Consider the following 111,497-nt stretch of genomic DNA (forward strand, 5'->3'; position numbering starts at 1 on the left):
TTTTTTTTTTTTTTTTTTTTTTTTTTTTTTTTTTTTTTTTTTTTAGGAATATAACAAAGTTCAAAATTAATGTCTCAACTTGTAGCACACTTTTCCCCTCCCACAACACTGGTTGCAGAAGCTACCCACGGCTGACACTACTCATGAAGCTCCATATGGTTCTGCTTCCCTTCACTTTTCCTCAGTCTGACAAACTTTGGCACTGCTCAGGTTTTCCTGGTCCTTGGGAAACAGGAGGGATTCCAACAACTCCAGCTTCTCCTTCTTTAGCTTTTACAAAGCTCCCATGGTGCCATCTATGAAAAACCTACTGTAAAGGCAAAGCATAAAGGCAAACTTGTCTGACCGTCACTGTTGCTGCAGGATTTTTCATACTGCATTCAATACTGGTACCAATTACTTACACTGCATTAGAGTTGAAGGGCTTCAGTAATATTTGGGTCCCTTGTCCTCGCACAACTTACACATACAGCAACAAATGTCTGTGCCTGACTAACAAGCTAGTAAAGTTATTTTATTTATGGTAGAAAGGCTTCAAAATGGAGCATCATTTTAAAGCACCCATGAGTTGGCAACAGTTTATACAATTATCACAAACCACTCAAAAAAAGCCTCCAGTACACCTGGGAAGTAACCATGTACACAGTGAGTACTCTGTAGGCACCGTAACTCAGCAAGTGCTTTTTGCAGCTCCCTTCTACACTCAGTCACGAAGGATATAGATCATTACAGCCTCCAGCTATAGAGCTTCAGCTCACAGAGTAGCAGCTCACACTTTTAGCTCTGGAGATCCCCAGTTCAATCTGCTGCATGTCAGCCAAGAGGGCAGCTGTCATATAATTACAGCCACAACTTTGCATGTGAAAAAGTAGGGAGAGCGAAGAGAGATCTTATTATAGAATTCTGGTTGCAACCTGCTGAACAGCTCCCTATTTAAAGTAACTTCTTGTAAAGAGGAGGAAGAGGGGGTAAAGAAAAAAAAAGGAGGAAGAGGAAAGAGGATCTTCCCAACTCATCTTTCCAATTCTCTCTGTTTCGCAGAAGAAACTAGTGCTGCTTTGCAATCTTTTGTTACAAACACATGTGTATACTAGATGAAGCACACAAGTGCAGAGCCAGGAGTAAGGCTCCTGGCTTATCAGTCCAAAAAAGAGAAAAAGGAAAAAAATATTCTTATTGCTGCAACCGAGATGTCCAACAAGGCATCTTAGTTTCTTTCTGAACTATAACCATTTATCAGCAGCCAAGCCATTTAGCTATGTAATTTAAGTATTAACATTTAAGTTCAAGAAAACTCAGTTAGTTACATCCTGTTTTCTTCAAACTGTGCATACAAGTTCTCAGGAAGACTTAACAAAATAGAGAATCTGGGAAGAGAGTATGTTTGAAAGATACAAAGATACAAACCATGGTGAAAAATTCACCCTCAAATTAAAAGTGCTTTTAGTGAGTGAAACACAAAACACTTAGATCCAGTTTCTTCTTATCCGTTAATCTCTCTGCAGATCCTTCTGCACACAGGGTCATTTTTGAGACAAACTTTTTTCCAAGCCAAGACAGTCAAAAACTGAATTTGAAATAATACAATCCAATTTTTAAGAAACATTAGTTTTCCTCCAGCAACTATTCTAGAAATGTCTTTCCTCAGTAAAGCTATTTCAAGCTTAAGATACAGATTAAGTCCTTGCAGAATCTTCTCTCCTCAAAAGTCCCATCCACCCATCCATCCATCCATCCGTGACCCAGCAGCACAGAACCTGAAGGTCTCCCACTGCCTGAGGTGAATCAACCACTTTGGACCATGAGCAACAAACGGGAAGCAAACTCTCCAACTTCCTGCAAACTACTTGCTTGCTAAATACCACTTAAATAGACCAATCTGACTCAAACTGTTCAGTACCTGCCTGCAAGAACAAAAACTTGCTGAAACACGTCAACTAGTTCATGCATGCTACACCACTGGCCCTCCAAAACTCCCTGGAACACAGTGCCGTGCTTCCAACAGGATTTGAAGAAGTACCTAATCAACAGACAAGCTGGAAGGTGTTCAGATAACTGCTAACACCAAGCACAAACCTGCAGCTGTAAACTCCAGAATTCACCAACGGTTTGTATTTAAACCAGTTGAATTCTCTGGTGACACCCTCTCATCTGCCTTGTTTCTGAAGACTGGTTTTCATTTGGCTCAAAGAGTCTTCTGCTCCTCCCCTCAAGCAAGACCTACTCAGGAAACACACAGACTAGCTGACCATCTCCCTCCGTTTAGAAGAGGATGAGGGAGAGAATCAAGGACACGAAGCCCAGTTTGGAGGAAAGTTATGTGCAGCTGTGACAGCACAGATACATTTGGGGCTGATTATATATACGCAGCAAAACCTTGGCTGGGTTCATCCCACAGGAGGGACTGATAAAAAGTTCACCTCTCCCTCACCTACTGCAATCAGGCAAAGCTCACAAACATCTGAACCACACTTGTTACGGATGTCCAACAAAAGCAGTACAACCCTGTGCAGAGATGACCAAAATGAGACACTGGTGCGCTGTTTTCTGGTATTACTTCTGTAAATTTAGCACTGCTAAAAGGTTCCAGATAAACATTCTCTGGAGACCCAAATCCTCTGCCTACCTTAACGTATGCAGAGAGGAACGCAGCAAAACTTGTACTTGCTGTTCTCATCTCTTCCAGCCTGCTGAGGCTCAAATGACTGACAAAGGTCCAAAATGAGGGACACACACAAATTATTAATATTGCACTAGTAGTCTTGCTGTTGCTGTGACAGTCTAAAGACTTAACAGAGGAAGGCTCTGCAGGGAAATACTACTTTACTTCAAAATCATTCATTCAGGAAACTTACATACTGAGGAGAAAAGAATCATTCTGCAGCACGCTCTGTCAAACCCCTCAGCTTTAAAACCCTTCGTTTCTAAAGCAAAAGCAATTTTAAGAAGAACAGGAAATTTATGTGAAGCATAAAGAGCTCCACATTTCAAGTGAGCAACACTGGAACAGCATTACTTCCGGACAAATCCTAACACACATCTCAAGCCTGACCTGGAAAGTCCATCCCACTTCTGGGAGCCAGGTAAGTGTTCTGCCTCTGCAGCCTCTCTGCTGAGACAGCCAAGGGACAATACCAGTGAAAGGATAATGGGGTAGCTGCGCTCTAGCAAGTGGAGGGGAGCCAAAAAGCCACTTCAGTTTGCTTCTTGGGCTGCAACCTGTGCTTTACGCCTGTGCAAGGCTCCAGATTTACATTCTTACTGACCTTTTATTTCATTCCAGGTCTCGTGCTACAGCTGCTGCCAGAGCAGCCACATGCCCATAAGCAATACACAAAGAGTTGCAGCTTCCTACTATCTATTCACTTCCTCTCCCCTTTTGCAAGGGGAACAGTTTATGCAGGGGTATTGGTCTGTTTTACATTAATTTCAAGAACTGGGACAAACGACTTGAACTTCGACATTTCTGAAAAAAATTAAGTTATTTTCATCTTCTTTACTAATCAGAACAGATTTACTTTTCATTTAAAACAGAAAATTTCTCTCCCAAAATATCTGAAGTGGTTACTGAAATGTTTTCTTTACCAAAGCCCTGCAAAGCCTCAAGATTATTAACAACATTTTGAATATGAAGAGGTACAACCTTGCTCCATATCCACAATAGAAGATAAAGTGGTCAATTTTTCACAGAATAAAGTAATTAATTTTGAAAACCAATACTTTCTAGTAAAAGTTATTGCATTTGAAAACCAAAAAAGGTTTCAAGTAACTCTAAACACTGATGGGGGCAAAGAAAAAGCAAACCCTACCCCCAGCTGGATGGCATTCCTCTCTTTGGGTGCAATGTGGTAACATTTGATTGATGCATCTGATCCATTCCAAAACTCCAGGCGTTGTTTTAATCATCAATGGGTAGAATCCTATTAATTTTCAGGGAAAAAAAAAAAAATAGAAAAACAGAGTAGAATATGGAGGCAGGACATGCATTTGTCTAGCAGATCCAGCTGATTTAGCCAGACCCATAATAATCAACATATTAAAGACTGAGCTGATGACATAAACTCACATCTACCAGTATAAGCCCCTTCCCCCCTCCACCCTCTTTCTGCCATCTCAGCTCAATCCAATCTCCCAACACAGCCTGGAACATCAGTCCCATACCAGAGGAAATTAAATAGGAACAGGGAAAGGAGTGGGAAGAGATAAACCAGGCTAAATAGGGACAGCATGAAGAGCCCATTGGCAAGCAACCAAGAGCCTGCACAGGCCCCTGCTACGGCAGAAAACAGGAGATCAAGCATGCACAAGGAGACGGCAGGAGAGCAGATGTGAGAAGGAGAAGGTTCAAGTGGTCCCCGAGCTCAGGGTGGTAAGAAATGGCAGCAGAAAACAGCAGTGAGCCCCAGCATGCACAACGAGCTCAGCCTTCAGCAGCAGCACTGCACCAGGGGACCTGCTAGCTCCTGGTGTCTGCTGTGATAGGCATTTTCAGTATTGATGTGCGTGGTATGAGAAATATAGTGTGAACCTTCCACATCAAATAAGGCTGCGCAGTCCATCCATAAATTTATCTGGATCTGAGTTTGGCCGATAGCCATCAATACCAACCACTTTTGCTCTGAAATAAGCCTTCACTTACAGTCTTGCACTGAACAGTTGCTGTTGTTTCATTTCAGCACTGATGAGCACTGCAAGCCCTAAGAACCCACCAACGTAAGAGGCGGCACAATTCCAAGAGGAATTTACCCGTTCCAAATGCAGCCAGAAGGTGAGCATCATCAGTGTGACCCTTCAGCTGGCCAGCTGACACATCAGACCAGCCCATATCCCATTCTATCGGCCTAGAGCCAGGTACCTCCCCACTAGAAGTGGAAACCCAGCTGAATGGTCAGCAGGATATCAGGCAGCTGACCGTCTGCCTGTTTGGGAACATGAACTGCACAAAGGACATATCAGTGTTGTTCCTTGGTTGTTCCTTACATCTGTTCTGTGTTCCCAAGTCTCAGGAGGATTAGCAGCAGAGAAGGGCTGGGTGAGAAAAAGTAGAAAAGGCAAGAACAAGCTGATATACTGCAAAGGGAAGGAAGCAGCAGTCTGAAGATGGGATCTTACAGCAGGAAAACTGGTTGGTACAGTGTAGAACAGAATCTGGGGAAAACAGGAGGGGTCTGTTCACAGAAAGAAGGCAAACGAAGGCATGTTACCACAGGGAATGGGAAAGGCCTGCAGCACGGGGCTGATAAATAATATATTGTTGCCAAAGTCTGACACCAGCCCCAGGAGCCTCTAGCACTGACCAGGGGTCTCAGCAACAAGCAGGATCTGCCACAAGTGTGCCCACCCAGGAGCCTCAGGTAGTCACTTTAGGTATCTCAGGTCCAGACCGTTAAGTGCCCTGAAGATAAGGACACAGACCTTGAATTCACCATGACACAGTCACGTGGAATTCACACAATGAGAAGGATACGCTCCCAGCCGTGACAAGGACCACACAGCTGCAGCCCCGTGCCTCCCTCAGGCTCCTCAGAGCAAGCAGTTGCACTCCCAGCCAGCCTGCCTTTGTAACCAACCCCCTGTCCCGCCAGGAGGGCCTGAACCCTGGACCATCAGCAGTGAAAGCACAAACCTCCACCTCACGCTCTAAATAATTAAACTCTGTGGGAGCAGCAACAGACTCATAAAACTCTTACACAGACCAAGCCAGTCATTAATGGGGGTCAAAGATGAGCGCTCTATTTTTTTTAAGTGTGCTTTGATGCGTGGGGAGAGTGCTGAGACGAGGTCTTCATTACCTTTCTCTGGTACATGATGAATTTTTCCTTTCATGGCTATCAACACCTCCTACTTCCACCCGAACCCCATACTGCTGGCAATCATCCAGCCAGCCAGGGACAATTAGAAGGTGTGTTTGGATGACATCTGTGCTAGCCAGTCACCTGCAGGTAGGGAAGCAAGAGGCCTCGCTGAGCAAAGCCAGGCTCTACCAGAGGCTCAGCCGGTGCTCATTACGCGGTTTGGGTTTCCCCAGGGCCAGAGTGATGCCTAAAGTCATGCAAACCACAGCCTCACACACCGTCTCCCCTACAGCAAGGCACGGAGCAGAGCACAAGCCAGTAAAATCTGTCAGGATTATTAGCTTGGGCTCAGAGCCAGAGCTGGGAGCTGCCACAAGGGTAGGGAGGCTGCCTGCAGCCCTGCAGGTCAGCAGGAAGGAAGTGGAAGTCCCCTGACAGGCAAGGAGAAGGAGTAGTCAGGAAAGGCAAGACACAGTTGAGAAAAGGTCGCAGAAACACTAGTTTGACCCACCCCTTCTAGCCTTAAAATACACACACACACACACACACACACACACACACACATACACACGTAAGCTTGCTACTGTGCTTTGTTCAGACATTTTAAGGAGAGGTCTGCTCTTCCCACTCTATTTGCATTCCCCCGATCCATACCAGCTTTGGAAACGTTTCTGTAGACTTTCCATCAACTAAAGTCTTGGGCGGAGAGAAGAGAAAGCAGGCTGTTTTGGGGAGGGGATCATCACATCAACACAGAAAACTCCCCCAGCAGCAGGCAGGGGTGTTGGATGCTCTATCGGCAGTTCCCTTTGCAGCCTGCACCAGCCTAGCCTCTGCCTGCCTGCTTTCTCTGCTGCATTTGCTTTGTGTGGAGGAGAGGCCACAGGCTGGAAGTGGCTCCATAGTCAGTGGCTATTTTGCCAAAAAAGTGACTGGTGTAGCAAGGCCAGCTTTTATTTATTGTTTATAGGTAGTAGTGATGCCTCTTTTTTCAGGTCACTAGAAATGTTTTTCCAACAAACCCCAATATTTTCATGTTCAGAGGGAAGTTAGGAACTTCACGTGCAACACCACCACTCACTCATCTTTCCCAGCGTGGCAAAAGCAGCAGCTGTTACTTCCCTTATTCTTGGAAATAAGCCTTGGCACCTCTTCCCTCCCACCCTTTGGCTACCAGAGGTCCGGTTACTATTCAGGGCAGAAGTGCTTGACAGGGTACACATTCCAGGGGGCTGAGCCACCCCACGTGGCCAGGCTCAAAATGGCAGACAGCGATGAATAGGATAATTAGAAAGTACAACAGAAACCACAACATAAAAACAAGCGGCTTCTATTACAAGAAACAGTTCTATGGCATGGTTAGATCCATCACCCCATATGCTGGGTCGTGGTGGTGCCTCAGGAGCCTGCTGCTATTATCTGTTTGCAATCACATTTCAGCCCATCTTTCTACGTAATGCATGAAAAGCAAAGCTAATCAGATTCGCTCTCTCTTTCTGCTTAATGTCTCCAGTTCTGAAGCATGCTTTGTACTGCTTCAACTGATGTTCAGCTAACACTAGCCAGGAGCACGCAGTGAAAAAACAAAAACAAAAACAAACCACCAAAAAAAAACCCAACTCGGAGTTACCTGTTAATTTTAGTCCTTCTTTCCACCTATTATGTCTAAAATTCCTTCTACACTTGAGCTTTGCAAACAAAAGTCAGGAAACTCCCATTTCCCTCTCTATACCACACCCGGCTCACATACGAGTTCCCTTCTTCAAGCTGCTCCTCCACTGGTGTCTGGGCAATTAATTATAGGGCAGACCTATCAGGCTTCCCTCTCACTCTCTGGGATAGCTTTTTAAAATATTTCCTGTCTAGGAACCTCCAGATTAGGATGTCTTCTGTTGGCACTGTAATAGCCCCTCTTTGTTAATCTATCTGAAATGACCATCACATGCTCTCCTACTCCCTCTCCCTCCAGTACTATTTAATTACTGCAGTCCTACACAGGAACTCTCATGCCCTCAGCATTTCCAGTCTGAGGACAAACAGGACCCCGAAATGGCTGCTTTTTTCACTGCATTCCTTCGCACTCCAAAGGGCAGCTGGAGCATTGCTGGAGTCCACTACAATACCTGGACCTTCGCTAGAGCAACCAACACAACAGCAGATAAGCTGCCCTCAGACTGGTCAGATTGCCTGAAAATTCAGCAAAGAGATTCAGGAAAAGACTGGCTTACAGGAACACCCCTCATCATGAGCCAGGTTACGCAGCAAAGGAGGAGAGTCACCCATTATAAGCACAGTTGAAGATTTGCCAGAAGAACAACACACACCAAAAAAAATCAGCAAGTATTTACAGGAGAAGAGAAAGAGATGTAGGTGGAAGACTAAAGTGCCAGGATACATATCTCTATCTAGGAGGACTGAAAAAAAGGGAGTCTGCAGAGATGAAACCCCAGACAGCCTGTGCATCTGTACACGTTCCCCAGCTAATACCCACTGCATCAATCAGAACAATGGCAGCTCCAGAGAAGACCCCGATTATCCAGCTCCTTCACTAACATCTTCCCCAGAGGCTGCACGCATGTGCAAGGGGATGGAAGAAAAACACACTTCTGAATGAGATTACTTACAGCATTTTCTATATTGCTCCATCTCTTATAAATGTAGCTTAAAAAAAAATATACTGCAGCTGGCTTATAAATGTGTCAGATTAAAAAAAAAATATATCCTTGAAAACAAAGACACTTTGTGCTCAGCATATCCAGTGGCATCATTATTTAATATCAATGCACTGATTCTTTCCTTTATTCACTCCATCCTTGGAACACAAACCCACTGTAACAGCCACCCAGTGTATAATCTTACCCTGCAAAGCAACACAACCCTACAATAATCTTTCTCTTGCCATAATGTCTTTGAATACCAACAAGAAGAATTTAGGTTTAAACGCTTAAAAAACCCCAACCCAACCAACTGCAGTACAGCATGAAACAAATCTCTAACAACTCTCAAGTTGGAGCAAATTCCCTCATCCCTCCCTGTGACTCTCCTTAGTTGAAAATGGCTGCACAAACATTTCTAATTTACGTACCACACCGACTGCAACCTGCCCCTCCTGACAGGTACAGCTGCTGGGTCAGTCCGCACATGCACAGGCTCACTGCATCCTGCTGCCTCTGGCACTGCTCTTCACTGACATCATCTTCACCTTCTTGCTGTATAAAATTCATCAGACAGGCATGATAACTGCCTCTTTAGCCATGAGGCAATTCCTGTAGGCCAACAGAGACCTCTATCTAGTCTCCCAAATGCAACTCTGACCTGCACTGTGCCCCTGCTAAGCAGACTCTTGGGCATGTGTCTCCCCGGACACGCATCTTCTCCACAGGCAGCAAGGGCTAATGCAGATACACTGATCCATCAACAGCAAAGCCGAGGCAGGAACGCTATCCATGCCAGTCAGCAGAAACAAAGTTTGCCTTGGCCACTTCCTCTGGCGTCTGAGCTTCATCACAGTCCTGGCTTCCCTGCATCCCTGGAGCAAGATGGCGCCGTACCACAGCAGTGTCCCACAAGGCCTTCCCAATTGCCTGAAAATTAGTTAGGCCGTAGCACCCGGGGCAAATGCAAGTCACAGTTTGGAGACAGAGAGACTTCCTCCTGGTGCCGTGGTATCCAAATCCAGGCCTGGCTCAACACGGCATGCAGAAAATTCTCCAGACATTTCCCTACTCTTGCCATTTATCCCAGACCACCTGGTCCCATCAGCTCCAGGGCCTCAGTCCAAACAGCCGCCATCACCGGGCTTGGGAAAGAACTTTCACAAACTCAGCCTACAGCTATCCCTTCAGGCAGTTTCCTTTTGCCCCCTCATAAGGAAGGATTATGGCTGTTATTTTTTGAGCCCTTTAATAATAATATATGAGCCTAATAATAATAATAATTCTTAGGCTCATAGCAACGGGCTCTCAGGAACTACAGTCTGTCTTTTATTGTAGAGGCAGTGAAATTCAACCTTTTCTCTTTTTTTCCCCTTTTGAAAATACTGTTTGGGAATGAAGTCAGCATCTGGAAGCACACGAGCATATCCCAGGGAAAAAAAAAGAGGAGTAGAGGGAAAGGGAGGGATCTGAAAATGAAGGCTGAGGGCGAGGCTTCACATTACAAGTGAACCAGGCTAATAGGTCACTGCTGCCAAAAAAGGGGGGGGCCATTTTCACCTTTCTTTCATTCCTTGCCTTTCACTGACGGCAAAACAAATATCGCCCCTCCTGCATGGCAGCCCTGATACAAGCCTGAACCTGGTGAGCAGGTTCAGCTCTCTGTCCCAGGAGAGAACAATTCACTTTTTTTATGGTTTTGGGCAAGCTGGATCCATTTAGCACCAGAATAGGCACAGGGCAAGGAATATGGCCACAGAGCCAGGAGGAAGGGTGCTCACCCCTCTTAGGACAGGCAAGTGGTTACATCGGTTCAGCCACAGCAAGAAAATCCCTCTTTACCTACGTTAAACTGCAGTTTCACCCAACAAAAATACTGGTCAGCACAAAACAAGGGCCCTAGCTGAAAAAGCTGCAATAGAGGTGTTTTCTAATAATCTTAAACGAGGTAGTTTTAACTATTATTAAGCTCTCCTTATCAAGGCGTTTATGAACTGGATGATGAAGGCAGCCAAGTAGATAAAGAACAACATTAAAACTGAGCAGAACCAAACCAAACAGAAATATGAGAGGTACTGCAGGATTTCCAACAATAATTCTCCGTATTTCTAAACTGGACTCTGTTACTATCAAACAAGATGGCTGCCTTCACTATGCTAAAAAAATGTCTGTTTTCATTACAAACTTAACAATTAGTTTCAGGGTGCATTTTTCTTTCCCCATTAGCTTCTACATCATCTGATGAACAAAAATAATGCCGTTTTTTTGATTAAAAAAAACAAGCCCATATTACTCCACTGTCTTTATTTCTCTCCTCCTCCTCTGCTCAATTACTAGAAGCAATTTACAGACAATAAATGTAACTTCACAGCTGCCTGTATGAAGTATTCCCTTCATTTTATAGATGAGGTTACAGGCTATGCAGAAATTAATATCAGCGAGGTCTACTTCAAAGCTGGGTAAGCAAGAGGAACAGATGCACTCTTAAAGAATACAGATCATGCCTGTACCCTAGTAAAACCAGTAATAAAGAATTAAGAATGTTGCCAGTTGGCTATAAATTCTTTGAATGTATCTGCTTAAATACAGTAACAAACAAAAGCTTGCTTTGAGGTTTTGCTTGGTTTTATTCTGTTTTTATTAGGAGCAACATTATGAGATTTCAGATGTACCGCTCGCAGACCAAACATGCTCAGCTTTACTAGTAAACACATGCTGTAACTGCTAACTTCATGGACTCAGAGAAGGTCTTCCCAGTTGGTGCATGATCATCAGGAATCTTCAGCCAGAAACTCTGTACATAATTTTAATCGATGAAGATGAGCAAGCCAGGAGAGAATCCAATATTTTCTGACATAGCCTCATGGGCTTTGGCAGGGCTAGGAGGAGCAAGAACCTACGTCTGTTGTTAGAATTGCCAGCTGTGGCTATGAAAAAGCACTAGGAGTAGCAACACTAAAGGAAAAAAAAAATCCAAAGGTGCAGTTTTGTGCAGGCACTCTTCTGACGATAACTGCTCCTTCAGGCTTAATAAAAATGCACAGCCAACTTGTCTTCTTCCACACATTAGCAGAGCCCAGAAATAGCACTTGAGTCTAGTTATACAACTTCTCCTAGGAAGCAACCACCACCGGCACGCAGGTACTCCAAAGGCTGAGTCATCTGAACAGTCCCTTCAAGGGAAAATAATCCTATTAAGAATTGGGGGGTTGGTATGGAAGGCAAAAAGGAGTGTTAATTTTGGCACTCCTTAATTACACGGGTTCCACTCTGTCCATTTACTACCAAACCTAACATCTGTAGGTTAGTAAATTCACCACACTCCTCCATCCACCCCCAAGGTCCTCTCCTGACCCTATCCTCTCTTTAGCCAGCAACTGCCTGTCATTGTTCATACGCTTCCTTAACCCTGACCAACATAAACTAGCATTTGTACAACCACAGAGCCTGGAATACTGATTTAGGCCTTCATTTGTAGCCTGCATGCAAATGCCAGGCATGCTTAAACCAGCAGGACATTGTGGGTTCTGTGCTGTGACCAGCTTAAAACCAAAAGCCGTATCATGCATGCATCAAAAAATAGGTAGGCTTCAAGATGGACCAAAAACACACCACCAAAAGATTTGGACTTGTAAAATCTCACATGGGGAGAGCTGATAAACACAATCATATTTCCAGCAGAATCGTCATTCTCTGCATTTTCACTGCAGCGAGTGCCAATGTTTGTGCGCACTGTGCCCTTTACTCAAGCCTGCAATGGTGTCACACTCAGCAGATGTAGCGACTGCCCAGCAAGCGGAGTCCGCGCACAGAGCACACAACCCACACTCCCCTTTCCAGCCAAGGTCTGGAAGGGGTGTTCATGCCAACCCATCAAGCCCCAAAATCTCCCAACAGCTGCACAAGGAGACATACTGGGCTGAGGTTTTAACTGGCACCCCAATGTAATCAGCAATGCTACAGGAGTCCAGAACTCGGCTCTTACCAGGACCCCGCTTCAGCAGCCCCCAACCCCTCCACCTGAGGACAGGCCACAGCACTCCTCCCTCTCTTAAACTCTTCCAAAGGGGATGGACTGGGAAAGAAACCGGTGGCTGGGAATTTTATTTTTGAGGTTGGTAGATCTGTTGTGGAGACTGATCCACTGATATTTTTCTAATATAAGGAACATATAAGATGCCTGGAATTTGATATCTGCTTTTTAATTAAATTGAAATAAGTAAATCACAGCCTGTTGCCATGGAGAATGAACAGACACAGCCTCTTGACTCCAGGGCAGGATCAAGCAGGAGAGGCAGACAAGGCTGTGAAATTAAAAACACCTATTTTAAAGCAAATGGTCTTGATAATTAGCAAAAAATGTGGCATAGGGAAATAATATAACCATATGGCAGGAAGTGGTTTTCAAGGTGAACTACAAAGCTGTTTTAAATAAATGAATAAACTGCTGGAGCTGCTGGGTCATCCGCAGAACCATATATGCAGGATTAAATGTGATTTGAAAAATACACTGAAAAATAGCAATTAGCTCTTCTTTAACTTTCCTGCCTGTAGCCTGTACCTGTGTCTGTTCCTACTTTTTAAGGACTTGTTTCAAGTGATTAATGTTTGCACCTATTTGCAGTTACCAGAAAACCATCAAACTCACACGTTTTCAAAAGCCTTGTGGTTTACCCTGAAGCGAGAACCAAGTTTACGGGATATAAAACCTTTTCTCTCTTACTCAGTGTCATTACACAATCCTGGTCAGGTCATCAGACACTAATAATCTTTCCTGAATCTGCGCATCCTTGTTATGGACTTTCATGACAAAGTGACTTTGGAGCGTATTTGCCCTCCAAACACCACATGCCCGATCCTATGCTACACCTCTGAAGAAGCACAGCTCAGAGAGCCAAAAGGTAACACTGGTCTGTCAGTGGGAGGCAGCGCATCCAAGCCTGGCTGGTGGAAAAGAGCCCTGCACGCTCCCTCCCCAGTTTGCTCAGAGCACAGGGCATCAAGATATTCCTCCCCTTATAAGATACTTCTGCTCTGCTCAGATCAGAAAGGGCCACAGCAAGGAAACTCCCTCGTTACCTCTTTGAGCCCAGACAGGACAAATCTGAGCAAGACTGTCTAACAATTTCCATTGAGCATGTGGTAAAAGTGCATCAAATTCAAATAGCTTAAAATACTTGAAATAAATTGTACCTGATGACTCAGTTTCAAAAATGTGCTGCACATTTTTTTGAAGGGAAGGGACAAATGAACTTTCGCTTTAAGCCTCCCATCCACCCTACAGAAAAAGCAACCATTTCTCCTATTCCATGAAGACACAAGTTATCAGCCAAAATTACTACTCTTCTACAGCAGCTAATGACCCAAATGAAACAAACTATCAGGGTCCCAGTCCAGACCCTGGTGACACCGCTGGTTACATTAAAAAACAGTCACATTCTCAGCCCTCAGCAGCAGAACTTGAGCTGGCTATTGACAAGTTCCTTTCTGTTTTCCACCACGACCAAGAAATAGCCGCAAAGGAAGGGAAGTTGGGACAGGAATCTTGAGAAAAGAAGGAGTTGTGGAAAAGTGCACAATAAAAATCAGAATTGTCTACTTTCACAGTTTTGCCCAGTTCTGGAACGTTTGCTTGTTTAACTGAAGTCACACTATGTAAGATTTTTCGCCCTCATTAAAAATAAACTCCAGGTCCACGTCTAACATGAAGATAGGCATAAATTTGCAGATCTGGTTCACCCTGAAGGACCCCAACGAGGACCCCAATGCCACTCCTTAAAAATGCTGGGGTGGGGGGCAGCATATGTGAGCTAACTCATAGTGTTTGAAGAGTCAAGGCTCACAGCAGTATCTGCCCAATCTCTTCGCTCACGCACTCCCTTTCTTTCCAAACCCTGCAGTGAGAGGAGCTGTGAAACACCTCAGGACATATTAGCTGCACTGGAAGGTGCTACACACCCCCTTGGCTTCCACACTCCTCATCGCCTTCCATGGCACGCCATCAGTTTCCTACTGCTTGAACCACAGTCCTGCACCACCATCTGAACACAAATGGCTTCGCCAGAAACTTTCTGCCCTCACAAGCACCTGGCAACAGGTCTCTTGTTTCTCCTGACCTCCTAGCTCCACTTATATTTAATTTTTACTTAAAGAGAAGATATTTAACACAGTTATCAAGGGTGGCCAAGCATCTCCCTCTGAAAGGGAACTGCGGTTTCTTCTCTGTCCTCACAAGCCAAACTAACCACACAGAGGGAGACTCCTTCCCTAAGAACACTCCCAGTTGGAAAGAAAGAGGGTTAAGGGACACCTCCAGGGTCAAGGGCTACCTCGTTAAAACTCAAGGCCAGTGGCCGCTTGGCATACGAAGGAAGATGCTATCCATGCCCCGGAGCAGACTATTTTCATATCACAGCACAGAGAGTCGCAAGCCAGAAATAAAATAAAAATAAAACCCCACCATCCCTCACACATAACACTGTTCCCTTCAGCAGCATCACACTGAACCATACACACACAGAAGGGAGAGCACTTGCCGTGCCAAGCACCCTGCCCAGGCTGTCCACAGCCCCCCCATTCCCATCACTCTTGGTGCCCCAGCTCCCCGCAAGCCCCTCCTGCACCCCCAGCCCACCTCCCCGTGACCCCCTTCTCCCACCCACAAACTTCTCCTGACCTATACGCCCCCAGCACCCCTTCAAGCATCACACTCTCCACATCCACAGGCAGTAAAACCCGGGGAGAGGGCTTCCCAAACAAGCAGAGTCTTCAGACGTCAGCCTTGCTGGGGTGTTTCTCAGCCGTCGGTGTGGCTGCCGGGGCTCCCAGCGGGAGTTTCCAGTCGTAAACCTCGGTGGCTCGAGGAGCGTGTGGCACACGTGCGCACCCCCGCCACTGTCAACAACTTCCAGCCACGGCCCCAGTGGGCAAATCCCGGTGGGCGAGGGGCTGCCTACCACCGCCAGCAGTAATCTGGCTTGGGAAAGGCAGCTCGTAAGCAGGACCGCGCTTTTAACAAAAATAAAGATCGCCTTAATATTATCCTTCACAGCCAGAAAGGTCACTATGCGGTGGTCCATGAGGGGGGGAGGGAAGGGAGATGGGTGAGGGGAGAGGAAGGAGAGGGGTGGCAATGCACAACCCCCCACGGCTTTAACTGTTTGATCGCCGTAAAAAATGAAGTAACATAAAGGAACTGGAGATTAACGAGCCGGACAGAAACCCACCCGCGGGGACTGCCCAGAGCCCCGGCCCGCCCTTCACACGCGGGAAGGCGGCGGAGGGACGCGATGGGGGGCGGGTTCCCCTCCCCGGGGGGTTGGAAAAGAAATAGCAAAGGCCGCACACGCCGGGGTCACACACACCCCACCCGCGCTTACCTGTGCGGGCCGGCGGCCCTCAGGGTCCCATGGCAGCCCCGCCCCGCCCCGCCCCGTCCCGCCCCGTCCCGCGGCGGGCACAGGAGCTCCGGAGTCTTTGTTGCGCGGAGGGGACCGGGAACGGGAGCGAGTCCTGTCAGCTCATGTGACACGGCGGGCTCTGTCTCTGCTGCTCCTCCTCGCTGCTCTCCCCTGCCCTGTCCCCTGCCCGCCCTCCGCCGGCGCTCGGCGCAGGCCCCGCAGCCGGGCGCGGGTCTCAGGCCCGACTGGCTGCTGGCGGAGCGGCGGCGGCGGCGGCGGCGGGGGAGGAGGAGCCGGCGGCGGGGCGGGCTCCGCGGCGGGGCCGGGCGCGGAGGAGGGCGAGGAGCGCTCGGGCAGCTCCCAGCGCTGCCTGCCTGGAGCGGGGGGTGGCGGGGTAGGGCGGGCGCTGCCCCGGGCCCTGCGCCCCGTCCTGTGCCATTCCGTCACCTCGCCAAACTGCCGCTCCGGGGGTGATAACACGGATCCCTGAGCACGGGGCTTGTTCCCTCCTGAGGCTGCTGGTGGTGCACTTGGGGCCCTGATGCACAGGCCTGGGCCTACCGCAGCAGTCAGGAAAGTAAATAAAAATGTAATTATATGCTTTCTAGTTGGGGCTCACAATGAAAGAGAGAAAAAACCCTCGTTTTCTCTAGAAGAACAGTCAGATCAGCATCCTGCCTCCAGAGTGCTGAACAGACAAACCCTAGTAGTCGGCGGCCCAAGATGACTCCCCCTGTGACCTGGTGATCTTGTGGTCAGGCACTTCCCTGCTGGAGAAACAGCTGGGGTCTTCGTATTTAACATCTCTCAAGGGATTTTGCTTAATAATGCATTCAGTATTTTTGTTTCTGAACCATGTGAAATTTTTGTGTCTGCTACATCATGCAGCAAGCATCCGGCTTTCTTCTTCAGATGGCATTTAGTCATCTCCTTTTATTTGCCAAACTCTAAGTAGGGGGCAGAGAGATCACCTTCCTGCAGCTTTTTTATCCCCCAATATGCCATTTTTCTTCACAATCCAAGTCTGAAAAAGGTACCATCACCAAGCAAGGCCTTGTATAGGAAACACAGGTCACATTTCTATGAGAAATGCAAACACCTCAGGAAACCTCAGACTGCTTCATGAGATACTACCACATATTCAATGAGCTCTACTGCCCTGCTGCTCTACTCAGTCCCAAGACTGTTCCTACAGTGGCATCAGCTTCCTAGACACCATAATTGACATTAAAAAATGGCACCCCGCAAGCCAGCACACACACAAGAACCTACAGAGCATCCAACTTCCTCTGTAAAGCAGATGCAATAAGACCAGCAGCCATCCACAACACACCGAAAAGCTGTGAGATTCATCCAGCCCTGCAGATATTGTTGCACCTGCTCTGAGTGGCACATTGGTAATCTGCTTTATCCACCAAAGTAACTCTTCCATAAAATAGATATGAATTTACTGCAATAAAGATATGACAGGAACAACAGCAATTTTGGAAAATCACTTTTCAAGGAATCAAGGTTTGTTTGTTATTTGTCTAGTGCTATCAAAATTAACAGGGACTGGCACATTAGCTTCCTGACCACATTAGCTTTCTGCCAGTCTGTTTTTCTGATTGTTATTTTATCTCTATTGTAGCATTCCCTCCTTCAACCACGTGCTCCTGACAGTGATAATATTCCATGCTAAAAGCCACACATAAAATAATCTCTTAAACTACTGTCCATGAAAGGTTGTTTTTTTTCCTGTGTCCCTTCTCCTAACCTTCAGGCTCTCCCTTTTGCAACTCATTACAGGAAGCAAATCCATCCACAGACAAAAACTTAAGAAATAGAATCAGATACCACCAGAGCATCAAACATGAAATACGCCCGTACTGCTTCACAGACAGCATCAATGCCCTTCATCCCACAGCAAAATGCTGAAATTCTTTGTTCCTGCATGTACTCTTCCCAAATCTCTACAGTTCATCACTTCATCCAGCACATGAGATACCCCGACAGAAACTATGTGAACAAAACTAAATAATTCCTGCCTTAGAATGAACGCATACAGTCAGCCAATAAAGGACATTAGGGGAGTATTTGTCAGACGGCAACAACTTGAACCCATCAATCCTTACCCCAAAGGAGACCTACAGAACCTTCCTAAAAGCTAAAGCTCAGCATTAAAACTTATAATCCCTTGATACTAAAGCTCTTGGATTTAACAGAGTTGTTGCCTCCCTAGCCGGTTACAGCCTCCCTGCTGACCTCTCCCTTTGTCACCAGCACAAACAACCCTTTTTCACTCGTGCTCCATCAGAGACACAGCAGCCTGTCAGTCACTGCTCACACCCCTTTCCGCTTCATAGGTGCTCCTTTTTTTTCTCAAGTGGTCCAATTGATTAATATAATTAGATTAAACTAAGAGCAATTGCATCTAACCTGTAGTTAGCTTGAATATTGCTGCTTTCTGTCAGATCTGATAAAGAGACCCTGAGCCCAAAAGCTTGTTTGCTTTTCCTAGCTCTATCAGTTGATCTAATACAAGATATTACCTTTCACCACAAGCCTTGCTTCCCTAGGATCTTTAGACCATCATGGCTACAATACCACTTTTAATGTCTTGCCTGCCTTAACCGATTCTTCCATATTCTCTTATCTATGAAGTAGAATATGATAAAATGTATTCCCTTCTGTATCAGTTCTTATATTATTTTCATAAACGTAATATCCAAGTACCTTCTAGAACTGCATTAGCTGATCTGACTACCATCTGTCATATGAAGAGTTTGTTTTTCTTTTTCTTGTTCTCTCCCCAGGAAGAAAATGATGTATGGAGCAAAGTGTTTTGGTTTCGTGAGGGTTTTCTTCCCCTTTCCTCTATTCATGTTGCTCTGCGTTTATACCAGAGAAAATGAGGACAATGGCAGTTACTGCGATAGACCTTATTTCCCAGGGAAGCTAATTTCAGTGTTGAGCCACCCATAGAAATAGTCTCCCGCACAAAGTAACATTTTACTATGTCATTCCCCAGCACAGAAAAGCTAATCCATATTCTTGACATTTGGGACAGAAATTTCCTAAGGAAAGAACAGCGTTTTCCTTTCTCCAGAAAAAAAAAGGAGTTTCAACATGTGATCCTCAGTATGCGACGTTCAAACAGATTGTTGCAGATTATTAACATACAGGCCAGCGCTCTATACAGTTATAAATAGGAAAATCTGGAAACCAAAAGGAGTAACATGCCTTTTAATTGCACTGAGGCAGATTATCATAGGACAGCTTGGAAGGGAAATGGTGGAGACAGACTACTTCATGCTAAAAAAAATAGAGAGAATTTACTTATGTGTAAGGAATCACACTGCTGTTCCTCAAAGAGGAACCCTGAATGATCCCACGTGTCTACAAAGGCAGTAGGTACAACATACGAGCTACTGAAAGACAGAAACTGAGGTGAAGAGAGGAATCATCTGTGCTCAAGCACTGAAAGCAGAAATACCAGAAGACCTTGGGGAGACAGTAGACAGCAGATTTAATACATTCTTGCAATGTGATATGGCAGCAAAAATCATGCAGTTAATTTAATTTGGGGTTGTAAAGGCAGAGACCTCTTCTCAGAGATAGAGGCAATAGTCCCATTTTTTAATATAGTGGTGAGACCGCAGTTCGAAGACATGTTCAGTTCTGGACAACGTGGTGCTAGGTACATGTCAACAACTTGGAGGGAAATAAAAAAAGAGGAACATAAAATGATAAAAAAGCTGGAAGGGATTACAGCATGTGTAGGTTGGCCAAATAACAACTGTGAAGAGCATCATGGGAATTGCATATGAGAACTTCGGGGGTGCAGAAGCACCAGGGAGCGAGAGAGTTTAGGGTTGTCTGAGTGAGTAGAAATGGTATAAATGTAAATTAAATTAAGCAAAGGAAACATTAATCTAGAAGACTGCAAGACAGCATCCCAGAGGAGCTCTCATCACCTGATTCACATAGGACTATGAAGCAAAGCACACAAGAAACCACTAAAGTAACCCTCACTGTGAGAAGGAATTACATGACGACAATATGCCTTTGGGACTGTTTAGCTTCCCACTGACTGGGACATCTGCAGAGCAATAGGTCTCAGCCCAGTACATGGTGGAAATTTCCCTTCTCCACATTATTAGTGGAGACACCTGTAGACCAAAATAACCATGTGGGAAACCTTGGAGCGAGTCTTGCATTCAGAGGGGTTGGGAGGGGGAAAGGTGTATAGTCAGAATTTTTCTCTTTTATCACTATGATTTTCTGGTTCATCATCTGGAAGGAACAGAAGTGATGTCATTCCTTGTGTTTTAATATACATTCCCTTGGATTATACAGATCTTTGACGAGACATTCTGGCCAGCGCTTACCTCTTCTAAGAAGTCTGTGGCATCCAGATACAGCAGTTAATTGAAAAGAAAAAATTCAGAGGCTTTATTATTCCATAAAAAGAGGGATGAGACTAAGATAAGATCTAACATAGGAAAGCCAACTTGAGTTTGTACCGCTAACACCTTCACATCACACTGTGCTGTTATATATTCTGGCCTGTCTGTCATACAGAAAAGGAGACCTGACAGTATAACATGTTGCTCCCAAGTAAGGGCTGATACAGCATGTTGCTGCCCAGCCTGGATGTGCCACAGACGTGTTGCTGGGGGGAGGGGGAAGGGAAGGAAAAAAAAAAGCCCTAACAATTTTATACATGTTCTTTAGGGAGGTCGAATGTCCTTTCTGATTTGGTCTATATTTTCTTTAACACCACCCCTTAGGGGAGGCATGTGCAGTGATCATTATCAGTCCAACCATACACAAAGCAGAGGTATAGTCCCCCGTAACTGTTGAACTTAAACCGCCTTTCTCCTCTCTCATAGGAATGTCATGATCTTCATGAGGGAAATCTTTTTGCTTATTTATTTAAACAAAAAACATGTCCTAACACGTGCAAATATAAGTGTACCAACATTTGAGTTTGAGATCGTCTTGTAAGAAATTGCTGAAGCATATGCTAAAATTAATTCATCACCTCCCCTACTTTCTCACAAACCTCTAACTGTTTCGCTTGCACTTTGCTTAAATCTTTCTCGGGACAACGTGTTACAAACCTCTCTGTAATTTCATGCTCTTACCTTGCAGGCTATGTTTAAAGAAAAGAAAAAAAAAAAAAAGAAAAGAAAAAGGAAGCACTTTCTCCTTTTAAACGTAGCTCTTTTCTAAGTGCTAGGACAGGCACTGTCAGCTCTGAAAATTCAAGATTAATCAAGCAATTAAGAATTGATATCTAGTGACTTATCATGAGTGGAAATGAGAGATGCTGCATTCATTTTAGCTCCGCAAGAACCCAAAATAGCTAACCTGATTTTTATGGACAGCAAGATTATTTTAAATCTTTTGGGAAGGAGAAGGAGAAGAGTTACAATTCCTTCTAATAAACTGTTTCCTTCAGAACCCCCATCTGCGTTTTGCACATTCCTTAGCCAAGGGCGGGTCTGTACAGAGGGCCGTGCTGGAAGAGCTGCTGTACTTCAGATTCACACCCTGTCTTGACCTGAATGAGTCTGGAAGCGTTCAGAAATCCCAAGAGCAGGAGCCGAGATGAAGTTTTACCTTCTCTTCCCATGTGCCAGCACAGCGCTGCACTACACTGCTTGAATAAACAATCCAACCGAGCAGAAATTACATCACCTCCAAACTGTGGTTTCCTTTAAACATTGAAAAGAATGGTAAGCTTTTCCATTCATGTAATTATCAGCATTATCACCTCTCCTCACACCTCCTTCTCCAGCATCTAATTGTTGCAATGGTAGGGACTTCCCTGCCTCCCCTCCTTGCGAGTGGAGAGAGCCTTTGCAACTCAGCTGCAGCCATTTGCTTTCCTTTTCACAAGGCTCAGTAACTTCTTCAGGAATGAGGAAGACTTTATGAGGTGGATGAGCAACCATTCAGCACATTCCCTCTATAAACATTTATTTGGGGAATTACAGCACACATATTTGGGCTTTCTATGGTAATTTGGCTCTGATGAGCTTTACTTATTGCCAAAATAGGGGATGCCTCCGTAAAAGAGAGGAGTAACTTCTCCAGCAGCTCTGCTACCTCAGCAAACAGACTTCAGCCAGCCAGACATGAATCTGATTAATAACTGCATGAGAAATCAAAAGTGAAAAGCAAAGTGCTGCAGAAACCGGTGCTGGTGACTCAGGAAGAAACTTTTTTTTCCCCTAAACTATAAGGAGCTCAGCAGCTCCTACTTTCCCAGCTACTGGCTCCTACCTGGATGACCTGGTGCAAATAAGAATATAGGAACCTGAATTCTGTTCCCAACTTCACCTTTGACTGTCTGCAATTTTCAAAAAGTCATTAAGTTCCTGAGTCTCCATTTTTTCCATGTATGAAGCTGAAATGACATACTGAGCCTTGCAAGAACTTCTGCAACCTTTGATTTTATGGCACGTGTCAGTGCCAAAAGCACCATTACGGACATTACAGCGCTAATTCTCTCACAAGGGAGGGAAGCTCAGTGTGCTACAGGTATTTTGGGTACAATTATTACCCTTGAAAGTGCTCAGATATCATTGCACAAAATTGTAGGCAGATGAATCTTTCAGATGGGATAGAAACCAGAGGCCCTGACAGGTTATTAAAAGACATAACGTTTTGAAGAAGCCCATATGCTAGCTTTTTCATGTTCACCCTGTTCCAATTTGGATAATTACATTCTGACTCCTTAAGGCAGGGTGGCTGACCTGCCTGGCCCTACCAGCTGTATATCCAAATCTTCACGCGGCCCAGACCGATATAACACAACTCACATATTTCAGAAAGGGGAAGGAAAAGAGGAGCTCCAGGAGAGGTTCATCAGTTAGTGAAGAGAAGGCTCCCTCCTGGAACGGGAGCCCTCCCAGTCCTGCCAAAACAGTCCTTGCCTCAGAAGCTGACAGCTTGTCCTCCTGTGTCACTTTTCGTGGGAACCTGCCTGGTATTGTCAAAGCACCATCACGCTTTGTCCCCAGAGAGCCGTATCATTGATGCTGTGAACCTTGAAGATCCACAGCTCATAACACAGTCCAGCAGCTAACAGGCCTGGTTAGTGTTAGAGAAGGACCTAGTAACATACTAATTACTAACAGTAACCTGCATTTCTATTTTATCATTAACAAAGAAAAACATTTCATCACTCACAGTAGGTGGAGACTGGCTTGCCCTAAAATCAAGCAACAGAAGACGCTGAAGATTCACATTCTCCTCTTCCCTTGGAGATCACTGATGCTGCTCTTTTTTCTTTAAAAACTCTCAGTGATAGCTTCACTGTGCATAGCAAATCTTGACTACCACAGAATCCCAAAACACAGAAAGAGTAGTGTCTGAGCCTTCATCAGCTTCCTGGCATAGTGAAGAGAAGCAGCAAATGGTGCAAAGGATTTTTTCATAATGGACACACCATAAATTTTTTCAAATCCAAGATAAGATGCCATTTCCAAACGGTTAAAGAAAGTGGTGGCACCTCCAAGCAGCCACCAACATCTGGCCAATTTTGCATTTCAGACACCAGTCTGACCAAATGATGGTGTCAGCAGCCATTCTCCTGTCCCTTGCATGGGCAACCCTGTGCCAAGACATTGATATCTGATGAGGCAATTGCTCCATACTTCATGGATGCAAAGGAGGGGCACCTGTCCTGTCCTCATCTCTTCAGAGCTGCTGGTGGCACCTGGGCCATGGCACAGAGCTGTGAGGAGTGTCAGAGTCACCAACCCCAGAGGTTGAAGACAGTCATGGCTGGGGATGTTCTGCATGGCTGTAGCTGTGCATCCCTGGGAATCTGTGGTCTGGGGGTCACCAGGGAAGCTGGCGGGGGATGTGGGCACGCAGGGGACAGGAAAGAGAGCAGAGAGGACCTAGGGCACCATCTGGTGGCTTCACTCACTGCCTTCCCTAAATCCCTGTCTCACAGGGTCATAATATTGCATGGCCAAGGGATGAAGAAACATCAGGTCTTTCCAAGAGACATCCCAGCTGGAACAAGAGACTCCTGCCCTTGGCCCAGACTTGCACACCCTTAGGGCACTGCTGGGTGGGACAGCGGTGCAAACCAGAGCAGTAAAACCATTTCTCTTGGATGCTGTTCAGTCAAGCACCTACCTTGACAAAGAACCAGCCCTAGTTGGGTATTTAGAGTTGATCTGCAATAGTGACAACCCTGAGAAGGTTAAAGAAAAGAAGACAAAAAGCAATGAAGGAGAACACCTTGGATATACGTTTCACTGGCACAGTTATCCAGCACAGTAGGGTCTTGTTCACAGATAAAGGCAAAATATAGTTTGCATGTTTCATACGACAAAATGGTACCCATGCAAGAGCTTGTCCTCTGCAGAAAAGGATCAAATCAACAAACCGACGAACCACTCAAGTGCACCCTGGTCTTCTGCTTCTCAAATTGGGATCTCCTGTAAAGCATTATGAAGGAGTCGCTTTAAAAGGAATAAATTACCTCAGTGTCACCAACACCCTCTGCAGCAATGCCATATAACACTGAGGATGATCACAGTCAGAGACTGCATCTCTCGGGACCGAAGGCTCACGCCTGGTGAAGAGGGCAAAGGATCCTAGTGCTAATATGGGACCTCCTTTAGAAGAAGGCAAGCAGTGCATTTCCACCACACACCGCTGCTTCCTTTGGTAACGAGTCTCCACTTCCCTGGAATCCTGTCAATAGAAAAGGATAATTCAACACCTGGGAATCAAAGATTATACCACTATAACCAGAGAGCCTGCTCTGTGCCTTCCTCTGGTGGAGGAAGCAAGTGGAGCTGAGACCCTTAGGGACACAGTTTTTAAGACAAATCTATTCTCAGTATTCAGTTTAAAGCAAAATGTGTAGGGTGAACACAAGCTGCTTCTCACCTTTGTGGAGCTGGGGGAGCCGATCCTTAATTCCCTTTTTTTTTTTTCCCTAATGGCTTAACACTTAAAAATGAACTTGTTTTCTTTTGCTAATCATATGCATTTTCTGCAGCTATTCTCACGGGCCATAGAGCCAGGTAAGACAAAAAGGCCAAATGATGACAAAAAGACCAAATGACTGCCTTGTTCCTGGACAAATCTCTGCTACAAAGCAGCTACACCACTATTATATAAATTATGTTTCCTAGTCTCTCCTACCTGCGCCTGCAGGCATTTCCTCATACCTCCTTAGAAAACTCCATACTATTTAGAAACATCCCTGCTCTCGCAGCCTTCTGCTGTGTGCCTTTCTCTCTCACACGCTCTGTTGCTGCCGTGCTACCCGTGGCGCATGATGCTAAAGAAGTGATTTTAGATTGTGGCTACACAGATTTAAACTCCCTTCCTCTCGTGCAGCAGCCTTCTACCCTTTCTTGCAAGGCCAACCCAAAAGCCATTAAAATCAACACAGCGACTCCCCCCCCCCCCCCCCCCCCCCCCCCCCCCCCCCCCCCCCCCCCCCCCCCTTCCCCCCCCCCCCGATTTTGACAAGTTTTGGCACACAGCCCAAATCCCCACACTTGCCAGTGTTTCTTGGAAAATTTTACTTTTTCACTTAATTGATCAGAACCTGGTGTGATTCTTCCAGTACTTTAGCACTGACTGTTCTAGAATAGCATTTTCCATTCCAAATAGTGTTCTTTCTCTCATGTTTCATTTTAAACAGCTTCAGCTATTTAATATATAGAATTGTTCAGGCATAAATGTAAGAAACATGCTATTTAAAGAGGTAACAGAAAGACAAGACAAATCAACTCACTGCAAAGCAAGATCATTGCCAGGAAATTTCCAGCAGCACACAGTATTTTTAGCATTTATAAAATTTAAAAAACAAAACACAAACCTAAGCATCATTATTTGGAAAGTTTTTACTTTTCATCTAATCCACCAGCTTCTGCTGAATATTTTATTGCCATACTGCAACATATTTATAATTCATCTCATCATTTCTTTAAATTTGTTAAGGAAAGGAATTGTTATACCTGTAAACTCTTCTGTGAACACAAATGTTTCCTGTTTAGATTAGTAAAATCTAAAACTTTTATTTAAAAAATACTTATTTATAATTGTTGCGATCTCTTAACAAATGATAAACAGGTCTAATAAGCCATGCTGTCTATTCATTGCTCTTTCTGAAATGAATTCCTCAGCACTGGGAAAAGAACAAGCATTTTTCTGTGGTTAAAGAAAGTCCAAATTCCATGTTTGAAATCTCTTCTAATAAAAAGAGCAAAGCAATAAGCGGATTATCTCTTTAAACATAGTATAGGAAGGTTGGAGGCCCTGGAGACATTTTCCACAGCCTCTATCTCTGATATATAGCAACATTATCTTCAACTAGAGAGGGTCCTATGACCCTGGAGCTCAATTTTAATTTGATCTTCTTCTTTAAAGAGGTTTCTACGATTCCTCTCAAGTTATGCTGCATATTCTTATTTTGGGTTGGTTTGTTTGGTTGTTATTTTGTTGTTGTTTCTTAATCTGAGATAAAACAGCCTTGGCTTTTTGATCCGCTGGTTTGATCGTGTTATATGGATATTTAATGTAACCTCTTCCCTATCAGAACTAGAATATGCATCAGCACAAATGGTAGGCAAGTTCCAGCTGACAGGGGAGAGAAGAATTTGGATAGAAAACTCACTTCTAGGGCCTCACTTCTCCTCCCTCCAGTCATTTTAGAACTGGTGTCCCTGGCCAAATAACGTATGGGGACAGGGTGAAGGAGCCTTATACCCTCGTACACCAGCCAGCTGAAACAAAGGCAACCTATTGGTTCTGGTGGGCCAGAGGTACCATGCTCAAAATCCCAAGTGATAACAATGCCCATTGCCAAGAGGAACAGGAACCCCGGGAGCTCAGCTTGAACTTCTCTGGAACCTGGCCCCAGATCTGCCCTGCTTATGTCGCCCCAGCAAGGGAGCGTCCTCAGGTTCCCACCTCCTTGTTCCTCTTTCTTGTTCTGGAATGGGCACTGTCAATGAAACATGTTGTCAGGCAAGGATATTTTCTCCGTTTTCCTTTTCTCCACCTTTATCTCTGTGAGTGCACCCAGTCCTCACCATATACTGCTTATATTGCTGAAGGGGAAGCATTCACTCAGAGGCATTGATTTGAGTCGCCTGGGTATGGTCACAGCAGGCAACTGTGACTACTTGATGGGATTAGCAGATTATGAGAAAGCATGTTTCACTGTGGGGTTCCTGAGAAAGGAAAAATGGGCAGGTAGATGCTTGGGTCTGGTTAAACTATGCATGAAGGCCTGACAGCCACCTCAGGAAAAGCCTCAAGCACAGGATCAGATGGACTGCTTCAGGTCAGGATCTGAACTTCAAACCAGCAAGCAGGGAGGTCTCTGGATTGTCCTATCATTCGCAGAGGATTGAGAGTTAAGTATTTCAGCCGGGGCAGGTGAGAGAAACCTTCACAGATTGCCCATTCCCAAGATAAGTGCTTGAAAAAAGCAGCTTTTCTTTTGCATCAAACAGCTTTGCTGCAAAATAGCTTTGCTGCATCAGTGCAGACTGAGCCCTGAGGGATTTGAAAAGATGCATTCTGTTGTTAATGAAGGGCAGTTTAGAAGGAGCCAGGGGTTCACAAGTCCCTGGTGCTTGCGCTCTGAAGTCACTGTAGATCTCTGCATGTATCTGCATCTCATCTGGGATGTAAGAGTAGCTCTGCCATACAGAAAGATGTCTGGTCCACACAGGGTCAGATATCTTTCCCTGTTAGATATTCTCATACAATGTATCAGAGGATTCTTCTAGAGTTGCTTGCTTCTTAGGTGTCTGCAGAATGATGAAAAGGAGAAAAAAGAAATGGAGGAAAATTATTCAAAATATGATGAATTAATTCTTAATAAGCAGGCACTGACGTTTGTTCTGTTAGAAATGGCTATAAGTGATCTGCTGAAACAGAAGCCACTACAGTGAGAAATGTTGCTCCACCAGAGACAAACGTGACTAATCCAGCCCAAGGGATAAAGATGCCTCCTTTACGAGTCACTCTTCCCCCAAAAAACTGTCAGACTGGGAGGGGAGGGAAAATTGGACTCAGTAAAAAAATAAATCACTTTGGATTCTGTGAAGGAGGAATTCCCTGACCTCCTCAATCCTGTTTCTTCAACAGTTGAGTCTATTCCTCACGACCGTTCCTCGTGTAGACAAGGCGCTGACAGACTGATATTTTAAGCGCTGTGTGGCACAGGCCTGCTGTAAGCAAGGTTACACAGCAAGCAGCTGAAATGCCACCGGCTGAACTGAGCCCTACCTACACTAGCATTTTCTCTGTTGCCGCCAGGCAAAGGGAAACACTACAAAAGTGCTGAGAGGAGGCACCTCCAAAGCGTGTGGGATTAACCCCTCACAACCCAAACTGGCCAATGGTCCATGCAAATGCTCCTGTCTCACAGGGGCTCTCTGCCCCGCTTCCCTTTACAGCTCCCCCTCTATGCGCAGCATCCCGCAGCAAGGCCTAGGTTGGACCCTCCGCAGCAGAGTCACTGTTCAGCAATCCCAGCTCCCACTCACAGCCCAAACCCACTGACCCACAAGTCTCACTCTTAGGGAAAACAACCTAAAAGCCAGCTGGAGGACGAGTGTCCTAGGCGGTGACAGCTCAGGATGATTTAGGGAAGCAGATCAAGGTACTTGCAACCACAGTGGAAAGTGCAGTCAGATTCTCCTGTGCTGAGATCATGAGGCCCTACCACTCACACTTCCCTTCCTTCAGACCAGCACAAGAACTGAGGACACTTGGCAGCGTGTGAGAGCTCATCCCATCCATCCTCTCTCTTTGCTTTTTCCTCCTCTCTTCTCTGCTTTGACCTTACCCTACCCTGGCCAAGGCTACTGGTGCCAGACCCGTTCACATAGAGATGCTCCTTTGCTCTTGCTTTGTTGCTTTGCTGCTGCTCTGTTTTACAGATCCTCTGCCCCTCTAAGCAGCAGCTGAATGATGTGGGCCACACACAAACAATTCAACACAGCTCATACAGCTCCCTGGTAGGGAGAAACCTCACATATCGTGTATCTTGCCACCCAGACTGAATAATTTCAGAAGTGGTAACTGGTAAAGGTATACAGAAAATAAATAGGACCAGGGAGACCCTATCCAACTAATTAAAAATGCAGCAAGAACACAAACCCAGGGATGCTGTCTTTTCCAGTGCATCATGTAAGACAAGCCTATTTAAAAGAATCCTTCCTTCCCCTCAGTAATCAGGGACCTGGCACTGCTTTTGCTACCACCACCGACAGCGGTGCCACAGCAGTCACTGCAGGTGGCCAGTGGCCACGGGACCAGACCATGTGGCAAGCAGTTCTGATAACAGAGGGGGCTGCTTGATTTTAGACCACCTTTTCCTAAAAGGTGGGAGTTGTGAAAATGCCTCAGACACTGGAATGAGACGCTCTCATGAAGCAGAGGGATGGTGAAACCAGGGGAATTATCCCCAATAAGACAGCAGTGGGAGGAAGCAGAAGATATTTTTCAGGAACATTTTCTAACGTTAGAAGTGAATATATATATTTTTTAAGGAGATAAGAGGTCTGGAGAAGAAAAGAAAAACAAAGTTCTGAGGACAGGAAGGAAGCATTCCCTGGCATGCCTGATGCAAGTTTTGTCCATATGAAAGAGCTGATGCCTGTCAAAGGCAGGGTAGAAGGCTATGTGGACTCCTGGTCTGCTTCATGCAGCCCCCACAGCTGATTTGCACCTGCATATTCCTAGTTGCATCTGTTTTCACAATGAGTTAATTTAGTACAAGCCCAAAACATAGGCACATTGCTTTTTCCTGAGCCCCAGAGCTGACAGATATTGTATCAACCCAGCCTCTGCTACCATGAAATTGCTCTCAGGTTTCTAATGCTGGTGAGAGGAAAGCTGCATCCAGGGTCTGCTGCTAGTGCACAGATCCCTTTACCCCAGAGGACTTCTCAACTGCCTGAATAATCTGGAAGGGGCAATAGTGGGGACCTGCATCTGCCCAACTCTCCATGAATGTCCATCCTGTTCAGAGGGAGCAGTGATGCCAAACCCCTCAATGCCTTTCAGCATATGTCATACAGCAAAGCATCTGCTCAAAACCGTGATTGCCAAAACTGGTAGAGCTGCAGGAGCAAGAGTTCTGCTGGAAAAGGGAAGATAGGCTACATGTGCAGCCCAGCTGGCGAGTGCATGCCACATCCTGTTTTCCCCTTTTGGTGGGATTGAAGACACACTTACTGCCTGCCAGGTCATGGCAATTCTGTGGGGTTTCTTTCCCCATGTGCTCAGTGCATTTGGGAACTTTCCAAGAATAGGGCCCTGGCCCTTACCTTCCTTGGAGGATTATTTTTGAGTGAAGAGTTGTCTGTATTGTTCTCAAGGACAGAATAGACATCAATTTGCTGCACATTCAGGCTCTGCACAGGGGAAAAAGAAGAAAATAGGGGTTAAAGAAATTACTGAGGTTTAAGACTACTAATTACCCACCGTGTTGTTCCCCATCTCACGCCTGACACTTTTTAGAAACCCCTGCCATCTCCAAAATTTTAAAGTTCCTGACCTGAACTTGGGCAAACAGAAAATCCTTTCCCTCTGAAATCCCTACAGTACAACTGCATCGTCTTCTTTTCTCAGGCTCACAGAGACAGGCTTTGATGTTACCTACCCTGTGTAAGGCAGTGGAGAAGAATGCCAATGGCCCTGCCTCCCTCTGCTCCAAATTGTTGCAGAATGCAGAATAAAGACCCCTCTGCCACAGGGGATGATGATGTGCACCATGGGGACACGGGTAAGGGGCAGTGCTCTGCATCATCTAGGACTGTTTAGGTGCCTGACACCCACAAGCTCATGTTAGTGGTTATTCTGGGCACACAAAGGTGAGAAAAGGGGAGAGGCTGGGGATCCTGAAGCACAGGTGCTGTTGAAAATGAGAAACCCTCCATTGGACACAATTCCTGTTTATTGTCTGGTTTGGTTTTTTTTTTTTCCCAAGCCAGAACTCTCCTTTCTTTTTAGAATAGTAAAAAAAATCCATATGCTCCCAGGCCCTCAAACATAACCGTGGTCCCACACAGCTACACAGAGAAATACACACGCGGCCTACATGCATATGCACTCGCTGTCCCCCAAGTAATCATGTCACAGGAGATGCATGTCAGTTTGAGTGATATTCCAGATCTGCCTGAAGGATCAAACATAACAATCAGGAGGACTTTTCCATGTGTGTTTCAAGGATGACAGCAGGTTGCCAAGGTGGCTGTTTCTCTGGCAACAGGAAGATGGGAGGAGCTCCGGCTGCAAGAGGGGCAGATGGTATTAGTGGAGAGACTGCAAAGAGAGCGAGGCGCCCTGAAACACAGAGAGGAGGATGAGCAAAACACAGAGGCTTGATTCAAGGGCTGCTGGTCACCTGAACCCTCATCATTTCATCTGGAGTTGCAAACATTCAGCATCTTTCCAGATCATGGCCAGCAGGACAGTGGTTTGAACAGGACTAGATGCTAAAGGAGCAGCATTCGGGAGGGGGCCTTGGAAGAAACAGCCACTCAGACATGAGGGGGGCACAGTGAATGGAGCAACACACGTCTCTCCCATTCCCATGCCTTCTCTCAGAACAGTCAAATTATTTCACCTGTTTGCTTCTTACTCCCAAAACCCCACGTGCCCACACAGACATTTCCCACGTGCCCATGTGCACAAAGAAAATCCAATTTCCCCATCCTCATTTTCAATTCTTTTTGTGATGCTCCCATTGAGGACCTTGCCCTGCCTGGTCTGCTTCCAGCAGCCTGGCTCCGTGTCCCCTTGGCAGGACAGGCAGCCTCTTTCACTGCTCCGGTCTGAAGCCAATTGCAAGCAAGAAGGATCCTTTTGGTATCTAACCTCCAAAAAAGACTCCCTGCCTCCACAAGCCTTCTTCCCATGAAGGCTGTTGACAATGCTGGTCCTTTGCTGGCGAGTTGGTTAATTACTTTTACTTGGTCACTGACCACCTGCTACTGTCACAGTGGAGGCACACAGGCTACTCTCCTCCCTGCTGACAGATGCCTTCCCATCCCCAAGCAGCCTTATGTCTCCCTCACACCTGGAAAAGCTCCTGTGCTCTGGAACCTGACTGCACCTGCACTGCAGGAGCTCTGTTTGCTGCTCAAAAAAGCTTGTTTGAAGTGTAAAGCAGATGAAACAAGGGCCTCAGATTGTTATTTCCAAGCTGCTCGTTAACTAGGCAGCTAAGCTGGAAATCAGAGGATATACAGGTTTGGGTCTAGGCAGTGCAGTGAGGTAGAGCAGCTCCAGGGTTGCAGGACGACAGAGAGGTCAAGGAATACCTGGCAGTATAGAGAGAACAAAGTGTTTTCCCAGCTGCCCCCTCATTACCAGGGCATACACCCGCCCCCAGGGATCACAAAGTAAACAGCGGCACCTGAAGAGCCACTGGGGAAGGCATTTGCTCCCAGGGCTGTTCAGCAGCAGAGCTTTGCAGAAGGTGTGCTAGGACCCTTCCCACACCAGGGATGAGCCTTGCTGCCAAGAAGGATAACACAGAGTACTTAATGAGCTGCACCAGCCAGCTCCGAGACCTTACTTTGATGTCCAGTGCTGCCTGCTCTTGCTTCTGCTCCCAGCTCCACGCCTGCAAGGACATTGTGGTTCCCTGACCTGACTTTTTTTCAGACTCCGACCTGTTGCTCCTCCACAGATAGCACAGCTGGCACGTGATGGTCTCCTGTCCAGTCCCCTAATCTCTGACCTTCTTTATCTTATCCCACTTGTCCTTTCTTTTTCCTTGCCTTAGTTTACCACAGTGCTGACCACAGATTTCTTCCCTCCCCATGAATTAAGAACCGAGTTGAACACCCATTTTAACACCAACAGATTTTCACAACGCACCTACTTTCAAATGCAGTTTGCATGTCTGAGTTTACACTATGCAGAGTTCCCACAAAATTTAGCGGTGGGGCACCAGAGTCATCTTTCAAAGGAAATCAGATTTGTCGACTTTCTGTTCCACTCACCTCTCCTGAGGGCCCATCTAACACAGGTTTCTACCCCAGGGTTCTCACCCTCTACACCCCGTTACACCTCACAGGGCTGTGCTCCCCTGCTCCCCCCTCCTCACCTTGCAGCCCTTCTGTGAAAGAAGCGGGAGTTGCCGCTTCATGCCTGAATGAGTCGCCCCACAGCAGCTGCTCCACAATAGAGGACCCTCCAGTGGCTGGGCTGGTATTCCCCAGCGCACAGGAGATGGTCCCAGGCTGCTTGCAGCCCTGCCAAAGAGCCACCTGCCCTGCACACCGTCTGGCCAGGAGCCCTGCACAGCTGGTGTGTGGTTAACAGCCCCAGGGAAGGCCGGCTGGGCCAGGTCCACAGGGCTCCTGAAGCACTGGGGCCCAGCCAGCTCCTGGGATTGCCTGTGCCTAAGGCTGGCTCTGCTGGCTTGCTATATTAGCCTTAGTGGAGCCTGAACAGAACAACATGATGAAACATGTAATTAAGATGGAGCTAAGGATGCATGACGAGGCCGACTGAGCGAGAAATGGATTTGATTTTTTTTTTGTCTCCTTGCAGAAATCATCCACTTCAGCAGGAAACTACCCATTCGGATTTTTATAAGCCTGAATTAAAAAGAAATTACTTGATACAAATGAAAAGGTTTATGACCTGCAACCTCCTTTACGCAAAGCATTCCTTTTTGCCCAGAATAAACGTATCGCATACAATACATAGTGCTGTCTTTTAAACAACTACTCCAAAAACTAAAAGGCCACAAAATGGTGCCCCTTCCTCCCCACTCCCAGCAAAGTGAGAATGAGAAGGGGCAGGCCTACCTTCTTGCTTGTATCTGCCCCCGATCAAGTCTCCTGCTTCCTTGGCAGAGCTTTGCTCCTCTCTGTAGTACATCCTCCAGAGCTTCACTTTGTTTAGTTTAAATGATTAATGCAGAAGAGCTTACAGGTTTTCCTTGGAGAGACTTTTCCAGTCCTTATAGACCTCACAGACAGAAAGGTTTCCTAATACTCAGGTAACATCCTTCTCTACTCACTTTCATTTTATTTCTCCTTGTTGGTCCCACAGATCACAAGAAAAAAACACAAACCCTTCCCTTCTTAGTGGAGCAGCCCTCCCATGAGAGTAAAAGGAGAAAAAGGAATCCATTTTAAATGGCGCTGGATGGGTTGTAAATGGGATTAGGAGTCATGGTTACTTGAGATAGCTGAGGTCTAGGCCTGGCACTTCAGGGGAGCCACTTCAATTCTGTTACCTATGACACTGTAGCTACTGGGCTTGAGGAGTGGGAACAGTTGGCATTCCCCAGACTGGAAAATGGAAAAGGAGATCCTATGCAATGAAAAGGAAAATGCTTCAAAAAAAAGACTCCCTTTATTTTCTTCCTGCCCTATTTCCCCTGCTAGCTACTGAGCCTGCTGAGGACTGCAGTGGTCTGTGACACTGGCACCAGTGCAGGTACCACAGCAGGAACTCTAAAACAGCTGGGGTTGTTTAGAGGAGCGTGTCCCTCTGTCCCTTTCCTGAGCCATCATTCTGCAGCTGGGAAGGGTATGTCCTTGAGACACTCCACAGTACAAAGGGGATGAGATGCCCTCTTTCTTCCTGACTTGTGGAGACCCTTCTACCTCTTCCACCAGAAACCCTCTGTGGCCTTGCTTAAGAGGAAAGGGTGCTGTCCACAGGGCATGGGGCAAGGCTTGGGCACGGGGGAGGCCATGACTGGGACCAGGATGGAGACACGCAACGTGCACAGTCTTGATGGGAGCTGAGCTGGGCAAGGTCATCAGTACCAGGCTGGTAGGCAGGTATTGCTCATGTTTCACATCATGATCCTGGCATTGTTTGTACCATGGCAGGGAAAGGAAGAATTGTACCACGATGCAAACAGAAAGGATGAAGGGTGATTCTGGTACTCACATCATAGACAGGAGGCGGTGGTGGTGGGCTGGCTGAAGGGAGCTGAGTTTCCACCTTCTGTCTCAGGATATTTAGCTGGTTCCTTCTAGGGCACAACACCTGCTCAGGACAAGACACCAAATGGCACATTTGGAGAAAACAGGATCTCCCCAAAGCTGAAAGGAACACCAGTGTCATATCAAAGCCAGCTGCTTGCACATCTCCTGAATGCTTTCACAGCAAAGAGTCCTGGCAGTGTCTGCACAACGCATGCTGATCACTTTCCTCACCACAGGGTAACATGTAGGAGTCCCGTGACTCACACTGGAGCAGTGTAAGAAAGCAGAACTGGGCTCTGTGTGTACATATAAAGCACTTTCAGCACTGAAACTTTACTGGGTGAAGGGTGTAAGTATTTTACAGCACAGAACAATGCTGTAGGACAAGGAAAAAATAGGGCCATGTTCACAGTGCATAGAGGAATTTCAGAGGCAAAACGCAATGACTTTTGTCAGGGCTTGGCCGGGAAGCTTCTGCTAATATGCAGGGTCTAGAGAACAGCACCAGATAAGCATTAGTGATGACATATAATCAGTGCTACATTAACGTGCAAGTCCAGCATGGGGTTGAAGGAAGAAGGTGCCTCCCTCTGAAATGTTTTCTTGCATCAGATGAGTTCTCCTTGAACGCGTTCCATTCACACACAGAGAAGCTCAGCAAGCAAAGGAGGAGGCAGAAAAGGCAGAAGGCTTTGCTTTGTTCTAATTCAGAAAGAAGTGGGATGATTATATTCACATCACATGAAAACTATGAACTGCTTTCCAGTCCATTAGTAACTAAGGAGGATGCTAAATAGCTTTTCTTAAAGATAAACATTTTTAAACCAGCAGGTCTGAGCAAGCTGTGGTGAGAAATATGGGCTGTGTTCTGCAGGAGGGCAAATATAACGACTGCACGATCTCTTCGGGCCCCAAGGACAGCCCATAAGTCTAAGACTTGCAGGCCCACCTCAAAACCTAGAGATGCCAATTGGCAAGTCGTGACACTGCCCTCCCCTCCTCATCCCCACGGAGACGCTGTCTAGGCAAACAGAGATGGGGGCCTGTCTCCAGCCGACTCGCTCTGCTTCTTACATTCCTTCCCCTGTATCAGGCTGCCGACAAGGTAAGTCTCACGAGATTAGCAGGTCTGCCAACTGCTGCCATTCTGCTTTCAACCTCATGATCTCTGACTGTGTGTGCTGAAGCCTGATGCTCCTTGGAGTCAAACAACTACACAAGCAGCACAGCCTGCACATAAAAATCCATGCAAAGAGCCTGCTGTTGTGGTGGCAGAGAGCAGCTTGAAGAAGTAAATATGGGGCATACTCTACCTAGAAAACAGCAATCCCCAAGCTCCACTTTAAAAGACATCAGGTATTTTTAAGCCAGCCTTGAAATCTCTGGAAGAACGCAGAGAATGCAATTTGAACACCTGAGGGTGGCTGTACTAGGAGCTGCAAGTTTTTCCCAAAAAACAGGGATTCCAGTATCATGACTCCAGAGGTTTTTCCTCCGGGCCCCTCTCTCATCCAGATCTTTTGCCTTGCTTTTGGTTTTTCTTCTCCTTTTCTCTAAATCCTTTCTTCTCCACTCCTGGTTTCCCCTTTGCCCTGTTACTCATCCCAGCTTCCACCTCCTTTCCCAGCTTATCCCAGCCTGGTCTGCTTATCCAAGGGGCCCTGTCAGTCCAGGCTTAACACCGTCCTCCAAGAACCAGTGCTTCCTTGCTCCAGATTCCAATCCCAGTTTCCCCGCTCAGGCTCATTCTTCCAGCTTCACAGAATCACTGCTGTTGAAAGGTGCCTCTGGAGATTGTCTAGTCTAAACTTCCTGTGCTCAAAGCAGAGTCACCTAAAGCTTGTTGCTCCTCAGGCCCTTGTCCCTCTCTTCTTTTCCCCAGTTAATTTCCACACATGCTTCCTTGGGATCCTTGTCCTGACCTTCCTCTCTCTCTGTCTCCTAATGTTTCTCTGCCACACTCATGCTCAAAGCTTTGGTCTCTGGCCCCTCCACACTGCAGATTTTTTTCTTCTATGGTGCATAAGCTCAGGAATGCAGCCGCAGAATTCATGAACCGGAGTAACCTCCATCTTGAAAGAGGATTAGAAATGGGGAAAGTCTTGCCCTCCTCCCGCCATCAGGGTTGCAACAGATTTGCTTGGTTGCACAGGACGTTACCTGTCTGACTGGCAGGTAAGGCCCCCTCACAGGGGTTTTAGACAACTGAACTGCTAAACTGACGAGAGCCACAACTGAGTATGCACAAACTGCAATTTTCCAAAATTCCATCACAAAGCTACATATCCTTGAATGTTCTCAGGGCCAGCATGCTGCTAGTGTGACGGGCTGCCTTGTGCTAAACCCTTGTTCTAAAGTAGAACATGCTGGAGTCAAAACAGTTATCAGAATTTGACTCTTTAATTATTGACTCTTTTTGTCTTTCCTGTAATATTTTTTTTCTCAGAAAAACTGAACTTAGGAAAATAAACCAAGGCAGACACCCAGCATGGAAAATCTCAGGACAGGGATTTCCAATCCAGCCAAGGCAGAAGCAAATGGAATTAATTCCTAGAATGGGTCATGTCAGGTACTGGGTTTTATTTGGTTATAACTTGCCTTTCTTTTCCAGAGAAGCAGAGCTGTTGCGGTGATGCTCAGTGCAGCAAGAAGAACAGTAAAGGTAACAAGGATTTCCCACCTGTAAGAGGTATCTATGTACCCTGTACCTGTAAGAAAGAAGGAAAAAGGTTCACAGTGTAAGTGGAAGTTACAATCCTGCTGTATTTTTAACCCTGGAAAAAGCCTTGAGAGAACTAAAATACAAGACCGCAGAGTGTGGTGGCAGAGATGCACACAACCTTCCAAACCCACTCTGACTGAATAGAAAGCAGGGTGAAGCTGCAGAATCACACAGAAGAGGCAGGATATAAGCCACTCCACAGAATGCATTAGACAGAGGTGATATAACCATGAGAGCCAAGAAATGTGGCAGGTAGAGGCTGGGAAAGGTCTTGTGATAGGAGCAGAAAGATAAATGTTAGAAAGCACACAGGCCACACAAACTAGGAGGGTGGGCATTCTCTGACCAGCGTAGCAAAGCTATTTCATTGCAGCTCTTGCATTTACACTAACAAGTTCTTCATATCCAACATTCAGTAATGCAAATCCAGCCAGTCAGCAGCATGCCCATCCTTATCACCTTAACATTCCTCTTATGTTGCATCAAGCTTTCCCTTGCTTTCTGGTCTGCCCATTAACAGATCAACCAAACCCTTGTATCACATGGAAAAGGGGGAGGGATGTTGGTCAGTCCCTAACCTGTTCATGAGCCCCTAATAGTGAGCACCGAACCTGTACATCTCATTACAGCAAGCACCCTAAGGACTGACCTTATCAGCTGCCTCTGCCATAGTGTTGAAGGCCAAACCACACTGTCTCCTGAACATTAACACTTCAGAGAACCATCTGACCCAGTGCCCAGGCTCCCTGGATAGATCCCGACTCCCAGGAGGCTGTGGCAGGGCAGTTAAAAATTACTGCATCTTCACGTTCCCCTTCGGGAACAGTAGCACAGGTCACCTGTGCAAGGTGCATTCAACCCGGATGGCAGTAAGTACTGGCATGAAGCATTATTGCCACCTGATTTCATAGCATGTTTGGGTAGATGAAAAGAAGAGCAAAGACCATATTTTCACAGCCAGATCCAGCTGATTTTTAACCTCCTGCCCTTCCTTCTGGTTGTTCACTTACCTCTAGCAAGGACAAACACTCCCTTTCCCACTTTCTGCATGTCATTCCATTTGACCTCGCAGTAGTATGTGCCAGTAGAAGAGGTCTTTTCAAGCAGCACAATCCTGTGGTCATAAGACAGGGTAGCAGTCCAATTCTCTTTTCCAGAAGGAATGTGTATGTTTTCTGACCTATTATAGATGGATGTCTTCTGGCCCAGTGAATTAATCCAGTAATAGCAGATTGAAAATTTGGTGTATTTCGGCATGTAAGGGAAGATGACTTTACAGGGGATGGATATTTCTTCCTTGAGCAGTGCAACCTGGATTGGAGGTTTCTGCTGTACGTCAACACCTTCCCCTGTAAGGGTAGTAAGTGTTAGCAGTTACCTAACATCGCTTTCAGTCAGGAGAGGACGGCTGTCCCAAAGACAGGATCACACGGAAAGAAACCATATGCCAGGAAGCACACCCAGAGCACGCAGTGCTGGCCTTGTCAGAAACTGAGTGATTCAGAGCACGTGCCCTGTGTGATCTGCCACATCTCTTAGGTAATTGCTGTCTGATTTGTGATAGCCTGCTGCATTCACAGGCTTCCCCTTTTCTCTTGTGAGCTCCTCCATACAACGCCAGCACACAGAGAGACAGGAAATGAAGCAGGAAGTGAACTGATTTTGCAGTGGTGTGAGACTGTATTTACAGTGGGTGAATAGAAAGCGATTTTCCATGACAAATGCTAGCTAGACATCTCCTGGAACTCTTGAGTTACGAGCTTTTGCCCGGGCATCTATGTGTGGCCACATGATGACTCTGTGGCCATGAAGGTGTTGTACGTAAGCAGCTGTTATCAGTGGCACTGTGTATTTCTGAAAAACAAGTGGGGAAGGAAATTGCATATTCCGTACAGAGGCCAGCACTGGGGCCATGAGCCACGGCTTAATCACTCCAAACTTTTGCTGCTGTGAAAGAGCAGCAAAGCACAAGCCTTGATGCCAGATACGGGCACTATCTGCAGAGGACTGCAGATCTTAAGTATCTATACGTGACAGTATCTTAAGCAGAGAGATGGAAGATCATGCCCTTCATGCTTCCTCCTAACATATACAGGGCAGTTTAAAGTGATCTATCACTGCAATTCAGTAGACAGTGATGTCAGGAGTTACAAGAGAGGATGAATAAGCACAGATGTGGAATCACACCACAGTTCACTCCCTGTTTTGTTTAATAAAAAGTAAAAAAACCTAAGAGTGAGCCACAGGCTAGTAAGGACCCTGGGGTACAGGATTTCTTTGGCTTCCCAGCCAAATCTGGGTTTAACATCAGGCAGTCTCTAGATCTAGTTTCTGACATAATACCATATATAAAGCAATTTAAGAGGAGGCTGTTTAAGAAAGGGAACTGGAAACTTACACACAAGTCTTACGAAATGAAGGATTCTTTCAGAGACATGAAAACAGAAGAGGGAAAAAAGGGTAGAGAGAGAAAGCAGGGGATGGGCAGGCTTTTCATTCATGCTTTTGATGGGATTCCCTGGAGTTCTGCATCTATGAACAGGCTCATAACAAGGTATTAGAGCTGTCCCAGAGCACAGCCAGGCTTGCTTTCCTGTCATCATGCACTAACACTGCCTCACAACAGCAGCATCACCCCTGCACAGCGGGAGCTGGCATTGGAAAAGGCAACTCAGACTTAGTGCTGCTGAATACTGAGCACTGAGGAAGTGGTGGGGGGCAACAATGGACAGCATGGCCACTGCCCAGAAGGGACTGTTGGGAAGTAACATCCATTAAGGAAAATTCTCTACAGATCACATAGCCAGGGACAACAGCCTGAGAGAAAGGAAGAGCTTAGCTTACATCACTAGAAAAAGGTTCTTGGCCCTAAAAGGAGTCAAGATACAGTACAGTCCTCAGGGACATGCTCGTTCTTTGTGAATGCACAGTCCTGTGTACACTAGGAACAGTATTATGGAAAGGTGGTAACAGAAAATCCTGCAGACACTATGAGAGTGATAACCCCAGTGGTTTCTTCTGGGCCATATTTTTCAAAATCATTCATCGTCCTGCTCCTCATCTCTACCCAGCAGAACACATATGAATATAGTTTCTGTACAAGACATGGCTAAGGACTGCTGTTAACAAAGCAGAGGAGAGATCCATCTTCTTGTAGTATCCCAGGAGCCATGAGCTTGAGAAGAACATGCCAAGGAAAAAGCCAAACCATTTTTTTTAGGTTATCTAACCCTTCTCTCATGTTTCCCCTTTCTTGAGGATTTGCTCTCTCAGCTTTGAAATGCTTAAAAGACAGAAATAGCAGCAGCGTGCAAATTCCTAGAGGGGATCTCTGGAAATTAGCAAAAGATAGCAGCTGGAAATGCTCTAATATGAAAAAAACATGAGAGTAAACAAAAGGAATTAAAAAAAAATATATTTGTTTACCTCCACACTGAAGCAACCAAAGAAAGAGGAAGATGACTTTTAGATTAGAGGCCATGATGGGTGTCAGAGGCTGTAAGAAAGCAATCAGACACGAAGATCCAAAAGGCAAAAGATATGGGGACTTGTCAGGTATTTCCATGCCTGGGCAGCTGGTTGATCCCCTCTCGTTCGTGAAGGGACGGGCAGGATGTACACACACTGCTTTTGGCAAGCAGTTCCTGGCAGATGCAAGCTCTTCTGCTTTTCAGTCAGACTCCTCCCCACATTGGAGTTAATATTTCTGTACTACCATGAATGGTGTTACACCTGCCAGGGGGTGTCCAAACATTAGACCATAAGCACTTTGGCATACAGAGCTTTGTCTCCTGATTACTGTAAAATATCACCCACATTTAAAGCAAACTTTGTCACCCTCCACGCTGACGTGAACACTGAAGTGTGGGACCACCTGCTTTGTCTTCGGTGCAGAAAACCAGTACCCACATCAGCAGTCACTACACAGAAACGGCTCCACTGTACTCCTGACTACACAAAACATCCCTCCACAGCCAACTCCTCCACCAGGTCCCTTCGGAGGAAGGCACTCATATTCACCAAGTGAGAACAACCAGACAGCAAATTCATCCCTAACAGCTGGGATGCTTCAGATCCACACCGTGCTGGCTCTGAATCAGCTTCGCAATGCAGGCAAGCTTTAAGTAATCTATTGTAGGCAAATCTAAGGAGAGCCCTTTGAAGAAGAAAACTCTTTTTGTGGGAGGCTCCTGCCGCCTATACTCACGAAGAGTCTTTGATTTCAACAAAAGCTTGTTTTTAGCTAAGACATCTGCAATGCAACAGCTGAGCAGCATCTGACTCATAAAACCCCCAATGTCTGAGAGATCTTCACTTCTCTCTAGGCAAGCTTCCTCCTTTCGCACTTCTTGTGAGACATTTGCACTGTCCTCAAGAAAACACATTGCTGCAACTTCAAGGGTGCCTGCTCCCACGGGGTGCTGTGCTGTGGAGACTGGTGGGGGATGGCCATGGGGGAAAAGACCTAAGGCAGCAGATGAGCCTGTAAACTGCACGTCATCAAAAGCACTATCACTTGTTTTGTCCCTCTGGAGTTTGCAGGAGTGAGGTTTGCTCCAAACAACCTTTGGTTTACAGCATTTTTTTTCCTGTTCAGCCTGGGACAGGTCCTCAGGAGGAAGGGGTCTTGTAACAGGGGGAAGTGTGCAGCTGTGGCCGCTGTGGCCCCCTGACCCCAGGGGTGGCTCTAATACCTTGCTAAGAGCCCTGACAGATGGGGAGAGGAGCAAGTGGCTTTGTGTGGCTCTGCAAGGCTGGTGCAGCAGCTGCACCCCTCCAGGGAAGGTTTAGCTCAGATTAGCCAAAACCAGCTCCTCTCCCCAAGACATGCTGATGCGAGCTGGACGGGGCTGGTCTCATCTGGAAATCACTCCTAACAGGTCTTAACGCTGAGCAGCAAGGACAATCAAGAGTGGTAACAAGACACTTGGGGCCCACTTGATATTTCAGATATAGAGGCACAGATCAGGCAGCTGTGGCTCTGGGGGGCTCTGGGGTCACAACAGCTCTCCGCAGCATTTCTCAGCCTGAACAGCATCTCAAGGTATTTGGAGCAGGGCGGGAGAAGGAAGCAAAGGCTCACTACCCTCCTGTGGAAGAACTCTGATGAACAATGAGGGCTTCTTCGGCTCTTATATCACACTCATCCCCATGGTAGCACACAGCTTTGCAATTTCCAGCATTGATGTATTTCTAGAAGACAGAACATGCTGCTCCTGTCAGCGATGTGTTTTAACTGTTATCGGCATTTATCTGCTTCAGGAATTCAGAGTGATAAGTGGATTAAGTGTGGTAGGTTTGTAGGGCTGCCAGGTCAACATCATCCAGGTCAACATCGTCCTTCTGTCCTTTCCCTTCTCTTCCTATAAACAACCCTGTTGCCACTCGAAATGCCAAGTCCTAGAAATATCGCTGTCTGGAATTAAAAAAAAAAAAAAAAAAAAAAAAATCTAGCATTTCAAAAGAGATCACACATAAGACTCAGCTGTGGGATTAAAGGCACAGCCAGGCCAGAAATACATTCACTGCTGGGATTTGCTATGGTAGAGCTCACTGAAAAGAAATGGCTTTGAAACGACTACCCAGCAGCTATTAACTGCGAGACAGGATGACATTCTGTTCCTTGGAGCCTAAAGGGAGCCTGAATCTTTGAATGTTAAATTCTAATTCAATTTGGTCTGGGGATTCTGGACTGAGTTTTAACCCTGGAGACACAAATGGGAGGAAGATGAGGAAAAGCCGGGGAGTTGTGTGTTTCTATTACCAGCCTGTAGTGGGGCTGAACTGATCACCCTGAAACTTAGGTGGAACTAACCAGGATACCTGCGGCAAAGGAAATAAATTACAAAGCTCCATAGCAATAGGTCATTGTATGACCTTCACTCATGCATTATACACTACACTGCTGCATGTGAACCAGTCCCTGCAGCATGATGAGGAGGGAACTGCCTGGCCAGCTATAACCCCGCTGCAGCACTGACTGGCCAGGATCCGTATGGCTTTGATGCAGTGAATGCTGACACTTCCTGAGACTAAATACAGGATTGGGCTAGGTTCAAGCCACGGTTTCTGCTTGTAGGTGGAAAAGTATCTATAAATTTCACTCAGGGACTGTTAAAAGCCTGCAACAGTGGCCAGCGCTCCCAAACATGAGGAAACGCACACATCGTTCTGGCGCGCGAAAACAACAACACGTTTGGGCAAGCGCTGCACCTACCAGAAGTGCCTGCTCACAGCTGTGTCCAATGTACACCCACAAGTAAAGGCGCACACACACACACACACGTGCCCACACATGCCCCCACAGCCAACTCCAGGGAAAGTATTAATTCAAACAAAAAGGCTGCTGCTAGCCAAGGCAAAAGCAATGCTGCAGAGACCACAACAAAGCCTCTTTATTGCTGAAGCGTTTAACACCACAACCATCCAAAAGAGAAACACCGCTTGGCGCAGAGAAGTGCTGCAGCAACTCAACGAGCCTGATTGCACAGAGCATTTCATTCCCCAGCACGGCAGCTCCGGATTTGCTGCCTTGTCAGAGACCAGCTCAATCCCCCATTGCTGGAAAGCCAGCCAACGGCAACATGCACACCTCTGAGGATTCGCAATCTCTTTGACTCCTCTAACCCCAGACTCCAAGGCGTACAGTTTCCCTCTGTCTGGCGGCAGGAGCGATAGCAGAGCCAGCGCGAGCGGGGCTGTACCTCTGCCAGCATTTTTACCACTGTTGTGTGCTGAGTGCCTCTCAGCAGGGCTGGATGATGCTGACGGAAAAGCTGCCAATGCCCTCGCTATGTTTCTACCCATCGAACTGCTTTAGGGAAGAGAACAATCAGGGGCTTGATGGGAAAACAGAAGAATAAAGGTGTTGACACTACCGTGGGGAAAGGAGGGGGCACTTCTCTAATTCCCTTTCATCAGCAAAACGAGTCTGCCTCAGAAATCACCCACTTCTGCTTTTTCTCTATTCACCTGCTGGAAAGATTCCCAGGGGCTAAATTACCACAGGCCTGACACACTCTTGGGGCCATGCCTCAGCCTCGTGGTGCTCCCTACGGTTCTACTTCATGGGCTCCCTGGGTGGCAAGCTGGGGCGAGCAAGAATTCGCCTGGAGGGACACCTTTGTCTTCTCAGACTGACACTTTCTAGGAGAACATCCACCTGACCGGGCCTGGGGCTCACACAAGACCAGGGCAGAGAGGACCATGTTAGGTCTGCCTGAGTCAGTGGGTTAAAGCTTCCCCCGGGCAGCCCACCTGCACCGGGCGGGCCAAATGAGCCGCTGAGGCCGGGGAACGCCGAGAGCCGGGGGACACCGAGAGCCGGGGGACACCGACGCCCGGACCGGCCGTGCCGCAGGGGCGGGCAGGGCCTGAGGGGCGGCGGCCGCTCCCGCCCCGCGCCCTCGCCCACAAGATGGCGCCGCCGCCCCAGTCCCCCCCCCACTTCTTCCCTCCCGCCCCCACCCACCACGGTCCCGGGGCACCGGGGCAGCCACCGCGTTTCGCACCCGGCAGCCGCCACCCCGGAGCAAACGAGCACAACTAGGATCCATTTAAGGCAAATTTAATGCTAATTAACCGTAATCAACAGCTTGAGGAACAACTTTTACTCAGCAAGCTGCAGACACTGCGGTTGCAGTTCACCCGTCAGGCGGGAGCGGCTGGAGACGGGGTGCGGAAAAGGAAAATGAACCTCACTGCCGTGGGTGTAACCCATCCCCGCTGTCTCCTGCCCTCCTCCGCCCCTCGCTGCTGCCAGAGGTCACTGTCCCCGCAGCAGCACGGACCTGTCATCCCACACACATACCTCTTGCCCCTGCACTGCAGGCTCCCCTCACAGCCCTCTGTGGCAGAGGCAGCCGAGTCACTTCTGCTGGGTACTTTTGGGGGGCAGCAGCCCCCAGCCAGGGGACAAGCACAGGGAGTTGCCGGCAGCGTTGCCTCCAGCCCTGGCACCATCACTTAAAAGCCATCCCTCCTAAACGAGAGCGCTCTGGAAACTCCTGCCAGTGCTAGTGAGGAGCACCGTTTTATTATGAATGACACTTCTCAGGGCAGATGCCTCCTGGCACCACGCCTGGGTGCTTCCCATCACCAGCAAAGCCCAGACACCTATTTCATGCCACTGACCAGGGATGCTGCACTAGTCAAGGTGCTGGTAACGGTGTGCAGCTCACTCTCAGCAGGGGCAGGCTCAAATCAGTGCCCCCACAAACAACCACAGACTAGCTGCTGTGCCCCAAGGGTGTGCAGCTGCTGTGAGCAGCCCCAGCAGCCCACCTTGCTAGTCCCATGGAACACAAGCACAAGAGTCACAGGCACATAGCCTCCCATGGGCACAGAATGTGTCACCAGCCCCATGGTGCCATGACCAGGCCAGCCCAAACTTTCTCACGTTAGCAGCAAAAGTGCAGGGGGTCGGATGCTAGGCAGGAGCAGGGCATGCTGCCAGCAGTGCTCTCCTAAAACAGAAGCCCCAACTCCTTCCTTGCCAGCTGCATGCCTTGACGTGTGCACATCATGACCTGAAATCGTCCTGATTAAAGCGCTGTGCATCTCCTGTGTTGGGGGTAAAGGGTGGGAGGCAGGCAGGTTTGGCAGGGTGCAGGTCCTGTGCAGACACAGGGAAGATTGTGTCGGACAAGATGGCAGCAGTTGCAAGAGATCTGCAGAACCAGTTCCTGCCAGCAATGGCCTCGCCAGATGGCCCTTCTGGTCTCGTCTGTGCAGGAAAACTGCTTGGGCCTCAGCAAACCCTGCTTTGAGCCAGCCAGCTGTGCCAGACCCAGCTCCTCTCACCCTGGCAGGCAACAGATTCTGACTGCCACCAGGTACCCAGGCCGGCCCCATGGCTGCCTCCGAATCCAAGTTCCTTCCCTCTGAGCTTGTTCAGGAAGTCAAGAGTTCAACACTCCCCTGCACCCAAACCACCTCATTCACTCCTCTGCTCCTCCTCTTGCTTTTTTCTGGCTTTTATTTCCTTTTAATGTCTTCTCTACTTTTTTTTTTCTTTTTTTTTTTTTTTTTTTTTTTTTTTTTTTTTTTAGCAGAGACCTTTTCTTTGGCCTGCAGCAGCTTTCCAGCTCAGGATGTTGGGAAGCAGAACCTGCAGCACAGCTACAGTGATCCTGGGAACCAGCACGGACCCCTGCAGCAGACACATTCATGCAGTCACACCCCACTTCAGATTGGCACAGCTTTCCTCATGCAGACCAGGCCTCTGCCAGCTCCTGAGAGGAAAGTTGGGAAGGTATTAAGTAGCTAAGTACCTCGCTGGCAAATTAATGTGTTGGTTTTTTCTTTCTATTAATTCCTCAACTTTCCTTTGCTTTTATTGTAGACTGTGGAGAATATGCAGGTTGATACAGCTGCTACAGCACAACCTCCTAGGGTGGAAAAACATCTTTTTGTCACCAGGCCCTATTCTGGCTACGCAAACTAAATAAAGAATCCTGGCAAAAGCATTTGCTGGAAGAACCGCACCTCCGCTAGGATTTTTGCCAATACAGAAATGTGTTTCATTCTGTCTTCCCTCGCCACCCCTCAATTTCCCACCTGCCGTCTACAGTTCTTGCTGACAGAACTACAGGACAAGGATCTGTAGTTTTGGCCTAATACAACAGGATGACCACTGGGTTCTGTTTTTCAAACCCTTACAGAGCACCACTAAGGACACCGGGAGCAGCCAAAGCTGCCATAGGCTATGGGGAGAACTGGGAGAGGTTTTGCGAACCTCTCTACAGGCCTGGAGGTTAGGCACTGAGCCTGAACCCACTCCAGCCCCTCCCGTGAAAAGGGTCTCTTCTGCCTGGAAAACCACTGGATGATAGATGTGGGTCCAACAAGGATGAGAAATGCAAAAAACCCTCAAGTGCAAGAGGAAGCATATCCTGTCTGCAGGGAGACATAACCTCAGCAGGAACAAGTGCATGGAGGGGAGACTAGATGGATACCATAGCGGGGTCTAGACCCCTTCTTCTGTGGCTAACTATATCTCCACTTGCTCTTTAGAAAGATATACATACACATGTATATACATGTACTCACATTTTATACCTAGCTACTAATATTGCTGAGGTTTCCCTAAGGCAGCCCCTCTATGTCCCCCTACAGCCCAAGACGCCACGCTGAGACCCTTTATCATAGCTGGGCCCATGGCTTCTGCAGACCACTCTCCCCAGTCTGGGGAGATCCTTCCCCACCCCACCATCCTTCATTATCTCTGCCCAGCTGTGGTTTATAAGTTCTTTAAATCTTTTCTAGGAACAGATACAGATCACAGTTACCCAGAATCCAAAAACGCAGACAGCTTGAAATGTGGTTAGTCTGCCCTACTTTCATTGAGCTGAGAGCAAGGCTCTGCCAAGGTGCTTGCTCAGGGGAGAGGAGAAGAGAAAGACCTGTTTCAGCAAACTGCCCCTTCCTTACAGCCTAAGAAACAAACCTAACCCGTCCCCCTCCAAAGGCTGCTGCGTCTGTTCAAAATGCATTGCCTCTCCTCCTGGTTTGCCCTGGACTTGCAGGTGAGCAGGATGAAGACGTGAAGGTTCTCCTGCACTGCAACACTTGATACAGGCACAGGGATCTCCCCAAGCTGAGAGACGTGTGAGGAATTTGCCGAATCAGGGCCACGAGGCCGGCAATGAAGGGCGTGCTGCAGATTAAGAACAAGATGCGTCAGTAGCGTGTTTAACCATCTGCGCGCTCACTGACAGCTTTTCCCCATGCTAAGTTGCTCCTAGGCTGAGGGAGATGCAAAGTGGAAGTGCTGCCGGGGACTTCCCTCCTGTGAGAAATCCCCTCACTGGGAAGTCCCCACTGGATTTCAGAGCTGCTGTGGGACTGTGCTCCATGGGGAGCATGGGTCCCTTGCACTGACAGGCTCCCTGAATGGCAATACTTCCAGGTCTTGGATAGGTATACTGCTGAAAAAATACCAGGACGCCTTCTTCCTTCTCTGAGTGGTGCCAGCCCACAAGACCAGCCTGCAGACAAAGATGTGTGTTTTCCACACCCATTTTGCCTGCAGTCTGATTCCGATAACCCTGGGCTTTTCTCACAAGCACTGACGGTGTTCAGAGGAGACGGGAATTGGGTAGAGGAGAACTGCTTGCAGAGATGTACCTCCAGCTCTATGACTTTCTCCAAAGTAAAGAATATTTGCTGAATGATTCCACCTATATTCCAGGTGGAATACATGGAGCCGTATATAGACAAGCCACTTGCAGCTTAACCCTACTTGGAAGAGCTTGTATTAAGGCAAGGATCAGAGCAACAGTGGGATATTTTTGCTGGTGCTCTCACTAGTGGTAGCAATAGTGAGGTGTTTCAGGAGAATGTCTTGCTGTAGTCAAGGCCATAAAGAGATGCTAAAGAAGGTTTTGTCTGAGAGATAATAGCCCAAGATCATTACGATATTTATTAATACCATTTACAGGGACTGACTTCAATAGCCTTGGAGGGAAGAATGAAAAAATGCCAGCAAACACATTACGTTCTTCTGCAATAAGTTTTTTCATCCTATTGAAAAGCTTTGTTAGAAAGAATGATGAGAATGGTAATAATAAGGCACTATAATTATACCTGATCCTTCTATAATCTCTCTCTCCGCAGAGTTCAGGAGCACTTTACTGCTATTATTGGATTTGAACAGTCCCATCTGGATAACATACGACTGATTTGTTTGCATGGCTTATTTTAGGTATTTCAGCATGTACATTAGAGTTGCCTTCGTATCTGGCTGATTCCCTGCACACTCTGTAAGAGCAGGAAAGCATCTTCAGCTCCTGCTCTCCACTACCCCCTCCTGCCATCGTGATGCCTGAGAGAGCTCTTCACAGAAGTCCAAGGACAAACAGAACCTTCAGTCCCTCCCAACTCAGTAATGCAGAGTGTACAACAGCAGTACTGAAGTACTTACGACATGGAGATTGGATACTCCCTAGAACATTTGGATTTGCACCTGTGTTAATTTAGGCTTGAGATTCCACGTATCCCAAAACAACTCTAGATGCACTTGAAAGTCTAGAGGCAAGGACCTGGCACATACCTGGTGCTAATGTACATGCTCTGTGGTTAGAATAGCTGCTACTCGAAGCTTTTAACCAAAGGGATCTGCGGCAGGAATGTGCTCCCAGCACGCACAGAACCAGGGAAAGCGTGACGGATGCTCACATCTTTCCAGACTTGGCATTCCTTGCAACACCATCTCAGTTACAGTGACGCTGGCAAGCTCTCGCCGCAGCTCCCATTCACTGTGGCGTCTAAATGAGCAACCAGCTCCATCAACGTCAAGAACTTTGTTGTCCCCTTGCAGGAGCTCGAGTGCAAAGCTGGGCACTTGCTACTTCACTCTGCCAGGGCCAGGAGAAATGAGACGTCACTGAAAAAAAATTCAGCCCGTGCTTATAAAATATTATATAAAAAATGAGACTTTTTTTTTTTAAATTAGTAAAAACACAATGCAAAAACTCTGGTTTACATGACTCGAACAGTTTTCACTTAAAAATTCACAGCAATTTGTCACTAGCTTGCCGTGCAGGCAGGGATTGTTCCTTTCAGACTGAATCACCATAAAACAAGCACAAGTTGCCTGATTCTTTTGTTCCTCTCACACGTTTTTAAGGGATTTTTCTTTTCCCTGTGAATTGGAGCAGAGTTTTCTCCTGCATCCCTTACTCATCCCACCTAGCCTCATCCACGGGGACAGGTGGAGTTTCCAGTGTCTGCCCATCCCTAAGGCTGGAGACATTTTGTTGAGGAGTTTAAACGGACCCATTAGCCACGTCTTAAGTTTTCCCCAACTTAATTTTTGGAGTATTATATCCAGTCTCCTCACTTTCATTCTCTTAGGTTCTTCAGAGCCGCTTCTGTCAATTTGTTTACTTCTGGTTTATTTTTAAAAGACAAACCCCCAATGGACATAAGCTTTCAAGTCCCTTTTGAAAATGCTGTCTTGTCTGTAAGTGCTTTGTTTGTGATCCTCTCCAATCCTTTAGGCTATTGTTTACAAGCTGGAAGGCATCTGCGCTTGGGCTAATCATGCCGAATGCCAGCAATTCCCCCAGCATGATTTGCTGCACAAGCCAGTGGGAGCAGGGTTTGTTTTGATTACGTTTAGTGTGGAAAACCCACATTTGCTCACATCAGCCTGACAAAATGGGGAGGTCTAATCCAAAATCTTCAGAGGGGAACAATAATCTGGTCATTGATTTCAGTGCCATTGGGACCAGCTCAAAGGTCAAGAGCTCTGATGGCAAGGGTGGTGTCTTGGGAAAGCAGGTAGTCCAGGAGCCAAAAATCTTTTAAAGTGTATGCCTGTAATTTGCTCTGGGTCGGATGAATCAAATACAGATCTCGGAGGCTGCCAGTGCTATGCTTTTCAAAGCTCTGCAGCTCCTTTCTGACATGCGGTTAGTCAGGTTAAAACCCCCAGCTTTGCCCCAACCAGCCGACACCTCGGGCTGATGCTGGCCTCCCCCAATGTCCTCAGCTGACAAGTCAGGCTCTTTCACTCGCTCTGGATGATGGCAACGTTTTTATCCTCAGCCTGTGTTGATGCTTGCCTCCAGGCATCAGATGGGTGTCCCAATTTTTCTGCTCGTGAAAGCTGGGAAGAAGCGCCCGAGGGCTGCTCCCTTTGGGGCTGCCATCAAACCGCCAGGGCACGCAACTGCACACTGCATGGGTGGGTGGTACAGGTCTGCCAGGTGCAGACCCCCTCTCTCTCAAGGGGCTCCAGCGCAGGTTCTAGGAGTCCCACATGCAACCAGAGCTCAGCACAGTTTGTCCCTTGCCAAGCCGCTGGCTCAGCTGGCCTGGGCAGCATCCTGTGCTGCTGAGCCTCAGGCTGAGCTTAGGAGGGCTTGTTCCCACACTCCTGCCATAGCTCAGGTCTGCCCAACAAGGCACAGAACTCAAAGCTGCACCTGGATCCCACCTCTCCCCTATTTCCCAACTCAGTTCTTCTTCCCCCAGAGGTGCTGCCTCAATTCCCATTTAATCCCTTTTTGTACCCACGGAGAGGTTAGCCTGTGTCCTGTAGCAGGGGCTTCCACAGCTTAAGCTGCACTTCACGTGAAGAAATGTCTCCTTTTGGATCTTGCACTTGAGTATTTCATCAAATGCCTCCTTGGGTTTTTAGGAAAACACACACACGTGGTCACCTAATCCATGGCATTTAGGCTTCACAGATCTCTGTCACAGACCTCAGCCATCTCTTTTCTGGATGAAGAGTCCTAGTCTATAGAGCCAGCCCTTGCACGGGAAGCGTTTGGAAGTACTCCGCTTTGCCTGAATCAAAACCCCAGCTCTGCCAGCCCCAGCTGAGATCAGAAGGCAGCAGGAGCATGCTGAGACCTAGGCAGCTCTGCAGGGAGGCATCGGGAGTTGCAGAGCAGCTCTGCCACATCTCCCTCTCCCTTGACACCTGCTTTCTCTCTGAAGCCTGCCCTCAGTAACGCAGCCTTTGCACCAGGGACTGGCGCAAGACAAGCAGAAAGCTCCAGTGCATGCAGCTGGTATAACTGTACAGATGCCAAACATCTAGAGAATCGTTGCAAAATGACCTCAGTCAGAGAAGACAACACATTTGCCTAGCCAAGGTATGTTGTAAATTAAGGGGTTTGGCACATTTTAATGATACAAACACACATTTTCGGAGGGACATCAGGGTAGGGGTCAAAACTGAGACCCAGCTGTGTGTACACAGGCTTTACTTTGAAGCTTGACTACCTAAGAAATCTCATTTCCAAACACTGAGGATATCCAAACGCTAATACATTTTTTTAAGTGCTTTTGCACAAATTTGTGTTTTTTGGTGAATCCTGAATTCCTAACAACATACAGACCCTTATGTCAGAGGTAATCAAGTATTATTACAAGAGCTGCTGGCTGTGGGGCCCCTCTTGAGCACACACATGGGTACATATGGAAGTTATTAGCAAGTTTTAGTGAAGGATTTTGGGAAATTAACCCCTGGGGCTCCAGAGCACAGCTAACAGACAGCTAGTTGGGACCAGACGAAGAGCAGTTTCCTGCTGGATGCCTGTGGCATGTTGGGACTGAAATCCAGGCCCTTTGCAGCACGATAGAGGAAGCCCCTCTCACAAGGACTAAACTTTTCAACTTCTGCTGTTAAGAATGATTGAAAAAAACCATCTGTGAGGCTGTGTAAGTTTCCTCAGCAAAGTGAAATGAGTCAGCTGGAGAAATGTATAACATAACTTATAAAAATGCAAACAATTTTCTTCTATTCCCCGAATGGTGCTCAAGAGGTTGTGAGGAAGTTTGCAATTTCTTTATAAGTCTCTTTAGGAGCCACCAAAAGAAACATTTGGACACAGACCACCAGGAGATGCTCCTACGTGACAGGGGGACCAGTTCAGAGGCAGGCTGATTAAACTGATCATCACCCACTCATTAATGAAAGCAGCAGGCTAGTGTTTGCAGTCACCCTGTGGAAGTAAATTCTTACAGTTTTGCTTTGCACATCCTTTTTTCTCAAGAGCTGAAAGAAAAAGGTTTCTCTTCCAACATCCAAGCAGAAAATGAAGGACTCTTAACGTTTACCTCAGCCAATGCACTTTTCACTTTTCTGTTCCTCCCAAACTGATTTCCTTTCTTGCACCAATCCTGATCTGCAAAGTGACCTCTCCTTGGGAATAATGAGGATACTCACACATAATGTGCCTTAAACTTCCACAATATAACAATGCTTGGCAGTAATTCACTGCTTTTCATCCACAGATCTCAAATCAATTCGCTGCAGCCCTGCATGCAATTGACTTACTTGTAAGACTGAGACAAGCGCTTGCTGTGCAATTAAAAAAAAAAAAAAAAAAAAAAGGCACAAAATAAAGTAGACTTTATTCAAATCCAAACTATTTCCTTCTCCCGTGGTGCGATTTTCCTAAAGTGCAATCCAGGCAGCAAATAGGGCTCTTCTGCAGCCCCCAGCCATACTACCCAAGATGCTCATTTGCGGCCAAATGAGAACAGTTCACAGCCAGGTCAGAGCAATCCAGTTAGAAGGCTCTTCCCTCAGTGAGGTATAACCATGGCCAGAAAACAGCAGCATTCCTGTGCTCGGTTCTAAACATGGAAGAAATTAGCCTGCTCCTTCCCCCCTCCCAGCTTTCCAAATGGAAGGCAGGAAAGCAGCCAAGGCACCTCAGCAAAGACACCCCCAAGAAAGAAAAGGTTGGAGGGGATGGGCATGATGCCTGGGGCAGCAGATCCAATCCCACTCCTCCACGGCAAGCAGAGAGGAAGGGCAGCTCTGTGGCTGACCCTGCCGAGGCAGGGGCTTCAACCAAGAGCCAGGGAACTGTCCCAAAGGTGCCCAGAGCCACCCAAGATGCTGACAGCAAGCAACAGTATGCCCGCGTGCCAGCCGCCACAGGGCACGCAAACCCTTCAGTAGTGAACGATACCAGCCAGCGCTTCTGCACTGGGCTGAGAGACACAGCAGCTGCAGGGCCACCGCGTTGCCCCTGGCCTCCCTGAGGCTGAGGAGCAGGCAGCATGGAGAAGATTGCCACTTCCCTAGCACTTATTTAACTACCTTGGTTCATAAACCTATGCCCCGAGACAGGAGGCCAGGCATCTTGCCACCAGTGGAGAGACAGAGCCCTCCAGAGAATAATTCAGAGTGTCTAAGTTAGGCTGCTGTGATGAATCACAGCCTGTATCTCTCTCTCTGTGCTGACCACACGCTTTAGTTCCTCAGATAAGATACCTGAAGACAAAAGAGCAAATTCAGTGTAATCTCTCCCCATGTTCAGCTTTTTTCTCCCATACAGGTCTGAGGGGGAAAGTCAGCATGAGCTCAGCAGGCTGCCTGCCCAGCTACAGATGCTTGGCAACATGCAAAACAGTTTGGCTCAACTTTTACAGCATCTGAATTTCTCCTTTCATGTAGCTGTTTTCAGTCACTTACTTAGAAGACATACCTGCCCGTATCCCCGAAATGAACCATGACGTTATTCAAGCCAACTCTGTTCCTCTCATTTGTATGCATCCTTGCCAGCTCCAGTTCACTGATGCTGTGCCTTGTTCTAGGATCTTGAATTACTCACAGTCTTTCGAACACTCAGTGCAAATTTTAAGGTACTAACAATATTTTCTAAAAACGCAGGGGTGAGATTTTCAGAAGTATTCTCTGTTTAGAAAGTTCTTCAATTAATTACACTATAAGATTAATTAAGTTTAATGTTCCCAGCTATGACCACTCATTTATGCGCTGCTTTTGGTCTTTATAAGAAATTCAGTTGTTCAGTTTCAGCCTGACTGCCATGCCTTGGCACTAAACTAACTGGGTTTTCAGCACTGCAAGGGAAAGAAGATATCTCCGTGCATTCACTGACTTTTAAAAATCAATATAAAAACATGTTTATTAAAATTTTAGAAGTTTTATATAAAAAAATCTTTGCCTTTTTGGAGGCAAAACCAAAACATCTTCTGATGCTCGATAGATGGCAGCAGCTCACTATCACATGAGCATAAGAAAGGGCACTGGATCCCATCTCCTCACACCCTCCCAGAGTAGACACAACTCTCCAGATGAGGGTTACCTCTGCAGGAATGCCATGCCCTTAGAACAGCATAACCCATCTGTACTCACAAAAATCCGATTAAATAAAGCAAACGCAAAAGCCAGTGAAGCTGCCTGTATCGTACATGGCTGCAGTGGTTTCACCCTGGTGCAAACGCTGGCCTCTGAAGTAGCTGGCATCCCATTTGAGCTGCAAGTAGTGAAACGTGCTCTCGCTCCGCCCCAGCTTCGTGGGGATCCAGTCAGCCCAGGGGTCCTGCCCACTGATGTCCAAGCTGCACTGCTGTGGGACTGGACTCAGCTGCACCACTTCACAAGGGTAGGTCTGAAGCAGAAATGAGCTCAAGCACTTTGGGGTAGAAGAAAACACGGGGCTGACCTGGTAGGACAGGCAAGTCATCTTCTTCTGAAGCTTTGAAGTTATAAATGGAGCCAAGAGCAGGACTTAGTGGTGGTGGAAATCTCCAGGTTTGGCTTTACCCCAGGCATCTCTGGAAAAAGTCACACACTGTGCACTTATGAGAACACATCAGTCACAGCCAGTAGGTTCAAGCCCTGCTTCCCCCTGCCCTCACCTTTCCTCTGCCAGCAGCCAGTCCAGCGCCATCGGCGTGGCACACATCCCACCAGCACAGCCACATAACAAGCATCTCCCTTCGTCTCCCACATTTACAGCATCATCTCCCAGCCCAGGACAGAGAAGGGCTGGGGACAATGCTCCCCTCTGACCCTCCCCTTCCATCCAGGGGTGAAACCACCTCATCCCTCAGACACATCCCCAAGGAGGCCCCCAGCTGTGCTCTGTCCCCCGTCACGGCACCAGCGGGGAGGTTTCGGTAGCACAGTTCTCGCAGGGTGGGCACTGTCCGGCGGCTCCGGCACAGGGGCTCAGAGAAGACCAGGGGGGTTCCCCCCATCTCATCAAAGTGTAAGGGGTTGTTCCGGGTCCCTGCCACCACCAGCTCCAGCAGCTGGACCACACAGTCTGAAAACCAGTTCTTCAGGCGGAAATAGCCCTCCTGGAAAGAGATTCGGAGGCTGACGGGCCCCGTTGGCATCCGCACACTCAGGCTGAACAAGCAGTTCCCCTGCGAGCTGTCCCGCACCAAGTAGGTGCCTACAGGCTCCCGCTGGAGCTTGGCATGGGCCTCCCCCACGGACAAAGGGCCCCAGTAGAAGTCACTGGCCTGGAGGATATTAAGGGATCGCTCCAGGACCTCCCACTCGCAGCTGCGAAACATCCGGAAACGATCGGGCAAGCCGGGTGGCGCGGGGCTGGGGAGAACGCTCCGATGCTGCCTTTGCAGACGAGAAACAGTGGTGTGCGTGTTGTGCAGATCATCTGGCCTCCCTCTGATCATCTCTCATAGAGCCCATGGATCCTGGAAAGATGCTGCCTTTACCATTCTTCCTCCTTTGCATCCAGCCTGTGGGACAGAAGGAGAGTGAGGCAAACCCAATATCTTCTTCTACCTGGGCAAGTGAAGACCCTTCACAAGGGAGAAAGACCAGCAAGAGTACCAAACAGGGTACCAAGGAACTACTGTATGTCACCAATCCCTAGCAGCACCAAGGATATATGTGCAGGAAGGGTCCAGCTGGGTCTCCACCAGCAAAAGGTGGCACCTTGCAGAGCTCTGCATTCATTGGTTTCTGTGATTTACAGCCTCAGAAGGCTTGTTTGAACCTAGATGATCTTGTAATTTCAGGATTTCCCCTGTAGGATGCTTTGGGGTTTTTCAAAGTGGCCTTGAGACAGGAAAAGGGAAATGACACCCCAAATCAGAAGGAAAAAAATTCACAAAGCAGTAAAGTATAATTTACTTTGTCATTCAATGAAAGGTAGAAAGGTTTCTTTGCACCTCTCTGACGCTTTCTCCAGTAAAAGGATTTAGAAGAAACAGAAAATGGGAATAAGTCTTTCCTACCAAACCCCATGAACTACTCTCTCATCCCATGACATGCCTGTTTCACTATGTTAGGAGAAACCAAAAGGTCTCAGATCAAGACCCTTTCAAGAAATGTTACAACATCAACTTCAGGGCCGGGACTGCCACAAATGAGGCCACTTAACACTGGTACCAGACGCTACTGATGCCCTTCCAGCTCCTTAACTTCTCTTTCTTCCAGAAGGACATCTCTCCCTGCCCGCAGACAATGCTGCCCACTCCCAGTCACCGTCCTCTGCTCATGAACTGTCACGACCCCGTTCATCTCCTGCACCTTGTGTTATCACCAGGCTGTCTGTTTTCAGAAATGCAAATTTCTGAACTCAGTGTTGCCATCAGCCATCCAAGTCACTTCAATTATATATTAAAAAAGTACATATTCTGAATGTGTGTGTGCTCACAAACATAAAAACCACAGCCCTAAGCCAGAGGCTCGTTCTATGCAAGAAGCTGAGCTGTAACATACCACTTCCCCAGGCCTGACAAGTCAGTGGCTCGCCACCAAATCCTGCCCTCGGTCCCTTGACATACTCCATTAACCCAGTCATACTCGCTCACAGCATAGCCATGCTTGGAGCAGGACAGACTGCTGACACACAGCCTACAGCGCTGGGAGAGACACACTTCATCTCCAGCAGTCCCTCCGCACGGCAGACTTGCAGGAGCACTGGGGCTCACAGCAGGCAGGCAGCCCCCAGGGAATGTGCAGGGACTTGTGGAGAGCTTGCTCTGGAGGGAGAGCTTTGTGTTGAGCTTAGCTCCTTGCAAGATTCCGCTGTCTCACACACTTTGCCAGCTATTCAAAAGCCTCCCGTTCTGTTTGGTGCTCGAGCCAACTGGATGGCCATGCAGAGCCCACTCTGCCCCTGGGGAGAGGACACAGAGCAGCAGGGCCAAACATCTGTCCTTCACACGGGCACAGTAGTTTTGGAAAGGAGGCATGTGCCTGCCAATGCCTTGCCTACAGTCACCTTTTCTCGATTAACATCTGTCTCAATACTTAACAGTAATACCAATAATTTAGCAGTCAGGCACATGGCACTCCATACATAAGAGCAATAAACATCCTTTCCAAGAACAGCCTGGGAAGTTTCTCCAGTTTCCAGCCCTGTGATTTGCAGTCCTCAAGCTGCTAATGTTCCTGGTACTGCTCTGAATGCTGTTGATCCTGCCCTTTAGCTACATGTCACAGCAGGAGGGAAATTCCACACTTAGAGAAAGGTGGGAGGGGTAGGAAGGAGTTAATCAACTTGGGTTTTTTATTTTTCCATTAAAAAAAAAAGGCAGCAGTTAAAAGCTGCTCGAGCCGTTCAGCAGGTCAGAATAAATCTTAGGGGAAAGTGATTTAGTGAGCAGAATGCAAGTAAACACAGTCACCACGTGCAGCAACTAGGGCCATCTATCACCACTGAAAACTCAGCACAGCAGGCGCCACAAGAAGTTGCATTATCTCTGTCCCTTTCCTTCTCCTCTGCTGGGCGCTGAAGCTATAGGGCTCACTGACAATAGCTCCTATAGAAAAAGAAGGTCATCTGCCAGATGCCTCCAGGGCTGCAGATATAGCCTCGAGAGGACTGAGAAAGGAGACTTCCTAAACAGCAACTTCTCTTGGGTCCAAACAGAAATTTTGTCACTTTCATGGGTCAAGGATGAACAATTAATTCAAGCAAGTAAACAGAAGCAGGCAGCTGTCTTTCATTTCCAGGCTAGTTTTAAATGCAACATTTAAATATATCATTTGTTTAAGGCTGCAGATGCTATTTGACAGGGAAAAAAAACAAAAACAAAACAAACTGCTTTGTCTCAGTTTTCAACCTTGAGTCATTCACCCAAGTCCTTTAAGAAAAATCCACTGCTACTAGAAATCTCACTGACTAAGAACTGAGGCTGTGTCATCATTTCGAATTCAAAGTAAATGCAAAAATAGCACCTTGACAATTTGTTCACTCGGTTTGAAATCTACATATGGGTCAGAGCCTCAGATGGAGGGAATTTGTTTAGCTTCAGTGACCCATTTCCAAGAGAGAACTGCCTGGCCTGCAGCGCAGCATTACTTATACTAATATTAGCTCTAGAAGTGCTTCCTGATACTACCTCTAATGTTCAGTTTTAATGGGTCAACAAGTCCTACATGTACATGGCCTCCCACATCAAGGAGGATGTGCAGACTCAGGACTAGGAATAAGCCAACCCAGGGGTGTGGGGTATAATGAAACACACATGCATATTTAGTTCTGCTTCTAATTTGCCACACCACAATTTGCTTTCCCTCTTCTCCCCTCCAAAAAAAGCCCCAAAAAACCCCCAACGTTCAAACAAGTTACTACCTCCCTAATGCAAGTCACAACAGTGCTTGAATTCAAAGCAATATACCCTAAAAAGCTAGTGTCCCACTAATTAAAAGGCTGGATAAGTTTTCCCAGAGCTTCTGATTTACTGCAAGTTCAAGAGCTTTTCAAAATAAGTGCTCTTGACACAGGGCATTCTGTTTTTCTCCTCACTCACGACCCGGGCAAGGCAGCATATTTCATATAAGGAAACAGTTCTAGTAAACCAGGGGACTGTACACGGCATCTGGTGTCAGCCAAGCCAGCCCTGCACCCTGGGGCTTGACAAATCTGGCATGTTCAGCAGCAGCCTCAAGTACTCAGCTATGATGCATTCTATGATGCTCTCTTCTTCCAGGACGCTTGAGAAAGCTTACCTCTTTGTCTTTACTGGCCATAGGGATGAGTTTCTAGATGTCAGGCCTGGAAGTGGTCCAAATTCAAAAGCTCCGATGCAGCACTTCCCAGTTTTTGCACAGTTTTACTTAAGAGCAGATCCGTCCTTTGAAAAGAAAGAGATGTCCATCAAGCAGGTGACTAAGCCCATTAGTTTGCCATAATGTGGATCTAAAATACAACAAAGCTGGGGACAAGTTGTCTGTCTCAATGTCTTTGATCTGTATTACTGTAGAAGCACTTTAGATAGCAACAGAGAAAGTGGATTATTGCTGCTGTTATTATTGTTGCTACTTACAAAGCCGTGAGCTGGTTAGGTCCAGGCAGCTCACAGATGGCTTAAGGACAAATGGAAAGACCATAAAGGTGCCATCATCTTCTGGAAGGGGGAACCATAAAACCACAAATGTTAAGAGATGATGGCAACGGGAACAAGCTTAAGGATTCAGAACAGTAAACTCCAGCTTGTGCTCAATACAACACAAAACATTTAGAGTATCTTATTTGACACCATATAGCCATTCAAGTGACCCACTAAATTCTGACCCACACTCACCTGCCCTGCTCTCAGTACTTTTCTTTCTCATCTCACAGATGGAAAACCAAACCCACCGACCTGGTGGAGCAGCAGACTATCACATGTGCAATTGTTTGTCTGTCACTGGATCCATCAGCAAGTTGCAAAAACAATTCCAGCTTTCTGTATGCCTTTCAGAGGCAGTCCCTCTACTGCTTCACTTATACCCACATAACCTCACTTCTCTGCATCCTCCCCAGCAGAGTCCAGACTGGGCACACACTTCACAAGCTATGTTGACTTGCAGATAGCAGAACTGCAGATCTATCCCATTACTACGCATTATTAATTCCCATTTTTAACTTTTCATTACCATTCCATTCAGCTTTGACATCTCCCAGATAGCAACCCTGCAGTTCCCAGAGCAGTTAGAAGGAGGCTGGGTTAATTCAGAAAAGCTCTTCCTGAGGTACCCTGCAAGCCCTTGCAGCAGTGTCCCATTCCAGGCAGCAGAGCCTGAGCAGACATCTCTGCTTGCACGTCTGCATCCCACAGAAATGCGCTGCCTACTGATTTGTGGTTGGGGAGGATGTTTCAAAGGAAAGCTTGAGCAAAAGGCTGGAAGAAACCTCCCTGATAAGAGCCAAGCACGCAGCGCTGGGTTTTAATGGTGGGCCAGCTTCGTTCCCATAGCCGCCACCGCCTGCCACACACTGGCACTGTTTTGCACCCTGCCACCATCACTGCCGTGGTGCATGGTCACACCAATGCCCCTCGTCATGAGCACCCTACCATAGCCAAGGTGACCAGGATCGGTCCAGAAATGGATCATGGAGAGGGGAGGGAAAGGAGATGCACAGACAGACGTGCCAAAGAGCACAGAGGGAGCTGTGGTTAGGGGAGGAATGTGGCCCAGCTCAGCTAAGAGGACCAATGTTAATCACAGCCAATTCCTCCAGCACAAAGCAGGCCTCAGAGACATTGCAGTTCCCTCTATCTTTTATGCCATGGCTATAAATAGCTTGATGTGAGGCTGCCGTTATGTCTGATACATGAGGGAATACATGGAAAAAAAGAAACCAACCCACACCACACATACATACCCCAAGCCAAAACTGCATTTCCCTACACAACCAGCATTCAAAAATGCAACATTTAATAAAATAAAATAAGATGAGGTAGCACACACATTGTTCAAGTTCCTACTTCCACACAGTACAGACAAAGAGCAGGAAGATCCTGCATGCGGTCTCCAGAAATCAGCAGCTGGACACCTTGCGAGAGGACTGGCCTTATCAAACACTTCCCAACATTTTGAGGCTGGAGAAGATACTTCAAAAACCACAAATAACTTCCCATGGATCTGATATTCATGTTTTGTACTTACCGTATTTTTCTACGATGTGTGTTTTCTGAATTAATGTGGCACTTTGTTGCTATGGGCTGAAAGATTTACCCCAAGAAAACCAACAAGACAATGTGATATGTGCCAAATATTCTTCAAGGTAGGGAAGTCTTCAAGCATGTTTGGTTTCTCCATAACATGCTTTTAAAAACTCAACAAGGTGGCAGTTTACAGGAAAAGCTAAATGCCTTTACTGGGATAATTGAAAGAGCTGGAAGACAGACCCCCCTTTTCAGGGTCCCCTCCTTACACCTCAGAAATACTATGTACATTCAGAACTACTTCCAAATAAGAGAGCCTATTCCTCATTGAAATAGCCCAATGTGAAACTGTAATCCTGCCATTTCATAATAACACAGAAGCCACATCGCTTCCCTGAACTCAAAGGCTGCCAAGAACTACCAAAACTAGCATCTGACTTCTGGCAAAGACAGCTTCTTTTGGAGACCGAATTATTTATGCCTTCCCCCGTAACTGGGGAAAAGAGAATTTAAAAAAAAAAAGAAAAAAAAGAAAAAAAAAAGGAAATCAAGAGAGGGTACTACCAAGTTCCAAAGCTGCAGCTGAGCCTATCTGGCCATGGCTCAAGCAAAGAGAGTTGTTGCTTACCTCTGGCCAAGAGCATTTTTGGTAAGTGAGGGAAGCCCAGTCGCATTGCTCCTGACCTTTGCAGTTCCACAGAGCAGCCATTCCCGTGAATGTTAGTGCTGCAGAGCTACACAAAACCTCAGCTCTGCACTCGGCCAGGGAACGCAGCCTCCGTGTTGCCTTCTCTCCCTTCACACCACCCGAACCCCTGGGAAGGTGGCTGGGGCTCTCCCCAGTTTGGGGGCTGAAACAAGGAGATGGGGAAGGACATGATGAGAAAGAAAAAGAAGCCAAGATAACAGCAGTCCCTTATGACTCCCTCCTTGAAATGCTCTGTCCCATCTTCCTGCTGAGAGGGGTATCAAGGGGAAGGAGGTAGCGATGCCCAGGGCTGCATCCTTGCCCTCTGTTGGAGGAGAGCTCTGCATCTACTCATCATGGCTCCTCAGGTCAGCACCATAGATACATATCCTATGTTCCAGTCTCTTGGCTAAACTGACTTTTTTCAGTTGTTCCAGAACCCTGTTTGAGGAAATGAGTAAATCCTGAGAAGCAAAGGCCATCGGTGGTCCCTTCGATGGCCACGGCTTCTTATCAAAACAATCGCATTTAGCCGGAAAGAAAGTCAAAGCAGCAGCAAACTCTGAGAAATGAGCAGTGCCTGGCCTGCAGATAAAACTGGCTCGATATCCTGATCAGAACTATGATGTCAGAGAAGAGTCCCAGGTGCTCAACCAACACCAGGCAGAGCACAGGGGGACAGTGGAGAGACCCTGCCTTGGCTCTTCAGAAGGACCAGCTTCAGAAGATGTGAGAGGCCACTAAGCAGAACCAGCTACTGTGCCTTCAGAGGAAGGGGCGAGGGTCAGAAAGCACAAACACATCACAACACGGGGTTTTATAATGGGGGATTTCCAACACGCAAAATAAAGAAACTAGTCCTGAGAGTTAAAAGTGAAAAGAATAATAAAAAACAAACAAACAAACAAACACGTAATGAGAGGTTATTTAGGAAATCTTAAAGTGGCAGAGCATGCAGACCTCCCACAAAGAATGATGCAGAGGCACTGCCTGGCTAAGAGGGCAGGCCTGGGGGACAGCACAGGTCACACTGTAGGTATTAGCTGTAGATGCACCAGCTTGCAAGGGCATCCACTGTGGATCAGAGACATCAAACACAGACACTACAAAACAATAGTCCCTGTCCAAATCTCTCTACAACCTTCTCTATAATCCTTCAGAAGATGACAAGATAATCCTGGAGGAGCCATTATAAAGGAATATAAATTACTGACATTAGGGAACAAACTTATATGAGGATGACTGTCATGAAACTGGGATAGTAGGTGGCCAAGATAAACAAAACAAAACCCAGAAAACAAAATACGGCATTTTCAGTTTATCAAAAACAGAAAACCTCTGGGGGAATCATTTAGTCGACTGGGATACCAGCAAGTGGGGACAGGGATACTGCAGAAAAGCTACACGGGCAAGTGGGCATTATCTTTTTTTTTGCACAGGATGTTGAGGAGATTTCCCAGTATTTAATGTTGTTTAATGTGAAGGGAAAAAAAGGGGGTGCTGTATCAGAACTGATGAGGAAAGGTGATATTAGAGTAGAAAGTCAGCTGGGCACCATGGACTGTACCCAGGGATTTTGAATTGGAAATGGATGGTTGAGATGCAAAGATGCTCAATTAAATCAGCTGCACTGCCAATTGCCAGAGGGCTGCAGGTACTGGAAGGAACTTTTTTGGACATGTACTGCTAACACAGGAGCAGCAGCTCAGGGCTACATGATGTGGGGGAGAGGCAATCCCCAGACAGAGTTCCCCATCAGGCAGATGGTATCTGAAGAAGCAACAGATGACAGGACACACTTTGTGCTTCCCCAAAGTCTCCATTCCAGAAACAAGTCAAAAAGCAAGACATGGTACATGAGCTAAAGAGCCATCCCAGGACCTGTAAAGCAAATGGATAGAAGACACGGAACAGTCACGCCAAGGGGTGAATGGGAGGTGTAAAAGAGGTGTCCGGAGGAAACCAAGGCACTTCAGCCCCTGCACATCTGGTCACCTCTCTGCCACCCTCCCAGCCTCTTCATCTTCCCCCTGGATCAACTTAGCCCACTTTGTGGGGCATCCCTCCCCACTCAACAGGTTGGTAGGCACAAGCAGCCCAAAGCCTCTCCCAGCTCTGATGCAAGCAAGTCCCTTCCCCCTGCCCACACAAACTCACACGGTGACCCAGGTCCCTTTCTAGAACTGTCTCTCCCTGTCTTCAAGCTGCCTTTACCCACAACATCTCAAATCCCCCAGGTCTAAGCTTGCCCCTCAGCAGGCAGCTTACAACCTCATGTTACTTACATCTAGGCAGCCAGCTCGAAATGTGGTGAGCCCCCTCGTCACCTTCCCAGGGCAAACAGTAACAAAATCACTTCACTCTCTACAGGCAAGAGAAGTCAGAGGTCACTCAAAATTCATCAGGCTGGGAAGCACCAAGACTCTGTCCCGACAAACGCAAACACACACAGGCTTGTAGGAAAACCATCTGGGTCTATATTTTCAAGAGTGATAAATTAAGTGGCGCAGCTGACCAATGAGCCGAGTAACAGTGCTGAGGGTTCGTTAAGGAAAGCTCTAGCTCTGAATGCAAAAGCATTCATTAAAAAACCAAGACGCAAACACGAGTGTGAGGTTGCAAAATGGATGGGTGGGAACGTAACAGTAATGTCACCACCTAAGATAATACAGTCGGTTCCAGTCACCTCAAATAAAAACAGAAAGAGCTGAAACAAAGATGATGGCCCTAAATATAGGTGATGAGAAGTCAAATGTAAGTGTACAGAGAGACAAGGGTGAAACTTCATGCTCAGTTTAGAGAGCAGATACAAGGGGATTCCAGAGGAAGATACAGTACAATCAGGACATTCCTTTTGTGTTCTTTTATAAAACTAGATGAGAGGAAGTTCAAAGGTGACCGAGATTGAAAAGTAACTAATTTTAAAACTCATAAAAGGAAAAACTCCAGTCATATAGACATTAAATGCTGCTTCTGGGGAAAGTGAGAGAGCTGATCTGAGGAGTCTCATTTCTCTTCTTTCTCAAATGCCTCTGCTTTGTTTCTGTGCAGTACCCACCACATTATGCTTTAGCAGACCTTAGGCAGAGGAATCCAGCAGCAAAGGACTGGGTTTTTTAGCAATGCCTTTTTAAGACACCTCTTAAGCATTCAAACCTGACATTCAAACCTAAGGGAAGCTCAGCTCAAGGTATAAACGTTCTTTAGTCATGCAAAACTGAAGTAGTAAACAAGGGTATATAATGTCACCATGAGAAACCAATTATGGACCTGCTGCAGAATAGTTAAAGTAGCTCTGCCCATTTTTTCCTCATTCTTTAGTGACTAAAAAGAACAGCACCTCTACCTTATGTGTGCTGACTTGAATATCAGTGTGCATCCTAACAAATGGCAGATTTGAGTGTTTACTGCTAAAGCAGCTCAGAATCAGAAATGGCTGTGGCAATGAGGTTAGAAAGAAACACTCCTTCTGTCTCAGCATTCCCTTGAGTGGGACTCTTGGTCCACTGTGTCATTTAACTGGGCCTTGGAGAATGAACATAACTTCTAGTAGCAGGGATTGGAGGATTTTTTCTCCAGCTCCAACTTCCCTCCTTCCACATCCCAAAATCTCACTAGAAAACAAGGAAGAATTACAATATGCATGAAGAACAACACTGCTGGTCTGTCAAACAGCATAATCAAACCATTCCTGAGAGCACCTGTGCTCATCACCAGTCGTGTGATGGGCAAACCTACGCCAAACCCCCTGAGCTTCAGTAAGGCACCTTCAGCAGGATGCGCAGCAGCCCAGCTACGCAGTTCAGATTGCAGAAATTTTTAGCCTAAGCTTTAGCCTAACTTTCCAAATAAACTTTGCTACTGAGGAATTACGAAAGTAGATCCAAACTGTTTCTGAACTGCAGTAACACATACACACAAAAAACTCCCTTGTTGCTCAAGTCACAATCTGAAGTCAAAATTTTTCTTCAGCTTTTGCAGGGAGTGAGAGGGGAAGGACAAAAACTCTCTGCAACAAAGGCAACTGAATGCTGCCAGCTGGCTTAATTTTGCCAGCCACAGCTCCAATGTAAAGCTAAAGCACCCTATCTGCAAATTTAATAGTGGCACCGTTCAGTTCTTGCCCTCCTACTCTGCATGTGTTTGTGAACAAGCAGAAGCACACAAAGCACAGGGGGAGCAGGAAGGGAGAAGGCAGAGAGAATGTGCATTATCAAAATACCTTGAGAGCGGTTCTTGGAAATGTGCAGCCTGCAAGCCTGTATCAGACACTCATTTCCTGTGAAGTGCACACAGGCCTTTTCATTTCTCCAGTGAAGAGGACAAAAATAAGGGGGCAGCTTTAAAGTCTCCAAAGACAACACAAAAACAGCATTTAGCCACTTTACTAAAACTGAGTTTACATTTTTATACTATTGAATATCTATTGAATGGAAGCATCCATTCCCAGAAGTTTCAAAAGTATGACTTTCTACACCTCACACTTCTAAATCTTAACTTGAAACCTTGCACTTGGTCAGGGGCGGGGAGAGGGGGGAAGAATTTTACTCACTAAGTCACCAAATCCTGCACCACAGCACCTTATTTTTTTTTTAAGAGTTCAGCCCAATTTGAGCAAAATGGTGACCTAGTAAATACCTCATTGAGGCAGAAGGCTGCAGGATATGCACAAATGTGAAGCAGAAGAGCAGATAGTAATGAAGCAGACTGACAGAAGGCAGTAAGTTGATATCATGCCTGCCTTCTGCCTCTACTTATTTGTAATCAAGGATCTAATTGATGCAGCCCTCAGTTGCATTATTTTAAATAAATATATTATGCCTCCTAATGACACACACACCTTTACTCTGTAAAAAGATATCATCTCTGGATGGCATACTCAGCTCTTTCAGCATCTGCATTTTCACTTACAGAAAGACATGTAGGTGCCCACCTCTCTCAGCTTGCGAGCTTTTGACAAGCACCACTAGCCAAGGTCTGCAGGCGGCCTGGAATAACGGCTGAGGAACGCACCACCTCCCCAGAGCTTTCATTAATCTACCCATGGCATCAACCTGACCCAAATGATGTCCTATTTAAGTATTGGCACTATCTGTTTATTGCTGACCAAACAAAGGTTGAAGAAAGCAGGACAGAGAAGCCTGTGGGTGGTAGTGGGGCAAGGAGGTGGCAAGAAGCTGCAATGAAAGGCTTTGAGAAAAGACCAAAACATCCCCAGTGGGGACAGAGAGAAAGATGAACAAGGGAAGAAACACAGCTCCAAAGGCACATTTTCTCCTTTGTTTCTTAGCAATGCAACCACAGTACTAGCAACAGCAACTAAGAATTTACACCACCCAACCCCATCTCCATCCTTGCGCAAACTGACCACCGACTTCACAGAAATCCCAGCTGGACTGAGGAGGGTAAGAGGCACTGGCTGCATGTTTGAAGCTGTCATATGAAAACTGAATTTGGCCCTCTCTGAGCAGGCAGAGCAGGGCAGGGACACACAGCTGGGAGGATCTGAAGAAGCTCAGCCTTTTCCCAGTGCTCCTCTGTGACTGTTTTTCAGGACACCAGCAGAGTCTGCCTGTGCCTTCCACCACAAACTTACAGAAAACCTTTATGTTGCCTCTCAACCCCACCACATTTAAGTAAGTGATAAGCAAGCCAGGTTATTGAAGGATGTACAACATACTGAATATTAACAAGGAACACAGTAATAACAAAGGCCCAGATCCCAGTCTAGCTCAGGAAAAGATGGGAACCTGTGTGGGAGGGTGGCATCCCACTAATCCTACAGGTTTGTGCCCAAGAGCCTTCCACTCCAGAGGAAAAAAGAATCTGTACTTCAACAACTACATTTTAAATCACATACCCAGCAGAATGATGAACAGAGAAACAAAGCTTGGCTTCATCTGCAGCGTCTGGCTACATTTCTTCATGACTTGATTTAACCAAGAGCAACATTAAGTGGTACTACAGCCTCAGTCTCACAACCTTCTGTGCATGTGCATAATTTTTAAGCACATGACATTGCCCTGCCGTGACTGAATGGGCCATTTGACATTCACACAGCATCTGAACTGCAGTTTGTTTGGAGAAAGAAGATATGCCTGCATACCCTCTTAAGGGCACAGTCAATAGAGAACAAAACATCAGGAAACTAGTTCTTTCTGATTCCACCCCATTTTACAGAGTTGAGTGCGGTCAACATGTGACTGGGCTTTTCATTTAAGTTTTCTGAGAGCTGCAAGGACTAGAACTAGCAAATGGCACTGTCTGGACCACACAGTTCTAAATAGCAGCTTGCTAACAATACCCTCGACTTTCCAGAACAATGGTCAAGCCACATCCCTCTCCTTCACCATGCAGGAGAAGAAAAAAGCCAGGGACAATAATTTACCCTTCTTGAGTTCCTCGCAGTTACCTCTGCTGTTCATCTGGATCCTGTTTCCAAACTTCTACTAAGCAGGAAGGAATACACACTTAAACTAAATTTTTAAAAAAGGAAAAAAGAAGATCCTAAGAGTAGCATGAGCTGTGGTTTTACATGGTAACCATTCCAAAATTCTCAGTAAGTGTGTGTGTGTTAGTGGGAAAAAGTGAGTAGTGGATCCTGCATGGCTGCGAGCACCATGACTCAGATTGCATAAAGAAGGAGGTTTTACTGATAACCTTTGCCGGCAAGGCTTTCCATAGGCGCACAGCACTGATCTTCTGAGAAAAGGCAGGTGTGGGGCTGCATTCTGACTGTGCCAAGTCTGGAGGATGGCAAGTTCCCTTGCTTTTCAAGGCAACCCCAACGGGCATGTACCCCCTGCTTCACAGTTATCCCACCTCCCTGTAACACCTTCGGGTTCTGGCAGGCAGCTCGCTTTTCCAGCTAAGTGTAACACCCTGCACACTGCTTCTCCAGTGGTTTATGGGAAAGAAGTGGTGTTAAGAGTGAGTTACCTGGACCCACACGGCTGCATCCCTACAGACCCATCTGAGACATTACATAATTTGCAGGTTTCACTTTAAAAGCAGCATCTCCCTACCCTGATGCTGTGGAGAACACCTTGATGGCAGCACAATCCCCACAGAGCCTCCGAGGCTGCTCCCAGCACCCCACTGCCACCCTAGAAGGGCACGTGGCTCCTTTTGGGGCCGGCAATGAGCTGCGAGCACCCCAAATCTCCGTCTGACCCCCTTGGGGAAAGCACCCCAAGCCCCAACACGCTCCATCTTCCTCAACCAGCAACAGCCCAAACATCCTCAAGAGCCAAAACAGCGGGGGTTGCACCCCTTTGCAAGAAGCCAAGGGGGACCGGAGCGGACAGACAGACAGACAGGTCCCTCGCAGCCCGCCCCCCAAAAGGCCCTTTGCAGTTAACGCCGCTCAACTTACTCTCGGCACCTCTGGGGCCACGGGCGGGCGGCGCTGCCGCCGGTGCGGGCGAGCGCTGAGTGGCGGGGCGGCAGCGGCGCTGCCCGGCCCGGCCCCCGCCGCTCTCCCGCCCCGCAGCGAAACGGAGGCGGCCCCGCTCCCCACGGCCCGGCGCCGCCGCGCTCCGCATCCCCCCCCGGCCCCTCGGCTCACAAAGGGGCCGGTGCGCGCCTTACCGGGGGCGGCGCGGCGGGGCCCTCCTCGGCCGCGGGGCGGGCGCCGCGGCGGCGGCTTCGGCTCTGAGGAGCGGAGCGGCTCGGAGCGGAGGGGAGGGGAAAAGAGGGGAGGAAACCCCCCAAATGTTTCTTTTCCGAGGAAGGAGCCACGGGGGAGGGGAAGGGGAGGGGTTTCTCCCTCCTCCACCACCTCGTCTTTCCACGGCGTGGCTCTTGCAAGGGGAAAAAAGAAAGGAAAAGAGTAAAGAAGAAAAAAGTTTGGTTTTGTTTGGCTTTTTTTAAAAGAAAAGTTGGAGAGATGAGGGGACAGAGAGAAAAGAAAAAAGAAAGATTCTGTGAAAGCTCCTCTGCTGCAGACTGGGAGAGGAACCCCACCGGGACGGCACCGCAGCATCCACCAGCGCCGGGACCCGCTGGAGCCACGTGTCGCCCGGGGAGGCGGCGGCGGGGACCGCGGCTCTGCCCCTCCTCCCGCTCACCGTCAGCTACCCTCCAGCACGGGGCTGGGGCATCGGAGCTCGAAAGCACCGGGGAAGGGGCTGTATCAAGGGCCGACGGGTGACGCACAGGCCCGGGACGGGCAGAACCATCAAACCGAGGCTCTTTACACCAGCGGAAAACGGGGATCCTGTCCCGGCCTTCCCTGCCAGTGTTCTCCCAGCTCCTCGCCGGCACGCAGGAGCCTCCAGAAGGGCACTGGGCACCCTGGCAGCACAGCTTGTGTAGCGGTGTAACACGCGCCGGAGGAGCATGCCTAAAACAGGCGCTCTTACTTTGGTGGGTCAAATGAAAATACTGGAAATCACGGAAAAATGGGCAAATACACAAAAATATTGTGATGTAAAATATAAATGGCGCACCACGTGCTGCATACCATAAGCATATTGCTGCTCAGAGAGGGGTAGATGTAATAGGAGAAAAGATAAACCTTTGGAATTCAGTACAAACCCCAGGGTTAAAGGCCTAGCCTGCAGTGAGGCTGAGACTTGATCGCACCGCTGGAGCTCTCACTCAAAAATATACTTGCTTTAGATGCCGCCGAGCCTGCTGCATGCATTCCTAGTGTGTGCATGCCAGGTGAACTGCCCTGTTGAAAAAGCTCTATGCAAACCCTGAACGCAGACATGCTCTGACTGCTCTGTACCAGCCTAGTGATGCAAAGCAGCTGTAACTCCAGCTTGAGCAGCAGACAAAGCTTAACAGCTGCTTGGCATTGCTAGGGAGCACAAAGCAGTCAGAAACACACCACTGAATCTGATCCTCAGCCTTGCCAGAAGTTCCACTGAGTGTTGAGACATCAGTCCTTATTTTTTCTTTCAACCAAGCATGAAGATGTTGCTGACCACAGAAGAATTTCTGAACTTCCATAAGAATCTGGGCAAAGCACTTCATTCTTTTTCAGGGAGGCTTCAGTGGGAGGACCTGCCACTGGAGCTCTAAATCACAGCAGGGATGAAGTACTCGTATGTTCCATTTTTGGTTTTTAAATAGACTTGTCGCACTTTTCTTTGTGTTTTTGGATGGCAGCTTCAAAAATATCCTGTGGTTTACTTCACAGTTGCCTAGCAGGGAGTCCGTTTCCCTCTATGGATATTTATAGCATTTATTGGGTGACTTCATAGACTCTACCAGCCACCTGGCCTCAACATTAAATGGACTGGTGTAATTCTGCCTTTCATTCTTCTTCTTCATCTTTGCCTATGAAAAGTTAACAACCAGCCTCACTGCTCTGAGATTGTCCATGGGTCTCAGTCACATTTCTCTCCTCCACTTGAAACCCTGACCTTGCAGCAGTTACAGCGGAAGCATATTGCAGCAATCCTCTTCAGCAATAAAAGCTGGTGAGATATGTCATGATGGCACCATTGACCGCAATTTTCCAAAACTCAGACTTGGCCCACAGGGTTTCCAGTGTGTTCAGGATCAACCTACTGCTGAGGTGGCTTCGTTACAGGTGGAAAACACAAGAGTGCTGAAGTAGCTTTCTGTCCTGTAACACGACAGAGGTGGCGGCAACCAAATCATGCACAAGCACAGACTTTGCTAGTGCTGCGTTTCTTCCTGCAAGCCTGAAACCAAGCTTGGATGTGTTTAAGGTGAGAAATAAATCCTGTCTTTTGGTGAGCTTGCTTAAGGAAAAAGTAATACAAGTCAATTCCTTATAACCAAGAGACTATCTCTGGTCTCATCAGTGGATTGATTATTTTTCCCCCCAACTGCTTTCAGTGCATGGATACTAGCCTAAAAGGCTTTGTGTAATGACTGACTGTGAGGATACAGGCAGGATACAGGTCCTGCCATGAGCAACTCACTTTGAACGCTGCCCACTTGTACCTGGCTGGAGAAAGCTGGATCCATCCTAAAGAGAGGGTTTCTGATATGCCCAGGATGCTGATGATAGTGTGGTGAGGAATAGCTCCCAAGAAGGCACTAGGATTTGTTCTTGGGATTTACAAGTTTTATCCTACCCCTCATTTTTTCTTTGCCTAAGGATACATATAATTTCACTATCCCTGATTCTAAAACTTTGAGAAACATGAAAGTATTAATTGATAGAGATGCTGACAAAATGAACCATTTCCAGAGTTATGTTTGAAGTTCCACTGCAGAAGTCAGTAGGTCTGAGTTCATTCTACCTTTGGATCGTAGTTCTACTTCATAGCATTTCTCTGCTTGTTCTTCAGTGAACCCCAAGTATTTGGTAAGTTATAAGATATCCCTCTCCCAACCCTAACAGCTTTGCTCCTTCTCAGCACACAGATTCCTTACAGCCTGCATAAGGTAGAAAGAGCCACAATCTGCATATTTACTCCTGTCAGTTTGGGGTGTGTGGGAAGAAGAAAGGTATTTTGGAGCAGGTCACCGCAAACTACTGAATTGAGATGGTTTTCTGGGAAAGCAAAAGGCAAACATTGGCCCAAAAGAGGAGAGAGGTGAAAGAACTAAGGTAGAAATAATGAAGCACTGAAAATCTGTAGAAGAAAGGAAAAGCAATACAGAAAAAAAAAAAAAAAGAAAAGAAAAAGGAGAACATGGAGGGCACAGGGGAGGGAAGATGGGTAATGCATTAGATATGTTAGTACTGCCTTGCCCTTCAGCCAGCAAACCTGTGAGTGGAAGCTCAGCTGGGGCTGGAGCATCATTTCCAGATGACAGGTGACCCATTACTTAGGATCTCGGTGCCTTACTGGGCCTCCAGCCAGACTCAAACATTGTGTTGTGCACTGGTGTGGACACTGGCTTTCTGGCTGGGATGTGAGTGGGAGGTGAAACTGCCCTGAGGATGGAGCTGACCAAGTGGCTCGGACATAACCTGGGAGGTTTCTGCCAGGTAGTTAAATGGAAAGGAAAGAGAGAGAAGAAAACACAAGGCAGGCCTGGGTACCCTGGCATGAGAGGTGATGGAGACAATGCACGAGACTTTGTACAGAGAGGAGGATGGAAGAATGCTTGGGGGGTGGGTAGGAAATGACTGCCCCCATCTCCTGATGTGCTACAAGTCCATCCTGCAAACAGTACAAAATGTACAAGCATTCATTCTTCCTTTGATTTTCCCTTTTATCCCTTCTTCCCTTTTTAGGTGGTCCCTCTCTTAACTTGCTAAAAGCCTCATTTTAGGAGGTGCTAACAGCAAAGCATTAGGAAGAAAAAAAAGAACCAACCAAACAGCAACACAAAAAGAGAAAGCCAGGACAAAACCAACACAGGAAAATCCCCCAGCCCCCTCCCTCTGCTCCCCCCAGGAAAAAAAAAAAAAAAACACAAACCCTAACACAAAAAACGCCCAACAAACAAAAACACCCTTCTGTGGTTTCCAGCGAGCAGATGCTGTATTAGTTCCACTGTTATGAGAAAAATTAGCACAAGTAGTGGCCCCTTCGCGTGAAGCGGTGGCCAGGCCCCTCCTTCCCCTGCCAGAGCAGGGCTCTTCTCAGTAACGAAGAGAAGCTGCTTTCCAGGAAAGCGAAGGTACAGGGGCTGCCCAGAGCGGAGTGACCCGGCGCGGCTGCGGGGAGCCGTGTGCCGCTGCTTGCAGGCTGCCAGCCCCGGCAGGGGCTGCAGCGCTCCCGTGCCCAGCGATGCTGCGCGTCGTGGAGGGCTGCAGGGTGGGCACCCCGCACACCACTGCCGATGCGCCTTCGTTCCAGACTGCAACACCCTCTGCTGTTCCGGGTTTCCCCCACAGCCGCGGCAGAACACGAGTTCTCACTCGTTGCCAGTACATGCCCCTGGTTCACTTGAGGGAGGAAGACCCAGCAGACAGTGACCTTCTAGGTTTTGAAACAAAGCACAAGGCTGCATAATCTGGAAGGTATTCAGGTCAGATTTAAGCAGCCGCAGAGAAAACAGTCTTTTATAACTGCATGGCAAACTGCTCCCTCACCTCTGAATCTGCCCTATATGTCAAATACACTAGAGGAGTAACAGGATGAGCCAGGACAGGGGAAATGAGGAACCAGCTCACTGTACCAACCGACTCACGCGTGAGCTCGCTGGGGCTCTGTGGCCCCCTAAATCCATGATGGACTAAGGTAACTCCTCCTAACACTGCTGCCCACCAGACATGGAGATAGAAGTTCAGTTAAGAATTTCATTGTGTCAATGCGGCCTATTGCTTCTCCTTGTTATCCCACATTTTCAGGATTTGTTCCTGGAGAGTTGTCCAAAATTGGTGGACCTTGCCCAAATCTCTCCATTCAGAATCCTTCACTTGGATCACATAGCCTTAGTCCTGCCCATGCTTCCACAGATATCTCTCACACTCAGATGGGTGGTGATGCTGAACCCCACTCACAGGACACAGGCACTAAGTTCACTCACTTCAGGCATTTCTCCAAAGCAGACAAAAAAAGCCATGAGAGGCCACCCCAGAGGAGCACAGGGAGCAATCCAAGACACAGACCCCACAGCAGAAAAGTCCTAAGTCATTGCTGGACCTAAAAGCATGGGCTTCCTCCATGGAGGAAACTGAGCCTCTAAATAAAGTAAAACAATGTAAAATGCAAGGGCTATAATTTTGGGAGCTGTTGTAGTAGAAGCATTGCAGGCTAGTACCATCTGACAGCAGTGTCTGTTGCACTAGACTAATTTCCAGACCACTCTGCTTTCCAGATGATCAAAGGACAAAGGACTCTGTCACATTAATCACTGTTGTTTTGTTAAACATCCCATCTTTATTAAAAAACTGCCAATGTTTGGGAAGCTGCCAGCACCCTAAGTAAACTGCTCAAGTATTTAACTCTTTTCTTCATTATAAAATGTGTACCTCATCTCTAGACTGCTTTTCTCTTGTACCACTGTTAGGCAGTGTGGCAATTGGAGGAGCAAAAATGGAACACTACATAGCTATACTTAGGCGTTGATCATAACAGTCCTAAGTGCTTATGCCCCATAAGATGTCTTCCAACTCCTTAACAGGCCTTAGAGTTCTTGCAGGAAGCCTCTCCAATTTGTTACCTTCCTCACTGAATCGTAGATGTCAAAACTGGGAATTCATTCACACTGCTAATCATATCCATGGAATTAGCAGACACAATATAATCTCCTGCAATATAATCTCATTACACCTGTTCTGCATTCCCCGCTTATACATCTGGAATGGAAATAGCCTTTCTGACTGCCCTGGGAGCTCACACTCAGTTGCTCCTACACTGTGAGTCAATCCTTTGCCAGAGTCACTTCTTCCACAAACAGAGCTGCCAGACCAAAAGTGTGGCCTGGGTGGAGTAACTCACTATTGGGCTGTTTCAGAAACACCCGTTAGGTGCTTGCATCAACTTCAACATTTTGACACTCGCTATCTAGTCAATTTTTACTACAAAATGTGTTGATTTTGTATCATTCCAGTTTTCTAAAAATCAAAACACAGTGTAAGACTGTATCAGTTTCCTTGCTGGAGCCCTGTTACTTCAACAGCCTTTACATTTGTCAGCCAAATCCATAACCCAAACCTATAACTTACATCTCAAAAAGTTCCCAAACAGTTTTATGAATTCTTTTCCATAAACACATGAGACTTAGTGTTAACTAGATCTCTTCCCTTGTTTTTAAATGATCCTAGTATGTGCTATTTCCTTATTCTGAGGTCAATAAGGGGCTGGTAGGCCTGTAATTACAAGTGTCAGATTACTTACGGTTTTTGCTATTATTTCATCTCAGCCTATGGGGAATCTGCCAGATTTTCCAAGTGAAAGAAGTTTAATTCTAGACAAGAGCTGGAGAGAAACATTTCTGCTTCCCCTACCACTCCATATGTTGGAATAGGTGCATACTCTAGAGGTGTGTAGGGGCTTTGAAGAGATCTGGAGAGTAGCTCACCTCTTGAGTTAACCAAAACAGGCCCAGGGGATGGGAACCAGCAGACACTCCTGAATCTGTCCCAAATGTAATAGACTTTGTGATTAACAAGGAAATGGGAAGCTGAGACTGGAAAGAGTTTATTTGTATGATGGGTGCTCATATATAATTTATATGCAATAAATGTTTCTAGCTATTTCATTAGTTGCAAATGAAGTGATACAAATGTGCACCACTTGGACCCGATGCATGATGTGTGCCTGGGGCTGCTTCCAGCTGAATGGTGGTGGTTCATGTGCAGATGATTTAACACCCCAGCAGCCCCACTGTCCAAATTATGCTGCAGGTTAATCCCTGGAGTAGATATACTCCACTTTTTCAACCACTTATAGCTTGGCTTAAAACAAAGATTTCCATTTAAACTATCATATTGGCCTCAGATTGTGGTGGGTGGGAGCCAGCATCTGTATGTCTCTCCCACCTTCTGCACAGCTGGAAAGCTCTGGAACGAGGAGTGCAACAGGATTGGAGCAAGGGAAGAGCAACCAGCTTAAACCATCACAGTTTTTTCTTTTGCTCTTAATGTATCAACGGTTTTTTCAGTCATCAGAAATTTACATAAATGAAATTCAACAAGAAATTAGGGAAAACTAAATAAAAAAAAAAAAAAACAAACACCAAAACTACCACCACATAAAGTACCTGGATGGTTCTGCTGTTGTTGAACAGAGCCCAGGGGTGGCAGGATGTTCACATCCTACCTCAGCTCTTCCCACATGGGCAGCCCATTTAAAACCTTAAGATTTCTTGGGACCGTCTCCAAGGCAAGCAAGATTTGTGAAGTGAGCCAGCATGTTGGAGCTGGTTGCATGATAACATGCTGCCCTGTGATCACTTTGATTTTCCTGCCCACTATAGATTGCAGCACATGCTCACAATGTGGCGCTTTATGTAGAGGTGTGTCCTATTTATATATCCTCTGAAAGAAATCAGTCAAGCTAGCAATAGGATGGGGTTTTTTTAACTGGCACAAGAGAATTTGGGGTACAGGGCTATTACTAATAAATCAACATAAATAGATCAATATGTCAGTACATCAGGGCTTGAATCCAACCAGCTATGGGGAATTTGTCCCCTGGTAGCAATCAATCTGCTGTACTTAAAGTTTCCTCACCAGATCTGTAGCAAGCACAAACTGATCAATGCTATTGCAAGTCAGTGGAGCATAACAGCTTTGCATGCCCCAGAGTTCACCCTTGCGGGTCTCCTGCTCCTTTGTAAGGATACAGAGGTTAAATTATCTTTTGCTAAGCACATGGGATATCGCAAACTAACTCCCAGTTCTTTATACAAAACCAGCCTTTCTTACTACCAGCCCAGTGCAGCCCAGGTGGAGTCTAATTTGGTCCTCCACAGGCAACAGTTCCACTGCAGTAGCCTGCAGCACTTCGTAGAAGTAGATGCAGCAGAATGAATTCTGTGAGCCATCCAAATTCTGCTGTGCATCCTACATAGGGCCCTCCCCTTAGGGGCGGATTTTCCAGGCTGTGCAGGAGCAGATGAACACTCTTGTGAGATGCTGGGCTGCTCTTTCAGAGGGGTGAGTAGCATTGCTAGAGAAGGCATGAGGGACCTGGAGGAGAACTCCACAGTCGGGCTTTGGCTAATAGGATGACAGTCCTGCCACTGAGGGGAAGGTCCAGGAAACATCCCAGTGCAACTTCTTCCACTTGGAGCTCTATCAGAAATCACTTATTCCTGATGATTTCTGTGAGAAATTTTTCCTTTTCCTTGAGGTGGCTGCTGATGGAGCCTCCTACCAGAAGTGATTTAGGATGCAGGTCACAGGAGTCCTAGAGAATGCATTCACTAGAGAATGCATTATTCCCACTTGAGTCCCAGAGTCATCTCTGTGACCCAAAGCAATGAGAGACCAGATCCTACTGGCTGCTGAGAGCCCAGCGTGGTGGAGGAGAGGGTCCAAGACCTGTGGGAGGTGATGCATATACTACCAGGTCAAGCATTTACACCAGGATTACCCCAAAAACTGGTACTGGGTAGAGGTCAGGACTGATAGATAAACAACTTTAGTAACTACCACCTACCTACAAGTTCTGTCCAGAACTCTTGGCTGTTAACAAGCTCTCTGGGACCAGCTCCAGCATTTAGCACTCAGAGAATGTTGCTTGTGGGTACAAGTTCTCAGAGGTGAAATTCCCCGTGCCCCAAACACAGGTGGTAGCCAAGGCCTGGGGATAACCTGTGCTGTGGACAATGCCACCACCTTCAGCGGGCTCATTTCACTGCTCCCCAGAAGTAGATGTGGCTCATGAGTGGCAATGGATTTTCCTGGCCATGGCCTGTTGTCCCACCCACCTCTGAGGTTATGCAAAGAGTCTGCATAACTCCTGCTGGTGACACAGGGTCCTGTTCCTCAAGAGTCACCCCATAGGCTGAAGAAACACAAGCCTAGCAGCAGCCACTGCCTAACAATTACACTGCCTTCTGGTGGCTTCTTTTGAGGAAATACCTGCAATGCACAGGAGGGCCATGCCCTCTGCTAACAGCAGCAGCAGCAGTGATTGATTATTGAGTCCATTGCACAAATTTGTTCTGCCAAACTGTTTCTCACTTTTTGCCTTTTGTAATCAACCACCCACCTCTGACAGTTGTAGGAAAGAAACTACAGAAGGTACTGTGGCCTCTCTTCCCCTGTGTGGCTCCCCAGCACTTGTAGTCTGCTTTCCTGCTCCTCCGCCATAGAGGCCTAAGAAAAAGCAATACGCTGGACTTTCCAAACCTGTAAAAATTCATGTTCTAATTTCCTTTCTAATGGCTCACCTGGAGGGGAGGCTGTGAGCTGCATAGCACTCTCATTTCTTCTCAGTGATGGGTTCCCAAAGTTACCTTTCAACTGCCTGGTACAGAGCCTATTTTGCCAGGATGAGTTTGAGCTAGGCAGGAGAAACAGAGCTGTAAGCTTCTACACTGGTTTCTTTCAAGCTTTGTAGGCTGTTCTGAAAATGTATTGTGTAATTTAGGAGACTGATGTGCTGAACTGAGCAAAGGGCTTTCAATTATCAATATAAAAATGACTCCCTAAGAACAGACATTCATTATGCCCTCTCCAACTGTTTCAGCAAGGTGTCCCACTGCTCACAACACAATTTGACTTTGCTTCCTTTGACTTCAGAGTCCTTGACTGAAGAGAAATGTTTGCGGTCTGCATTAGGCCTAGCAGACTGACTGCTGGAGGGAAGGCAAGGCAAGGCACCGGCTAACAGCCATACTTGGGTGTTGACTTTCTTGAAACTCAGTCCATGCAGCCATCACTTTTCTGGGCAACTAATGAGGAAAACTATATAGAAACCTCTCCATCTGAGAGGGGTCTGTTTTTGCAGAAGAGGAATGGAGCGGCTAAGGCAGTGCTGTCCACTGTGTATCTCTGGCAGCTTGGCCCTGCAGTAGTCAGTTCACTGCGATGGGTCACAGTATGGGAGGGTGACTCTTGTCCCCAGAGCAACGTGATTCCATCAAGTGTTAGGAGTACAGAAGAGTCTTTCTATCAGAGAGCGACAGAAGTTCAGTGTTGGTGTCAAGCACTGAGCCTGTTTGATGTCATTATGAAGCTCCTGGGTCACAGTTAAAACATCTCACACTGTGTCACCACAGTACAGGCAGTTTCTATTGCCAGTAATGTGTCTTCTGGAGGTAGTCAGGGATGCAGCCGTACCTTTCTGATTTTCATTCCTACCTATCATGCCCAGGCGGTTGTTCGCAGCTTCAGACCCCACAGACGTCGTTAACTTCTGATTACTCTCCCTGAGCCCCATCCAAAGGCAGGCGGGGGCAGAGGCCGGGTTGCTCCGGGGAGGCGGGGAGGGGAGCGGGGCGGTGCAGCCGGGCCGGCCCGCCCTGCCCTGCCGCCGGGCCAAACCCTTCTGCGGCAGCCTCAGCTCAGCCGGCCCGGCCGCAGGGAGCGGTAGGAAGGGCCCGGGGGCCGCGGGCGGCGCGGGCAGCGGGGTGCAGGGTCGCTCTGGGCTCCAGGCAGGGGTCGGTTCCCTGGCAGTCCTTCCCCGGGGTCGGGACCGGGCCCACCAGGGCGCCCTGAGGCGAAAGTCCGGGTGTAGCGGCACCTCCTGCCCGCCTGGGGAGGCCCCAGCCCGGGCCCGGGCGGACCCCAGGGCCAGAGCCCCGCGGGCCCAGGTAGGGCTGCCCCGGGAGGGCGATCAGGCTCTGCCGGGAGCCCAGGTCATCAGGAGGGGGCAGGTCCACGGTCGCACCGGGAAGTCTACCCGCGGTTGGTCGTCAGGATCTGGCCCGGCGAGGGCAGCTGGGGTCAGACGCAGCCCTGTGATCAGCAGGCAGGGCCACGGTTCCTGAAGGAGGGCGTTGTTGTTGGAGACTGGCACTCCTGCAGCACTGCTGGGACTGGTCCTGGGCTGAGCTTAAACAGGCTCATGGGGACCCCCAGGTTTGGTTGATTGGGATCATCAGGGTGCTGACAGCAGCGCCCCCTTTCAGCCTACCCACTCTGTCCTCATGCCTTAGAGAGATATGGGCTCAGGAGGGACTTGCTGTAGAGTGATTTAATTGCAGCACAGTCTCAGGAGGCTATTTAAGGAAGTAGAGACACAAGACAGGGGATATGGCATGAGAGACTTGGGGATGGGAATAGACAGGTTGCCTCTAAGGGGCCCCAGGGCTTGTGGGTAAAGGAGAAATGTTCAAGCCACTACTGCAGGGTCTCCAGAGGCTGGGTAGTACTGGGGGGTTCACTCAGGAGCCGGGGGTTGAGCAAAGGTCAGGTATAGCTCCATGATTGCCTGGCAGATCTGCAGACGTAGGTTTGAGGTCGAGCAGACGCCTGGCCGGTTATGGGCCCGTATTCCATGCAGAGTCCCTGGCCCTGAGGGGTGCGCGGGCAGGTGGCAGCAGTGACCTGCTGTGGCATGGAGCCATCTGCTCTCTCTGCCGACTGGTGGTGCAAATGAGAAGCATCAAGGTAAAAGTGATCAAGGTAGTAACAGTTTACTATTGGAGGCAGCATCCTTATTCCCCAAACCATCTTTTTGGTCTAGGACAGGTGCCTGGCTGACTGCAGCTAACCGGGGGAATTCTGCATGGTTCCCTCTTGCTGGATCTCCTGTGACTTCTGGTCGGGTTGCAGCTGCTGCAGAGACAGAGAGGAGGCTTTCTTCTCCTGCGTAGGGAAAGCTTATTTCTTCCTAGGAACATTGCTAGTACGTGCTGGGAGGAGGATTCCCCAAACAGGCAGTCAGGAACGGCAGCTTGGGATGTTGAATGGGGAGCTATAAATCAGCAAGCTGCTAATTAAGACCGCAGGAGGCTGGTGAGTTACTAAAGACCTGTTTTACTCTTCTCAGATCTCTGGACCATTAACAAGACCTCTGGGACCTACTCCCAAGCACGTGGCTCTCTGGGGACCCTATTTTGGGCATGTTCTCAGAGCTGAAGTTCCCTGTACCCTGGGGCCACGTGGCAGCCAAGGCCTGGGGACCCTCGGAGGGACATCCTGTGCTGTGTTTGCATGGCTGGCTAGACAATGCCAACACCTTTGACAAGCTCATTCCACTGCTCCCCAGAGGTAGGTCTGGCTCATCAGGATGGCTCTCACTCTGTATCAGGGCTGCACATCTGATACTCTCTCCCTTTCAGGCTGCTATTATGTGGCAATGGATTTTTCTGGCCATGGTTTGTCATCCCACCGACCTGCCGGCTGCCCCTACCATTTCCTGGATTATGTAACCGATGTGCGCCGCGTGGCAGAAGGTGGGTATTTGAAAGGACCCTTCAGGGGATGCTTGTGCAGGGGGCACTACATTGCTCCTGCTCCTTGCAACAAGCAGGCAGCATTTACTGCTAGGAAGGAATCAATTCCCCCTACTTATCCTCAGTTTGATGTTAACTAGTGCTTTGTGACTGAATAAGTGTCCTGCTTTCTCACTGTTTTGCTAGAGGAAGAGAGAGTAAGCCCTGAGAAGCAAGTGTTTCTATACTGAAAAAAGCAGTAGTGGTAAAGTGGTGGATGCAACTAAATAGTTTTGTCAGACTGACTTTTTGTAAGCGGCCCGTGACCTCTAACCAGTGTTAGGTGTAAGCTGGAGACTCTTCTGGTTCTCTCTGATGGCAGCTTGCTGCTTGTTTTAGTATCATACAAACAAATCTGAAAGCCAGATGTCTCGTGCTCCTAACAACTCCTGATGTAACAGTCTGTATGCTGATCTTGCAGGAGGTTGTGGCATGTTCACTTTTGCATCCCTTATTCAGTACCCAGAGAGCCTCTAGAAGTTCTCTGATGTTCCAGAGAGTAAAACCCATCTTTCAGTGAGGTATATCTCAGTTAAGTAGAACTGAAAAAGCTGTATTTTCCTGTAAGCCTCTCAGAGTGCCCTAAAAATGGACTGAAGAGCCTGATGTGCTAAATGGTGTAGAGAACTTTCACATGGAATAAGTGTAGTTTCCTCAAAGCAGCAGACCTGGTTCTGTGTCCTCAGTTGTCTCCAGAACACCCTGCAGCAGGATGCTCTGTCAAGGTCTCTCTTGCAGCAGATGCTGCCTGGTTAGGCTCCTCTGCTCCTTGCCAGTCTTGCATCTGGCAGCGAACGGGAATTTGCCGGAGTTTGTTTGACATACAGAGAGCTTGAGAGCTGCACGGCTTAACTACCAACAAAATGAAGTGGTGAATGCTTTTTTTCTTTGAAACTGGCCTACTTAGCCACCTAGTTTATGGATTAAGAAGCAATTAAGTAGTGCAAAAGCCCTCCTGGGAGAAGGGGCCCATGTTGGTGGAGAAGCAGCAAGATGCTGCTGCTCTGGTTTCTAATGCAGCACTATCTGTTTTTGTCTGTTGCCACTTAGCCTTGCAGTGGAGACGGTTCACCCTGATGGGTCACAGTATGGGTAAGTGGCTCTTGTCCTTGTAAGCTGTGAGATTCATGGAAATAGGAGTAGATAATTAACTTACAAGACACGCTGCTAGGAGATGGGTTAGAATATTTATTATATTGTGTCAAGTACCAGGTTTCTGTTTGAATGATTCAAAAATCATTTCTTGTCTGAAATGCCTCTGCTTTCAAGACTCTATAGTACAAACAGTGGTAACTCTTGCTGTGGGCATTTCCTCACCCCCAGGAAAGAACAGGGATGGGCAAAGAGGGGTGGTCTACGTAGGAGAATTCGCAGCCTTCCTGCCTGGTCCCCACAAAGCCTGGGAACAGAGTTCTCATCTGGGTGGGCTATAAAGCTTGCTGAGGGGAACTGGACTCCAGGCTCCACCCCTTTGTGCTTGGAACATGATTTGGTTTTGCCACAATATGGGGTTTGCTCCCCAGGGCTGCTCTGGCCACAGCTCGCAGGACCTGCACACCATAGCCTTTTAACTAGTAACTCCTCCTTGGCCTTTGCTGCCTGAGAGGGAGGTTGGGATGGCACAGGATGGGGAATAAAGCAAGCCAACAGCCCTGCTCTGTGCCTGCAGCCTGCCTGCTGGGAGAGCTCTACCCTGTACTTTGGATTTGTCCTGTGGTACAATGGGTATTTTTACTTCTGAAGCTGTTCCTGCTGTGGGGAAGGGAAGTTTCTGTTACTAGGGGCTATTCTGAGCATAACTGAATACCCTTCTCTCCTTCGCAGGTGGGGCTGTGGCAGGAATGGTGAGTAAAGCATCATTTCTTCATGGGGCTTGTGATTTCTGCAGCTGCAACAACAAATGGAGAGGAATGAAGAGACAGACAGTGTGGGACTTGGATCTCGGGAGGAGAGGCCCTTGCCTGACCCCCTCTCCCATGTAGCGGGATAAAGACATCACTCAGTGCTCAGCTTTTCTTTCTCATATTGTTTCATCTCTCCTCAGTTCTGCTTCCTTTATCCTGAGATGGTGGACAAGCTGATCCTGCTGGAAAGTCTTGGCTTTCTGCTAGCTCCAGAGGTTAGATTTCATGTGTCCTTCCCTTCACTTTTTTAAAATACAAAAATAGATGTGTTTTTTTTCTTTGCCTCATTTGTTCAGAGAAAGCACTGATGTGACCAGTTCCGGGCAGGCCATACAAGTCCCAAGCTCTTCCTTGTGGCAGGCACTGATCTGCTCCTAGTTGCATGGACTGAGGTGGCCAACTTAGGGTGGCCCTTGGAGGACACTTGGCAGTGCCGAAATTGTCTGTGCCGTGCCCGTGTACAAAGGGAATTGGAACCTCTGTCCAGGCAACTGCCAGCTGAGGTTTTCTTTTTGCCAATGGCTTGTTGGGTGACCTGGGTGCAAGACTGGTGGATTTCTTTTTCTGTTCCTGGCAGGACATAAAGCTACATTCCCAACTTGCCATCATTGCTACCAGATGCTGGAGCTTTGTTTGGCAGAAGTGGGACAGAAGCCCTGGGTCAGAGATACCAAATTTTGGACAGTTGTCCTCAACTCACAAGTGAGGTAGGAAGAGTTAGAAAAGGTTGTAAGGGTAAAAAGTAAGCAAGTTCATTACAGCAGTATTGATGTTCCCTTTTTTCCAGAAATGGGCATTTTTTAATATATCTGTAACCGGTACCAGTTCTGAGGGATGTTGAAGGGTGAAATTCCCTCTTCCACCAGCTGACAGGGGGTAAAATGATTCAGAAGACAGGGGTTACTCCTCTCCCTCTCTGTATTTCAGGATACTGAGGCATGGCTGAAATCTAAACGGAGGGTGATTGACATGTTACTGAATCTAGAGGCAAAGGAGCAAACTCCCAAAGCACGGAGCCCTGAAGCAGCATTGCAGAGGTGGGTCCCCATCTTTCCTCTTCATTTGCTGCCTGCCCTCACCTTGACAGTTATGGCTGCACGAATGAGAAAGGGAAAATGTCCTTGCACTTCCTCTTTCAAGCCCTCCTCTGGAAGCTCAGCAAGACCTATTGCTTCTGCTGCCAGAAGCTGCCACTTCTTCCCACTCCTTCCTGAAGCAGCCTGAGAGCTTGCTGTCACCTTGTCATGTCATTTTTGTTTTGCTTCCTCCCTTTTCCAGCAGCACTATCTCTCTGCCATGTCTCCTCCAGGCTCTTAGAAGCGAACAGCCATCTGACAGCAGAGGGTGGAGCAATCCTGCTGCAGCGAGGAGCAACTGAGACACCCGCTGGTAAGGGGCTGCGTGGTGCTGGGCAAACGTTGGGTGTGGGAAGGGACTAGTGCCAATAGCCATTGTCTTCTGCAGGGTACAGGATGCCCTAGCTACAAGTTTACACAGCCTGAATGGGATCAATTAAGTCTAGAGGCAGAGCTCCCCATTCCCAGCAACTGGGATGAGTGCTTGAGTCCTAGAAAAGCTAAAGAAAATAAATCAAAAAAAGGAGAAATCTGAATTAACACTGTTCCCCTAGCTCAGAAAGTCTTGGGCAGACCCCACAGGTGAGGAAAACCAGAACAACTCTTGCTCCTGTGAAACATGTAAACCTTCTGTTGTTTTTCTTTCCAGGGCTGGTATATAACAGAGACATGAGAGCCCGTATGGTGAGCATTGCTCTTCTGACATGACCCCTGCTACTTCTGAGCCCTGAGGGTACAGAAAACAGATAGTGGAGGCCTGCTCAGTGAGCCCAGGCTCTGCCTCCACCCAGCCATTTACTTTCTGCTTCTCCAATTCCCACATTTCCTTTAAATGCTGCTGTTAAAAGAGCCTGCACTTGATCATTGACTCAGCTTACAGAGTCACTGGAAAATGTTACTGATTTTTTTTTTTTTAGAAGTTCCTCTGCCCCAGGGCCTCCTGGCCACATTTTCCTGCTGTTATAACTCTTCAGGCAGCAGATGGATGGAAGCTTTCTGTAAGCTGCTTTGTCAGGTGACCCAAATGAGAAGGGGAAGAGAATGGAGCAAAGTATTTACATTTGATATTTTGATAGTTTTGTGCCACTCGAGCAAATAGGGCCTCCTCTACCTGTGCTACTGCCAGGATATGGAAGCCAGGGTAGTGTACTGTCTCCTTTTTAGTAAAAGGATTTTTAAAGCTTTTCTCTGCTATGAGATCATTCCCATATGTGCTGCATCCCAGCAGGCAGTGTTGTTGGCAGCCCTGAAACGCAGCTGGACAGAAGGAGCCTTTGCAGAGCCAGCTTCTCCTGTGCACAGCCCTGGATGCTTATCATGTCCCAGCATGGAGGCTTTGGGGCCACTGCTACTTCTACCTTCAGAGCTGCTAGAGCAGGAGGTCTTGGGACTCCCCCTGCCCTCAGCTGCTGTCCCTGACCTCTGCAACTTTCCCTCTCCTTGCACTTGCAGCAGAGTCGAGAGTCCCTCACAGTGGATCAGTGTGTGAAGCTCCTGCAGAAGATCCAGGACCGTGTTCTCATCATTGTGTGAGTGAGGCATAGGCCAAACCAGCTCTTGCTGCCTCCCTGGGTGGAAGAAATGAAGGCTAGGAAGGAGTCCTCCACTATCCCTTCCTCTACAGCAGTCACTCAGATCTTTGTCCAGTTAGCACAACAGTACAGCCTCACATCTGAGAAGTTCCAGTTTCCCACCACTGCCCTGTTAGGCAGGCTCCTGGAGCAGGCAGGAGACAGCATGATCTTTGCTCTGCAGGAGGTCTAATGCTGGCTTCTCCAGGGAAACTGCCCTCGTACCACCCTCTCCAAGCAGGGCACACCCTGTTTAAATCAGCAGGGAGATGTGTAAACTGTAAGGAAGGAAAAAGTTGAGAGTGGAAGACAGAACAGGGGAGGGAATGATGTACTCAGACCAGTTACAGAGATAGCCCTGGGAGGACAATATTTAACCAGTCTCCACTCTGATATGACTAGGCAGTCACCCAAGGTTTTACACAGTTTGATAGAAAAAAAACTGCTTAGCCAAGATGTGTTCTACCACATATGACACTGTCACCCTGCTGCTTACAAGCAGCCTGGAAAGAACAGTTGGGTCTGTCACCACCCCTGCCACTGTCTTGGGGACACTGCTTCTGCCCAGGGCCTCAGCAAAGTCAAATGGGGGCACACTGCTGTACTGAGCCTTGCTGTTGCTTTTCAGATCACAAGATGGACTTTTGGTACCACACAAGTTACACAGCAGAAATCACTTTGTGAAAGCCCTGAGGGAAGCATTTGAGTCTACCCTCAAAGAGGTGAGAGCAAACACCATCCTTGCATCTCTATGTGCCACTGACTCGGGAGCAGCAGCTGGGAAGCAGCTCACCTTGGTGGACACCCCCCAGTAGGTGACTTGTCCTGAAGGGCACAGCCCTCACGCTTCCTGTCCCTCCTGCCCAAGTCCCAAGTTAGTACTGCTCTCTGGACCTAGACCTTCCCTGGTCCTGCCATCCCTGTCCTGCCTTCCTTGCCCCTGCCCCTTCCCAGGAGTGTCACAGCAAGCAGTGTTTGCCTGAGGGAACACCTTCCCAGTCAGTCTACATCTTCTTGTGTCCCTTCTGTCCAGCACATCCAGGTAGTTGAGGTGCCTGGGAGTCATTTTGTGCACCTGAATGAGCCTGAGGTGGTATCTGGGATCATCAGCAACTTCCTGACAGTGCAGAACACCAGAGCAAGACTCTAAGAAGCCCCCGCGGCTGCAGCAGTCCAGCAGAACTGGAAGCTAAAAAGCAGGCTCCAGCAGAATTGTCACCATTCCTACCTCACATCCAACTCCTCACATCCAGATACTCTTTCCTGAGCTTTGCTCACTGCAGAGTGGAAGCAGGTCTGCTGGGGGTTCTCTGAAGGAGAGCTGAGCAAAATATCTCAGATGTCAAAGGGAAAAGGAATCCTTACTCTGCTTCCAGCTCTATGAGTACAGGGATGGAGGCCCACAGTGGCCTTCCCCTTGGCTTGTTCCAAACTTACACTCTGAAACAGTGCAGGAATACAGGCAGAGGCATCCTCTGTGACAGCAGCAGCACCAGATTTGACACTGCAAGAGTTGGTTCATCTTGCCTCCTCCCTGACGATGGTGTGGCCAGGCTGCTCCCAGGACTAAACCTGCTGAAAAACAAGGGAAGTGTTCTGCTTCTCCACTTATTTCCATAGGGGCCTGAGCTCAGAGGGCCTCAGTGTCTGTTCTACTGTGAGAGCTGCTGTTTTTTTAGAAGTCAGCTTAAATAAGAGCTCACCTGGGCATAGAAGGCCATTTTAATGAATGTCACTAATCCTCTAGCTGAAGCAGCTAGAACCACTAATTATGGAAAAGTTGGCAGAGGTGATTTCTGTCCTAAATAAAGATTAACCTCCTAATGTTAAGTCTGTCTTCTTGACTCAATAGGAGAGTGAACCTCCTTTCTCTTTTGGGATGCTAACCCAAGCAGCTAAAATGTATCTTACGAGGCAGCAATTTTTATACACAGTCTGCCTTAGACAGGGCATATTAAGGATCTGCCTCCCAGTTAAATTAATGCAAAAAGCCAACTGAAGCAACACAAGCAATGCAAACTGTATTTGCAGTGGGCTTTCTAGGAAAAGGTAAATCCATTTTAAATCAGTTCAGTGGAATTTACCAGCACTTCATGGTCATTCCTGCATTGAGGCTGCAGGCAGTAAAATAAATATGTAAAAGCCTGGGGCTGGGCAGGTTACTTCGATCACAGAGTGTGCTGGGGTGACCTATCACTAAGTCCAAAGCTGCACAGATGTTATATGGGCAGTATAAAAGCACTGATTCACACCTCGATGTGCCTGCTGCCACCCTTCCCTGCCTTCTGTGGGCTGGTGACAAGTGGATACAGGCCTTGAAGAGTCTGGTTTCTCATTCCAAGACCAGGCTGCTTGAAGTGGCACTTGTTCTTGCAACAACAGAACTTGTCAGACAACAGAAGTTTCCTATGGCCCAGATGTGGCTGCAGAGCTCCATGCACAGCTGGATGACTGGGCAACTCAACACCTGGCTGAGAAGGAACTGCCAGGGAGGGAATCACTGAGGGAAGGGGTAAGGCACTTACCAAACCACTTTCCTTATGACAACAGGTCACAAGGACCTTCCCAGCTGGGCTTTTCCCAAAGTCACTTCTATCCCCAGATAAAATGCGCAAAGGAGGACCAGCTTACAAGTCATGAGTTTTACTGCCAGCCCAACACACAAGAAGCTGTTCCCCACAGCAGAGCAGGGTGGGAGAGAGCAGCATTCCCATGTTTTGAGAACATAGCAGCAGTTTATTTACAGTTCTTCAGCCATTCCCTGCCCCTGCAGAGGCTGTGCTAGGTCAATCTCAGTTCTCACCAAGCTTTAGGAGAGCCTGAGGTGGCAGGGAGATACATGTTGTCACAGGATGTGCCTCAGACCCCCTGATCTGAGCACCCTGGGAAGTGGTGCCACAGGGCCAAATAACAGCCAGGAGAGCAGGAGAATACTGGTACGAGTAAAGAGAACTCCAGCAGCAGTTGCTGGGATCTCCCATTTCATATCCAAGGGCAGAGACAACCCGAAGCTATCTCAGTTCCTTAAATCCTTTGGCAATGGAGTCAGCAGGCATCTCTCCCACCCTCTCCAACACAGGCACCTGAGGAACAGCTCAACACAATTTAGTACGGCCGAAACTTGCGCTGGGCTCGCATCAGTGCGATCCTCTGCTTGTCCTCTTCGAATTTCTTCCTCAATTGGGCAATGTCTAAAACATGAAGAAAGAGAACAGGTCACACAGGAGCAGCAGATCTCCCTCTATGGAAGCTTCACTTCCACACACCAGGAGAGGCTCAGTCCCAACGGCTGCAAACACACACTTCCCAGAGCGGGTCCTTTTACACCTGGGCTGAGTACCAAGCCAGGGCTCTGGCCGTTCACCTCCGACAGTGCTGCAGCTCCCTCTTGGGGAGGAAACTGGATATTTTCTCCCTTCTTTAATCACTGCCTTCGTGCAGACTAAATAAGCATCTTGCAAAACCACAACCTGCACACTCTCCCACAAAATATTCCAGCAGCCCTTTCTAGGACAGGTGGTCCTAAGAGCTGGTGAGGCTATTCCCACCCACCCAGCCAGCTGTTCACTGGCAGCTGGATGTAGCCTCCCCTTTAGTGGAAGGCTTCCTTCAGTGGAAGGAAAAAAGGATGTTCTTTGAGCCACAGTGTGAGACAAGAGACACGAGCAGGGGTAGGAGGAGACTCGGACACTCACGCTCTCTCTTGGTCTCCCGATGCTGCCAGGCATAGAAGTTGAGCAGCTCTTTGCGGGCCCTTTTCTGTTTCTCCTTCTCCAGCACCCGCAGGTTGGCAGCCTCTGTCCGGGGCAGGCCAGGCTTCCGGCCCTTTCGCGTTACCTTCACCCAGCCCTCCTCATCCGGAACACCCTCCTCCTCGGCCGCTTTGGCTTCTTCCTGTAAAGACAGGAGGGTAAGACAGCTCAGTGCATGCAGACGGGCTGCCAACCAGCCTGATGCACAGGTTCCTAAGCCTTAGCTTAAAAACATGCAAAGCTAGAGCTCCTGCTTCCACACAAGATTTAAAGGAAAGTGTGGGAGCAGGGGTGTAGGTATTCAACTCTCAGTCACAACACTGCACGCCAGCCAGGACTTTATTTGTGGATAGCTGTTGTAAGGACTGGGCACAGTGGGACCCTCTGCCTTTTCCACTGTGGCTGGGGCACTGAGAAATCTCTCTTCCTTTCCTCTCCCCCAAACAAACTATTTAGCTGGGTTCCCTCCCCAGCCTGGCCTCACCTCTGCAATCTTTTTGTCATAGTCTTGCATGTAGGCATCCACCTCAGCCTTAAGCTCCTTCGGATCCACGACAGAAGCCTCGTAACTGGCGATCCACTCTGAGACAGAGAGGGCACAAGTCAGCAGTAGCCACTGTTGGATGCAGGACCCAGTAAGATGCCTTTGGGCAGCTCTAGAGCGAACTGCTATGGGGTAAGGACTCTGTTCCCATGTCTGTTCAGTTTCCCCACTGCCACAGATCAACTGACTTGTGGCCGAGGGCACAGCCAATAAGCAATGGGAAGAGTCTGCAACGTTCCCAAGCAGAAGTGAACTAGCCCTACCCCAAGGAGTACAACACTCAGGGCTGGGTTCCTGTCAAGGGAGTGTATCTGAAGTGCTGCCATCTTGACAAGCACCTGGTGCTTGTCAGTCTGGATTCCATTTTGAGGGCAAGATGCAAACAGTATCTCTGAATCTACATGATACTGAAAAGATGTCAGGAAAACCTCCCCTTCCAAGCAACCCCATTCTCCCATAGAGTCACCGGACTAGACTACAACACCCAGTACAATAAGATTTGTATCCTGCAAATAACATAAGCAGGACAACAAAACACTGAATATCTCCCAGCTTAGTACAAAAGGGGACATGTAGGGTAGGATTTAGCAAGTAATGAGTATAGTTTTTTCCTGATACTAGCTAGTACAAAGATAGTTAGGGCTGACGTACTGCTAATGCCGGTTTTCACAGGGTGGCTCTCTGTTGACACTAGCAAGGGACCCTCCTGTGACAGAGCCTTGGCTGCCTGGACACCTGCTGGTTTCCTGAACACCACATATGCTACCTGAAATCCCTAAAAGAAAAAGACACCCAGGTCAGTCAGGTACATTTAGGGAAACTGGTGATGCAGCATGGAGCTGTAGTATAAATAACATTAAAAGTAAAATAAAAATCAAACCACAAGTTGCAGTGCGATAGCAAAATAAAAAGTAATGTAAAGTTAAATATGTAATCATGTCACCTGATGCCCTGAAATGGTTTCCCATATCTCATGTTCCAAACAGAACCATTCAGTGCTTGCCATCTTCTCCCCCTAAAGCATCAGTATTCCTCTGCCCCCCGAGCTTTACCGTTACGGTTTTGCGGTTGAAGAATTTGGACGTCCGCTTTTCTTTTTCTCCCGGCCCTGGCTTGTCACAGATGTCCACAGACTGCACACGCCCGCAGCGGGAGAACAGCCTAGACAGAGAATCCTTGACACGGGGAGTAAGAGAGAACACGGGTTATAGCAAAGCAGGAGCGATGCCCCTCCCCGCCCCCTCACGCACAGCCTGCAGCGCACTCCGGGCGGCTCTGCCCGCACACACCCCGCCTCACGCCGGCCCCCGTGCCCGCACACGCCCCGCCTCACGCCGGCTCCCGTGCCCGCAGCTACCCTGAGGCACGCCGGCTCCCGCGAGGACGCCCTCGGCCTCCAGCCACCCCCTCGCTCGGTGCGACCCCCAGCCCCACTCACCGGGCCGCAGTACGGGGGCACGTTGAGGACGAAGAGTGTGCGGCGAGGCGGGTGCGCCGTGTCGGCCCCTTCCCGCACCTGGTGCTCCTTCACCAACAAGCAATGGGGCGAGCGCTGCCGCGCCCCGAACTTCACCGCCAGAGCTGCGAGGGACGCACCGGTTCGAGACGCCGCTGACGCCGCGGTCCCGCTCCGGTGGCCCCTCATCCGTGTACTCCGCCGGCCCCCGCTCCTGGTGCCAGTGCCCGTCGCTGGCCCTCGCCCACTCACCCATGTATCCGCCGGCCCCACTCCGTGCCCGCCGCTGCCCCTCGCCCCTCACCCGTATAACCTGCCGGCGCCGCTCCCGCTGCCCGCCGCTGCCCCTCGCCCCTCACTCGTGTACCCCGCTGGCCCCGCTCCCGGTGCCCGCCGCTGCCCCTCACCCGTGTACCCCGCCGGCGCCGCTCCCGCCACACGCTCCGTGGCGGGCGCCATCTTCTCTCCGGGAGCGACAGGCGCGGGGGCCGCCGGGACATGTAGTCTCCAGCTGCGGCGCCGCGCTGGTAATGGCGGCGGCGGCGGGTCCCTCGGGGCGGAGGGACTCGCCCCATTCCCGAGGGTCGGGTTCACCTTTCCGTAAAAACTGTGTAAATCGCAGGCACTTAACCCTAGAGAGGCAAATAGACCTTCAAGATATGTAAAAACATTCAAAGACGATTGTTTTTTAAAGACTCTTGTTACTCAGGAAAAATTTTAAAAATTACCGTTTACAGAGGAACTTGTATTTATGACTGAATGGAAGAGAGGAGTACTCCAAAAATAAGATACTGAAGCAAGACTAACGCACACAGTGACAAAACATGAAATGATGTGTTGACCCAACCAAATATCCAAGTTAATGAACATTATCAGAAGGAATGGTACATGCAGAAGCCATGAAAATATACTAAACTTGTACATTGTGGTATCACTTCAGAAGTCATCGCATTTTTGAAAAAGGAAAGAAAAGAAACAACATTACAAATTACCTACCACCTGTCCTGGCCAGCTGTTTAATTTAAATACTAAATTAATCCACATTGATTTAGTGCAGGCAAGCAGTATTTCATGTGCAAATTTATCATCTCCATCAGCCCAGGGAAAGGAAAAAAAAATGAACAAAACAAAACAAAACAACCCCACCGCACCACCAAAAAACCCACTAAAACACAAAACCAACCAAAAATATAACCATGCCGCATGAGGGCAAGCATGGAGGATGTGAGGTCAGTGGTATGTAAGCAAACAAGATTAGCATGACAATTGCAGGACAGCCAGGAGAAACTGGAGAGCTGCAAGACAAACTGCCTGAAAAAGAGTACTGAGAACTGGTTACTCTTCTTTCAGTGCCCAAACAAAGAAGCCATGCTATGGTATATATAAGAAGACTAACTTTAAAGAGCTGACCAAGAACAGAAGAGCAATGTATACCAAAACATTGCTGTAAGACAAGTCATGAAGTGGTGGTTAGAGAATCACTGACTTCACCAATTTATAAAAAAAAATATATATATATACTGTCATATATCAGAGTTAGAGAATGGAGCACTAGTTCTTCCAAGGAAGTATCTTAATGTCATCATAAACTCTCACAGATAATCTAAACACAATGCACAATTTAACAGGAAGTTAAAGTGTACCTTGCTGTTTGGCTTTTTAAATGGCCATGAATCTCCTAATTTTAAAAAATGCTTGAATCTCCCCATTCCCTCAGAAGGCACAAGACATGTACTCACAATACATGTCTTCACATGTCCACAGCTATGTCTGGTTGATAATTAAAGTACCCTACCTCATCTAGAACAGGTACCCTGTTTCGCAGCTGTGATTTTATAAAATTACTTTTTCAATTACTAGGCTGTCAATAACAAAGGTTTTTTCTGTGACAAGAGAATTGGAATTAGATGGACACACATAGCTCCCATTTAGTAGCAATGGTCAACTGCTTAATTTCTGTGATCCAGATTAAAAGGTGGATGAGTATCAGTTCTTTCACCCATATGCTCCTCTTGCTCTTCATTGAATTATCAGTTTTGAAATTTCTGTTCCCCTGAAAAACATCCTTGGCTCACTGTTGGAATGACTCCACTTATCTTTAGTTGAGTCACAGCATCTAAAAAGGCTTAGAATTCACTCTCTGTATAACAAACGTTTATTCAGAAACAGGTAATACATTATCTTCTCCAACCCCTAATGTTTCCTCCCCTTTCCCCTTCCCTTTTTTTTTTTTTCAATTAAAACACAGGTATTTGGTGGACAATCTAAAAAAGATAATAGCTGTCTTAGGTCCCCTCCCCTACAAACATCAGCTGTTCACATGAAGCACCCTACCAGTAACAGTGTCATTGGCTTTCCAACCAGAGAGTACTCCATAAAAACAAGTCCTGCCAAGTCCTCAGTTATTTCCATGGCTAAAAGGGTGAGACAGAGGAATGGTCTGCATGAGCCAGATAGAGCAAAGAGTTCATACAGAACAAGAAAGCAATAGAAACATAGGGTTGACCAAGAAATGGAATCTGGACCTACGAGAGGTACTCAGCAGAGCTGAACAGAATGGATTAGGTTAGTCTCCTAGCTAGCAAGATCAAGTTCAAATCCCAACCACATTCTGGAAATTGCTCTCAGCTTTCCTCTCTTACAACACAATCTGAACAAATACAAATGAGTGGAGCTACTTGTACCTTCAACATTCAAGGCAACAATGCTGTACAAAGAATGGGAAGCACTGGAAGTGCCACCTGGTGGCCTGTCACAGACACTTCTGGCCCATAGCCCATCCTCGCTGTTCTGCACAGGACGTGACACTCCTCTCCCGTGTTCCCTATGGAGTGCTAACTGCTCTCTGCTCCAAAACCTCTCTCTGAAGCCATAACTGCAGCAATCATCCTCCAAATCCAGGTATGTCAGCAGCATGCCCACAAAGCAGCCAAACACTGCCCAAGTGGCATCTCTCAAAGAAGAGAGTTCTCAGACACAATATAAGACTGCTTCATGGATAAGGGTCTCAGGTCCTTCCTTTTTATAGGAAAAATTCTAACTGGATGAGTTAGAAGGTAAGAAAAAAATTCACGTCCCTGCATCAGCAGGAGGATGCAATACAGTCTAATGGGAGAGAAATATCTGCAGTCCTTCTAGCTCTGAACACGACTGGTTCTTAATTTTTCAGTCCAGAAAGAGGAGAGTAACTGAGCCTGACCTTACAGAGCAAATATACTCATTGTAAAAATGCCAGAACAACCCCCCAGCATTACCAGAGTTGAAACATCCCTTCCCACAGCACAATGGCTGATGCACTTGTGCATATGTCCTTTCTGCCTGACGCCTCTGTTGGCTGGCATACACAACAGGAAGTTTGGTTTTCCCCACTTCTTCTCAACGTCTCAGCTGCTGAGCAGGAACATGTCCAACAGCCAGAATGAAGTGGTATGCCACCAAATGCATACAAGGCAAAGATACCAACCAGATGGTGCTTCCTGTATGGAGCCCAACCTGACTTTGTACCCAGCGCAGCAACTTCAGAAACAACGTGATGTTCTTGCCTGAGGACAATCAAGGGGATGCATCTTTTAGTTAAAAGTCAAACAGAAGAAAAGAGAAGGAGATCACCACTCCTTCCCTCAAAGTCTATGTGCACTTTTAATGGTCAGTGGGGGCTTTGGAGTAAAGGATGGAGTTACATGGTATATGCTTGGTAATACATTACTGGCAGAAGGGGGAGGTTATTTTTTTGGGAAAAAAAAAACAAGGAAGAAAACTCCAACTATGAAAACAGAAAGTACACACACAAGAGGAAACACTATCATACAGTAAAGTAGTGATCATAGAAAACAAAAAATTTCAAGGCAGGCAAATGCAAATAACATCTGCACTCCTGCACTTTCCCCACCCCCCCAACTTATATGAGTTTTCCAGTCCACTGCTTGCTCCCGCTTCTCAGAGTTTAATTTTAAATTCTGTGGGCTGCACAGAGGCAGAGACCCCTGAGGATTTGAAGAGTGCCTTCAAGATAGTGTCAGGGTCCACTTCAGCTGGGGGATTTGAGGAGGCGCTTGCACTTGATCGGCGTGGTTCTTCTTCCTTCTTCACTGAAGGGGTATCGCTCAATCGGCTGTTGGATAAAAGGAGAGCAGTATTTAACCTCTCATGGAATAAAATTTAACACTATGTCTGCAATTACTGCTATCAGTGTTGACCCTTACCAATATTAAACATAAAGGTTTTAAATGTGCTTTCCTCACAAGAAAACGTCCTCAGACTATTTTTGAACCTCAGGGCTGAGAGCAGTATGTGGTCAATCTATATTGCACTCAGATCAACATACTGTGCCACAGAAAGGAAGAGAAGGAAAACATGCATGGGACAACAATTCTCAGAACTTGCAGAAGTGTTTGGTTCTTTTCCCCACGCAAAGGACACTTACAGCAATATAGGCTGGTCTGAGGTGATGACATTCCCATTCATATGAAGATTGCATTTCATTGGTTGACCTAAATAAAAACAAAATAAAAAAGTCATTTTATCAGAATTGGGGTAGGGCCAGATCCTTGAAATACCACATAACAGTGCAAGCAATATGAGTTCCATATACAGGGGAAACATGAGAAGGAACAGCTGATAAATCTTTTTTTGCAAAATCAGAGCAACAGAAGAGCCACCAAAACACTCACTACAATATGAAGAATCACATTAATTAAGAAATTACACAGAGGTACAAAGCCCTTAGCAGAGACACAAGAGGATCTCCTACTCTTAGCTGTCTGCTCCTCATCTGACATTCCTAATATGTTACTCATCTAGAAAAAGCATCTATTTTCAGCTAAAAATTAACAGCTAATTTCCGTCTAACACAACACTGCAGGTGGCTCCAGGTTAAAAATTGCATTGTTAGACGTTTATGGAGAAGCTGATACTGTTTTACAACTCCAATTCAAAATGCCTCTGTTGACACCCTGAGACTAGTGCAATTAGTTGTATTTGTACTTTGCAAACAGCTTTTCTGTAAGCAAGTAAAGCCTTGCTGAGGACTATCTAGCTCTTGGTACCAGATTAGAAACACAATAAATTTCATCTGGAAGTTAGATCAGCAGACTCACCAGGGCCCTGCCTCCAGCTCTGAGCAATCTTTTTCTATGAAAATGTGGGTGTGTTTTTTTTTTTTCTTTCACTTAAATAAACTGTGTGTATATTCAGCTAGTCACACAGGAATGTATTATATTATCTAGCTCTTGAGCTGATTTTCCAGCATTCCTTCTCTCTTGGTAGCATATGAGCATCTGAGATGCTTTTCAACTTTCCACTGAGGTGGAAAGGTAATTGTTGATTTATTTACCCTAATTGCAACTCTGGCATCAAACTTACCATCTAAGCACCTGTTGTTGTATTTCTTGTATGCTGTGATAGCATCTTCTTTCTTCACAAACACTACCTCGGCTACTCCAGGGTGCACCAGCCGGGCTCGCTTCAGAGCGCCATACACGCAGAATAACTCCTGAGGGCAGAGTTAGTCGTGACCATGGTCACACCAAAGGCACCAAGTGAGAATGGCTTAGTTTCTTAATCGCACCACCCGTCCTGCTTAGTAAACACCTGACAGAATCTGGACACTTGTCTGATTGTGCTTGTTACAGTATGAGTACTTGACACTAGTAATAGAGCTTACACAGGCAGAAAAGTTCAAGGCCAGTACTCTGTAATGTTTTCCCCATAGGAAGAACAGATTCGTTCTCAGCCTCATGAGAATGGAAGCCCTAGATAATTTGCATGGGAGTATAAATTCAGGGAAAACACCCTGAACATCATCTGGCATGAACTCTTCTTTTAAGTGATGTCAGGTATCTCAGTACACCCTAGAAACGGGATTTTCTCCTATCTTCTTAAGCACACACTTTTTTAAAAAATGTGAACAAAACATAAAGCAATCAGGAACCCTCAAAGTTTTTTTCAAGGAAATTAAACCACATCATACTCCTCTTCATTGCATTCACCATAGATCAACTGATACATCAAAAAAGGTAGGATAAGGAGGAAGTGTCATTCATCCACAGTCCAGCAGTAAGCAACACTCACAACAATGTCTTCCTCTGTGACTCGAGGATGCAGATTATTTACGGTCATCTTTGTGCCTTCCAAAGGACTGAATGCCAGCTGCTGACAAAAACAAATGCGTTGCATAAAAACGGTCAGTTATACAGCACACAAGACAGCACAGCAGAGAAAGCATTAAGAAACAGGTAAGGGGATGTCTGGCAATGTCTCTACACACACACAGGAGAGAGCTACAGCTCATAATGGGAAATATCCATGCTTACAAAAGCCCAGCTCATCCGATGGCAAAAAGCAGTTTCTCTTCCATGCTAATTTCTCTTTGAAGTAACTTTCTGCTCCTATTGCCAAGTATAACAGTAATTTAATCTGCATTACATACACAGCAGTACTCTGGTCATGCCCACACTTTTAATAGCCTTTCTCTGTTCCACTCTACACCAGCCAGCAAACCTCAAAATACAGCTCTAGCCCTTCAAGAGGATGCTGAACTCAACATGCCTGGGAATAACTGGTGGGTTACCTGTACCCAACATCAGGCCAATCTGGCAAAGCAATTCCAGGCAGGTTGTCTACAAATTGCCTGAGAGGTCTCACTTACAGCAAGAAGCTCTATTTGGAAGAATCCTTTTTCCTCCTTGCTAACTGGAGTTGACAGAAGACAACATATGAAACAGTGTTAAAACACTATTCCTAGGGACATCAAAGCCACCAAGGAGTTTCAAAACAATAACTGCCACCTCCCTGTCATATGGATTCCTCCGGGACCATGTGCTCTTATGCCAGAGAGAAAAGTTGAGAGAATCAAGATGCATTATCTGAGAACTCCCAGTCTCTCAAACTCTGAGGAAAATGATGTTTAGACTAGTTTCAAATTCTTGGGACATAGACTGCAGTTATCAGAATAACTTTGATGGTGTCCCAGAAATAATGGTGAAAGGCAGGCAGAAATGAACTGCTCACACGACCGACGAATAGCAAGTCTGAGATGTTTCAGAGACTTCCCCTTCCCCGAGCTCACCTCAACAGGTGCCGGCTCTTTTGGAGGCTCTTCCTTTGTCACTAAGGTCCGAGACATGTTTGTCAAGGCCTTCGTCCGCATAGGAGAGGGAGGTGCAGGTGGAGCTGTGTATGTATCATTTTGGACCACTTTAGTCAGAGGAACAGTCTTGGACAGAGAGAATTTATTGCCGCTCACACCAGTCTACAGGAAGAAGAAAATAAAGTACCTCTGAGAGTTGCAGCCTACAAAAGTCATCACTCTTTTTCAAGCATCACCAGCAGAGTATTATTAGCATGCACTAGGAACTGCACGTCCTTCCCAGTGTCAAAAGCACTACAGTGCTGGAGAGCTTCATCTCTGAAGGAAAAAAAAAAATCAGCTAATGCTTCTGGGCATAAACATAAAAAGACATGTTTATCCCAAAAGAGTACTTCCCTCATAAGCCATTTTTGTTTTCATATTATTTTTAAATGAACTTTAACAATGTGATCTGAATTTGAAAAGCTCCTTTCACCCAAAGATTTTCAAGTACTTTATACAGTGTTCACAAAGATGGCTCATTAACAGTAAGATTCAGCTACCCTGACACAAACAGCAATAATTCTTCAGAAACACCAAGCTAGGGCACACAAAGACATGGAACATAACCTTTGCAGTTGGCACTACTTGAGTTTAAAGCCAGACTAAAAATTGTGCTTGGAAGCTGCTGTAAACACCAGAGAGACCAAATTCATTCCTGGAAAAAACCCAAAATAACTTGTAAGATTATTTAAAAATCACAAATGGCCAGAAGCTCTATTATGAATACCCACATGAGGAAATAAACCCACAGGATAATCATTTCACTACACTGGCTGTGCGATGGTAAAACCACATGAATTTGCTTCTTCAGGACCACAGAATAACTCAGGGCAAACCTATGTCTAATCCCCATGTCGGAAACAGGGCTAATTTCAAAGACACATCAGATTGGCTCAGGGCCTTATGCAGTTAACTGCTGAATATCCAAGAATGGCTGTGCCAGCTGCTGATCAATCCATGACAACTCTGCCAACTAGAATCTTTTTTGCTGCAGCACCTTTGTTGGTTCATTTTGTCCATGGTCACTCCTGAAAATAACCTGGGGGGTTTGCCTTTTGCCTTTTTCATGACCACACAGCAAATAGTGAGAGTGGACAGATTTCACTACAGCCTTCCCAGCCTTGAGACACTGCTCTCTCACCCTCTCCTCACACATAATATGCTGCAGCTCTCTGACCACCCTGTTGTAATGGTTCCAGTCAGTGTCCTTCTTGTATCACAGTGTCCCAAAACAGGCACAGAATTCCAGGTGCATTCTCAAAACACCAAACAGGAATAATTACCTTCCTTGACTTGCTGACTATGATCTTACTAGGCTATCTATAGTTGGCCTATGTTGCTGGAAGGATGCACTACTAACTCATTCTTAGTAGATCACACAGTAAGACCCCCCGGCTCTTTTTTACAAAGCTGCTTTCTAGCCAGTCAGTTCTCAGCTTAAGCTGCAGAGTTATCCCCTGCCAAAAGCAGGACCTAACATTGGTCCGTACTGAAATTCCACCTTCTCCAGAGCTACAGTCCTCCCCAACAAGATGCCAACTAAGATTTCACCTGGCAAGAGATTTCCTGCTTTGATGCCCAGTCTCTAGAAGCAGCAGAAAGCTTCCCTTGCTGGTTTGCTCAAACAATAACAAATAGGTTAAATACACTTCCTCAGCAAGAAGGAAGTGAAGAGCCAAGATGTAGCAACCTGCCAGCAAGGCAGAAAGCACACATTCTAGCTGCAAAGAGTCCATAAAACCAGTTAACCTAAAAGAACTCTCTTCCAAAAATAACAGCAGAAGCATTGGCACAAAGGAAGGGTGGGGTGAAGAGCAAATATTTGAGGAGAAAGCATCATCTACATACTTTAAAAGAACATAAGGCCTGTAAAGCCAAAGCCTGTGTGTCTATGTAATGTGAGGATGGCATGGTGGGGACTGCTCAGATAATACCTTACCGAATTGTTCAGGAAACTGTTTGTGGTGGTGATTTTCATCTGTTTGCTAGGAAGGGGAGAGACACTTTCATCATCATCTTCCATGTCATACAGACCCTGCAGAGAAGCAAAGCAATAGTTTACAAGTGGATAGATTTAATCTAGACATTTCTAAAATAAGTAGTTTTCCCTTGTCTTCAACCATGTTCAGGTAATAAGCTTGACTACACTAAACTTTACTCCTGTCATTGCAGCTTGTGGACACAGAGCTGAAGTCCATTTCAAAACATCAGTGTAAAACCTACCAGACTTTTCCCGAAATTCCACAGTAAAGCTGTTTCCCTAAACATACTGAAATCACATACAGATTCCTCTAATCGCTAGACCTCATTAGGACTGTTGAAACCACATTACTGGAATAAAGCCTCAGTGTCTTACTTTTTAGCACCCTGCTACCTTTAAAGTTGAAGCCTGAGCATATGATTTTTAATTTGGGTGTGTTTTTTTTTTAATTAAGCAGATGTCTGCTAAATACACCTAAACTGAACATTCCTTTGGAACAGCCTGCTTTCCTCAGCACAGCACATATCCATCTGGCACTACAAAACACTGCACTAGAAGGTTTACTGAATAATTAATTTCCCAATTCAACTTAATGCTCATATAGCCCTGCCTTAAAATACTGAGGCAAACTCCTACACAAGTATTTTTTTTCATAGACTCTAAATAATGTTAAGAAAAAGCCTAGACACAAATGACACTGCCCAGAACATAAGAAGTCACAATTCCAAGCAGCTTTCCATCAGCAGAAAGGTAAAGAAAAACAGAGGGATTAGCAATGAGAGCTTGCAAAATGAGTGGGTTGTCACAGTCAGCAAGATTCTGATTTACAAACAGGGAAGTTATTCTAGTCACAGAAATGCTACGAAGGAAAAAAAAACAAAAGGGATGAGAGAACAGAGGAGAATTGTGCAGAAAATAAAAGAGCTGGGAAAAACACTAGCCATCAGGACAGTGGCCTCGAGTTTGAGACAAATAAAATGGATTCTAGGCGTACAGTGATAAGGTCAGAATAATGAAAACACTTTCTTAACTGACAGCATCTGGGATAGGTGAGGGTAGCAGGTCAGCACAAAAGTAACATATACAAATAGCTAAAGTTACCATAATCAAGGCAAAAAAACCCCAACAATCAAAAAAGGACATGATATTGTGAGTGCCAGTTTTCCAATACTTCATGTAATACTTTATGTGTATAAACACAAAATAACACAAGTAACAGAAGCACTTAATTCCTCTCTGAAAGCACCCAAGGTAGTAAGGTGGTGGTAGAATGGCTGGTGGCTGTGACAAAGTACCAGAAGAGATGGCACAAATTCCAGGGTCTTTCTCAAAATCTGCTTGATAAGGGATATGGCAACTTTGAAAGTACATCAGAATACTAATTAACATTATGCACTATCAAGTTTCCAGTAGGTACTCAGAGCTGGGATTTTTTCACAGGAAGGTTATATCTTCTCCCACCTCACTGAAGCACATCTGGCCATGTACAATCATATCAACTCTCTGAAGTGCTGGCAGAAACAACTTGATCTGATGTGGTGTCACTGAGAAATTCACAGACAGACAGAGCTAAAGGTCACAGTCTCGAGAACAAAAAAACATCAGTACATACAGGCATACCTACTTCTCATTCACAAAACACGCAAGGAATCAAGATCAATCATACTAAATGAAAACCTCAATTACCATGAAAGTATCTCAATCACACAAGAATAGGAAACCAAGTTGATAGAGAATTTCCAAACATTTTCCTTTCCTACTGCGAGTTTTCTTTGAACCTGCCAATGTTTACGGACACATTTCCTTCCCTGCCAAAGGTAACAAACAGAGCACAGAGCAGGTACACACCTCTTTGTGTGTACGGTTGTTCAACACATTGATCCTCATTCCTGCTGGATGAGAGTGTCCAGGAACTGGAGCCTTCTGCTACAGTTAGAGAGAAAGAACCAAAACATTAAACATTATAGTCCATCAGGTCCCCACTTAAGAAGATCAGAGCTGTTAGCTGATACCCTCCTGCTTTAAAGTATATTACAACAGGCTCTTAGGTAACATCTGTGCTTCCTGTAATATGTTCAATATGAGACAGACTCACTTAAATTGAAGAAATTAAAACCTAAGGCCACACAAAGAAACTGATTCAAATTACTCAGGTTTTAGTCCAAGATAATTGGGAAGGGATAGCCCTGGCAGGCTACATTTCTGCCAATACCATGAATAGGGTAAACCAGAAAGTAAGCACCAGTTCTTTCATGCTATAGGCAACCAAAATGAATATTTCCATCAAACTCAACAAGCTGGGACACAACATAATTCAGTTCCATTTTAAAGGAGAAGCGTATACTGCCCCTTAACACTACAGCTGAAATAAGCTGTAGAGAATAAAATGATGCACAGGATAGTGTAGATGCTTCTTCTGAGCCCATTACAACGTGAAACAGGGAAGCCACAACAGAAGCGGTCAGGGAATGTAGCTGTACTAATCAATAACTGAAATCATGCAACAATGCCCTCAAAAACACCGCTTTGTTTTTTGGAAAAGCTGGAAGCTGTCCATTACAGAAAAAAATGTATTTTATTACAAAAATACTCCACACAGGCAGTAAAATCTTCAGATTTGCATTTTCTCTAGACTGTAACTTACACCATAACACCCTCATGTTTCAATTTGCTAAACAATTCAGGAACAAGGATACCCATCCTACAGAAACAGCAGCAGATCTACAGAAATTCTTTGGGTTTCAAAGACTTCTTGCTTTAGGAGAAAAAATACCCCAGGACGGGACATCTAGAGCTGTGTGCTACACCTTGGATCAAGATACTCTAGTTTGACCCTACTCAATATTGGGAAGACAGGAGGGTCATGGGCAATTTGGAATTTTAGTGTTAAGTGTTTTTAAAAATTATTAGATAATTGCTCATGTGTAAGGTTCTGTCTACAGTCTCAATCACCATTATATTCTATAGTATTTTTCCTTGCACTATGTTATCTAACAAACAAAAACTACTACTGGTGAAACCAAGTCACAAAAAAACCAACAAATGGTCAGAAGAAACAGTCACTGCACCAGGTCTCTGGAAACTACTTTAACTCCTAGGAACTTTGTAGAAAATGTTCAACTCCTAATGGTCGATCGTGGTGATTTGGCTTAGGACAGCAAGACTACTAATTACCATACTAATTAATGACCACTGAACAGACTGCTCTATTGCTCTGCGATTAGCCCTTCTTACAGCCACAAGAGTCCTTTATCACGCAGAGCACTGAGAAACTTCATAGGCTAACTTACAGAAGAAACATGTTTGATACTCCTGAGCAAAACCCACAGCTGAACAGAAAGCAGACTCATCAAGCCTTTCAAACTGATGAGAATAGGAGATTTTCTGACTATGTGTAAGCACACTGCTGATTTTGGGGAGGAGGGAAATGAAAGAGGTAGGCTAGGAACTTCAGTTCCATGTTTGTAGAGGTGAAGAGCAAAACCATTCCTCAAACAACAACCCTGACAGTTTGGAAGTTCTGAGTCTGCCCACAGCACAGTTCACCATCAATTGTTTCTCAAGGAAGCTGGCTAAGAATCAAGTTGCTGCACACACAGCAAAGTGAAATTAGAAAACCGGCCAAGGAAATCAGCAGGTCAGGCTGACCAACTGAGTATAATAGAACTGAAATAAATCTCAAGCCTCAGCAGGAATGCATCATGTAATCAGGCAAATCCCTGGAAATCAGGGCTCTCCTGAAAACCGGACAAGTATAAAAAGAGAAAATTGTAGAAGAGCACATTGAATTTCAAATCTTCTTAGATACAAACACAGCTGTATATTCTAAATTGTTATCTCAACACTGGGATAAACCAGTTACCTAGACAGGACATTCCACCACATCAGACTTGCAAAGATGGGAGGTATAAGAAGGACAAAAAACCCTGCATCATTGTCTTTGCATTTAGGTGGGAAAGAGACTACTGAACTATTCAAGGCATCTGCTTTAACGCTGACAGGAGCACTGCTTTAGTCTTTTGGGGCCCAAAATTAAAATGAAAGTGTAAATGAAAGGTGTGATTCTACAAAGAGCTCCGAGCAGCTGCAAGGACACACAAAAATATCAGAATCCTGCCCCATAGGCTGGAACAAACTGTTTCATCATCTCTCCTATTGCAAACATATTAACACATTAATGTATTACCATGTCTACTGAACAGCTGTAGAATAACTGAGGGGCTCAGAGTTGACTTGCTTCACCCACCTGGATTGTTTTGGTGATTTTCATAGCTAGATTTACTGTCCCCACAGGTGAGCTCATAGCAGCTGGAACGCTCCTTTTTAAGCTAATCTTCTCTCTGGCATCCACCACTTTGGTCACCTTTTCAGCAGCAACACTTTGCTGCTTACGGGAATTCAACATCTCTCGAGCATCCTGCACCTTCCCTTTGATTTTGAACCGAGCGTCCTTTTGGACCAGTTTTTCACGGGCATCTTTAACCCCCAGTTTTTGTCGGGCATCAGTGAGTCCAATCTTCTGTCGGGCATCAAATGTCCGTTGGAAGCTGACAGCTGACGATGATCTATTTAGAAGATTTTGCTGAATCCCAATGCGAGATCTTACACCTCCAAACACCGGCCTTGAGTTAAGTCTGGGGAGGGAAAAAAAAAAAAAAAAAACAAAACAAAAAAAGAAAAGAGAGAGTTTCAGACATTATGTGATACAGTGTCAATAAAAGTATTTGTGTCACTGCAAATAAAAGCTCGTTACTGCCGCACAGAAATCCACTCAGATTGCATGTCTAAATACACAAGTGGAGTTCCTAAGCTGTTTTATGCTGTATTTTACTTCCTACATAAACAGCTAAGGAACTGGTTTCCAAAATCCATCCTTAAGATCACATTTACAAACCACAGGGTCTGACTTCAGCTGTCCTAAGTACATACTATATTTAAACAAAATTCAATGGCTCAGGTAGTTTAGGGAAACCTTTGAAGACAAAGAGGAACAGAAACAGACTTTCTAGCCCTAGGACTGAACAGGTCTGCTAAAGCATCTTTTGTAATACAGCAATACAGCCCAGTACAAAGAAACATGGAACTACACGATTTCAAGAATTCTGGGTTGCAGGTTCAGATTTGAGGGAGTACAGCAACTTGGATTTTAGGATGGACAAGCACAAGCAACAATCTCAGTTCAAAGCCACCAGTTTCAAGGTTGACTAGCTTCCAGCAAGAATGGTTACCAGTCAAATTACTTTTAAACGTGACTGCCTCTAATTTAATCTACTAACAGAACTTCTGCACTCAATGGCCTTTACTTTTTAAGCACATCATTATCACAATACTGAGCACAGAAAGATAACAGAAAGGACCATGTTTGCACTTGTACACAAGTATTCCTAAGAAGCAGCACAATATGGAGTGAAAGCTAAAACTAGCTTCTTGTTACAGCTCTAATACACTTTTTTCAAAATCTGCCCTAAAAAACAAAACAGCTTATCTAATTTTTTAATCCACTTCCTCTTGTAAGTATTTTTAAGGTTTCCTCCTTCTCCATTGGGTTTCTTAAAAAAAAAAAAAAAAAAAAAAAAAAAAAAAAAAAAAAAAAAAAAAAAAAAAAAAAAAAAAAAAAAAAAAAAGATGACAAAGTACTAAGAGAAATTTTAAAGTTAAGGTACTGAAAACATATTCTTCTTGTTGACTTTTAAAACTCAAAATGAGCTAGAGGGCTACAGTGTTCATCTGCTTTCTGAAACGTGTCATCCAGTACTATAAAGTCTAAAAGTAGGTATCTAGAATTTGTTGTCATACTCAAAAGATTACCATCACCAAATCAAATGATGTTATTTCAATTCTTCATATAGCTTTATATCAGTACTTCCTGATCTAACCTACAATCGTAACATTACATATATATACACATTTACAGGCATGTATATATACAGAACACGTATATTTAGAGAGATCTGCAAAAGGACAAACCAAAAGCAAACAAGGAGAGGAAAGACTAAACCTCTGCCTCCATCTCTTTCATTCTTGTGTCCAGACATCTGGAGAGCTGGGACTGGGGTCCCGTTTTGTTACCCAGCTAAAAACCCTACAGCTGCTCTCTCATACAACCAAAGCACAACAGCTAGAAGAAACAGGAGTATTATTAAGACCATTTATTAAAACATATCCAGAATAATACAGAAGACTAAAAATACCCATAAAGTAACAGCCACAGAGCAAGACTTCCCTCACAATTTTAAAAAGTATTGATTTAGCTATGTCGAAAGCATTCCTTCAGAGTGCTGCAAAGGGCCTGATGAGTGGTTCTTTTTAATTAAACATGAGAGAGGTCAAAATAAAACAAGAAATATATGTATCAGCATTTAAGCCAGCATTAGTTAAAACTGTTAATGACATCAGTGAAATTGGTTAGGAAACTCTGTACTGAGAATTACACCATTTCTGAAGACTCGTGTTTATCCTAATAAACAACTCCCCTACATAGATAACTGCTGACCCTACAACAGCATTAACTACTTAAGTGCTTTGTGCCACAGCACCTGAAATAAAAATAGATCTCAAACATCTAATTCACTTTCTAGAATTCCAAGTTCTTGCTTGAATATTTTGTGGGTTAGTCCATCCCATTGGTGAAGATTTTTCTACCATTTCTTCTAGAGCACTGAACAGCATGGACATAAGGATTTAAGTTTACTCAGTTTATCCGGCCCTCACAAATTCAAGTTTGCTATCTCAGAAACCTATACAGTGAGCTAAACATGACAAACAAGAGAAGCGTAAGGCACAAAAATTCTTACAGTGGGATTACTGTTCAGCAAATAAAAGCAGGAAGAACTCCTGGAAGAAATGAGAGTTAAGGAGGGATTTGAAAAAGGATAAAGTAGGTACTTGGGGCATAGTAAGCAGCCTAAGACTGTTCCAAATATGCAGGATAACATGAATGAAAGTGCAAAGCCAAGGCCTTGTCTAGACCAGGATTTAAATATGTTTGAATGTTTTGCTAGCATGTTAGCAAATAAATTTCAAAATATTAGTCGAAACATGTACGTGTATATACATTCGGAGTCAAAAAACTAAGTGTAATAAATAAAAAGTGTAACAACAACAACAAACAACAACAAAGCAAAAGCACGCTGAGCAAACACAAATGGAGCAAAATCCATGGACAAAGTCTTCAGAAGCATCAAGAGAGTATGGCAAAATGGAAAACGAAAAGCTACCGAAGGAGAAGCCAGGTAAGAACTGCCAGCTGCTGCACTGGAGCAAATGGCCCAGCCTACACGGGCGAGAGCTGCTGTACAAAGAATCAAGCTGATCCCATAGCTGATCTGCAACACGCTCCACATCCACACAAGCACTGCAAACAATCTGCCGGAGCACCATTAGCTACGGTATAGGGACTGCGGCCTCCGAGGGCCGGGCAGCGATGCAGGCGAAGCCCCGGCGGTCTCGCCCGTCGGCCCCGCTCGGTTACGGCTCCCTGAGCTCCGCCACGCTCCCGCGGCTCTCCCGCCATGCACCGAGCCGCTCCGGGGAGCACGGGGAGACCGGGCCCCTCCGGGCACTGCCCGCACAACACCTGCGGGCCGCATACCGAGGGGGCCGAGGGGCGCCGACCCCGGCACGGGGAGCAGCGCTGGGCTGGTCGACGGGAAGAGGCAGGGAGCGGCAGGGACAGCGCAGAGAGTGCCGAGGGGAAGGGGAAGGGTTGTGGCGGTGGGTGCCCCTGCCCCGCCGGGGCAGCGCCGGGCTGGGGGCGAGGCGGGGGGGGGCCGCCCCCGCCGGGGCAGCGCTGAGCGACGGCCGCGGCCACCAATCGCATCGCGGCGCGGCCCCGCAGCCCCGCGGCCGGGCCAATGGGAGCTCGAGGGCGGGAGCAGGGCCGGGCCGCGCCGAGGCAGCTTCGGCCCGCGGCGCCCGGACCGGAGCCGCCGGGAAGGAGACGCGAAGAACGGGCGGCGGCTGCCGGGCGCTGCGCCGCTCTCCGACCGCTCACCTCCCCTTCAACATCACGCCGCGCTTCCGTATGAGCTCATCCAGAGACAGGTCCGCCATCTTGTCGCGGGGCCCAACGACGAGACGCAGCACGGAAGCCCCGGAGGTGACACCGTAGAACTTCCGGTCCTCGCCCCGCCCCCAGAAGCACGGCGGGCCCCGCCCTCGGCCCCGCCCCGTGGGCGGGGAGAGCCCACAAGCCCTCGCGGCGCCCGGGTTGCTCATTTGCATACGGTTCCGGCACGTCCCGGTGCGATTCTGCCCGCGGCAGCGGCTCCGTGGCGCAGAAGGGACAGAAACCGGGTGAGAACATAAGGAAACCGTCAATAGACTGTTCATTTTGAGGTAACGTGGGGAGCTGCTCGCCCTGACCTATAGAGCTAGCGCATAGGGGTCTTTGGGCAGAGCTAAAAGATTGAAGGCATGCCTTAAACTTATGAGTAAGGAAAATAACGACCCGGGGTGACGCCCGGGTCCTCACTGCTAATGTGAGAAGAATTTTTGTGCGGGTACAGGTCGCCCCTGGGTGCCCCGCCTACTTTGCGGGATGCCCGGGTGCTGTGATCTGCCCGACCCTCTGTGCCGCTCGTGGTAAGGACAGTGCTGTGCCTTGTTTCCGACCCCAATGCCCGGGGATGTTCGCGGCGCACTCCTGCTGTCACCCACCCGCTGAGCTGCGGCCGGATACTGCCTCCTCAGCGAAATAGCGCGCCGGTACCGGGAAGTCGAAGTGCTCTAAAGAGAAACTAGTGTCTCCCCCTGCTGTGTTCACTGAGCTGTCTTAAGGGCCTTCACGAAGCTAAGAAATACATCAACTCACTCCTAACATTTCATGTGTCTGCAGGAAGTGATTCCTTTTCTATGCTTCTGACGGAGGAATTAGGCTGTTCAAAATCAGACTAAGACTGAACAACAGCAGTGAAAGGGAAAAACTGTCTTGTGCAGCTGGGGTGGAGGTGACCTTCCAGGGATGCCTCCTGCCCTATCTTGACCTGCAGGACTGTGACTCTGGGTCTCACTGCAGGTCCTGGTGCTACTGAGCCTCCTTCCCAACGCCCTTTTGAAGCACGGCGCACCCCCAGGGCCTGCAGTGTGAGGGTTCTTCCTGTCGTTGAAAAACGCTTCTCCGAAATGCAGTATTGTTTCTGCCTACAGCTCTGTCTGATCCCTGGCACCTGTCACGAGGCTCACTCGTGACCCCTCCACAGCCTCCCTGTTATCTTCCTGCCATCTCCCCACTACAGCATCCTGAGCTGTAGTAACTCCGAGGTGTTGCCATGCACGCAGCAGCATCCACTGTGTTGCTGCAGAGCTGGCGGCCCATGCGTACTCTGTGCAAGATCCACGGGGAAAACTCCTGGACTTCAGCAGAGCAGGAGCTGCCAGTGAGGGCCTGGGACAAATGCAGAGGAGGTGGGCACTGCTGAGGCATCTGCTCACAGTCACACAGGCTCAGGATTCCACAGCACTGATTTCCTTTCAGGAATGTTTCAAGCCTTGGTGAGCCTAAAGTCATACCAACAGTGACACCATGTCCCTGCTCAGTTGTCCACTGGTGCTTGAGCCGGTACAGGGTGGGACATGACTGCATTACTCTCAAATTAAGGTACGCAAATTGTTAGCCCTTTTTATGCTGCCCTTCTGCAGCTGTTGAGGTACTTGATTAAACCGAGGTGGTGGGGTGTATGATGTGTCACATTTGTTTTGCTGCTGCAAAATTAACAGGCAACACTTGAGAAAATTTTTATAACTCTAAGAACAGCCCAAGAGGTTCCAGACTAGAGCTCCATCTAGCCAGTATCCTGTTTCCAACCTGCAAGGACCACCAGTGGGGATCTCTGCCAGACATCCTGTCAACCTCAGTGCTCTTTGTGCAGCCACAATGCCCTTTGGCAATACCTCCACTCTGCTGCATGGTGAACCACATCCTCATGTTTGTTTTGCTTCCATCTGCCTGGTCCTTCACCTTCCACCTGTGATCCCTGAGGTCATCTTCTGTCCAGGTGAAGAATTCAGGCCTGCTCAGACA

The 111,497-nt window shown here is 47.0% G+C and overlaps 5 protein-coding genes and 1 non-coding gene across 15 annotated transcripts in view; 2 read left to right on the forward strand and 4 right to left on the reverse strand.

Annotated features, from left to right (window-relative positions):
- TCF20 (transcription factor 20) overlaps positions 1-16,055 on the reverse strand; it is a 128,945-nt gene extending 112,890 nt beyond the window's left edge. For 4 of the 5 annotated variants that reach the window (XR_003571366.1, XM_027885055.1, XM_027885054.1 and 1 more), the window contains exons 1-2: positions 15,829-16,055; positions 3,810-3,920 (exon numbers count right to left, since the gene is read on the reverse strand). The gene's annotated coding sequence lies outside the window, so the exon portion shown is untranslated. The remainder of the gene's footprint in view (positions 1-3,809; positions 3,921-15,828) is intronic. The other variant, XM_027885050.1, reaches the window with a different exon arrangement.
- Positions 16,056-25,709: 9,654 nt separating this feature from the next.
- Positions 25,710-80,115, reverse strand: NFAM1 (NFAT activating protein with ITAM motif 1). 3 transcript variants are annotated; one of them, XM_027885059.1, is made up of 8 exons: positions 56,059-56,071; positions 48,767-48,775; positions 40,951-42,780; positions 38,535-38,873; positions 37,401-37,510; positions 34,765-34,863; positions 30,168-30,254; positions 25,710-27,638 (listed from the first exon to the last, which is right to left on the reverse strand). In XM_027885059.1, exons 3-8 carry the CDS (start codon positions 41,087-41,089, stop codon positions 27,579-27,581), a joined length of 834 nt encoding a protein of 277 aa, XP_027740860.1. In that variant the 5' UTR covers positions 41,090-42,780; positions 48,767-48,775; positions 56,059-56,071; the 3' UTR covers positions 25,710-27,578. The 3 variants fall into 3 exon arrangements, with proteins under 3 accessions (XP_027740860.1, XP_027740858.1, XP_027740859.1); XM_027885057.1 differs by lacking the exons at positions 38,535-38,873; positions 40,951-42,780; positions 48,767-48,775 and adding exons at positions 59,735-59,859; positions 79,073-80,115 and having other exon boundaries at positions 55,902-56,508; XM_027885058.1 differs by lacking the exons at positions 48,767-48,775; positions 56,059-56,071 and adding an exon at positions 44,497-44,839 and having other exon boundaries at positions 40,951-42,940.
- A 427-nt stretch (positions 80,116-80,542) lies between these two features.
- SERHL2 (serine hydrolase like 2) lies at positions 80,543-88,689 on the forward strand. 2 transcript variants are annotated; one of them, XM_027885031.1, is made up of 12 exons: positions 80,543-81,236; positions 81,619-81,839; positions 81,911-82,024; positions 83,114-83,155; positions 83,888-83,907; positions 84,108-84,182; positions 84,895-85,004; positions 85,277-85,356; positions 85,693-85,727; positions 86,496-86,572; positions 87,243-87,336; positions 87,648-87,764. In XM_027885031.1, exons 2-12 carry the CDS (start codon positions 81,692-81,694, stop codon positions 87,762-87,764), a joined length of 912 nt encoding a protein of 303 aa, XP_027740832.1. In that variant the 5' UTR covers positions 80,543-81,236; positions 81,619-81,691. The 2 variants fall into 2 exon arrangements, with proteins under 2 accessions (XP_027740832.1, XP_027740833.1); XM_027885032.1 differs by lacking the exon at positions 80,543-81,236 and having other exon boundaries at positions 81,692-81,839; positions 87,648-88,689.
- Positions 88,690-89,241: 552 nt separating this feature from the next.
- On the reverse strand, positions 89,242-92,870 carry RRP7A (ribosomal RNA processing 7 homolog A). Its single transcript, XM_027885033.1, has 7 exons — positions 92,774-92,870; positions 92,349-92,491; positions 91,963-92,085; positions 91,562-91,685; positions 90,851-90,948; positions 90,310-90,508; positions 89,242-89,805 (listed from the first exon to the last, which is right to left on the reverse strand). The coding sequence occupies exons 1-7, from the start codon at positions 92,823-92,825 to the stop codon at positions 89,720-89,722; spliced, it is 825 nt and encodes a 274-aa protein (XP_027740834.1). The 5' UTR covers positions 92,826-92,870; the 3' UTR covers positions 89,242-89,719.
- Positions 92,871-94,501: 1,631 nt separating this feature from the next.
- On the reverse strand, positions 94,502-109,630 carry POLDIP3 (DNA polymerase delta interacting protein 3). Of its 3 annotated transcripts, none has more exons than XM_027885022.1 (9): positions 109,470-109,630; positions 105,723-106,110; positions 103,325-103,399; positions 101,435-101,530; positions 99,433-99,615; positions 98,436-98,513; positions 97,728-97,857; positions 96,790-96,856; positions 94,502-96,477 (listed from the first exon to the last, which is right to left on the reverse strand). In XM_027885022.1, the coding sequence occupies exons 1-9, from the start codon at positions 109,526-109,528 to the stop codon at positions 96,303-96,305; spliced, it is 1,251 nt and encodes a 416-aa protein (XP_027740823.1). In that variant the 5' UTR covers positions 109,529-109,630; the 3' UTR covers positions 94,502-96,302. The 3 variants fall into 3 exon arrangements, with proteins under 3 accessions (XP_027740823.1, XP_027740822.1, XP_027740824.1); XM_027885021.1 differs by having other exon boundaries at positions 103,325-103,402; XM_027885023.1 differs by lacking the exon at positions 109,470-109,630 and adding an exon at positions 108,994-109,214 and having other exon boundaries at positions 96,031-96,477; positions 103,325-103,402.
- Positions 109,631-109,891: 261 nt separating this feature from the next.
- LOC114058080 lies at positions 109,892-110,040 on the forward strand. The gene has a single exon (XR_003571368.1). It is a non-coding gene; the product is annotated as a U12 minor spliceosomal RNA (small nuclear RNA).
- The last annotated feature ends 1,457 nt before the right edge of the window (positions 110,041-111,497 follow it).

This window comes from Empidonax traillii, unplaced genomic scaffold (assembly GCF_003031625.1).
Source record: "Empidonax traillii isolate 1590-97213 ecotype Southwest subspecies unplaced genomic scaffold, ASM303162v1 scaffold159:size1039807, whole genome shotgun sequence".
NCBI classification, from domain to species: Eukaryota; Metazoa; Chordata; class Aves; order Passeriformes; family Tyrannidae; genus Empidonax; species Empidonax traillii.

What these genes read in the sequence shown, in the direction of transcription:
- NFAM1 (XM_027885057.1), bottom strand. Translation starts at nt 56,442, where the DNA reads ATGATCAGAGGGAGGCCAGATGATCTGCACAACACGCACACCACTGTT. An exon ending in TGCTTCTCTGGAAAAGAAAG is followed by an intron (nt 34,864 to 37,400) that starts GCAAGTTATAAC and finishes TGTCCTGAGCAG; the next exon opens with GTGTTGTGCCCTAGAAGGAA. An exon ending in AAAATAATCCTCCAAGGAAG is followed by an intron (nt 27,639 to 30,167) that starts GTAAGGGCCAGG and finishes ATCATTCTGCAG; the next exon opens with ACACCTAAGAAGCAAGCAAC.
- RRP7A (XM_027885033.1), bottom strand. Translation starts at nt 92,825, where the DNA reads ATGGCGCCCGCCACGGAGCGTGTGGCGGGAGCGGCGCCGGCGGGGTAC. An exon ending in TCAACCGCAAAACCGTAACG is followed by an intron (nt 91,686 to 91,962) that starts GTAAAGCTCGGG and finishes TTTTTCTTTTAG; the next exon opens with GGATTTCAGGTAGCATATGT. An exon ending in TGTGAAAACCGGCATTAGCA is followed by an intron (nt 90,949 to 91,561) that starts GTACGTCAGCCC and finishes TCTCTGTCTCAG; the next exon opens with AGTGGATCGCCAGTTACGAG.
- SERHL2 (XM_027885031.1), top strand. Translation starts at nt 81,692, where the DNA reads ATGTTCTCAGAGCTGAAGTTCCCTGTACCCTGGGGCCACGTGGCAGCC. An exon ending in TGTGCGCCGCGTGGCAGAAG is followed by an intron (nt 82,025 to 83,113) that starts GTGGGTATTTGA and finishes GTTGCCACTTAG; the next exon opens with CCTTGCAGTGGAGACGGTTC. An exon ending in GTGGGGCTGTGGCAGGAATG is followed by an intron (nt 83,908 to 84,107) that starts GTGAGTAAAGCA and finishes ATCTCTCCTCAG; the next exon opens with TTCTGCTTCCTTTATCCTGA.
- POLDIP3 (XM_027885021.1), bottom strand. Translation starts at nt 109,528, where the DNA reads ATGGCGGACCTGTCTCTGGATGAGCTCATACGGAAGCGCGGCGTGATG. An exon ending in GGCGTGATGTTGAAGGGGAG is followed by an intron (nt 106,111 to 109,469) that starts GTGAGCGGTCGG and finishes TTCCCTCCCCAG; the next exon opens with ACTTAACTCAAGGCCGGTGT. An exon ending in CAACAACAGGTGCTTAGATG is followed by an intron (nt 96,857 to 97,727) that starts GTAAGTTTGATG and finishes GTTTTTATTTAG; the next exon opens with GTCAACCAATGAAATGCAAT.